Source organism: Rhamphochromis sp. 'chilingali' (genome assembly GCF_963969265.1).
Source record: "Rhamphochromis sp. 'chilingali' genome assembly, chromosome: 1".
NCBI classification, from domain to species: domain Eukaryota; kingdom Metazoa; phylum Chordata; class Actinopteri; order Cichliformes; family Cichlidae; genus Rhamphochromis; species Rhamphochromis sp. 'chilingali'.
In genome coordinates this window covers 43,706,210-43,839,484 of record NC_137929.1, presented here as the reverse complement: position 1 = coordinate 43,839,484, position 133,275 = coordinate 43,706,210, and the positions used below count along the sequence as shown (strand labels likewise).

General features: G+C 39.1%; 3 protein-coding genes and 2 long non-coding RNA genes across 7 annotated transcripts; 1 reads left to right on the top strand and 4 right to left on the bottom strand.

Annotated features, from left to right (window-relative positions):
* Window positions 1–2,144: 2,144 nt before the first annotated feature.
* On the bottom strand, window positions 2,145–33,271 carry LOC308408274 (adhesion G protein-coupled receptor F4-like; the record flags this gene model as incomplete). Its single annotated transcript, XM_080900463.1, has 12 exons — window positions 33,165–33,271; window positions 31,962–31,982; window positions 18,396–18,551; window positions 18,135–18,302; window positions 12,294–12,449; window positions 12,033–12,200; window positions 5,670–5,851; window positions 4,349–4,525; window positions 2,891–4,264; window positions 2,753–2,794; window positions 2,345–2,395; window positions 2,145–2,222 (listed from the first exon to the last, which is right to left on the bottom strand). Exons 1-12 carry the CDS (start codon window positions 33,220–33,222, stop codon window positions 2,145–2,147), a joined length of 2,631 nt encoding a protein of 876 aa, XP_080756589.1. The 5' UTR covers window positions 33,223–33,271.
* On the bottom strand, window positions 8,080–11,258 carry LOC308393256. Its single transcript, XR_013970949.1, has 3 exons — window positions 11,228–11,258; window positions 8,269–8,390; window positions 8,080–8,172 (listed from the first exon to the last, which is right to left on the bottom strand). It is a non-coding gene; the product is annotated as an uncharacterized lncRNA (long non-coding RNA).
* An 8,881-nt stretch (window positions 33,272–42,152) lies between the features above and the next one.
* Window positions 42,153–113,406, bottom strand: LOC308393237 (uncharacterized protein). Of its 3 annotated transcripts, XM_080876858.1 has the most exons (56): window positions 113,328–113,406; window positions 106,826–106,846; window positions 106,110–106,433; window positions 101,278–101,589; window positions 100,858–101,184; window positions 100,423–100,734; window positions 99,378–99,692; window positions 98,954–99,277; window positions 98,522–98,833; window positions 98,080–98,421; window positions 97,644–97,955; window positions 94,814–95,128; window positions 94,379–94,720; window positions 93,943–94,254; window positions 92,886–93,200; window positions 92,462–92,785; window positions 92,029–92,340; window positions 91,612–91,935; window positions 91,176–91,487; window positions 82,692–83,006; window positions 82,254–82,598; window positions 81,818–82,129; window positions 76,594–76,908; window positions 76,162–76,500; window positions 75,726–76,037; window positions 69,902–69,931; window positions 69,009–69,164; window positions 68,745–68,912; window positions 65,156–65,185; window positions 63,226–63,264; window positions 61,216–61,371; window positions 60,952–61,119; window positions 59,179–59,208; window positions 58,682–58,699; window positions 58,446–58,484; window positions 56,070–56,225; window positions 55,806–55,973; window positions 55,166–55,195; window positions 54,817–54,855; window positions 54,581–54,619; window positions 52,703–52,741; window positions 52,254–52,403; window positions 51,954–52,121; window positions 51,579–51,817; window positions 51,433–51,485; window positions 49,714–49,835; window positions 49,405–49,617; window positions 48,003–48,206; window positions 47,687–47,818; window positions 47,375–47,568; window positions 45,998–46,174; window positions 44,540–45,913; window positions 44,404–44,445; window positions 43,805–43,855; window positions 43,618–43,684; window positions 42,153–43,298 (listed from the first exon to the last, which is right to left on the bottom strand). In XM_080876858.1, the coding sequence occupies exons 1-56, from the start codon at window positions 113,383–113,385 to the stop codon at window positions 43,240–43,242; spliced, it is 12,003 nt and encodes a 4,000-aa protein (XP_080732984.1). In that variant the 5' UTR covers window positions 113,386–113,406; the 3' UTR covers window positions 42,153–43,239. The 3 variants fall into 3 exon arrangements, with proteins under 3 accessions (XP_080732984.1, XP_080732985.1, XP_080732986.1); XM_080876859.1 differs by lacking the exons at window positions 59,179–59,208; window positions 60,952–61,119; window positions 61,216–61,371 and having other exon boundaries at window positions 58,682–58,720; XM_080876860.1 differs by lacking the exons at window positions 58,446–58,484; window positions 58,682–58,699; window positions 59,179–59,208; window positions 60,952–61,119; window positions 61,216–61,371.
* LOC308393252 lies at window positions 83,696–84,817 on the top strand. The gene is made up of 2 exons (XR_013970947.1): window positions 83,696–83,973; window positions 84,569–84,817. It is a non-coding gene; the product is annotated as an uncharacterized lncRNA (long non-coding RNA).
* A 15,621-nt stretch (window positions 113,407–129,027) lies between the features above and the next one.
* On the bottom strand, window positions 129,028–132,970 carry LOC308406214 (G2/M phase-specific E3 ubiquitin-protein ligase-like). Its single transcript, XM_080897087.1, has 7 exons — window positions 132,946–132,970; window positions 132,256–132,746; window positions 131,776–132,086; window positions 131,489–131,664; window positions 130,954–131,126; window positions 130,557–130,771; window positions 129,028–130,265 (listed from the first exon to the last, which is right to left on the bottom strand). The coding sequence occupies exons 2-7, from the start codon at window positions 132,621–132,623 to the stop codon at window positions 130,006–130,008; spliced, it is 1,503 nt and encodes a 500-aa protein (XP_080753213.1). The 5' UTR covers window positions 132,624–132,746; window positions 132,946–132,970; the 3' UTR covers window positions 129,028–130,005.
* Window positions 132,971–133,275: the final 305 nt, after the last annotated feature.

Genomic DNA, 133,275 nt, shown 5'->3' with positions numbered 1-133,275 from the left:
ACTTAAAAACTCCTTTGTCCCACACGCCATCAAACTGTTTAACTCCTCTCTGGAGGGGAGAGGGAGGGGAAACAGGAGGACAAAGGAGGGAACAACTAAGCTGTAGTGCCTCTTCACCTCACTGTGCAATACCTTTTGTGCAATACTTTTGTAAATAGTCAACGGTGCAATAGACTCAATACTTGAAATGTGCAATTCACTTGTATTTTTATTTTTATTCCTATTTATTCTATTTATCCCCTTCGTATATTTTATTTATATTGTCTCTGTATTTATATATATGTGTGTGTGTATAACTCTGTAACTTCTGTCGGTGCTGTGCTTTTTTGGAAATCGAATTTCCCAGAGGAACCCACCCGAGGGATTAATAAAGTTCTATCTTATCTTATCTTATCTTATCTTATATACCTAAAAAGTTATGCAAACATGTACCCATAACTTGTTCTTCAAAATATTAATAAAAGGGGTGTGTCTCCAAACAGCCATCTCTTTCCTGACCATTCCCTATGTGCATATTCTCTTACATATGATAAGTCAACATTGAAACACCTGCGGCCTTTAGTCAGGTGCGGCTAATGTATGTACAAAACAGGATTTTACCGTGATTTTAGCTTGTGCGGCTAATATTCAGGTGCGCTTTGTAGTCCGGGAAATACGGTAATCAACTAACAGTGCATATTATGTTAGCACGATCTGCCTTATTACAAAACCTGCCATTACTGTGCATTTAGGTGATCATGATGAGAGAGACAGAGTCTGGCTCAGATGCTGACAGTTCTCGCTGCAGTCTACCGGTAGCGTCTCCTTTCAGGCCAGGATAGACGAATGTCACCGAGCAGTGACTAAGTTTGTGGTCAAAGGCTTGAACCCATTTGCCACAGCAGATGCCCCGATTTAAAGTGAATGTGTTTAATTGTAGGCAGGACATTACTGGATATTCTTGTGTAATTGCTACAGAATAATTTATGTTATACTTTGTTATTGCTACAGAAGAACATTTATTTTATTATTTTACATTTACATTTTTTTCCTGGGGACCCTGAGACACCCCATTGAAAACCCGTAGGCTGCGGATCTCTTAAGATCTCACTGTTGGGTTTGTAAGGCCATTAGGGCTGGGTATCGTCACTGATTTCTAGATTCGATTCGATTAAAATCTGGGAAATTTTGCCTCAGACACAGAGTCACAGGTTCTACACTCCATAGTGTACATAAATGCCATTTCTTTTGCACAATATCCAATTGCTAACCTCTGTATATTCTTTATTTCACATATATGTACACACACACACACACACACACACACACACGTGTATATATATATATATATATATATATATATATATATATATATATATATATATATATATATATATATATATATAATTGAGAACCTTCTGGAAACTTAAGCATTTTATTTTACATGGATATACTCACTCTTTAGAATAAGTAAACTTAACTCTTCCTCTAAAACAGATGAATAAAAATGTATTACTAATTGCAAATATGTACTCTGTGACATGTGATAATCATGCATTCAAATCAAAATCAAAGATAAATAACAAGTTATAATTACAATTCCAACATTTATTATGCCATTCAAAAATATTGTAGCAATCACATACGTTTTTCTTAATTAAATTTTCTTCAAAATCAAGCCAGATTCTTGTAGGATTCAATATTATTTAATATATAAATAAAACCATCACAGATTAACTTATTGTAAATATGGCAAAAAAAAAGGGGGGGGGGGGGGGGAAGCCGACTTGTTGGTTATCTGAATAACCACAGTTTTCTGCACACATTATGTGTTGCTAGCGGAATGGAAATCACTGGATGCACTGGATGTCATCTGGTAGCCATCTAAAAAAAAAAGAGTGAAGTTATTCTGTGTTGTGTATTCAAAAAAAAAATACAACAGTAGATACAGTACGACACCAGGAATCTGTAGTTTTGTTGGCAGATTAAATAATTGTATAAATAACATTTTTTTAAATGACATTTTGTATGTGTTGATGCAAAACGCATCCAATTATTATTTTCCATGTTGGACTGCCTGATCAAAGTACAAGCACACCTAAAAACACACAGCTTTCACTTCATTTTTACAGAGAAATTAAGTTGATGGTTTCCTTGATGGTTCTTTACCTCTTCCACGTCTTCCACGTCTCCAGTTCCTTAAAAATCGAAGTCGACTTGATGTTGAGTTTCCAGCACTTGTGCTCTAAAAAAACAAAACAAAAAGCAAATCAAACAATATTAACAAGAAGCAAATTAGCTGTGATTAACAAGAAAGGAAAGAAAAAAGGAACATGAAGCCCATGACAGGGAATCTTGTTCTTACCCCTGTCCTACTTCTGGACGGTTGTGACCATGATGCCATTGCTGACCGCACCTGATAAATGAAATGTCAAATGTTAGAACACTAAAATAGAAGTCACAGAAATTTGATAAATTTGTTCTTATTGCCAAGCCAAACACTATAAGCAAACTATCTTGTATTGTTTTTGCACTATGGTGATGTTCATCATATTTTTTTGTGTGTGTTCTTGTGTGGAATATGAGCATATGCACATAACTGTTATTTATTAAATGGTCCCGTCTACTACTTGTCTACTTCTATCCTCAAGTCTGAGTAGCCATTTAAATGGGCTTACAGAGAAACCATGACATGGCACTGAAAGTGGAAGTGGATTTTAGTGCAGTATTATTAGAATTTATATTTCTGTTCTTAAAATTGAGCTGTACGTACCTTACCGTCCAGCAGTGTTCCAAACACCAAAATAAAGAAGCCCTTTTTAAAAAACAGAGTAACATGAGTTATCAAGGATTTAGTGATTAAAGATGCTACTATCATGGTATACAGATAGGGGAAAAAATGAATTTGTACCTGTAGTGAATTGAAGAATGCAAATGCAATATGGATTCCTTCATTTGTTGAATCAGCCAGAATTCCAATTCCCAAACCCCAAGTTATGCCAAAAAATGGTGTGAGCACAGCCAAGCTCTTGGCAATAACCACTAAGACGTGCTTTTCCTCTGCTTGTGCAGCAGTTGTTCCAACCCTTCTCCTTATGATTTTGTACAAAACCACAACCAGGATAATGAGGTTTATCACCACTATTAAAAGTGCAGGAATCACAAATGCCAGCAGAGCTTTGGACTTTTCCCAGTTGAGCCAGCATATGGTATTTTCTCGAATGTATCCGTTGTCAGGTGCAGTTGCAGCTATAGTTACTGTTGCAATGACGAGAGGAGCTCCGTAGCCTAGAAAAAATCCAATGGCCAGCATAGATGCTTTAGACAAACCCCCACCAAAAACATTAGTTGTACGGTAGAGCAGCAGCATAGCTGAGGCCAGCATCCAGAAGAACAGGGCTAGGTAGAAAAAATGGATAAAAAAGGTAGCTGCAGTGCATGCTGGGGGGTTTTTAACTTTTTCATCTGAAATGGCCGCTCCAATTATAAACCAAATGTTTGCAATCAGGAGGGAAACGGCGATGTTAACAATGGCAACATGACGCAAGTAAGAGGTTTCATTCTTTCTTATTTTTCTCCAAATGAGGCCTTCAATGATGAGACATATGACCAAGGATCCCATCGAAATGCCAACTCCAATGTAGGTTATAATGTCCAAATAGAGTTTCTTCGGACTGTTCGGTGACATGAGGATGGAGAATGAGGTCAGGTGGTTGCAGTTGCAGGTGACAGTTTCTGTTTCATTTATGTTTAACACTAACTCGCAGCCCTTGCCGTCCCATCCTCCCAGACCATCAAAGAGGCTGAAGTTCCAGAAGACACATTCAGGGTTTCCCAGTGTACCATTTAAAATATCATATGTGAAAGAGATATTATTGATTTGGCCACTGGACTGAACAAGTACAACCCTGCCGTTTATGGACTTAAACGAGGAATTGGCCTCATCTCTTGCAGGTAGTACGTTATCTAACGAGTTAAATACTATCATAGTGATTGTTTTGTTATCTCCATTAGACTCTGGTATTTGTATTGTCACTGAAGAATTAAATTCAGCATTGAAAGTGTCTGTGAATGTAGTTCTGTTTAACTGAATAAAGCCTGTCATAATCTCAAAAGTTGCATTGACAAGACGAGATGTTATTTTTTCAAGGGAGTCCAAAAATGATGAGCTAACACTTTTAACATCAGTGTTGTTTGAGATGCTTTTGGTGTCATTGTTATTCAGAAGGTTCCATGTTTGCTTTGTTCCATTGATGGTGAGAACCCCTGCTGTTATCAAGACATTCTATAGTAAAGAGAAAAGAATGATTTTAGATTAAAAACATTAACTGTTCAGAATGTGAAAACGTCTGCAATCTAATCAACATACCTCCATTGAATCTCTGCTAATTGAGATATCGAGGGATGAAGATTTGTTGGCGACATTGCTGAGTATTCTCACAATAGCTTTAATGTTGGGAGGAGATGTAATCACTTCTTGAGTAAAATTGACAGTGACGTTCTTGAGCTGTTCCAAAAATCCTGGCAATGTAGCGGCAGTCAAGAACTGTGAGATTTCAACAGAGGAAAGAACAATGTTACATGTTAACTCCACTTAATAATTTTATATATTCTACTTATTTTACTTTCTTCTAGTTTTCCTGCTGGTTTAAGCACAAGTGATGCATATGAGGCTTCTGATGCATTTTTCTCATTCCCTTTTGAAGGAGAACACTGGACCACACACACAGGACCACTGTGCATCAACAGTACAGATATTCATTCATTACATACAGCCAATATACTGATATAGAATTATTATTACACATAATTATTTGCTAGTCTTGGTATCCGGGAATCAGTCTGCCAGGGCCTCTGCTCCCATTTTACGTGCGACACCCATTGCAGCTGACCCCCAATGGTACCTCCTACAGGACTGCGGGCCTACAGGAGGATGAGCCCATGTCTCTTTTGCAGGCTGTGTCTGGCACACTATGTGCAGAGGTGTCCAGTGACCATATGATTTTACTATTTCGTGGCTGACTGTGGACTTTATGAGGACCATGAAACCACCACAACATAAATACCTCAGAGAGAACACTGACAATAAAGTGGAGTGGGTTAAAAACACAACTGCACTTTACAGGAAGGGCCAGTTTTCTCTATTTTCTGAGGCAGATGAGGTCTTTTAACATCTGTTGGATAATACTCTATGAATCTGTTGTGGGCAGTGCTTTCCTCTGTGATGCTGCATGCTGTACCCATTTTAGGTGGTGTTGGGGAGTAGGATGGTATCTAAGATAAGTTGAATACAGGACAATACCTCCCACCAACTCCATCACAGTTGCCAAATTAGGGTTTGGCTCAGACCATTACTACATCTGACCTCTGTATACTTTATACATATGTACACACACACACACACACACACACACACACACACACACACACACACACACACACACACACACACACTTAATGATGTGCATACATTATTATAGTTCCTATTCTTGTAATTCTCCTGTTTCTTGCATTTTGCACAAGACTGTTGCTTGAAGCTTGCACACAAGAATTTCACTCGCATGTGCTGTACCAGTGTACCAGTGTATTGTGATGTGACAATAAAAGTAATTTGATTTGACTTGCATTGTGTTGCCTTAATTGAATCAATGATCAATCTGTTGTTGGAAACAACCAGAGAGCTAGGTTACCTGGGACTGGTCAAGCAGCTCCTGAACTGGCAACAGGATGCAGTTGTTTTCAACATCGTCAAAATTCCCATTTTTCTTACACACTGCAGTTATTTCTCCCACCTTGTTTGGTTGTGAACAGGGCACTGCAGCTTTGTAGCCTTCATATCCTTGGCCAAATGTGTCATTTATACAGATAGTTTCTATAAAGAGAGAGAAAAAATACCTCAGCAGTTTTAACATGTATTTTTCAGTTTGCAGTTATTAATGCATAATCACATTCATACTTGTGAATATCTGAATGTATTAACTAATACTCACTTTCTGAGGATAACTCTAGTGTTATTGTATTTTTAAAAGTCTTGTTTTTTAACTGACAGATGACTGTCTTTTCCCCTTCTTGACAACCTTGAGGTGTAGTATAATTATAGGTAATCGAAGTATTAGTGCCTAAACAACAACAATAAAGGTAAGTTAAAAAAAAATCAGGATTGAAAAGTTATAAAATAATATTAATCAATAATATAAAAAAATATCAATCAAATATAATAATATTAATCAAGTTAAATATATTTTAGTTTGTTTATTTTTGTGTCAGGCTTACCTGCTGTAGGAAAGTCCGGAAACTCAACCTCATACCCACCACTCACACTGCACTCCAGATTCACACTTCCTCCAGGACATTGCACATACTGTCTGATTGGTGAGACTGTGATTGTGGGTTTTCTTTTCAGACTGAATGATGTTGCAGATTTCTGACGAAAAAATGCTTTGTCGTCTGTGCGCATGAGCCGACATTCATAAACTCCTGTAATTAAAAGTGAAATTTTCAAATTAAACCAACAAAAGGAGGTAAAAAAAATTATTTATAATAACAACAATAACATTTTTGGAATACTCCTGGTTTTCCGCCCTCATACACTGAAACTTTACTTTTTAGCAATCCAAGGCTAAAACAACGTCTATAAAATATTAATTTTTTATATATCAAATTGGTTAGTCACCTCCAGTTACAATATTTCTCCATTTCTTTGCCACATTTCTCCAAGTATTTTTAAACTTCTTAGCTCTGAACATGCATTTTAAAAATAGCTCATACATTCAGTAAGACACTGGTTAAGCTGCTAATACAATACCTAACATTTTGTTAACTAAGCTGCTAGTTCCTTTGACATTGTGTTAACTGGGGTGGTCAAGTTTTAGATACTAACTGATACTACACTACACTGTTTTAGAATGGCAGTTGTCTCTAAAAGGAAGTTCCTTATCTTATCCAACCCTAATTTTTCTGGGAATAACCAACTGCGATTGTGTAAAAATATAGCTTAAATGCTTAAAAGCAGAACATATTACATTCTGTATTGAAATGAAAGGACTCTTTACAATGTATTGTGAGGAAAAAAAAACTGGACTGCACAGAACTAAAAAGTAGAATATCAGCTCATTAATAATAAAATAGTACAGTAAAAAAAAAAAAACCTAATATTCTGTTTGGCCACAAATTGTCATAAACTGCACACCCGTTATAATGTGCTTGCAAACCCAAGAGGGGAAACTGTTTGTCTGCCCCCAACCAATGGCGGTACTCTTTTGCATCACTAAACTATTATTTGAGAAGTGAGCCATAGAAACTGGGAAAAACTGTATATCAGAATATTAGTGTACCTATAAATGTCACGTCCCTTAGTTTAGATGCTATTGTGGTCCTTAAATCACTGGTTAAAATGCATATACTGCTCACATGAAGTGTAACAGCTCAGCAAAGGAAAACATTTTTTTGGCTTTTGTACCATATTTCTTTTGTATGATCTGTGTTGTGGATTTTTTGGATGACATGTATACCTATACACTATATATCTATCTGCACTGAACATATATACTGTATACAGAGTCTTCCGCACCAGACATTTTGCTCTCATCAGAGTTTATTGCGGTGGTTCAGTAACATGGCAGAATTCTTCTGCACTGTATTTCTGTGAGAGACTTAGGCCCAACCATTGGATACCTCTTCAATACATAAAATAATTGTAGTGGTATATTTACTACACTAAGACAGACTGCACTATAATTATTTTTGGGTGAAACTTTCTCTGCAATTTGTTCTTTTCAAAAGCGGGTCAGACTGATTGATGCACTGACAATGCTTGCGTTGCACTGTAAGATGAATTTTACCCAGCCAATCAGAATTTTGCTGTTGCTCTGGCCTGAGTACTAAGAGAAAACTGTGATGCAGAATTTTAATTTTAATTAAAGCAATTCTATTAAAATGTATTCCTATTAAATGCACCAACCCATTTCTTACCATTGTCAGCGCTAATAAACCTTGACACAGTTAAGGTTGATTTTCCATCCTCAATTGGATTAATTCTGTGTTCTCCATCTTCAGATATGAGCACCATATTACGTCTCCACTCTGCTGCTGAGACATTGCCAAAATTGAGATCCACTGGTGGAGGGCCACATGTTACAGTCACTGTTTGCTCATAAAATCCATCATTTGGCGAAAATGTCAGGGGACCCGAGGCTTTAAGGACAAAAATGTCACACAATTATTAAACAACTATCTGGACCAACAGATATTCACAACATTTGAAAGCATAAATGTAAAAAACTACCTTACCCTCAAATATTACAGGGTATAATTTTGCCAGGTTGTTGGATATGTTTAAATTTGTTGTCTGAAAGTCTGGTGTAATAGAAGAGGGAGCACTGACTTGATATTGGGCAATGGTACTTCCACTCCTGCAACAGAGAACAGAATTCCTTTAAAAAGAATGTAACCACAAAAGAGTTGCCAACTCTTAAGTTCTCACATGCTATGTTCACTCACACAGGCCAAACAAGTTTCATCTCAAATAACAAAAACATCAAATGCCTTTAGTTATGGCAACAACAAAAAAAAGAAATTACAGTAAATTGCAAATAATTAACAATTATTTTTTTCTCTACTGGGTAAAGGCTAAATGTCAGACTATTTCCAGATTATATGTTTTTAGAATGAGTAGTAGAGACAGTTTTACTGCATGTTGAGTTTTCCCTCAGTCACATTAATTTACAACTTAACAGATGGAAATGTTTACAGTGAAGTCTTCGTTGTGATGAGGCAGGATAGACTAAGACATTTCATCACATAAAAGTAACCTACGTTTACTGCTTTAATATCTTTTTATTCTTTCCTCCTAGTTTATTAAATAAAATATATTGTACACTTCATGGCTGAAGGTAATAAACAGAATCAGTGACAAAGCGCAGCCTTTGGCCAGCACTCTTCATCTTGCTGCCAAAGCAAACCAAGCATTCAGTCCATTTGTTAGTGAAGCCAGATATCTTGCATCAACAGGTCGATATTCATGGGCCACAATGGCCAACAGTGGGCCAAAGATGTCACGGTACTGGGTCTGGGACCCAATGTTTTCTGTTTTTTTAATTTAGTTCTTGGTTTTGTTGTTTTTCGTGGTTTTGATTGTCGCTCTTGTTTCCTGCTTATGTTATTTATAGTTTGTAATGTTTAGGTTTCTGTCTCTGTGCCACTCCTGTCTTCCTTGTGTCACATCTAGTCAAGTTATGTTTTCATGTCTGTGCTTCTCCTTGTTTCACTGTCAAATTCGTATTTCTGTGCCTCTCTCGTGTTTCCTCTTACTTTGATGGTCTCATGTCCTATGCTAGTGTTTTCAGTTTTGCTTCCTCCCTGTCTCGTTATGTGTGATTACTCCCAGCTGTGCTCTCCTCCTGTGTCTAATTCCCTCATTATCCCTCTGTGTATTTACACCCTTTATCTTCTCCTGTTTGCTGGTGGGTTGTCTGTGTATCACTCTCTGCAGGTCTAAGGGTCCCATGGTCCATAGTTTGAGTTTCAGTTGTTTAGTTTCGTTTTACTTGTTTCTAGTTTCCTCTCTGTTTAGGTCATGTTAGTTTAGTCATTGCATTCCTGTAGTTTTTATTGGCTCTGCCCCAGTTAAAGGCATGTTTTCAGTTTAAGTTTGTTGTCAGTGTCTGCATTTGGGTCCACGCTCTCTCCACTCCACACGTCTGTCATAGCCGACGTGACAAAAGAACACCCTGAGGACTTCATTTAAAGACTTTTTGTAGGTTATGAAATGTTCAACATGATCAGTTTCCGACTCGCCCTGTGGGCAGTCTTGACCCTTCAAGCTCAGGTCCTCTGCCAGATGCCTGCAGGCTTGAGGGTCCTTTGCAGGATCTTTGATGTTCCAAGGACTGCCCACTTCTAGATGTAGACCTCAGATGTCGTTGCTGGGCTCAGCTGTACCCTTTTGCTCAGTTTAGGAATTGCTGCCCCGAGTGCTCTGATTACCACTGGGACCTATGTTGCATTCACCCTCCACAGCATTCTCATTAAAAGTAAGGCTCCATTTAAAAATAACAGAAAATAAAATGTGAAAATTGTGGCCTTCAAATGAAGTGCCTAACTTCAGAAAAATTCAATAGAAAAATTATTTTAAAATGAATGGGGACACTTTCGCAGAGAATACATCTCATCTTAAATCTTAACAACTGAAGAGTAGTGTCAGTAGGATCTTTTGACCCAGCGTTTTGAGTTTTAGTTTATTTTGAGCCTTAATAAACGGCTCGTTTTTTTGTTATTCCACATTCTGTTTTGGTCTGCTTTTGAGTCCTTCTTCACAATACATGCAGTCTGCCTCAGTCAGATTGTGACAAAATGACCTGACCATATAATGGACTCAGCAGACGGGAGGCAGCTTTCACTCAGCTGGAGGAAGAGCTCCTCTGGAAGTCGTGGCATGCTGCCAACTACAAGCGCATTGTCCGCGGGACCCAGCTGGCTCTCGGAGGTCCCCGGAGCTGACAAAAGCACCCACCTGTTGCTCTGCCTGCACCCAAGGCTCGCCCGCTTCAGGTGGGAGTCCTCTGTGTAACTTCAGGTGCTCTCCAGGATGCATAGGGCTACTTTACCCACACTGGAGAAAGTTATCTCAGGGTGCTTTTGGAATAAAAAAAAAATGCACCATGACAGTTTCTAAGGGCCCAGGTATATAAAGCTTGTTGTACTTCTTTCCTCTTTTGTGTACTTCTTTCTTCATCACACCTTTCTGTAATTTCAATAGCTAGATGACTTCTCTCTAGTCTGCTTTGATCTTAGTCTCTTCCTCTCTATGGAGTGTTCTGTGTATTGTAGCCAAGTATCTCAAAAGGTCACTCAAGGACCACTATAGATCAGCTGGTAAGTTTTAGTGATTGTCACACTAGGGATTATACGTAATGATGTAGTAGACTTTCCCTTCATGTAGTCCTAAAATTCAGCCACAGAGGGTGTACGTTTTCAACTTAGGCATAATCCTTTCTTTCAGATCACCTGCTTTCGAATTCAGTGCCTTCAACACACCAGTTGTTCTTGGAGGTTGTTAACTAATCTCATTGGGTTAGGATGATAATATCCCCCCATAACTAGTTAACACTAAAATATCAGTTTTGTGAAAGGACTTTGCAAAAACAGGTGGAATGTTTCAATAACCATACTATAAAAGGAGTAGAAGAGGAAGAAAAAAAAAACCTTGTTAGGAATAGTTAAGTTAATAAAAAAAGACATTGTGAGTTACCGGAAATCAATTAATTTTGTTTCTATTCCTTGGTTTGTTCCTTCACGTGTGATCTGTTTGAGACAATGACAAAACACAAGAATTAATATCCCATACAGTTAGTAGATTGAGAACACAAGAAAACTAAATGACACAGAAAAACAGCAAATAAAGACTTACAGTCTCTCTAACAGTTTTGTGAAAGTCATTGGTTTCAAGATTGTATTCTTCCTTGAATTCAACATCCATAGTTATGTTAAATCTCTTTGTTGTCGTTGATGTTGTTGATGTTGTTGTTGTCGTCGATGTTGTTGATGTTGTTGTTGTCGCTGATATTGTGCTTGTTGTTGATGTTGTCGTTGATGTTGTGTTTGTTGTTGGTGCTGTTGCTGATATTGTGCTTGATGTTGGTGTTGTCGTCGATGTTGTGCTTGTTGTTGGTGTTGTCGTCGATGTTGTGTTTGTTGTTGGTGTTGTTGCTGATATTGTGCTTGTTGTTGATGTTGTCGTAGATGTTGTGTTTGTTGTTGGTGTTGTCGTCGATGTTGTGTTTGTTGTTGGTGTTGTCGTTGATGTTGTGTTTGTTGTTGGTGTTGTCGTCGATGTTGTGTTTGTTGTTGTGTTTGTAATTGTTGGTATTGACGGTGTAGTTGTAATAGTTGGACATGGATTAGAAGCTGTGAAGAATAAATTAAAATCCATGGAAAAAGTAGGAAATTAACGCCAAAGTCCAAAACAAATTAATTTATTCAAGACATATTTGAATACATTCTGTGAGTATATAACCACACTCTGGTCACGTAAAGATTATTTGCTAAATCCTTACTTGAAATTGGTTCACAGAACTCTCCACCAGGAGGAAGCCCTTTGATGCATTCACAGGTTTGGGAGGTGACATTACTGCATGCACCGTATCGGCCACACTTCTCACATGACCAGGCAAACTGGTCCTCACATTGACACTGCAGTCCTCCAGTGGAGTTTGGATAGCACCCTGATAAAGACATTTAGAATGACCAAACACAGCTCATAAATCATGCACCAGAGTATGAACACATTTAAATGTGACTGAGTACAAAATTCTTACATGTGGTGAAGTTCAAGTCTTCTACGATTAAAGACCCAGTGATTGTTTGGGGGAAAGTCAGATTTTCCACATAGCCTCTAAACAGATCAATGAAATTTGGGGGGAGACTGGATATTGGGAAGAGCAAGTTCAAGTCTATATAAAACTCCACTGGCTCTGTAGAGGAGACAAGGAGAAAATCATCACAAAACTCTTTCACAATAATGAGAAACAATGTTTACATATATTGTTTATGAACAAGCACAACATTTATCTAACATGTTTTTGCTTCTATTCAGACATACAAGGCCAGAAGTAGTAGGGAAGTGAAGGGCCACACCTCTTAATTTTTTAATTTAAATTTTTTTCAGCTCCATTTTCACAGGTGTAAAAACAGTATCTAGCCATGCAGTCACCTTTTTCAAACATTTATGAAAGGATGGATCATTCTAAAGAGCTCACTAACTCAATAACTACTGAGGTCCAAACCTCCTCTGGCATCAGCTTAAAGGCATGAGTTTTCTTGGCTGGGCAGCTGCAGCTGCTCCAATCGAACATAAATTATTAAATTTTGTAAACAACATTGACTTTGATGCAAATGTTTATTATAATGATGAATTATATTCTAAATGTTATTCAATAAGAAATGTAATAGTATTTGCATATTGCATTTAAATACTAGAAGCATTTATATAAATCTTGTTGAAATTGGAAATTATTTAAAAACATTAACTCATCGGTTTCAAGTGACCTAGTAAACCTAGTCAGATTACCAAAGACAGTACTATCCTTATTGACAAAATTGATTTTCCGAATGCTCACTTTTCAATAACAAGTGGATTTCTTTTGACTTATTGAAGTTATAATCTCCCTATTTTTTGGATTATACATGATTCAGATGTTAAGTGTTCATTTAGTGTGAGTGAACCACCTTAAAAATAGTAAGGCTAAGAACACAAGAAAGAATTACGGCATTGAAGACATATAAATAAATCAAAATTGGGATGACGTATATATTGATGACCCAAGTCAAACATAAAATGAAAATGTGAAAAAGTTTTCTTGAAGATATCAATAAATATTTTGTAAGAATAACTCCAAAGTTGGCTGGTAAAACTATGATCTTTTTTCTGTCTGCTGCACCCTGGAATTGCTTTCAGTGAACAGCTTGAAGATAATTGCTTAACATTAATACTAGTGGTGCAACAGATCACGGTTGATCCGTAATCCGAACCGATCCCACTCCACGGTTCGGCACGCACGTGATCCGAAGATTCGAAAAAGAAGAAAAAAAGTATGTGTATGGTGGGCGTGGTGGGTCTGCCAAGTGATAGTTATGGCCAGCGCTAGCGGTCCAAGTGGAGGAGCAGAGGAGTTTGCGGTATTTAAGCAGTATTTTGCCGCCCATTCGACCAGGCTAAAGCTATTACAAAAGCTATTGGGGTGTTTAGCTGCAGACGGGAGGCCGTATTCCATCGTGCAAAACAAGGGGTTTAAACTATGATGAACATGCTTGAGCCACGCTATGATATCCTGTTTGCGTCCACTTTAGTGGCAAGATCGTTTCAAGCATGTATGAGCAGGAAGAGATTTAAGTTGTGGCTGAACTGTCCCAGGCATCTTCTATTGCCCCAACTACTACAAATGGGTGTAGCAACGGAAAGCTACGTGACCGTGACTGCTCATTATATCACAGCGGAGTGCAATATAATGAGCAGTGTGTATTATTGTAGGGTCTACCTTACAATATAAAGCGCCTTGAGGCGACTGTTGTTGTGATTTGGCGATTTATAAATAAAATTGAATTGAATTGAGTGGTAGATACAAAGCCTTATACTGTCCTATATTGAACCATAATTGCTTTTTTTAAAATAATTGCATGGAATGAGTCTTGAGTTGAATGTTTTGAACAGGCAAAAAAGACTTCAATAAGTAAATGTTAATTTTTTTAATTTTTTTTTTTACTGATGCGAAAATTGATCCAATCCGTGACTTAAAACTGTGATCCAATCTGAACCGTGACATTTTTGATCCGTTGCAGCACTAATTAACACTACTACTACTACTACAACTAATAATAATATAGTCCTGCTGCAGTCGATTTCAGAACTTGGTGCAGCAGCTCTACAGGTCATTTGAGAGTGCCTCCCAGATGACCAAAATCCTCACTATTTTGCTAAGGAAGAGACACTTCAGACACACTACAACAATAAGCTTATTTCTGCTTATATCTACAATCTAATTTGTTCAGTCACTACACAGAGATCATGACAGTGTCACAGTTAGAACCTGATTCGAATGCTTAAAGATCAGCTCCTTTGACCACAGCAGGTAGCTGAAAAAGTTCAACTCTACAAGAACATCGAGTTGTTTGTGAAAACAACAGAACATTCATATTTAGAGAGTTGAAGGATGGGACTCTGTTAGAATTACAAGACTTGGAAAGAACTAAGAAAACTTCAAGTTGAAGTGTTAATCAAATATTTCAGGAATGTGGTTTCCCTTAAAACAGACAAATACAAATGACAATGAATCCACATTTTTGCACAGATTTTTGGCCTGTGAGCCCCTGAATGGCCCACTGAATGACCAAATGAAAGACCCACTGACGACCCACTGAACTGAATTTGGTGGTGAAAAATGTTTGTTATGTTAATTCAAGAGCTGTTAACACTGACTGGTCAATTATGACCGGGGACACTAAAGTAAGGGGATGGGGTGCACAAAACCAGACGGTTAAATAGCGGTGTAGTTACAACGACGGTGATGCAGTTTTTTACATTTTAAAGTGCAAGTGATGATCAAGAGCTCAAAGACATTTATACTTTTCATTTCGTACGTCATACCATATGGTGAAGTAGGAATTGTTGTTTCTGTTGTTGTGACTGTGAAAACAGAAAAAAGCAGTAGTTCAGATTTCAGCATACTTTTCTAATGCAGCCAAATAAATAGCTGTGTTGGTACAACAAATGTCATTCATGTTTTAGATTTTACAGTGCAACTGATAATCTGGAGCTCACACAAGAACATTTATTCTTCACGTTACATTTCAAAAGCCATACCGGTTGTTGCTGTAGTAAAGGGTGGGGTTGATGGTGTTATAACTATGGAAACAGCAGCAATTTAGATTTTAGCATACTTTTTTATCTTTCAAAATCATATTTTCCAATGCAGCCACAAAATCTAATGTACATCATCTGTGCAACATTACATATAATGTCTGTTGCAACTTATATATTATGTTTTGAATATCAGGTGTTTGCTTTAAAGAGATGAAGCAAACACTTCAAGTGCTGTGTTTATATGTTATCCCCGTATAAGCTTTGGTCAGTAAAGGTAGCTTAAATTTATATTTGAAGCTATATAAATTATTAACACAAATTGAATTGTTGAAAGATTGTTTAAGTACAGTTTGTAAGTAAAATGACTACACATCTTTGTAATGAAATTTACTGGGGAAAAAAATACTTTAAAGAATGAACAAAGAAGCAAGAAGAATGTTCTCATACCAGGAGTTGGTGTTGGACATGAAGCAACATCTATGGAGGAAAATTATGGCTTTAAAATGTTCATTTTCTAGTGAATGATAAAAATGATTAATGGCAAAGAAGAAAAAAACAAATGAAAGACAGACAAAAGAAAAAAGAACACACCCTCATTTCTAACAACAAAAGGTTCACGCTGAAGCACATGTTTAATAAATGATTCTAAGTAACCATAATTCTATGTTGTGCTGGTCAGACGCATTTATTAATGTTTTTGGTGAAAGAACTTATGTTTTACAACAGCTGGAAGATTTCAGTGCTTATGATGATTTAATGTAAACAACATCATTTAATATGTAGATCTGTATTGGTGTAACTCCTTTCCAGGCAACTAAAACTGACACAGTTATATAAACACATGTATGGATCTAGGTTGGAGCTTCCATTAACAGCTGTGGATGGCAGGACTCAACCTGCCAGGCTCCTCAGGTTCAACTATTTGTTAGGGTGCCTGGGTCATTGATCCTGTGGTTTTGGTTCTTTGATTTTGTTTATTTCATTATATTCTAGCTTTTTCCTTATGGGTTATAGGATTATTCTTAGTTTAGATTCTTTGTGTGGGTTTTGTTAGAGTTTTAGTGTTCTGGTTTTCTGTCTGTGATCCCCGTGCGTCTCTGTGTTATGTTTCCTGTTTTACTTTGAAGGTCCATGTCTGCTTCCCTTGTCTCGTTAGCCCTGATTTGCCACAGCTGTGTTTCCCTCCTGTTTCCCATTGCCTGATTGCTCCCTCTGTGTATTTAAGCCCTGTGTTTTCATCTGTCTGTGTCGTGATCTCCATTATCTACTCTCATCTGCCAGCCAGCCAGCCAGCCAGCCAGCCAGCCAGCCAGCCAGCCAGCCAGCCAGCCATCCATTAAGACACTCATGTCTTAATGTGTTGAAATAGTGATGGGCAGATGAAGCCTCATGAAGCACTGAAGCTTTTCATCCAATTGGTTCACCCCAACGCGAAGCTTCTTGAAGCTTCATTTGCTCTAGCAGGACACCTACTGGACGTAAAAATATTAGTTGGCATGAATTTGAAGAGTGTGGCCTTTTGCACACAGCCTGTAAATGTCAACAACAAAAGGAGTGTGTAAAACATCTATATTGTAGTGATGCAGTATACTGTGTATATTTATACTGGCAGTATGGAACATGATTATTTGGAAATGCCTAAAATGGAAATGATCATATACTGTGAGGTGTGGACAGTGGTTGTGCTTTTGTAACATTGAGGCAAGGACAGTGATTAGTGTTTAGGGGACACATCATTGGTTTTTATTTAAAAACAACAGTTTCTCCACTGTGGCAGGTCGTAGGCGATTTCTTTTTTTTCTAAACTGTCTCTAACTCTCTCCAAACTGTCTCTAACTCTCTCCAAACTGTCTCTAACTCTCACTAACCGCAACTCTCCATCAAACACCCACATTTTGAATGGGGTCTGAGGGGTTTATATTGCTGTCATAGCTCGCGGCAAAGTTCGAACCGCTTCCTGAACCAGTCACGTGGTACAGCCGGGCAGCGAGGCTTCGGACGTCATCATTTTCAGCTCCTCCCATAAATGAAGCAAGCCTCGATACGCGCTTCGCGGAAACGCCCCCTCCATTACTCGACACACGCTTCGAAGCCTCGATACAGAACGTCACATCACTATGTTGAAATAACCTCAGACCTATAATTATAATTGGATGGGAACAATCAGTAATGAAGCTTGGGCACGGAGTTTATTAAATAAATTTTGTGCAAGATCAATTAATTGCACTATTATTTTACTCTTTGTTGTCTGCAGTCTGGTTTTGCTTTTAGTGGACAGCTTGGAGATACTTGCCTAATAAGAAAGTAATGCCATCCCACAGTCCTGTGTACACCCTCAAAACAACCCTTTTGCCCTTCTCATCATGGCTATGTGGTCATGGTGGAAATTAATAAAGTTGGAGTCAACACTATGCATTTAGCAGTACTGCTCAAGGAAAGTGAGAATCAATAGAGTAACTTTTTTCAGGTGTCATGAGATTTAAAAGTAAGCTCAACAAATGTAAGCAAATACAAAATTTGTCTGTGCAGTTAGGATCGTAGGATATCTTGCTACGGTAAATATACCATTTCTCTGTTTTCTATGAAGAGGAAAAAACCTTAATATGCAAAAAATGGAGAGAAAGACCAAAGAGAGGACTGGAACGGAGAAGTTAAAGCTAAAGTTCTTTTGTCACACTGTAAAAAGACAAAAACAAACAAACCAAAGAATAATAATTATTTTTGGTTGGTTAACTTTGCACTTTTGCGGTGCGTGTGCTGCAGAGCAAGGAGTTAGAAACTCGCCGTGACAGAGGCTTACTTGCGATTGGTTCACAGAACTCTCCACCAGGAGGAAGCCCTTTGATGCATTCACAGGTTTGGGAGGTGACATTACTGCATGCACCGTATCGGCCACACTTGTCACATGACCAGGCAAACTGGTCCTCACATTGACACTGCAGTCCTCCAGTGGAGTTTGGATAGCACCCTGATAAAGACATTTAGAATGACCAAACACAGCTCATAAATCATGCACCAGAGTATGAACACATTTAAATGTGACTGAGCACAAAATTCTTACATGTGGTGAAGTTCAAGTCTTCTACGATTAAAGACCCAGTGATTGTTTGGGGGAAAGTCAGATTTTCCACATAGCCTCTAAACAGATCAATGAAATTTGGGGGGAGACTGGATATTGGGAAGAGCAAGTTCAAGTCTATATAAAACTCCACTGGCTCTGTAGAGGAGACAAGGAGAAAATCATCACAAAACTCTTTCACAATAATGAGAAACAATGTTTACATATATTGTTTATGAACAAGCACAACATTTATCTAACATGTTTTTGCTTCTATTGAGACATACAAGGCCAGAAGTAGTAGGGAAGTGAAGGGCCACACCTCTTAATTTTTTAATTTAAATTTTTTTCAGCTCCATTTTCACAGGTGTAAAAACAGTATCTAGCCATGCAGTCACCTTTTTCAAACATTTATGAAAGGATGGATCATTCTAAAGAGCTCACTAACTCAATAACTACTGAGGTCCAAACCTCCTCTGGCATCAGCTTAAAGACATGAGTTTTCTTGGCTGGGCAGCTGCAGCTGCTCCAATCGAACATAAATTATTAAATTTTGTAAACAACATTGACTTTGATGCAAATGTTTATTATAATGATGAATTATATTCTAAATGTTATTCAAGAAGAAATGTAATAGTATTTGCATATTGCATTTAAATACTAGAAGCATTTATATAAATCTTGTTGAAATTGGAAATTATTTAAAAACATTAACTCATCGGTTTCAAGTGACCTAGTAAACCTAGTCAGATTACCAAAGACAGTACTATCCTTATTGACAAAATTGATTTTCCGAATGCTCACTTTTCAATAACAAGTGGATTTCTTTTGACTTATTGAAGTTATAATCTCCCTATTTTTTGGATTATACATGATTCAGATGTTAAGTGTTCATTTAGTGTGAGTGAACCACCTTAAAAATAGTAAGGCTAAGAACACAAGAAAGAATTACGGCATTGAAGACATATAAATAAATCAAAATTGGGATGACGTATATATTGATGACCCAAGTCAAACATAAAATGAAAATGTGAAAAAGTTTTCTTGAAGATATCAATAAATATTTTGTAAGAATAACTCCAAAGTTGGCTGGTAAAACTATGATCTTTTTTCTGTCTGCTGCACCCTGGAATTGCTTTCAGTGAACAGCTTGAAGATAATTGCTTAACATTAATACTAGTGGTGCAACAGATCACGGTTGATCCGTAATCCGAACCGATCCCACTCCACGGTTCGGCACGCACGTGATCCGAAGATTCGAAAAAGAAGAAAAAAAGTATGTGTATGGTGGGCGTGGTGGGTCTGCCAAGTGATAGTTATGGCCAGCGCTAGCGGTCCAAGTGGAGGAGCAGAGGAGTTTGCGGTATTTAAGCAGTATTTTGCCGCCCATTCGACCAGGCTAAAGCTATTAAAAAAGCTATTGGGGTGTTTAGCTGCAGACGGGAGGCCGTATTCCATCGTGCAAAACAAGGGGTTTAAACTATGATGAACATGCTTGAGCCACGCTATGATATCCTGTTTGCGTCCACTTTAGTGGCAAGATCGTTTCAAGCATGTATGAGCAGGAAGAGATTTAAGTTGTGGCTGAACTGTCCCAGGCATCTTCTATTGCCCCAACTACTACAAATGGGTGTAGCAACGGAAAGCTACGTGACCGTGACTGCTCATTATATCACAGCGGAGTGCAATATAATGAGCAGTGTGTATTATTGTAGGGTCTACCTTACAATATAAAGCGCCTTGAGGCGACTGTTGTTGTGATTTGGCGATTTATAAATAAAATTGAATTGAATTGAGTGGTAGATACAAAGCCTTATACTGTCCTATATTGAACCATAATTGCTTTTTTTAAAATAATTGCATGGAATGAGTCTTGAGTTGAATGTTTTGAACAGGCAAAAAAGACTTCAATAAGTAAATGTTAATTTTTTTTAATTTTTTTTTTTACTGATGCGAAAATTGATCCAATCCGTGACTTAAAACTGTGATCCAATCTGAACCGTGACATTTTTGATCCGTTGCAGCACTAATTAACACTACTACTACTACTACAACTAATAATAATATAGTCCTGCTGCAGTCGATTTCAGAACTTGGTGCAGCAGCTCTACAGGTCATTTGAGAGTGCCTCCCAGATGACCAAAATCCTCACTATTTTGCTAAGGAAGAGACACTTCAGACACACTACAACAATAAGCTTATTTCTGCTTATATCTACAATCTAATTTGTTCAGTCACTACACAGAGATCATGACAGTGTCACAGTTAGAACCTGATTCGAATGCTTAAAGATCAGCTCCTTTGACCACAGCAGGTAGCTGAAAAAGTTCAACTCTACAAGAACATCGAGTTGATCCAGACCTTGTTAAAAAGATAGGCACAGCTAAAAAAAAAAAAAAAAAAAAAAGACAGAGAAGATATGAAGGGGACAGAATATGGAGAATATTTAAGGTCATAGGTACCCAGGTATAGCAGAACTGAAAGATGTAGTAGTGACAGTCAAAAGAGCTTCACCATAAAAACAGTATAAGAATCCCAAAGGATTTGCTCCTGACTCAGAAAGACATTAACTAGGACTAGTTTGTGAAAACAACAGAACATTCATATTTAGAGAGTTGAAGGATGGGACTCTGTTAGAATTACAAGACTTGGAAAGAACTAAGAAAACTTCAAGTTGCAGTGTTAATCAAATATTTCAGGAATGTGGTTTCCCTGACAATGAATCCACATTTTTGCACAGATTTTTGGCCTGTGAGCCCCTGAATGGCCCACTGAATGACCAAATGAAAGACCCACTGACGACCCACTGAACTGAATTTGGTGGTGAAAAATGTTTATGTTAATTCAAGAGCTGTTAACACTGACTGGTCAATTATGACCGGGGACACTAAAGTAAGGGGATGGGGTGCACAAAACCAGACGGTTAAATAGCGGTGTAGTTACAACGACGGTGATGCAGTTTTTTACATTTTAAAGTGCAAGTGATGATCAAGAGCTCAAAGACATTTATACTTTTCATTTCGTACGTCATACCATATGGTGAAGTAGGAATTGTTGTTTCTGTTGTTGTGACTGTGAAAACAGAAAAAAGCAGTAGTTCAGATTTCAGCATACTTTTCTAATGCAGCCAAATAAATAGCTGTGTTGGTACAACAAATGTCATTCATGTTTTAGATTTTACAGTGCAACTGATAATCTGGAGCTCACACAAGAACATTTATTCTTCACGTTACATTTCAAAAGCCATACCGGTTGTTGCTGTAGTAAAGGGTGGGGTTGATGGTGTTATAACTATGGAAACAGCAGCAATTTAGATTTTAGCATACTTTTTTATCTTTCAAAATCATATTTTCCAATGCAGCCACAAAATCTAATGTACATCATCTGTGCAACATTACATATAATGTCTGTTGCAACTTATATATTATGTTTTGAATATCAGGTGTTTGCTTTAAAGAGATGAAGCAAACACTTCAAGTGCTGTGTTTATATGTTATCCCCGTATAAGCTTTGGTCAGTAAAGGTAGCTTAAATTTATATTTGAAGCTATATAAATTATTAACACAAATTGAATTGTTGAAAGATTGTTTAAGTACAGTTTGTAAGTAAAATGACTACACATCTTTGTAATGAAATTTACTGGGGAAAAAAATACTTTAAAGAATGAACAAAGAAGCAAGAAGAATGTTCTCATACCAGGAGTTGTTGTTGGACATGAAGCAACATCTATGGAGGAAAATTATGGCTTTAAAATGTTCATTTTCTAGTGAATGATAAAAATGATTAATGGCAAAGAAGAAAAAAACAAATGAAAGACAGACAAAAGAAAAAAGAACACACCCTCATTTCTAACAACAAAAGGTTCACGCTGAAGCACATGTTTAATAAATGATTCTAAGTAACCATAATTCTATGTTGTGCTGGTCAGACGCATTTATTAATGTTTTTGGTGAAAGAACTTATGTTTTACAACAGCTGGAAGATTTCAGTGCTTATGATGATTTAATGTAAACAACATCATTTAATATGTAGATCTGTATTGGTGTAACTCCTTTCCAGGCAACTAAAACTGACACAGTTATATAAACACATGTATGGATCTAGGTTGGAGCTTCCATTAACAGCTGTGGATGGCAGGACTCAACCTGCCAGGCTCCTCAGGTTCAACTATTTGTTAGGGTGCCTGGGTCATTGATCCTGTGGTTTTGGTTCTTTGATTTTGTTTATTTCATTATATTCTAGCTTTTTCCTTATGGGTTATAGGATTATTCTTAGTTTAGATTCTTTGTGTGGGTTTTGTTAGAGTTTTAGTGTTCTGGTTTTCTGTCTGTGATCCCCGTGCGTCTCTGTGTTATGTTTCCTGTTTTACTTTGAAGGTCCATGTCTGCTTCCCTTGTCTCGTTAGCCCTGATTTGCCACAGCTGTGTTTCCCTCCTGTTTCCCATTGCCTGATTGCTCCCTCTGTGTATTTAAGCCCTGTGTTTTCATCTGTCTGTGTCGTGATCTCCATTATCTACTCTCATCTGCCAGCCAGCCAGCCAGCCAGCCAGCCAGCCAGCCAGCCAGCCAGCCAGCCAGCCAGCCATCCATTAAGACACTCATGTCTTAATGTGTTGAAATAGTGATGGGCAGATGAAGCCTCATGAAGCACTGAAGCTTTTCATCCAATTGGTTCACCCCAACGCGAAGCTTCTTGAAGCTTCATTTGCTCTAGCAGGACACCTACTGGACGTAAAAATATTAGTTGGCATGAATTTGAAGAGTGTGGCCTTTTGCACACAGCCTGTAAATGTCAACAACAAAAGGAGTGTGTAAAACATCTATATTGTAGTGATGCAGTATACTGTGTATATTTATACTGGCAGTATGGAACATGATTATTTGGAAATGCCTAAAATGGAAATGATCATATACTGTGAGGTGTGGACAGTGGTTGTGCTTTTGTAACATTGAGGCAAGGACAGTGATTAGTGTTTAGGGGACACATCATTGGTTTTTATTTAAAAACAACAGTTTCTCCACTGTGGCAGGTCGTAGGCGATTTCTTTTTTTTCTAAACTGTCTCTAACTCTCTCCAAACTGTCTCTAACTCTCTCCAAACTGTCTCTAACTCTCACTAACCGCAACTCTCCATCAAACACCCACATTTTGAATGGGGTCTGAGGGGTTTATATTGCTGTCATAGCTCGCGGCAAAGTTCGAACCGCTTCCTGAACCAGTCACGTGGTACAGCCGGGCAGCGAGGCTTCGGACGTCATCATTTTCAGCTCCTCCCATAAATGAAGCAAGCCTCGATACGCGCTTCGCGGAAACGCCCCCTCCATTACTCGACACACGCTTCGAAGCCTCGATACAGAACGTCACATCACTATGTTGAAATAACCTCAGACCTATAATTATAATTGGATGGGAACAATCAGTAATGAAGCTTGGGCACGGAGTTTATTAAATAAATTTTGTGCAAGATCAATTAATTGCACTATTATTTTACTCTTTGTTGTCTGCAGTCTGGTTTTGCTTTTAGTGGACAGCTTGGAGATACTTGCCTAATAAGAAAGTAATGCCATCCCACAGTCCTGTGTACACCCTCAAAACAACCCTTTTGCCCTTCTCATCATGGCTATGTGGTCATGGTGGAAATTAATAAAGTTGGAGTCAACACTATGCATTTAGCAGTACTGCTCAAGGAAAGTGAGAATCAATAGAGTAACTTTTTTCAGGTGTCATGAGATTTAAAAGTAAGCTCAACAAATGTAAGCAAATACAAAATTTGTCTGTGCAGTTTGGATCATAGGGTATCTTGCTACGGTAAATATACCATTTCTCTGTTTCCTATGAAGAGAAAAAAACCTTAATATGCAACAAATAGAGAGAAAGACCTAAGAGAGGACTGGAACGGAGAAGTTAAAGCTAAAGTGCTTTTGTCATACTGTAAAAAGAGAAAAACAAACAAACCAAAGTATAATAATTATTTTTGGTTGGTTAATTTGCACGTTTGCGGTGCGTGTGCTGCAGAGCAAGGAGTTAGAAACTGGCCCGTGACAGAAGCTTACTTGCGATTGGTTCACAGAACTCTCCACCAGGAGGAAGCCCTTTGATGCATTCACAGGTTTGGGAGGTGACATTACTGCATGCACCGTATCGGCCACACTTGTCACATGACCAGGCAAACTGGTCCTCACATTGACACTGCAGTCCTCCAGTGGAGTTTGGATAGCACCCTTTTTAAGACAACACAAAACACAATTCACAAGGCATACAGGATCACATGAGCACTATTACATATGACTGATTACAAAATGTAAATTAAGATCAAGTCCTTACATGTGGTGAAGGTCAGGTTTTTCAGTGTTAAAGACTCAGTGATGATTGGGGTTAGGGAGACATTTCTCACAATGTGTCTGAGTACATCACTGAAATTTGGGGCCACACTGGATGCTGGGATGTGTAATTCAAGGACTACATCAAAGTCTATTGGTGCTGTGAAGGAGAAAAAGGGGGAAATCCATCACATATACATAACACAATGATAGGAGATGATAGTTACAAGAAAATGCTGACAAAAGCTGTCACTTTTATGGCCCCTGTTTATTACATAGACACAATTTTGATGATGCATCTGCTCCCCACTTCCACACTGTTCTAATCTGGCACTGTCAAACCTTATTTACTACCACTTAAACTGAAAGTTGAAATACAGCTAATTGAGTCACAAGTCACATGTGCTTCTAGATCATTTAAAGAGCTGTATTGTTGAAACAAAAGTGATTGATTTTTTTTTTTTGGACTTAATAATGCAAGTCGTAATCTGGAGCTCACACAAAGACCTTCATTCTTCACTATACATTTCCAACGTCTTACTGTATGTTGGTGTAGGTGATGGTGTTGATGGTGTTGTGACTATGGAAACAGGGAACAAAGCAACAGTTTAGATTTCAGCATACATTTCTATTCAAATTATATTTTTCAAATGCAACCATAATATGTAATTTACATCATCCTTGCAAAATTACATATTATGTCTTTAATATCAAGTATTTGCTTTAAAGAGATGAAGCAAACACTTCAATTGCTTTGGTTATATGTTATCCCCATATAAGCTTTGGTCAGTAAAGGTAGCTTAAATTTATATTTGAAGCTATATAAATTATTAACACAAATTGAATTGTTGAAAGATTGTTTAAGTACAGTTTTTTTTTTAATTCATATTTTTATTAAGGTTTCAGAAGCAGGCATTCACAATATGTACATCATGTAAGCATTCTTCATACTTAGGTTATCTGCCTTAGATACTGAAATAGTATTTTAATTTACATCCAAGTCATAAGGGAAGAATACTTACAACTATAGAAGTAATTGAAACCAATTTAAGTACAGTTTGTAAGTGAAATGACTACACATCTTTGTAATGAAATTTACTGGAAAAAAAATACTTTAAAGAACGAACAAAGAAGCAAGAAGAATGTTCTCATACCAGGAGTTGTTGTTGGACATGAAGAAACATCTATGGAGGAAAATTATGGCTTTAAAATGTTCATTTTCTAGTGAATGATAAAAATGATTAATGGCAAAGAAGAAAAAAACAAATGAAAGACAGACAAAAGAAAAAAGAACACACCCTCATTTCTAACAACAAAAGGTTCACGCTGAAGCACATGTTTAATAAATGATTCTAAGTAACCATAATTCTATGTTGTGCTGGTCAGACGCATTTATTAATGTTTTTGGTGAAAGCATTTATGTTTTACAACAGCTGGAAGATTTCAGTGCTTATGATGATTTAATGTAAACAACATCATTTAATATGTAGATCTGTATTGGTGTAACTCCTTTCCAGGCAACTAAAACTGACACAGTTATATAAACACATGTATGGATCTAGGTTGGAGCTTCCATTAACAGCTGTGGATGGCAGGACTCAACCTGCCAGGCTCCTCAGGTTCAACTATTTGTTAGGGTGCCTGGGTCATCAATCCAGTGTTTTGTGGTTTTGGTTCTTTGATTTTGTTTATTTCATTATATTCTAGCTTTTCCTTATGGGTTATAGGATTATTCTTAGTTTAGATTCTTTGTGTGGGTTTTGTTAGAGTTTTAGTGTTCTGGTTTTCTGTCTGTGATCCCCGTGCGTCTCTGTGTTATGTTTCCTGTTTTACTTTGAAGGTCCATGTCTGCTTCCCTTGTCTCGTTAGCCCTGATTTGCCGCAGCTGTGTTTCCCTCCTGTTTCCCATTCCCTGATTGCTCCCTCTGTGTATTTAAGCCCTGTGTTTTCATCTGTCTGTGTAGCAATCTCCCTTATCTACTCTCATCTGCCAGCCAGCCAGCCAGCCAGCCAGCCAGCCAGCCAGCCAGCCAGCCAGCCAGCCAGCCATTAAGACACTCATGTCTTAATGTGTTGAAATAACCTCAGACCTATAATTATAATTGGATGGGAACAATCAGTAATGAAGCTTGGGCACGGAGTTTATTAAATAAATTTTGTGCAAGATCAATTAATTGCACTATTATTTAACTCTTTGTTGTCTGCAGTCTGGTTTTGCTTTTAGTGGACAGCTTGGAGATACTTGCCTAATAAGAAAGTAATGCCATCCCACAGTCCTGTGTACACCCTCAAAACAACCCTTTTGCCCTTCTCATCATGGCTATGTGGTCATGGTGGAAATTAATAAAGTTGGAGTCAACACTATGCATTTAGCAGTACTGCTCAAGGAAAGTGAGAATCAATAGAGTAACTTTTTTCAGGTGTCATGAGATTTAAAAGTAAGCTCAACAAATGTAAGCAAATACAAAATTTGTCTGTGCAGTTTGGATCATAGGGTATCTTGCTACGGTAAATATACCATTTCTCTGTTTCCTATGAAGAGAAAAAAACCTTAATATGCAACAAATAGAGAGAAAGACCTAAGAGAGGACTGGAACGGAGAAGTTAAAGCTAAAGTGCTTTTGTCATACTGTAAAAAGAGAAAAACAAACAAACCAAAGTATAATAATTATTTTTGGTTGGTTAATTTGCACGTTTGCGGTGCGTGTGCTGCAGAGCAAGGAGTTAGAAACTCGCCGTGACAGAAGCTTACTTGCGATTGGTTCACAGAACTCTCCACCAGGAGGAAGCCCTTTGATGCATTCACAGGTTTGGGAGGTGACATTACTGCATGCACCGTATCGGCCACACTTGTCACATGACCAGGCAAACTGGTCCTCACATTGACACTGCAGTCCTCCAGTGGAGTTTGGATAGCACCCTTTTTAAGACAACACAAAACACAATTCACAAGGCATACAGGATCACATGAGCACTATTACATATGACTGATTACAAAATGTAAATTAAGATCAAGTCCTTACATGTGGTGAAGGTCAGGTTTTTCAGTGTTAAAGACTCAGTGATGATTGGGGTTAGGGAGACATTTCTCACAATGTGTCTGAGTACATCACTGAAATCTGGGGCCACACTGGATGCTGGGATGTGTAATTCAAGGACTACATCAAAGTCTATTGGTGCTGTGAAGGAGAAAAAGGGGGAAATCCATCACATATACATAACACAATGATAGGAGATGATAGTTACAAGAAAATGCTGACAAAAGCTGTCACTTTTATGGCCCCTGTTTATTACATAGACACAATTTTGATGATGCATCTGCTCCCCACTTCCACACTGTTCTAATCTGGCACTGTCAAACCTTATTTACTACCACTTAAACTGAAAGTTGAAATACAGCTAATTGAGTCACAAGTCACATGTGCTTCTAGATCATTTAAAGAGCTGTATTGTTGAAACAAAAGTGATTGATTTTTTTTTTTTTGGACTTAATAATGCAAGTCGTAATCTGGAGCTCACACAAAGACCTTCATTCTTCACTATACATTTCCAACGTCTTACTGTATGTTGGTGTAGGTGATGGTGTTGATGGTGTTGTGACTATGGAAACAGGGAACAAAGCAACAGTTTAGATTTCAGCATACATTTCTATTCAAATTATATTTTTCAAATGCAACCATAATATGTAATTTACATCATCCTTGCAAAATTACATATTATGTCTTTAATATCAAGTATTTGCTTTAAAGAGATGAAGCAAACACTTCAATTGCTTTGGTTATATGTTATCCCCATATAAGCTTTGGTCAGTAAAGGTAGCTTAAATTTATATTTGAAGCTATATAAATTATTAACACAAATTGAATTGTTGAAAGATTGTTTAAGTACAGTTTTTTTTTAATTCATATTTTTATTAAGGTTTCAGAAGCAGGCATTCACAATATGTACATCATGTAAGCATTCTTCATACTTAGGTTATCTGCCTTAGATACTGAAATAGTATTTTAATTTACATCCAAGTCATAAGGGAAGAATACTTACAACTATAGAAGTAATTGAAACCAATTTAAGTACAGTTTGTAAGTGAAATGACTACACATCTTTGTAATGAAATTTACTGGAAAAAAAATACTTTAAAGAACGAACAAAGAAGCAAGAAGAATGTTCTCATACCAGGAGTTGTTGTTGGACATGAAGAAACATCTATGGAGGAAAATTATGGCTTTAAAATGTTCATTTTCTAGTGAATGATAAAAATGATTAATGGCAAAGAAGAAAAAAACAAATGAAAGACAGACAAAAGAAAAAAGAACACACCCTCATTTCTAACAACAAAAGGTTCACGCTGAAGCACATGTTTAATAAATGATTCTAAGTAACCATAATTCTATGTTGTGCTGGTCAGACGCATTTATTAATGTTTTTGGTGAAAGCATTTATGTTTTACAACAGCTGGAAGATTTCAGTGCTTATGATGATTTAATGTAAACAACATCATTTAATATGTAGATCTGTATTGGTGTAACTCCTTTCCAGGCAACTAAAACTGACACAGTTATATAAACACATGTATGGATCTAGGTTGGAGCTTCCATTAACAGCTGTGGATGGCAGGACTCAACCTGCCAGGCTCCTCAGGTTCAACTCTTTGTTAGGGTGCCTGGGTCATCAATCCAGTGTTTTGTGGTTTTGGTTCTTTGATTTTATTCATTTCATTATATTCTAGCTTTTCCTTATGGGTTATAGGATTATTCTTAGTTTAGATTCTTTGTGTGGGTTTTGTTAGAGTTTTAGTGTTCTGGTTTTCTGTCTGTGATCCCCGTGCGTCTCTGTGTTATGTTTCCTGTTTTACTTTGAAGGTCCATGTCTGCTTCCCTTGTCTCGTTAGCCCTGATTTGCCGCAGCTGTGTTTCCCTCCTGTTTCCCATTCCCTGATTGCTCCCTCTGTGTATTTAAGCCCTGTGTTTTCATCTGTCTGTGTAGCAATCTCCCTTATCTACTCTCATCTGCCAGCCTGCCAGCCTGCCAGCCTGCCAGCCAGCCAGCCAGCCAGCCAGCCAGCCAGCCAGCCAGCCAGCCAGCCAGCCAGCCAGCCAGCCTGCCATTAAGACACTCATGTCTTAATGTGTTGAAATAACCTCAGACCTATAATTATAATTGGATGGGAACAATCAGTAATGAAGCTTGGGCACGGAGTTTATTAAATAAATTTTGTGCAAGATCAATTAATTGCACTATTATTTAACTCTTTGTTGTCTGCAGTCTGGTTTTGCTTTTAGTGGACAGCTTGGAGATACTTGCCTAATAAGAAAGTAATGGCATCCCACAGTCCTGTGTACACCCTCAAAACAACCCTTTTGCCCTTCTCATCATGGCTATGTGGTCATGGTGGAAATTAATAAAGTTGGAGTCAACACTATGCATTTAGCAGTACTGCTCAAGGAAAGTGAGAATCAATAGAGTAACTTTTTTCAGGTGTCATGAGATTTAAAAGTAAGCTCAACAAATGTAAGCAAATACAAAATTTGTCTGTGCAGTTTGGATCATAGGGTATCTTGCTACGGTAAATATACCATTTCTCTGTTTTCTATGAAGAGAAAAAAAAACCTTAATATGCAACAAATAGAGAGAAAGACCTAAGAGAGGACTGGAACGGAGAAGTTAAAGCTAAAGTGCTTTTGTCATACTGTGAAAAGACAAAAACAAACAAACCAAAGAATAATAATTATTTTTGGTTGGTTAATTTGCACGTTTGCGGTGCGTGTGCTGCAGAGCAAGGAGTTAGAAACTCGCCGTGACAGAAGCTTACTTGCGATTGGTTCACAGAACTCTCCACCAGGAGGAAGCCCTTTGATGCATTCACAGGTTTGGGAGGTGACATTACTGCATGCACCGTAAAGGCCACACTTGTCACATGACCAGGCAAACTGGTCCTCACATTGACACTGCAGTCCTCCAGTGGAGTTTGGATAGCACCCTGATAAACACATTTAAGACAATCACCAAACACAGCTCATAAATCATGCACCAGAGTATGAACACATTTAAATGTGACTGAGCACAAAATTCTTACATGTGGTGAAGTTCAAGTCTTCTATTATTAAAGACCCAGTGATGTTTTGGGGGAAGGACACATTTCTCACATAGCCTCTGAATAGATCAATGAAATTTGGGGGCAGACTGGATATTGGGAAGAGCAAGTTCAAGTCTATATTAAACTCCACTGGCTCTGTAGAGGAGACAAGGAGAAAATCATCACAAAACTCTTTCACAATTATGAGAAACAACATTTACATAAATTGTTTATGAACAAACACCCCATCTAAGATGTTTCTACTTCTTTTGAGATGCACAGGATCAGAAGAAGTACAGAAGTGAAGGGCCACACCTCTTAATTTTTTAATTCAGATTTTCTTCAGCTCCATTTTCACAGGTGTAAAAACAGTATCTAGCCATGCAGTCACCTTTTTCAAACAATTTATGAAAGGATGGATCTTTCTAACGACCTCAATAACTACTGAGGTCCAAACCTCCTCTGGCATGAGTTTTCTTGGCTGGGCAGCTGCAGCTGCTCCAATCAAACAGAAATTATTTAATTTTGAAAAAAAACATTGATTTTGATGCAAATGTTTATTATAATGATGAATTATATTCTAAATGTTATTCAAGAAGAAATGCAATAGTATTTGCATATTGCATTTAAATACTAGAAGCATTTATATAAATCTTGTTGAAATTGGAAATTATTTAAAACCATTAAATCATCGGTTTCAAGTGACCTAGTAAACCTAGTCAGATTACCAAAGACAGTACTTTCCTGTACTATCCAGTTAATCTGATCAGACCTTTTAATGAAAAACTATTCTTTAATATATGTCACTTAAAGAAAATACAGATGCATATGACACAAAAACACATTAACATGCAGGTTTTTCCATATTGAGCAGTTTTGTAACCTAAAAAGATGACACCAGTGTCAAAAAAAATACTTTGTATACTTTGTTTTTTCCTAATAAAATCAAATCCTTACAACTAAGTTCTGCTAAGTATTTTCAGGAAATTAAAATTACACCATAGCGCCACAAAATTATATGAAAAATGCATGGTAAAGTTAAGAGAGTTTTTAGTCAGAGGCTATATTATAAAATGTAACTGATGATGGTGTTTTTGTCTTGTTATCAAACATGTTAAAAAAACAAACAAACATGAAACTTGAAGGATTTTTGACAAAATGCCTTCATTTGCTCACCAGCCAACTGTGAGTGGCAACCTAAAAGTGGAAAAAGACAAAACCAGTTTAGAGAAGATATCTTGTGCTTGTGAGAAAGCAAACATATGAAACTTTGCAGTGAATTCTTAAATCAAAACATTTTTGACAAAAAATGCTGATCTTTGTCAATAATTATTCCATAAAAAATAATATATCATTGTGGCGAGGGTGTGGTATTTGGCCTGCTGCGGGGGAGAAAGCGTCACAGCGAGCTCATGGGGCGGCACGGAGGCGGGGAGAACAGGTACATAAATTGACTGTGTCTGTTTTCTGACAGTGACAGCTAGCTGGGAAGGTGTGGCAGCGAGACAGAGTGCCTTTGTCCGTAGCCTAGGGTCGAAACCACAGTATTATTTGTCACACAATAAAGCGCCTGTGCTCTGACAACTGCTGCGTCGAGTTTATGTGCTCCACCTACGCTACAATCATTTATGGTTGTTTTAGTTCACTCTGTTCAGTATTGTAGTAATAATTATGTTAATCATATTCTGATAACCTCAGCTGAACAATTATTTTATGTTTTATATTATAGATTTGTTAATAAAAAAGTGTTATTGTCACAGATTTACAGCGAGATTTACACACTCAGGTAATCAAACAGAGCTCTCTTCTCAAAGCAATTCACAGATGATGTGTGCTTTGTCCTTGGTAGTGTCACACCCCAATAGTGTATCAGTGTAAAGGGTTAATATAGTAAAGCATCATAAACCAAATGTTTCCTAAACCTAATCTAAATATGCTTTGGTGTCAAACAGACAACATCATTTATAAAGAGAAAAAGTTATTATTTATTATTTTGAATTGTAAGCTCAAAAGTATTTGTACCACCTCCAGGTTCACTGTTGTATCATATTAGCAGCGTGGTATCGACAATACTGATCCGATACCAATACTTTGTACAAAAACTTAGTGTTTTATTATTTTATTAATGATAAACTGCATATTTACCCCAAACAGATTCAAAAACATTAATATTCCCAGACGTCTTCACACTGTGAACATTTCCGATGATTTCAGATTTTAAACTGTTTAAATGTACTTTTATAAATACGATCTTAGATATTTATCACAGTATTGACAGAAAAATGTTTCAAATAGTTTACATTTATAGCTCTAATTAATCTTAATTAAACTAGCTAATGAGAAAAAAATAACTGAAGAAAAATTGTGTTTGTTTCTCACCTTTGCAAAAAAGTATGATAATCACATTGAACCAGCACACAAGTTGTTGGAGAGCCATTGCTGACTACACCTCTTTCACGCTTTCTTAGACTTTCCTAAAAAATATGCTCCTCGCATGACGTTCTTTACCATAATGATAATCAGCTTTATGAGTAAGAGAACCAAGTCATACACAATGCTCTTCCTGCTGTCTCTTAGTGTGGTTAAAGAATGCATTCACTGTAATGTTGTGAAGGCAGTTGGACCACATTTCTCCACATGACTCCCTGACAGACTGTAATATGTTAAGCTATGATTCAGCTATGATTTTTTTGTTATTATTTGTGTTTCTGTTATTTTGTTATTATTATGCAGGTTTAGTTTAGTTTTATTGTCAGTGGTTTTGGCAACTTGTATTGGATAGTCATGGTCCCAGCAATTCCTGGGGTCCACCTCCAATCTTAGTTTCACGCATTGCTCTCTCTCTCTTCTTGGGTAGTTGCTGGCTGGCTGTTCTCACTACGTAGCACCGCCGGCAGGTAAAGCTTTGGGTTTTTCCAGGCTGTAGTTGTTATACCTGTTTCTTGCCTCCTAATGGCTTAATGATAGAACTATAAAGATAATATTCCAGAAATAACTTTTTTCTGAATATAAATACGAGACATGGTCAATACAAAGTCAATAGAACACAGTCTATGCATATTTTGACAGAAACCAAGAAAGGCCGGTGCCAGCATCAGTGTTTGTAGGGCTGGTGTGCAGTGACAACAGGTCTTGTGCCAATAGTTGATTTCCTTGTTGGACTATAATCTGTGAAACATATGCCAAACATATCTATCAGGAATGATATGAAGCAATTTTGAGCCACAAACATTATTCCTGTCACAAGCTGCAATCAGTTATTGGCAAAGTGACTTTTATACAGTACATCCTTCATGTATCCATCTAAAGAGTGTCAGTGACATTAACATGTCTTTTAAGAGCACTCTGGTCATGAGGACAGCAGAAATATAAACAACAAATATAACAGTTTTGCAAAGATATTTTAGATATTTTAGAGGCCAACTATAGATATTATACATAAGAACATTATAGTAACCTATTGGCCAGTGTTTGGTATGCCAGATGGACTTGTTTTACTTAGGTCTAGAGTTTGCAAGTGCAGTCAGAAGAGTCATTATTTGACACGAAACCAGCCAACTGTGGGTGGCTGTGGCTCAGGTGGTGAAGCAGATCGGCTACTGATTGGTGGTTCAATTCCTGGCTCCCCCAGTCTGCATGCCAAATATCCTTGGGCAAGATACTAACCCCAAATTGCCGATGCTTTCATCGGAGTGTGAGTGTGTGTGAATGGGTGAGTGAGGCATGTTGTATACAGTGCTTTGAATACTCCTCTAGAGTATAAAAGCGCTATATAAGAATCAGTGGCACCCAAGGCACCTGATGGAGCTGACATTAGGAGCTCATCCCAAGACAGTGTGGTGGCTGAGCTGACTTGTATAAGAGCTATTCTTGAGCAGGTAGTGCATGACATTAACCCAAGTCCGCCAGCACTTATCTTTATATTTTTACATGCTGTAGTGCCATTTTTGGGAGCATTTCAAGTTGCTATACATCAATACAACCGTTATAGCCCAAATTTTAGTAATATGTCTGCATTAAGTCCATAGAAACTACATAAATTGCAAAAAAGTGCAATAAACTACAAAAAAATTGAAAATCGTTTTTGGTTTTATTTAGATATATTTCTACTTGGAGAAATTTAAGAGGTTTATTGCTCAAAACTGTAAATACAAAAAAGTTGTACAAAATAGTTTCCAACAAAAGGAAATTTATTTTGAGTGTCTTCATAGTTTCATTTTTGAGATACACCAATTGTATATACTGCAGGAAAAATGAAAATAAATGTTGTAATGCAAATTTTCAAAAAAACACAGCATGTGTATCAAAATAAACTATTTCCAGCAGTGCAATTTGAGTTCTAAGCATCCCAGGAAATATACAGAAAAGAATATAAAGCCAAACATGACTTTTAAAGCATGCTTGAGGCCTAGTAAAATCCCTCAATGAAATGGGATGTCCCCAAAATCATTTTTAGGGTGTCAGATAATGTGTCAGGACTCATTAGATAGGTCAAAGAAGCTGTTTAACAAACTGTTGATATATTCACTATGGTATTTAAGATCCAACGCACAGCTTTCTTACGTGTCAGGAACTGGTATCACCCTACGAAACAGTCTAGCCCATGCAGAGTGTGCACAAATAATTGTTAGTCAAGTAGCTGTGAAATTTGCATATTATATTTACACTAGTTACATTTAATCATATCAGGACTAGAGAAAAGTTAGAAACTCAGGAATTCATATACACCTTTCCTTTGTTTGTGATGTTTGGGAAGACATGTACATTTTTATCATTTGTAAAAATGATTAGAAAAGTCACATCAATGATCACCTTAACCTAAAACACACTGAACTTTTCAGGCAAAACTAGCCTGACTGTTTAATCAGGCGTTGTTTGTGTTTCTTTGTTAATCCCTCATGGGTGACACAGTTTCGCTCTGCATGTTGAAACTTGGCATGCTCTTGTTGGAGGAGGGCGCTATTCACCCCTCATTCTCTTGTTCCAAAGCAGTTGTAGGATGAAAGGGCAGAGCACGTCGTACACCCTTGTTGTCTTCCTCAGCATCTAATACAAGGATCTTTCTGAACCCTTTGGGTTATTACTGTGGTTCTGAAATCTTCTTGTCATGACTAGCTGATGATGATTTATTTTGACAATTTATAAAATAGAATTTCAAAAAACAGCTGATCAGCACTGTGTCAGTTCACTTTTTCATGGCACGATCATATTCTGCTCTCTCATCAAAGCCACAGGTGTCTCAGAGACATGCACAAAATGTCCTTAGGCACAAATACCATGAAGTATATGCTAATGGAAACTTCCATCAAGTAACACATAAACAAGTTTAGCCTCAGATGTGTGTGTTGTGAAGGGGCACATTTAAACCAAACCCACAATCTTTTCTTTGACCTAAACAAAGTAGTTTATGTCCAAACATAACTGGAATTAAAATCGAAGACATGAACAAAGTAGAAGATACACAAAGAAGTACAACAAGTGAAAAAATAGTGAACCATGGTCTCATGGCTGACTAACTTACAACTGCTGGCCTTCCATCCTCCCACCTGAATTATAAGTAGTAACCAAATGTGTGCAGCCACAGGTTTGTGGTTTTGTTTTAATGAGTGAGGTGCTAAATTCGTTACGTTAAAATATTCATAATGACAAAAGATAAGATAAAGTCATTATGATTCATTTTGAAACTTTGAACATTTATAATATAAAAGCTTTCTGTTCAAATGGACATATTCTCTCAAAACCTTAAATGCCTACTTTATTAAAACAAGTAGAAAAATGTTTGAACTTGAAAGACTTTTGGGATAGTTGCCAAGGAGCTGTCAGCGAGAAAGGAGTCATGTAATCAAAAGTCGTTATTGATTAACCAGTCATCATTCAGAGGTTGACAGAACTTGACATTTGTTTTTCTGCCAGCTGAGTTGGCAGATCTGCCAATGACTAGTTTTTGTTTTACATCAGTGTTTTTGGAAACCTGCTGAACAACATAAGCTTAGACATAATCATTCTTAAAACATGACATTTCTTGCCTCCATTTCCTTGTTGGGAGCCATGGGGTTTTTTTCTTTCTGCCACCCTCTCTCTTTTTTCTTTTTTTCCCGCTTCAGTGTTGAGCTTTTGTTAGCTAGTGGCTACACAAGCCAGGAAGTACCAACGACCGGATTTGGTGTGTGGTAGTAAGAGGTAAATGAACATTTCTTTTTAATTACTTGAATATATATGAGTGCTTGTGTATAAATACACAAACAATACACACATGCTTTCAATTGTATATTTAAGTGATCTAGGTAGCTCTGTTTTGGAAGTTTAGTTAACGCTTATATATTTATATATAAACATATATAAATAAAACCACAGGGTTTTTTTACATTAGTAATTCCTTTTGTGCATAATTTTATATTGTTGTTGATAATAAATTAATTAAAGCAACAAAACAACCTGAAGAGCCAAAAGAGCTGGTTCTCTAAAAATAGCCGGAATTGCCATTGCTAACAAGCACTACCGTCATACAAAATAAATAGGCAGTTTACCCCTTCTGCCTCAGTGCTATTTACAAACGAACACTACAGAAGACACACAGATGCGTGCACACACACACACACACACACACACACACACACACACACACACACACACACACACACACACACACACACACACACAGGGTTAAACACTAAAGGGTTTGCTGCCAGTTGCTGCAAGAGTAATGACTAGTGATGTGCGAATCAGGAACGAATCGTTCAATACTCGAGAATCACTTTACTGACTCATGAATCATTATTCACAAGCCCAACTGACTCATTCACTGACTCATCCCTGTTACTGTTAGCAAACTAATTTCATTAGTAGAAATATGTCTAGCTTAAAATTATGTTTATTAAATTTTTTGCACTCTCTGGGCAACTGACTCAGTGACTCAAATAACACGATTCATTTTGGTGAGTGACTCATTCAAGCTCGATTCAGAAAAGAATAGAATTTACCATCACTAGTAATGACTGATGCTGGAGGAAGTTTTTTCAATGGCCAATGAGCAGCGACCAGGAGACCAGGGACCAGCAGAGTCTTAAAAGAGAGAACACAAGCAGAAATAATTTACAGACATAATGAGACACTCCTCTATGATTAAATATGGCTAGGGTCATATTTGGGATGAAACATTTTTAGTGGACAAACTATCATTTTGTTTTCCAATATGTCTTTGGCCAATAATAGTATAACTATTACAAAATACTATATAACAATATTGATTAAACATTACCAATGCCAAAATGACTCCATGCAAGCCTCTAATTAACAGTGTAAAGGAGGAGTATTCTACAAAAATGTAAAGAGGTCCAGTTAGAGAAAATGTATCAAAGCAAAGGTTCTGATGATCATAATGTTTAATTATTTAGTGTGATATATGTGTAAACAAACATTTTGACAAGTAATTTGACAAATAATTTATAAACTATTTTTGGTCATGCAACTGACCTTATATGACACATGACCAATGCTCCCTCTAATTTTTCATGTGTCTGAGCAAACACACAAACTCCCTGAGCGGTCTCTTGGACTGCTGACTTGTATTATGAGTATAAGTCTGTGTTAAGTTCCTGCTGTGCACTGAGCTCCTGACTATGATCTGGAAGAGAGTCCTGTAACTCTTTGTCTGCAAAATATGGTATATATTGGTCAATGCCATACAAGTTATTTTGTAAAAGTAACCTATACTGTGAAAACTAACCTGAAGCTAGAAAGCCTGAGACATAGAGGGAATGACACACCGGAGAGACGCCAAAGTAATGCAGACGACCCGACAAGGAATAAAGGGAACCACAGACTATATATACCCACATGACGAAATGGCAGACAGGCAGGGAACACAGCTGACGCTAATCAGACGAGACTGGGAGGAAGCAAAACAGAAAACATGAACATAGAACCAAAAACACTAGACACAACACAAGGCATGCCTGGGTCGTTGACCCAAGGTTTTTGAGTTTATTATTTATTATTTCCAGTCTTTGGTTTCTTTGAGTTCTGTCTTATGGTTTATGTCTCTGTCTTCTCTAGTTGCTCTTTCTCCCCTGTCAGCTGTATCCCCTTGTCTAGTTCGCGTCTCTGTGTATCCTTAGTTCCTATATCCCCGTGTCCAGTCAGTGTCTGTGTCTGCCCTGGTCCCACGTCTCTGTTCCCTCTGTTGTAGTGCCTGCATGTGAGTCTGTGTCTTTGTTCAGTCTGTGTTATGTTTCCTGTTTTACTTTGAAAGTCCATGTCTGATGTTAATGTGTTTGGTTTTGCTTCCCCTTGTCTCGTTAGGCCTGATTTGCCCCAGCTGTGTTTTCCTCCTGTTACCCATTCCCTGATTGCTCCCTCTGTGTATTTAAGCCCTGTGTTTCTTTGTGTCTGGGTCGCGATCTACCGTTTACCTAGCTGTGTGTTCTGTCAGTCCTCCGGTTTAAGTTTATTTTGATTTTTTCCAGTTATGTTATGTTTTGAGTTTTACATTAAAGCTGTTTTGAGTTCACGACTGTCTCCGGAGTCTGCACCTTGGGTCCTATTCCTGTCTGCACACAGCCACTCATAACACATAGAGCACTAAAACACTGGAAATTAATAAACACAAAACATGGCCAGATACTCAAGATCGTGGCAAATAGAGGAAACGCAGAAAAGAGGTCCAGCATTTACGTTACTGACTGTTTTAAACTGACAGCACGAGGAGTTCTTCATTGAAGTGGACTACCAATTTAATGAAGAGCCAGACCAGAAGGACCCAAGGTCCTGCCGCAATTTTTGCTGTAAGTTAAATGTGCTTGTAAGCTAACCTGTAACTAACATCCTTAGCTAGCTATCTAAGATGAGGACTCAGCTGTGGGGAAACTCGTTTTGTGAAGTTCGTTTAGCTAATCTGTGGAGGTGAATCAATTTATCCAGACTAAAGAAATCAGGAGAAATGCACCGGGCTGCTCAGTCACTAACTAACTACAGTTACCGTACTTTTATTACGAGTATTATGCTGTAAGAGCAACAGGCTAGACACCCCTTCAGCTCTTGCGCGTAAGTAATTATTAAATTTGTGCAAACAGCAGCATTTTCTATATCTCTTGCCACATCTGTAACGACAGTAACACCAACTTAAATAAAAGTTTTCAATTTAGTAACCCCTTATTAATCAATATTAAAATAACACAGCCCAATATTTATTCACTGAAACCAACTACTGCCACTTGGCAGGTACGCAAAAATGTATGTTTAATTTTTAGCACTGACTCTGTACAATTGTCTTTTTTACTGAGTTTGTTTCATGTATTCAGATTTTTAAAAAAACTGTCAGAATGATTTTTAATGCGGTATTGTTCAAAAAGTTACATATGCAGTATTCTGTACAATCCTGTGAGAGTAATAATTTTAATAATATTTGTTGTCCAATACTTGGGCAGCAGCTCAAACAATGCTGATAATATCTCCCTATGTTGTTGAATACCACCATGCAGGAGCAGACTGAACCAGGACCCATTCCATCGTCTCAGCTTTGGAGATCTCCATTTAAAAAGCACCAACAACTCAAAGGTAAATATTATATTGGAAACTTGCTAGTATATTAGGCTTTTCTTTTTCTTAATAAATAGCTAATAAAATTTATATTTCACAGTTTGTGATTATTCTGTTCTCTTTGTGATTACAGGAGCTGTGTCACATATAGCATTAACAGTAGTGGAACATTCAAGTGGAACAATAAGGCATTTGCATATTTTCTCCACTTGAAAAAATAAATCCGTTGAGCATCTTTCCTGGCTTTCAGAAAACAATTTTGATTGCTAAAGTACCGAATGGAACAGGCAAAAAAAAAAATTACAACAAAAAGTGTGTCAAATATTCACCACAGCATCAGGATCTGCAGCTATTGGGAGCATCGTGTGAGCGCGTGGCTCTCTTTGTGTTTTACAGAATAACATGCAGGGGGTGTCCAAGTTCATGGGCTGCAGCCTCCTGAGGCTGCATTGGTAGGCCAATTACGTCACAGCGATGCAATGAAGGCTGTCCAAATTCGTAGCGTCCTCCGAATGCAGCCGACAAACGCGTCCTCCTTTTCCCCGAATTTGAAGGATGGGTCGGGTGTGTCCTTCGTGGCCTACCATATTCCAGAATTCATAGCACGGCCCAGCCAAACTCCAGTTTCCAACAATGGTGGCCGCTACTCAGTTTTAATATTACTCTTATTACTTTCTGGGTCACAAAATAAACTTTTAACATATTTCCAGGTGAGGTGTGGGTATGTAAACTTCAAATATCTGCTCAGTTTATCAAGACATCACATATTTGCAAAAGTGCTCCAACGTTTTCGGAGACATCAGTCACCCACCAGCTCGATAGCTAGCCAGGGGGTTCAATGGTGACTTGAGCCAGCGAGAATGGCAAACCTCCGGCACATCATTTTCAGGTCACTGCGGTCTTTCGCTACTCAGGTAGAACATGATATATATACTTAACTTACTTTATACTTTATTGATCCCCTTGGGGAAATTCCTCTCTGCATTTAACCCATTCACTCAGTGAAGCATTGGGCAGCCATTGGGCGCCCCTGGGAGCAGTGTGTAGGGGCGGTACCTTGCTAAGGGGTACCCTTAATTTAGATTAAAGGGTACCTTAATCTAAATCTGTGAGTGAATGTGAGTGTGAATGGTTGTCTGTGTCTCTATTTGTTAGCCCTGCGACAGACTGGCGACCTGTCCAGGGTGTACTGTACCTCTCGCCCTATGACAGCTGGGATAGGGTCCAGCGCGCCCCGCGACCCTGAAAAGGATAAGCAAAGTAAAGCTATTTTTCATCTACAAGCCGACAGGGACCCCGCCGTATTAGTCAGAGGTCCCTTTACTACAGTTCGGAGTCGCAGACCTTCAGTAATAGTAATAAATCACACAGCAATAGTACATTCACGTTGTTGTAAAAAGCATGATAATATATTAAGTAATCCAAAGTATTCAGAATACGTTACTGTCATTGAGTAACGTAACAGAATACGTTACAGAATACATTTTGGGGCATGTATTCTGTATTCTGTAATGGAATACATTTTAAAAGTAACCTTCCCAACACTGGACACCTTCACAGGGACACCACCTGGCTTTGTTACCTACTCCTCCCCAGGAACTGATAGTGACTTCAACGTTGTGTTGCTCCATGTGTGTAGAAAACCCAAATATCACAAATGACATATAATTAAATGGAAACGACTGCTTTACTGTCAGTGTTGGGACTAACGCTTTATTAAGTAACAGGTTACAGTAACTACGTTATTATTGTGGTAACGAGCACAGTAACTAGTTATTATGCCAAAATCAGGAACACATTAATCGTTACTGGGATTTAGAGAAGGTCGTTATTCGTTACTTTGTGTGGTGGCTATCGCGGAGCTTCCACAGATTCAGTAACATTAGCAAGTGTTGGAGGCCAGCAGGTGGATGAGGGAAAGGGGAGGAGGAGAGACCCGAGGCGGCCGCCGGTCCGAGTGTCAGGTGTTAAAGCATGGCAAAATTATGCAAGAATATACAACAATAAGTGCGCAAAAAAAGATAAAAGCATATTTAGTTTATTTTGAGAAGCCAGAAGAGAGTGACTATAACATGAAAGTGCTAGTTAGTATAACAATTTTTTGGTCAGGAAAGAAAAAAAGGATTGGGTAAAAGTAAGATGTAAAAGTAAGAAATTATTATTATACAGCATAAAATATACAGAATTTAAAAAAATACCAGTGATTGGTGAGAATTAATGATATTATTAAAGCTAAATTAATTATTTTCATGAGATTAATTTTGGGATCATGCACTATAATACATTCAGATGGAATTAATACCGCAAGATTTAGAGACAGATTTCCTTCTACAACTAAGTGGTAGCCAAGCTTATAAAGTGGTTAACACCAGAACTTTCTTTAACAAAGGTTGTTTGGTATTTAAAATTAGCTTATAATGACTACATGTAGAAAATGTTAAATATTTTTTTAGCGACCAAGATTCGCTGATGCACTGATGTTGCAAGTGCAATGTTTAACTCATGTTTACATCAGAAATCAAATCTGCTCACTCTTTAGAATAAGTAAACTTAACACTTTTCTTCTAAAACAGTTCAAACATACATTCAGAATGTATTAGTAACTACAAATATGTACTATTTGACATGTGATAATCATACATTCAAATCAAAATCAAAGATGAATAAAAAATTTAAAACATTATAATTATGATTCCAACATTTATCACGCCATTCAAAAACTAGTGTAGCAATCACATATTTATTTATTTTGGGTTTTTTTTTGTTTTTTAAATCAAGCCAGATTCTTCTAGGATTCAATATTATGTAAGATATAAATAAAACCCATCAAAGTTTAATTTATTGCAAATAGGGAAAAAGGTAAGAGTGGGGCTGACTTCTTGTTGGTTATCTGAATCACCACAGATTTCTGCATAGATTACGTGTTGCTAGCTGAATGCACATCACTGGATGCACTGGAGGTCATGTTGTAGCCATCTAAAAAAAACCAAACAAACAAAAAAAAAGCAAAACAATAATAGAACAGTTATTCTGTGTTGTATGAATTTAAAAAAAAAATACAACAGTAGGAACAGTACTACACCAGGAAGCTGTAGTTTCGGTGGCAGTTAAAATAATTGTATGAATAAAAATGTTTAAAAAATGACATTTTGTATCTGTTGATGCGCCACCCATCTAATTATTATTTTCCCGGTTGGACTGCCTGATCAAAGTACAAGCACACCTAAAAACACACAGTTTTCACTTCATTTTTATATGGAACCTTAATTGATTAATTTCCTTGATGGTTCTTTACCTCTTCCACGTCTCCAGTTCCTTAGAAATCGAAGTCCACTTGATGTTGAATTTCCAGCACTTGTGCTCTAAAAAAAACAAAATAAAAATAAATCATACAATATTAACAAGAAGCAAATTATCGGTGATTCATAAGAAAGGAAAAAAACAAGGAACATGAAGCCCATGACTAGGAAACCTGTTCTTACCCCTGTCCTACTTCTGGAGGATTGTGACCATGATGCTATTGCTGACCGCACCTGATAAATGAAATGTCAAATGTTAGATTACTAAAATGGAAGTCACATAAATTTGTTCTTAAAATTTAATTTATTCATGTGGCCAAGCCAAACACTACAAGCAAACCATCTTGTATTTTTGCACTTCTGTGAAGATGTTCATTGTGCTGTTTTGTGTGCTTGTGTGGAATGCGACCACATACACGTAACTGTTAGTTATTGAAGTGTGGGCCTGTCTCCTACTTTCATCCTCAAGTCTGAGTAGTCATTTGAATGGACTTACAGAGAAACCAAGAAGTCTCAAGAAATGTAAAGGCGGAAGTTTGACTTGACAAAGGACGATTTTAGTGTAATATTATTACAATTTATAGTCTTTTGTCAGTAAAGATCAGGAGACAAATACTACATTTCTTTCCAGTACACACTTGGTTGTTAAACCAAATTGATATCATTTACCTTTAATTTTTAAGTAATTCAGGAATAATCATATATTCATTCGTAAACATCATTCATATATAAATTATTATTTTTCCTTGAAATAACCTGCACTAAAATTGAGCTGTACGTACCTTTCCGTCCAGCAGTGTTCCAAATACCAAAATAAAGAAACCCTTTTTAAAAACAGAGTAACATGAGTTATCAAGGATTTAGTGATTAAAGATGCTACTATCATGGTATACAGATAGGGGAAAAATGAATTTGTACCTGTAGCGAATTGAAGAATGCAAATGCAATATGGATTCCTTCATTTCTTGGATCAGCCATAATTCCAGCTCCCAAACCCCAAGTTATGCCAAAAAATGGTGTGAGCACAGCCAAGCTTTTGGCAATAACCACTAAGACGTGCTTTTCCTCTGCTTGTGCAGCAGTTGTTCCAACCCTTCTCCTTATGATTTTGTACAAAACCACAACCAGGATAATGAGGTTTATCACCACTATTAAAAGTGCAGGAATCACAAATGCCAGCAGAGCTTTGGACTTATCCCAGTTGAGCCAGCATATGGTATTTTCTCGAATGTATCCGTTGTCAGGTGCAGTTGCAGCTATAGTTACTGTTGCAATGATGAGAGGAGCTCCGTAGCCTAGAAAAAATCCAATGGCCAGCATAGATGCTTTAGACAAACCCCCACCAAAAACATTAGTTGTACGGTAGAGCAGCAGCATAGCTGAGGCCAGCATCCAGAAGAACAGGGCTAGGTAGAAAAAATGGATAAAAAAGGTAGCTGCAGTGCATGCTGGGGGGTTTTTAACTTCTGCATCTGAAATGGCCGCTCCAATGATAAACCAAATGTTTGCAATCAGGAGGGAAACGGCGATGTTAACAATGGCAACATGACGCAAGTAAGAGGTTTCATTCTTTCTTATTTTTCTCCAAATGAGGCCTTCAATGATGAGACATATGACCAAGGATCCCATTGAAATGCCAACTCCAATGTAGGTTATAATGTCCAAATAGAGTTTCTTCGGACTGTTCGGTGACATGAGGATGGAGAATGAGGTCAGGTGGTTGCAGTTGCAGGTGACAGTTTCTGTTTCATTTATGTTTAACACTAACTCGCAGCCCTTGCCGTCCCATCCTCCCAGACCATCAAAGAGGCTGAAGTTCCAGAAGACACATTCAGGGTTTCCCAGTGTACCATTTAAAATATTATATGTGAAAGAGATATTATTGATTTGGCCACTGGACTGAACAAGTACAACCCTGCCGTTTATGGACTTAAACGAGGAATTGGCCTCATCTCTTGCAGGTAGTACGTTATCTAAGGAGTTAAATACTATCATAGTGATTGTTTTGTTATCTCCATTAGACTCTGGTATTTGTATTGTCACTGAAGAATTAAATTCAGCATTGAAAGTGTCTGTGAATGTAGTTCTGTTTAACTGAATAAAGCCTGTCATAATCTCAAAAGTTGCACTGACAAGACGAGATGTTATTATTTCAAGGGAGTCCAAAAATGATGAGCTAACACTTTTAACATCAGTGTTGTTTGAGATGCTTTTGGTGTCATTGTTATTCAGAAGGTTCCATGTTTGCTTTGTTCCATTGATGGTGAGAACCCCTGCTGTTATCAAGACATTCTATAGTAAAGAGAAAAGAATGATTTTAGATTAAAAACATTAACTGTTCAGAATGTGAAAACGTCTGCAATCTAATCAACATACCTCCATTGAATCTCTGCTAATTGAGATATCGAGGGATGAAGATTTGTTGGCGACATTGCTGAGTATTCTCACAATAGCTTTAATGTTTGGAGGAGATGTAATCACTTCTTGAGTAAAATTGACAGTGACGTTCTTGAGCTCTTCCAAAAATACTGGCAATGTAGCGGCAGTCAAGAACTGTGAGATTTGAACAGAGGAAAGAACAATGTTACATGTTAACTCCACTTAATAATTTTATATATTCTACTTATTTTACTTTCTTCTAGTTTTCCTGCTGGTTTAAGCATAAGTGATGCACTTGCTTTAAAATCACATATGAGGCTTCTGATGCATTTTTCTCATTCCCTTTTTAAGGAGAACACTGGACCACACACACAGGACCACTGTGCATCAACAGTACAGATATTCATTCATTACATACAGCCAATATACTGATATAGAATTATTATTACACATAATTATTTGCTAGTCTTGGTACCCGGGAATCAGTCTGCCAGGGCCTCTGCTCCCATTTGACGTGCGACACCCATTGCAGCTGACCCCCAATGGTACCTCCTACAGGACTGTGGGCCTACAGGAGGATGAGCCCATGTCTCTTTTGCAGGCTGTGTCTGGCACACTATGTGCAGAGGTGTCCAGTGACCATATGATTTTACTATTTCGTGGCTGACTGTGGACTTTAGGAGGACCATGAAACCACCACAACATAAATACCTCAGAGAAAACACTGACAATAAAGTGGAGTGGGTTAAAAACACAACTGCACTTTACAGGAAGGGCCAGAGTTTTCTCTATTTTCTGAGGCAGATGAGGTCTTTTAACATCTGTTGGATAATACTCTATGAATCTGTTGTGGGCAGTGCTTTCCTCTGTGATGTTGCATGCTGTACCCATTTTAGGTGGTGTTGGGGAGTAGGATGGTATCTAAGATAAGTTCAATACAGGCCAATACCTCCCACCAACTCCATCACAGTTGTCAAATTAGGGTTTGGCTCAGACCATTACTACATCTGACCTCTGTGTATTTTATACATATGTACACACACACACACACACACACACACACACACACACACACACACACACACACACACACACACACACACTTAATGAGGTGCATACATTATTATAGTTGTACATATATTTATTCTTATAATTCTCATATTCCTATTCTTGTAATTCTCTTGTTTCTTGCATTTTGCACAAGACTGTTGCTTGAAGCTTGCACACAAGAATTTCACTCGCATGTGCTGTACCAGTGTACCAGTGTATTGTGATGTGACAATAAAAGTAATTTGATTTGACTTGCATTGTGTTGCCTTAATTGAATCAATGATTCATTATCTGTTGTTGGAAACAACCAGAGCGCTAGGTTACCTGGGACTGGTCAAGCAGCTCCTGAACTGGCAACAGGATGCAGTTGTATTCAACATCGTCAAATTTCCTATTTTCCTTGCACACTGCAGTTATTTCTCCCACCTTGTTTGGTCCCACAAATTTTGGATCACAGGGCACTGCAGCTTTGTAACCTATATCTCCTTGGCCAAATGTGTCATTTGTACAGTAAGCACCTATGCAGAGAGAGAACAAATACATCATCAGTTTTAATATGTATTTTTAATTTTGTATGTATGAATGCATGTTCATGATCATACTTGTGAATATCTGAATGTATTAAGTAATACTCACTCTGTGAGGATAACTGTAGTGTTATTGTATTTGCATATGAAGGTTGGTTTTTTAACTGACAGATGACTGTCTTTTCCCCTTGTTGACAACCTTGAGGTGTAGGATAATTATAGGTAATGGAAGTACCAGTGCCTAAACAACAACAATAAAGGTAAGTTAAAAATATCCTAGAGAGTAGAACAATAGCAAGACCGAAAAGTTACAAAATAATATTAATTGCATTAAATATGCTTTTGTGAAAAATGCTGTGATATAAAATGTTTCTCAGTAACAGATTTGCCTTTTGTTGATTTTTGTGTTTTTGTGTCAGGCTTACCTGCTGCAGAAATGTCCCGAAACTGAACCTCATACCCATCATTCACACTGCACTCCAGAGCCACACTTCCTCCAGAACATTGCACATACTGTCTGATTGGTGAGACTGTGATTGTGGGTTTTGTTTTCAGACTGAATGATGTTGCAGATTTCTGACGAAAAAATGCTTTGTCGTCTGTGCGCATGAGCCGACATTCATAAACTCCTGTAATTAAAAGTGAAAATTTCAAATTAAACCAACAAAAGAGGTATAAAATATTTATAATAACAACAACAATAACATTTTTGGAATACTCCTGGTTTTCCGCCCTCATACACTGAAACTTTACTTTTTAGCAATCCAACCCTAATTTTTCTGGGAATAACCAACTGCGATTGTTTAAAAATATAGCTTAAATGCTTAAAAGCAGAACATATTACATTCTGTATTAAAATGAAAGGACTCTTTACAATGTATTGTGAGGGAAAAGAAACTGGACTGCACAGAACTAAAAAGTAGAATATCAGCTCATTAATAATAAAATAGTACAGTAAAAAAAACAACAACCTAATACTCTGTTTGGCCACAAATTGTTATAAACTGCACACCCGTTATAATGTGCTTGCAAACCCAAGAGGGGAAACTGTTTGTCTGCCCCCAACCAATGGCGGTACTCTTTTGCATCACTAAACTATTATTTGAGAAGTGAGCCATAGAAACTGGGAAAAACTGTATATCAGAATATTAGTGTACCTATAAATGTCACGTCCCTTTGTTTAGATGCTATTGTGGTCCTTAAATCACTGGTTAAAATGCATATACTGCTCACATGAAGTGTAACAGCTCAGCAAAGGAAAACATTTTTTTGGCTTTTGTACCATATTTCTTTTGTATGATCTGTGTTGTGGATTTTTTGGATGACATGTATACCTATACACTATATATCTATCTGCACTGAACATATATACTGTATACAGAGTCTTCCGCACCCTACATTTTGCTCTCATCAGAGTTTATTGCGGTGGTTCAGTAACATGGCAGAATTCTTCTGCACTGTATTTAAATGGTATATATATATATTAGCTTTTCTGTGAGAGACTTAGGCACAACCATTGGATACCTCTTCAATACATAAAATAATTGTGTTGATATATTTACTACACTAAGACAGACTGCACTATAATTATTTTTGGGTGAAACTTTCTCTGCAATTTGTTCTTTTCAAAAGCGGGTCAGACTGATTGATGCACTGATAATGCTTGCGTTGCACTGTAAGATGAATTTTACCCAGCCAATCAGAATTTTGCTGTTGCTCTGGCCTGAGTACTAAGAGAAAACTGTGATGCAGAACTTTAATTTAAATTTTAATTAAACAAATTCTATTAAAATGTATTCCTATTGAATGCAGCAACCCATTTCTTACCATCGTCAGCGCTAATAAACCCGGACACAGTTAAGGTTGATTTTCCATCCTTAAATGAAATTCTGTGTCCTCCATCTTCAGATATGAGCACCGTATTACGTCTCCACTCTGCTGCTGAGACAGTGCCAAAATCCCCTGGTGGAGGGCCACATGTTACAGTCACTGTTTCCTCATAAAATCCATCATTTGGCGAAAATGTCAGGGGACCCGAGGCTTTAAGGACAAAAATGTCGCACAATTATTAAACAACTATCTGTACCAACAGATATTCACAACATTTGAAAGCATAAATGTAAAAAACTACCTTACCCTCAAATATTACAGGATATAATTTTGCCAGGTTGTTAGATATTTTTAAATTTAGTGCCTGAAAGTCTGGTGTAATAGAAGAGGGACCACTGACTTGATATTGGGCAATGGTACTTCCACTCCTGCAACAGAGAACAGAATTCCTTTAAAAGAATGTAACCACAAAAGAGTTGCCAACTCTTAAGTTCTCACATGCTATGTGTTCACTCACACAGGCCAAACAAGTTTAATCTCAAATAACAAAAACATTAAATGCCTTTAGTTATGGGAAAAAAATAAAATAAAAATAAATTACAGTAAATTGCAAATAATTAACAATTATTTTTTTCTCTACTGGGTAAAGGCTAAATGTCAGACTATTTCCAGATTATATGTTTTTAGAATGAGCAGTAGAGACAGTTTTACTGCATGTTGAGTTTTCCCTCAGTCACATTAATTTACAACTTAACAGATGGAAATGTTTACAGTAATGTCTTAATTGTGATGAAAGTAATAAACAGAATGATTGACAAACTGCAGCTTTTGCAAAGTCCAGAACCCACCAGGAATGAATTTGACATCTTGCCGGCAATGCAAACCAACCATTTGTTTGTGAGGCCAGATATCTTGCAACAATGGGTCCATATTCATGAGCCACAATGGCCAACAATGGGCCACAGAACACCCTGAGGACTGCAGTTAAAGGCCTTCTCTAGGTCCTGAAATGCTGAACATATAAATTCCTCACTCGACCTGCGAGCAGTCTTTATCCTTCAAGCTCAGATCCTGGCAGCTTGAGGGCCATGCACAGGATCTTTGCTGTTGCTAGGACTGCGCACTTCTGGATATAGATGTCAGATGTTTTTCCTGGGATCTGCTGGACCCTTTTCCCCATTTTAGGAATCACTGCCCCGGGTGCTGTGATTACCACTGGGACCCATGTTGCGTTTAGATTCCACAACATTCTTATTTAAAGTAAGGCTCCATTTTAAAACAAAAGAAAATAATAAAATTTGAAAATTTTGTCCTTCAAATTAAGTGGCTAACCTCAGAAAAATTAAATGAATTGGGAAAGAATTTAAATTTCCCCTTTTGTGTTTCACATCCTGACTAAACAGTCTCAACCAGTTTTGCAGATAATAAATCTCATCTTAAGTCTTAATAACTATAGAGTAGCAGGGGCTCACTTTCTCCCCCCTCTTTTAATCAACTTCCCTACTAACTAAGCTCTCGCTTTTGCTGCCAGGATTTTAAACCTGGGCACATTCTCATTTGCCTATTTCAAGCCTGGACCGATATTTAGTTTTGATTAAGTTCACTGTGCAGAAAACTCACATTTGTGTGTGGTGCCACACATGGTTAAGATGGATAGGGTGACTTTACTCATAATGGAGGAAGTTATCTCAGGGTGCATTTGGAATAAAAAATGGCAGTTTCTAAGGCCCCAGGTATGTAAAGGTTGTTCTACTTCTTTACTCTTTTGTGTACTTCTTTCTTCAATTCAATTCATTCAGTGCCTTCAACACATCAGTTGTTCTTGGAGGTTGGTAACTAATCTCATAGGGTGGGGATGATGATATTCCCCCCATAACACTTTTGCATAACGTTTTTGCAAAGTCCGTTTTTGTGAACGGACTTTGCAAAAACAAGTGGAATGTTTCAATAACCATACCATAAAAGGAGTGAAGAAAAAACCTTGTTAGGAATTGTGTAGTAATAAAAAAAGACACTGTGAGTTACCGGAATTTAATTAATTTTGCTTGTATTCCTTGATTCAGTCCTTCTTCTCTGATCTGTTTGAGACAGTGGCAAAAACAGGGAATAAATATTAGTAGAAGGAGAAAAAGAGAAAACTAAATAACAAAGAAAAAAAGGCAAAGACTTACGGTGTTGCTAACAGTTTTGTGAAAGTCATTGGTTTCTTGATTGTATTCTTCCTTGAATTCAACATCCATAGTTATTTCAAATGTCTGTGTCATTGGTGTAGTTGTTGTGGTTGTTGTTGTTGTGGTTGTTGTTGTTGTTGTTGTTGTGTTTGGCATTGTTGTTGTTGTTGGTGTTGGCATTGTTGTAGTTGTCACTGATGGTAATGTAGTTGTATTTGGTGTTATACATGGATTGAAAGCTGTGGAGAATAAATTAAGATCCAAGAAAAAAGAAGGAAATTAACACCAGAGAATTCCAACAGAAATAAATGTATTAAAGATATATTTGAATACATCATATTCAGGTCACATAAAAATTATTTACTGAATTCTTACTTGAGATTGGTTCACAAATTTCTCCACCAGGAGGAAGCTTGTTGATGCACCCACAGGTTTCTGAGGTGACATTACTGCATGCACCATATACGTCACACTTGTCACATGACCAAGCAAACTGGTCCTCACACTGACACTGCTGCCCTCCAGTGGAGTTTGGATAGCACCCTGATAAAGACATTTAAGACAATCACCAAACACCCTTTTCAAGACAGTTAAAAGAATGACAAAACAAAGCTCATTCATATAGCACTATATAAAAATAGCGCAAAAATCACATAAATAAGATCAAGTCCTTACATGTGGTGAAGTTCAAGTCTTTTACTGTTAAAGACTCAATTTGAGGAGAGATGACATTTTTCATAATTTCTCTGAGTACAACAGTGATATTTGGGGGCACAATGGCTGCAGAGATGTGCAATTCAACTGCTATATAGAAGACCACTGGTGCTGTGAAGGAGAAAATGAGTGAATGCATCACATGAACCTGTCACAATGATGGTACACAATAAAATGTTGACAACAAGCTCCCATTTAAAAAAAAAAACAATTTCCACATGGTCAAAATCCTGTTGGCAGCAATCTACAATTAAATTTACCCCAGCTCTCAGTTACACGAGTCACTTGGCAAACAGATTCATTTTTAGATAATTTAAATAGCTGTATTGTTACAACAAAAGAGATTCGATTTATTTAGATTTTACAGTGCAAGTGATAATCTGGAGCATTGTACATTTCAAATATCATACCATTTGTTGATGTAGGTGTTGTTGTTGATGGTGTTGTGACTGTAAAAAAAGAAGAAAAAAAAGCAGCACTTCAGGTTTCACCATACTTTTAAAATTGTATATTTTTTCTTTTCCCACTCAGCCTGAGAATCTAACGTACATGCTGCAACACTACATATTATATCTTAAACCCAAGTGTTTGCTTTATGGACATGAAACAGAACACTTAAAATCTTTTCAATCAACATATGAGCAGACATGTTGACACACATATTTATTGACAGTTGAAGTGATTTGGTCTGATATTAACACTGTGTGAGCTTTGACACAAAAGCATTTTAAATTTATACAGTCCTGATCAAAATTTTAAGACCACTTTAAAAATGGCAAAAAATCATATTTTACATGGTTGGGTCCTAACAATGTTCTTCAACGTGCAACAAGAAGAAATGGAAATGAGACAATTCACTTTTTGAGCATGCAATTTATTGAAAACAATGCTTACACTGAAACAGGCTGTTTAACAGCTGATCAAAAGAACAAAAATCAGAGTTTCAAACATGATCTCAGTAATGAGTAGCTCCACTGTTATTGTCGATCACTTCAAAACTTTATTGCAGAATCCTTGATGCAAGCATTTCCAGGAGGTGAGTGGAAACATTTCTCCAAGTGGTGAAGACAGCAGCACCGAGGACATCTACTGTCTGGAATTGTTGTCCATCTTTTAAACTTCCCTTGCCATCCATGCCCAAAGGTTCTCAATTGGATCTAGATCAGGGGATCACGTAGGATGGTCCAAAAAAGACTGATGTTATTCTCCGGAAAGAAGTCCCTTGCCCTTATGTACTGTAGCGTTGTCCTGTTGAAAATCCCAGTTGTTACCACACAGACGAGGGCCTCAGTCATCAGGGATGCTCTCTGCAACATCTGGACATAGCCAGGGGCTGTTTGACACCCCTGCACCTCCTGAGGCTCCATTGTTCCACTGAAGAAAAAGAGCACCCCAGACTATTATGGTGCCACCACTGTGGTGCATAGAAAACATCTGAAGTGGCATCTGCTTGGATTTTTTCTCTTCAGAGAATAAAACTTTCTTCCACCTTTCAATGTCCAGTGTTTGGTGCTCTCTTGCAAAGTCCAAACAGTCAGTTCTGTGGCGTTCCAGGACACAAGGCCTTTGAAGATGTTTTTTTTATATTTGAAGCCCTTCAGTCTCAGATGCCATCTGATGGTTATGGGTTTGCAGTTGGCACCAGTAACGGCCTTAATTTGGGTCGCGGATCGTCCAGTGTCTTGAGGGACAGCCAATTGGATCCTGTGGCTCACTGCAGGAGAAATTGTTTGTTTCTTCCACTCGACTTTTTTGTTCCATAACCCTCAGAATCATTTAAGAAATTCCAAATGACTGTCCCACCTCAGCAACGATGGTGCACTGCCAGAGACCCTGCTTATAGTGTTTAGAAACCCGAGCATGTTGAAAAAGGGAAACATTTTTTGCCTTTTCCATCAGAACTTAATGACAGTGTGACTACCTGACAGAAAATGACAGTGAATCCACATTTTTGCAAAGGCATTTAAAAGGCAAGTGGTCCTAAACTTTTCTTAAGTTGTAAAACAGCCTGTTTCAGTTTAAGCGTTGTTTTCAATAAATTCACGTTCAAAAAAATGTTTTGTGTCACTCCCGTTTCTTCTTGTTGCGTGTTGAAGATCTACCTGAAATCTTGTTATGATCCAAACATGCAAAATATGATTTTCTGAGATTTTTCAAGTGGTCCTAAACTTTTGATTGGGACTGTACATGAATATATATAAAAAAAATAAATAACAAAATCAAATAAAATGCAAGTGATGATCAGGCGCTCACAAAAATATTTATACTTTACATTTCATACGTCATACCATATGTTGTAGTAGGCATTGTTATTACTGGTGTTGTGACTGTGAAAACAGAAAAAAGCAGCAGTTCAGATTTCAGCACACTTTTCTTATATTTCAAATTTCTCTTTTCTAAATGCAGCCATATAAATGTGTTGGTACAACAAAAGTGATTCACGTTTTAGATTTTACAGTGCAAGTGATAATCTGGAGCTCACATACAAACATTCATTCTTCACTTTACATTTCAAACACCATACCGTTTGTTGCTGTAGTTTCTGGTGTTGATGGTGTTATGGCTATAAAACAGGAAAAAAAGCAGCAGTTTAGATTTCAGCATACTTTATTTGTGCTGTAGATTAATATTTTTAAATGCAGCCACAGAATCTAATTTAAATTACCCTTGCAATGTACATATTATGTCTTTAATATCAAGTGTTTGCTTTAAGGACAGGAGTGCTGTGCTTACATATCATCACCTTATAAGCCTTGGTGAAATTGTTGAAAGACTTTAGGTTAGTAAATACAGTGACTACAACTTTTTAATGATATTTACTGCAAAACAATACTTTAAAGAAGGAACAAGGAAAGCAAGAATTGTTCACATACCTGGAGTTGGTGTTGGACATGGAGAAATATCTGTGGAAGAAATTCAGGGTTTGAAAATGTTTATTTTTTTAGTATATGACAAAAATGATTAACAGCAAAGAAGACAAAAAAAAAACACAATCAAGAAAAGAGACAAAAAAAAACCAAATACAAGAACACCGTTATTTTTAAAAACAGAAAGTTTACACCGAAGTTTAATAGATGATTCTAAGTAACAGTAGCTATATATTGATGAGCACATCCTGGCCTGATACATTCAATAAGGTCTTTGGTGACAGCACTTTTCTGTAGCAACACCGAGAAGATTTCAGTGCTTACTTGTGATTAGTTTACAAAACTCTCCATTAGAAGGACGGAAATATCATCGAATTTTATGTATCTTGCTATTGCAAATGTACCGTTTCTCTATTTTCTATGGAGAGTAAACAGGAACCTTAATATGCAATAAACAATATAGAGAAAAACATAAGATAGAGAGGACTGGAGAGAAGTTGAAGCTGAAGTTTTGTTTTTTTTGCCATACTGTAAAAAGAGTTTAAAAAACAAAACAGGATAATAATTATTTTTGGTTGGTTTGCATTATTGGGGGTGTCTGTGCTGCAGAGCAAGGAGTTAGAAACTGGCTGTGACAGAGGCTTACTTGCGATTGGTTCACAGAACTCTCCACCAGGAGGAAGCCCTTTGATGCATTCACAGGTGTGAGAGGTGACATTACTGCATGCACCGTATCGGCCACACTTCTCACATGACCAGGCAAACTGGTCCTCACATTGACACTGCTGTCCTCCAGTGGAGTTTGGATAGCACCCTGATAAAGACATTTAAGACAATCACCAAACACAGCTCATAAATCATGCACCAGAGTATGAACACATTTAAATGTGACTGAGCACAAAATTCTTACATGTGGTGAAGTTCAAGTCTTCTATTTTTAAAGACCCAGTGATGTTTTGGGGAAAGGACACATTTCTCACATAGCCTCTGAATAGATCAATGAAATTTGGGGGCAGACTGGATATTGGGAAGAGCAAGTTCAAGTCTATAATAAACTCCACTGGCTCTGTAGAGGAGACAAGGAGAAAATCGTCACAAAACTCTTTCACAATTATGAGAAACAACATTTACATAAATTGTTTATGAACAAACATCCCATTGATCTAACATGTTTCTACTTCTTTTGAGATGTACAGGATCAGAAGAAGTACAGAAGTGAAGGGCCACACTTTTTAATTCACATTTTTTTCAGCTCCATTGTGACAGGTGTAAAAAAAACAAAACAAAAGAGCACCTAGCCATGCAGTCCACCTTTTTCAAACATTTATGAAAGGATGGATCTTTCTAAAGAGCTCACTAACTCACTAACTACAGAGGTCCAAACCTCCTCTGGCATGAGCTTAAAGACATGAGTTTCCTTGGCTGGGCAGCTGCAGCTGCTCCAATCGAACATAAATTATTTAATTTTAAAAACAACATTGATTTTGATGCAACTGTTTATTATAATGATGAATAATATTCTAAATGTTATTCAAGAAGAAATGCAATAGTATTTGCATATTGCATTTAAATAGTAGAAGCATTTATATAAATCTTGTTGAAAATGTAAATTATTTAAAAACATTAAATCATCGGTTTCAATTGACCTAGTAAACCTAGTCAGATTACCAAAGAAAGTATAACCCTTATTAACAAAATGGTTTTTCCAAATGCTCATTTTTCAATAACAAGTGGATTAATTTTAAGTGATGGAAGTTATCATATTCTTGTTTTTTGGATTATACATGATTCAGATGTCAAGTGTTCATTTAATGTGAGTGAACCACCTTAAAAACGAGTCACAAGAAAGAATTATGGCATTGAAGACTGATCAAATAAATGAAATTTAGGATGATGTATCCATATTGATGACCCATGTCAAGCATATAATGTATAATTAGGAAATGCTGGTTGAAAGAAAAAAAATTTTTAAACTATTTTTTAAAATAGTGAGAATGTCAGAGTATTGAATATTAAAAAGTCTTGAAGATATCAAAAAATCTTTTGTAAGAATAAGTACAAAGTGGACAGCTCAGATTTACTTGCTTAATAATAATAATAATAATAATAATAATAATAATAATAATAATATAGTCCTGCTGCAGTTGATTTAAGAACTTGGTCCAGCAGCTCTACACCAAGTAGAGCTTGGTGAGTAATTTCCAAAATGCTCACTATTTTGCTAAAAGAGAGACTCTACTGACACACTAAAATAATAAGCTTATTTCTGCTAATATCCACAATCTAATTTGTTCAGTCACTACACAGAGTTCATGACAACAACTCATGGTTAAAACCTGGATCGAATGGAACAAATGCTTTGACCACATCAGGTAGCAATTCCTAAAAAAACGTCAACTCTACAAGAACATCGGAGTTGATCCAGATCCACTTAAAATGATGAGCATAGCTGAAAACAAAAGACAGAGAAGATATGAAGGGGACAGAACACAGAGTAGTTTTAGTGTCCGGCCATAGATACTCAGGGATAGCAGAATGGTAAACTGAATATGTAATGGCAACAGCCAAAACAGCTTTGAATTTTTTGTTCCATAACCCTCAGGATCATTTAAGAAATTTCAAATGACTGTCTTACTACGGCCCATCTCAGCAGCGATGGTGCGCCGTGAGAGATCCTGCTTATGCAGTTAAACAACCCGACTACGTTAAACAAAAGAAACCTTTTTTGTCTTTGGCCATCGGAATTACAGTGTGACTACCTGACAGAAAATGACAATGAATCCAGCAGTAAAACAGCCCGTTTCAGTTTTTTTCAATAAATTGCATGCTCAAAAAATGATTTATCTTATTCTTATAAAGCAGTTCGAGTCTCCAGAGGGAAAATCCTGGGGTTCGAGTCCCCAGGCCTGTGTTTTTGTTTCTGTCCAGCGACCGCTCACTGTTTGTGTCCAGGCTTTATTAAATGAAAACATCCATAACACTCCCATTCTGTCTTGTTGCATTTTGAAGCTCCACTTGGAACCTTGTTAATATCCATCCATGCAAAATATGATTTTTTGACTTTTTGCAGGTGGTCTTAAACTTTTGATTGGGACTGCATATGAATATATAAAGTATTAACAGAGATTAAAGTTATTAACAAAATCACATAAATAGGGTGTAGTTGCAGATCATTTAAATACGGATGTCGTTACAACAACAGTCATGCCGTTTTTCAGAATTTAAAGTGCAAGTGATGATCAGGCGCTCACAAAAACATTTATGCTTTACATTTCATACTTCATACCATATGTTGTAGTAGGCATTGTTATTACTGGTGTTGTGACTGTGAAAACAGAAAAAAGCAGCAGTTCAGATTTCAGCACACTTTTCTTATATTTCAACCTTCTCTTTTCTAAATGCAGCCATATAAATGTGTTGGTACAACAAAAGTGATTCACGTTTTAGATTTTACAGTGCAAGTGATAATCTGGAGCTCACATACAAACATTCATTCTTCACTTTACATTTCAAACACCATACCGTTTGTTGCTGTAGTTTCTGGTGTTGATGGTGTTATGGCTATAAAACAGGAAAAAAAGCAGCAGTTTAGATTTCAGCATACTTTTTTGTGTTGTAGATTAATATTTTTAAATGCAGCCACAGAATCTAATTTAAATTATCCTTGCAACGTACATATTATGTCTTTAATATCAAGTGTTTGCTTTAAGGACAGGAAGCAGAACACAACAAGTGCTGTGGTTATATATTATCACCATATAAGCTTTGGTGATAAAAGGTAGTTCTATTTATATTTGACTATATAAATTATTACCAATTAGTGTTAATTAATTTATAATAATGTATAATTATAAGTAATTATTTATAATAAATAATTTGTGTTAATTAATTATTAACACAAATGACATTGTTGAAAGACTTTAGGTTAGTAAATACAGTGACTACAAATTTTGTAATGATATTTACTGCAAAACAATACTTTAAAGAAGGAACAAGGAAAGCAAGAATTGTTCACATACCTGGAGTTGTTGTTGGACATGGAGAAATATCTGTGGAGGAAATTCAGGGTTTGAAAAAGTTTATTTTTTAGTATATGACAAAAATGATTAACAGCAAAGAAGACCACAAATCAAAAATGAAAAACTGAGAAAAAAGGAAAAAGGAAAAAAGATCAAGAACGTGCCGTTATTTTTAACAACAGAAAGTTTACACTGAAGCCTATGTTTGATAGATGATCCTTGGTAACCATAGCTATATGTTGATGAACACCTGCTGGTCAGATACATTTATTAAGGTCGTTGGTGACAGCACTTTTCTGTAGCAACAGCGAGAAGATTTCAGTGCTTACTTGTGATTGGTTTACGAAACTCTCCATTAGAAGGACGGAAATATCATCGAATTTTATGTGAAGAATAGCATAAAAATGTAATGAAGGGATTTTAGAGTTTAGTCTGGGCGAGTAGGGATAGATATAGAAAGAATGATATGGTGTGGCTTGACATTGGATGATTTTAAGTAAACAATGTGACTGGATGTGTACATCTGTATTGGTGTATTTGTAGGTGGTATTCCTTTGAGACCTACTTTTAGGCCACTAAAACTGACCCAGTTAATTAAACTAATGCACCAATCTCAGGGGGAGTGTGGCTGACAGGACTCAACCTGCAAGGCTACTCAGTTTAAAATGTTTGAATGGGTCATTCTGAAAAGCTCATGAATTCTAGAAAGGGTGGTATTGTGATCGTAATAAACAAGTCTACTTAAGAAATTGTATCTCTTCTCTATGTTTCATGATATCTGGGAGTGGTAATATCACAAAGTGGATGCATTCAGCTACAAGTAGTTCATTTGTGATCAGGTCACAGAACTCTCCAGTGAGAGGAAGCCCTTTTATGTACCTGCAGGTTTGTGAGGAGACATTATTGCAGAGTGCAAGATTTTTAAAAGGAGAATGGGAGGCAGGATCTTCAGTTTTCAGACTCCTCCTCAGTGGAAGCATAGAACCAGCTCCAAGATTGGATTTGAGAGGCACTCTCTCTCTAACTTTAAAATATTCCTTTTTGACAGTTAGGAATAGTTGTTTTGAAATGTCCTTAGAATATTTTAAATTGGATGGGAATAATCAGGAACACTATTAATTACTTTTTGGTTAAGAAGTTTATTAAATTAAATTTGTACGAGATAAAATCATTAAAGTGTTGGTTAATTCTTTCTTGTTGCCAGTCTGGAATTGTTTGTGGTGGAAGGTTTGGAGATACTCCTTAAAAACAAGAAAGTAAAGCCATCCCACAGGCCCGTGTACACCCTCAGAAACAACCCTTTTGTCCGTCCCATCATGGCTATGTGGCCATGGTGAGAATTAAGTCAACACAAGGCGTTTAGCAGTATTGCTGAAGAGAAATGGGAGTCAATGGAGTTATTTTGTTTAGGTGTCATGAAATTTTAAGTAAGCTCAACAAATATAAGCAAACACAAATTTTGTCTATTTTTTGTCTATTTTAAATTTTGTCAGTTTGGATCATAGGGTATCTTGCTATTGCAAATGTACCGTTTCTCTATTTTCTATGGAGAGTAAACAGGAACCTTAATATGCAATAAACAATATAGAGAAAAACATAAGATAGAGAGGACTGCAGAGAAGAAGTTGAAGCTGAAGTTTTGTTTTTTTGCCATACTGTAAAAGGAGTTTAAAAAACAAAACAGGATAATAATTATTTTTGGTTGGTTTACATTATTGGGGGTGTCTGTGCTGCAGAGCAAGGAGTTAGAAACTGGCTGTGACAGAGGCTTACTTGCGATTGGTTCACAGAACTCTCCACCAGGAGGAAGCCCTTTGATGCATTCACAGGTTTGGGAGGTGACATTACTGCATGCACCGTATCGGCCACACTTGTCACATGACCAGGCAAACTGGTCCTCACATTGACACTGCAGTCCTCCAGTGGAGTTTGGATAGCACCCTGATAAAGACATTTAAGACAATCACCAAACACAGCTCATAAATCATGCACCAGAGTATGAACACATTTAAATGTGACTGAGCACAAAATTCTTACATGTGGTGAAGTTCAAGTCTTCTATTATTAAAGACCCAGTGATATTTTGGGGAAAGGACACATTTCTCACATAGCCTCTGAATAGATCAATGAAATTTGGGGGCAGACTGGATATTGGGAAGAGCAAGTTCAAGTCTATATTAAACTCCACTGGCTCTGTAGAGGACACAAGAAGAAAATCATCACAAAACTCTTTCACAATTATGAGAAACAACATTTACATAAATTGTTTATGAACAAACATCCCATCTAAGATGTTTCTACTTCTTTTGAGACGTACAGGACCAGAAGAAGTACAGAAGTGAAGGGCCACACCTCTTAATTTTTTAATTCAGATTTTTTCAGCTCCATTGTGACAGATGTATAAAAGAGCACCTAGCCATGCAGTCCACCTTTTTCCAAACATTTATGAAAGAATGGATCATTCTAAAGAGCTCACTAAGGGTACGTCCACACTAGCCCGGACAGGTTTGAAAACTGCGTTTTCATCTGAAAATGCTCTAATCTACGTGCTACAGCTTTAAGCAGCTGCGCGCGTTCCCGCAGACGGCAATCACTTTCTGGCAGACAATTGCTTTTTGGCACAACGCCTGAAGCAAAGGGGGCAAAACAATCACATGAGTGCTGCTGTTTGACTGAGGAAGAATAAAGTAGTCATGGTACTTTAAGATGACAAAGCAAAATGGTGATATATACCAGTTTTTAAATTGTGTTGAGAGGCCACGTAAAACCAGAGTCATGATAAACAATATATACGCAGAGTTTTTTTCTCAATAGTTTCGTCATGTTTACTGTCCAAGGACAGCGCTAGCAAGCACTCTCTGCTTATGAGCAAAAAATTAAAAAACTAAACAAAAAACAGACCTTTCATGTTGGTGAAAAAATGCACCATGTCGACCAATCAAAAAATGATATGGAAAATATGACATTTGGTTGTTTAGGAAGAGGGGGAGGTTTAGGGAGTGACAGCGAGAGAGAAAGAGAGAGAGTTTTGAGATGTGAGAGATGTGTGACGTTTAGCGTGTTTGGAGTGTGTAGTTAATGTGTTGTCTTGTGTATTTAGTGTGTAGTGTTGTGGATAGTTTTGTGTTGTGTGTCAGAACAATGAGGCGACTGCTGTCTCCAGGTAGAAACAGGAGTGATACACCTGCTGCTGTCAGACCTCCAGGTATCAGGCTGTGATGTTCTCCTTTATAGTGGACAGAAATTATTTTTTGGGAGTCGCACAAATATTTTGTGTGGCATCTTATTGAATGCAGAACAGCTGCTTGTTATGTAAATAGCTTTAAATGTTTTTTTTTTTTTTTTTTAAAGGGTGAAAGTTGAATGGCTGCAAATAATTTTGTTGTTTGCAAAACTTGTGCATATGATTTTAAAATTGACAATTTATATTTGCATTTAAAGTTATGAAATATGATTCATTAAAAATGTTTGTGGTTGTTACAGTAAAAAATATAACTTTTTCTACTCAGATGTTATGTTTTTTGTCTGATTTTACATCAATTGTGTTAATGCAGTATGTCAAAATGAAAACAAAACTAAATTCAGACACGTGAGGTTGTGCTGAAAAGGATGATACCAAACAAGGCAAATAAACAGTTTTTAAAGGTGAAATGTAGAGGTAAAATCAAAAGTTGTTAAAAATGTCCAATTATACCCTGGACCCCAGAGGGTCCAATAGTTACTTTTCAAGTAATTAATTTCTTTGTAACGTGTAATCTTGTAACTCAGTTACTTTTTTAAAGAAGTAACTAGTAACTATGATTAATTACTTTTTCAAAGTAACTTGCCCAACACTGGTTGGGACTGAAAAACTCAGAAAAACAAAGCAGTAGTTCAGATTTCAGCATACCTTTCTTATATTTCAAATTTCTCTTTTCTAATGCAGCCAAATAAATAGCTGTGTTGGTACAACAAAAGGGATTCATGTCTTAGATTTTACAGAGGAACTGATGATCTGGAGCTCACACACAGACATTCATTCTTTACTTTACATTTCAAACGCCATACCGGTTGTTGCTGTAGTTAATGTTGTTGATGGTGTTATGACTATAAAAACAGGAAAAAAGCAGCAGTTTAGATTTCAGCATACTGTTTTACATTTCAAACTAAGAACACTGAAAGTGTTGTTGTTATATATTACGGAAGTGTAGAGCTGCCACCCAGGCAAAAGAAAAATAGAGGTATATCACATTATAACTAGAGATGGCACGATACCACTTTTTTATGTCCGATACCGATACCGATATCATAAATTTGGATATCTGCCGATACCGATATGAATCCGATATAAAGTGTTTTTTAATCAACAAAACTGTTTTTTTTTTTTATATCTTGCTGCATTTTGTATAAGTTCATACTCAAGTTTAAAACAACAACTACACTAAAGCTATTCTGTTATACCTGTATGCAAAAAAAAAATTTCATAGTTCAGCAATACTGATCAAGCTAATAAACTTAAACCTACACCATCCTCCCTATTCTGGTATTTTAAAGAGTACTTAGCGTAAATATTAAGCAACCTAACTAATAGGGTTCCAACTCCCAGCAACAACAAAAATAAATAAATAAAAAATAGGGAACCACTCCTCACGCTCCACCTCATGATGCTTAATCAACGTAATCAACCTTAATTTGATGCAGTGTGAAAAAAATGCACAGAAATCAATTATTTTTCAATATATTAAATAGATTCAACATCTTTCTTCAACAAAATTGCAGACTGCACAGATGGTACCTTCCCAAAGGAAAAAGTACTATAGCTTACTAGGGTATATTAGACTTAATAGTTATTATATACAGTAATGGACTTCTATTCATTTTACATCAAATTAAAACTTTGGGTGTCAGATAATTATTTATTAAAAGCGAGACATTTTAAATGAGAATAAGAAAGAAAAGTATGTCTTTGTGCCCCCTTTTCCCTGTTAATGCCCTATCGGCCCCCCTGGCTAAACTTTGCTAGATCCGCCCCTGCACAGTTACCAGCCGTCAGCTACATAGAAAAAGATCCTGGTGTAGAAAGTAATATTAAATAAATTCTAACAACAGCTCATCAAGCTTAAACGTGCTGCTGTTGTTTATCCACTGGTTTCCTCTTTCTGGTGCAAAGTGGGCCAAAAACAAACAAGAGAGACGGACTCACGACAGAAAAGCCGATCAGCTGATCATTAAGCAGTTTCATGATTGAAGTAGCAGCAAGAAGAGGCAGTCGCTTGTTAAGCTTAATGCAGGAATGCTTTACAAACATTCAGAGATGGACTTACACACTTGCTTTACTTCTCTCGGGGATAACTTTATCGGAGATGAAATGCCGAGTTGCTAGCGAAGCTCCACATGCTATCCAGACCACCGACAGGTCCCGCATGCCACAGCCGCTCTATCACGTGATGCATACTGCTCCGACGTGCTAACGTTCTGAGGTGAGTTACGGCGTGTTGCAAGTTTTGTGAGGTGCTTTCGTGATATTTAATGGATAGAATTACATTTTTTATTTTTCTCCGATATCCGATCCAGTAATTTAGGTCAGTATCGGACCGATACCGATACGTAATATCGGATCGGTCCATCTCTAATTATAACGTGAAAAGTTTATTGTTCTAACAATATACTTTTCATGGTTGTACAATATACTATCACTACTATCACGTTATAACAAAAAACTTTTATGTTCATACAATATAAATATTGTATTTCATGAACATGATAATTATGTATATTATATTTGCATGATAGTATATTGTTCAAACATGAAGAGTGTAATGTTACAACAGTAAACTTTTCACGTTATGACGTGATATAGGCTCTATTTTTCTTTTCCCTGGGTGGCAGCTCTACACTTCCGTAAAATACAGTGACTACACATTTTTTTTGTAATGATATTTACGGCAAAACAATACTTCAAAGAAGGAACAATGACGCAAGAAGAATGTTCACATACCAGGAGTTGTTGTTGGACATGAAGAAACATCTGTAGAGGGAAATTATACTTTTAAAATGTTCATTTTCTAGTGAATGACAAAAAATAATTAACAGCAAAGAAGAAAAAACAAAAACAAATGAAAAAGAGACAAAGGAAACAAGAACACACCATTATTTCTAACTATAGAGAGTTTACAGTGAAGCATATGTTTAATAAATGATTCTAAGTAACCATAGCTATATGTTGATGAACACACGCTGGTCAGATACATTCATTAAGGTCTTTGGTGAAAGCACTTTTCTGTAGCAACAGCTAGAAGATTTCAGTGCTTACCTGTGATTGGCTCACAGAACTCTCCAGTAGAAGGAAGTTCTTTTATGCACCCACATATTGGGGAGATGACATCACTACAGGCACCGTATACTTCACACTTGTCACATGACCAAGCAAACTGGTCCTCACACTGACACTGCTGCCCTCCAGTGGAGTTTGGATAGCACCCTTTTTAAGACAACACACACAGTTCATAAGTCATGCGGGATCAAATGAATACTATTACATATGACTGAGTACAAAAGTCAATTAAGATCAAGTCCTTACATGTGGTGAAGGTCAGGTTTTTCAGTGTTAAAGACTCAGTGATGGTTTGGGTTAGGGAGATATTTCTCACAATGTGTCTGAGTACATCACTGAAATCTGGGGCCACACTGGATGCTGGGATGTGTAATTCAAGGACTATATCAAAGTCCATTGGTGCTGTGAAGGAAAAAAGGGGAAAATTCATCACATAGACCTGTTACAATGATGGGAGATGTCATTTAATATAAGATATTGTGTTAAGCAGTGTATATGTCAGATTATCAAGGAGTTTAGCTTTGTTTTCCAATAATTTACTCCAGTCAGCTCTCCTCATTCGTTACATGAGACAACCTAATATATAAATAATTAGTGGTGCAACGGATCAAAAATTTCACGGTTCGGATCGGATGAAGGTTTTAAGTCACAGATCGGATTTTTGGATCAGCAAAAAAAGAAAAAACACAAAAGTTTAACATTTACGTATTGAAGTATTTTTTGCCTGTTAAAAACATTCAACTCAAGACTCATTCCACGCAATTATATAAAAAAATTAGGGCAGTACAGTCTTTGTATCACTCAATTCTATTCAATTCCATTTTATTTATAAAGCGCCAAATCACAACAACAGTCGCCTCAAGGCGCTTTATATTGTAAGGTAGACCCTACGTGCACGTTAGCATATGCTACTTCCGGTGCGGAAACTCCTGTGGGGAGCTTTGTTTCCGGTGTCCTATTCGCGCCTGGTTTATGTCTTGGGCATTTACCCAATATATCTGTAAATGATGTTCATCGACTTGTCGATATTTTCCCCCGCGCCTCAGAGCAAAAGAGAAAAGGGATTCAAATGTTATATTTCTCAGCTGTCCCTCGTTTATCGCGGGTGTTATGTTCTAAAAATAACCAGCGATAGGTGAAATCAAGTAGCCAATTTTATTTTTTGACGGTGCAAAACGTTTCGTGGACATCGTGGACATACAGTACTGCACTTCAGAGTCACACTGCTAGCAATCGATGCAGCGATTCTGTACTGTACAGGAGAGACGTCACGGAGGAGACCATCTGCAGCGATCAGGACGCAGGACACGCAGCGAACCGTGTTATAGTGAGGGACCACTGTAATTTTGAAGGTAATTCACAACATACCCTTTGTAAATACTAATGTATAGAAACTGTTACCAGCAATCATTCATTTTTTGTGTGGCTGTTTTTCACGGTTTGTTAACATGCTGTGTAGGTGTGTACTTGACTAGCTGATCTCGACATAAAGGGGGAAACATCTGGTTTGACTATTCTTCACCTGTAGTTTGAATGCTGAACATTTGCCTGTTTAAATCATAAGACCAGTCACTATACAGAGATGTGCTTCTGAATGTGGACGATGTGTCTTCTGCTGCAGTGATGCAGTTCTGCTTGTGTTGAGTGATGTAAACAACTGATCGATCTAAACTCTTTAAACGTCAAAATTGATCATTAGATTTTTTTATGACACACAGTGGTGAGTGTTCCCACCTTCTGCTCTTTGTAACTTAACGCGATCTTTCCATTTTCGAGTTTTGGACATGATTTTGGAGTATATCTTAGTAGCGATTGACCGCAAAGTAAAGCTACCAGAAATGTACAACCCTACATCCGGTCTCAAACCAGGAACTTAGCATTTTCTCGTGCACAGGGTCTATAATACATACCGCTCATTATATCGCACTTCCGTTGCTCTGGAGGTCTGAACGATCTTGCCACTAAAGTGGACGTGAACGGGATATCATTGCGTGGGTCAAGCACGTGCATAATAGTTTAAACCCCTTGTTTTGCACAATGAAATACGGCCTCCCGTCTGCAGCTAAACACCCCAGTAGCTTTTGTAATAGCTTTAGCCCGGTCGGATTGGGCAGCAAAGCGCTGCTTAAATACCGCAAACTCCTCTGCTTCTCCACTTGGACCACTAGCGCTGGCCATAACTATCACTTAACAGACCCACCACACCACTATACACATACTTTTTTTCTTCTTTTTCGAATCTTCGGATCACGTGCGTGCCGAACCGTGGAGTGGGATTGGTTCAGATTATGGATCAACCGTAATCGGTTGCACCACTACAAATAATTGATTCATGAACGAACTGTAATGCTTATCATTCGTAAGTTTTATTACTACATAATTGGTCGAACTTTATCCCTGCAATAAATAAATGCATAAATAACCAAGATGTTTGTCATACCAGGAGTTGTTGTTGGACATGGAGAGATACCTGTGAATGAAGATAAAAATGTAAATATTTCATTTTCTTCTCCCTGTAAAACGGTAATTTCAGTCATAATCAGCACCAGATTTAAAACATATTAAATATGGACACAAGCATTTTGCCACACATTATACTCAGTACTGGTCAGAATGCAATCAGTTATGTAAAAAATAAGTTGGTTTAAGTTAAAAACATTATAAAGAATAACAAAAAATAAACCATGATGATGATTCTAATAACAACCCTTTCACTAAAAGTCTGGCTGGAAACATCCTTGAAAGATATCATTGTGGGAGAATGGGTGGCAGCTACACAAGAGCCACTAAAGAATGTCTGGCTTATATAATATATACACAGTTATAAAGAGAAAAATTAAAAGAACGATTTCTGGATTAAAAAGAGATTACGTTAAAATGACTGTTCATGTGAGAATGTACTAAAGATAGAGTATAACCATATATGACTGAATGTTGAATTGGTGGAATTTCTATGTGAAGAATAACATAAAAAATGTAATGTAGTGATTTTAGAGTTTAGACTGGGAGGATGGAGATAGATATAGAGAGACGGATAGGGTGTGGCTGGACATTGGATGATTTTATGTAACCAACATGATTGGATGTCTAGATGGGGGGAGACAGAGGAGGAAGGTGAGTAGGCACTTGGCAGAGCATAAAAAACAGAGCACCCAGAGACACTCTTTTGTATTCCCTGCGTCTCCTCTAAGATGAGCAGTTCAGAGGATTGGATTTGAAAATTATTCTATTTCTTCAGCTACAAGCTGCTTACTTGTGATTGGTTCACAGAACTCTCCACCAGGAGGAAGCCCTTTGATGCATTCACAGGTTTGGGAGGTGACATTATTGCATGCACCGTATAGGCCACATTTGTCACATGACCAGGCAAACTGGTCCTCACATTGACACTGCAGTCCTCCAGTGGAGTTTGGATAGCACCCTGATTAAGACATTTAAGAGAATCACCAAACACAGCTCATAAATCATGCACCAGAGTATGAACACATTTAAATGTGACTGAGCACAAAATTCTTACATGTGGAGAAGTTCAAGTCTTCTAGTATTAAAGACTCAGTGATGGTTTGGGGGAAGGACACATTTCTCACATAGCCTCTGAATAGATCAATGAAATTTGGGGGCAGACTGGATATTGGGAAGAGCAAGTTCAAGTCTATAATAAACTTCACTGGCTCTGTAGAGGAGACAAGGAGAAAATCACAAAACTCTTTCACAATTACGAGAAACAATTTCACATATTTTTTTTATTTTTATATCACATTTATCTCTATGTCTCTACTTCTATTGAGACTTTACAAGTTAACGACTATTGAAAAAGCTGTCATGTTACAGTAATCTGTGGTAAATAGACATTCGTGCTTTAACCTCCCAAGACCCGAACTCTTTCGTGGCATGCATTTTAATTTCTCTTTGCTATTTGGGCTGATTGGGACCTGATGAATTTAAAAACAAAGAACTATGTGATTTTTTTTTAACCTGAGTTTTGTTTCTGAGAAAAATGACATCCACATATGAGGACATTCGGTTTAAATTTCGATAGAACAGTGGCAGTATAACGTCCTTGTAAGTGGATATCAGGCCCTTGTAGAGCAAAATTTAGTAATTTGGTCTAGACAACCCAAAATGTGATGTCCACATATCTGGACACCAGGTCCTAGGAGGTCAAATTAAATGTGTTATAACATATGGTGATGTCTCTCATACACAACATATTTGTCACTACAGCTATAGAATTTTTGAAACATATTTCATAGCAAACTTCTGTATTAGGCAAATTAAAAAAAAAATCAAACATATGCACACACTTCTTGTTTTTTCTAAAGTGAATGAAGATTGGTGCCATACAATTATCCCACCCTGTTAAATTTAAAGTAAAAGCAATAATTAGAAGAAAATGGATTTTTTTCATACCGGGAGGGTTTGTTGGACTTGGAGAAATACCTGTAAACCAAGATAAAACATTTAATTATTTATTTTTAATACCCAGGAAAACAACACAATAACGGTTTACATACATCATCTTAAGAATTTGCTATTTGGACGGAAGTACAGGCCCATATCTCTTGATTAAAAAAAAAAATAGCATATAGCATCTATTGTTAAAATTGTTAAAAATAGCATCTATGAAAGAATGGATCTTTCTAAAGAGCTCACTAACTCACTAACTACAGAAGTCCAAGCCTTCTCTGGCATGAGCTCAAAGACATGAGTTTCCTTGGCTGGGCAGCTGCAGCTGATCCAATTGAACATAAATGATTTAATTTTGAAAACAACAGTGATTTTGATGCAAATTTTTATTATAATGATACAAACCATTCTGAACATTATTCCAACAATCAATTTAACAATATAAATTTGGAGGTTATTTATATCTTGCATTTAAATAGTAGAAGTATTATTATTATTGTTAAAACTGAAAATTATTTAAAAACATCAACTCATCAGTTTGAAGTGATAGCCATGAGTGAGCCTTTAGTAACAAATAGAAAATGCAGATTTTTTGTTAGGAATTATGACTCTTTTATTATGACAAAGAAATTGGTGTGATGTTTTATGGTGGTGGTGTACAGAAAGATTTTCAGTGTAAGGAAATGTAGGTCTATCAGTATTTTTGGGAAAATATACACCGTAATTGTCGGGCTATAAGCCACTACTTTTTGCACAAGCTTTGAACCCTGTGGCTTTTAGTCAGGTGCGGCTTTTCTATGGATTGTCCATGATTTTTGTGATATCGTAAGAGGATTTGTTTTGTTTTTTCCGCTGTTGTACGGCACTACGTTGCCTGGCAGAAGGATCGGGATTCAAGAGTGGTATGTTGGTCACATGTCCGTCCACCAGGCAACGTAGTGCCGTACGAAGTAGTGCGAAAAACAAACTTCAAAGTAGCGCTACGCGTTCAGCGGGAGGCGTGGATGACGAGCGGCGATAAACTTGCGAAAAGCAAGTTATGCTCAACTCCACCAGTGGAATCTGACAGCGTGGAAATGTGTGAAAACATCCATGATCACCAGCAGATTTCTATGTATTCTGTATGACTTAAAGCAGTTATGACATGATATGATTTCTCACCCAATAAAGGAATATTTAATATATCAGTCTACTCTTCATTCTATCAGCAACAGTTATCACAGCTCGTACATTTGCTTTTTCCACATATACGTAAGCATTGGGCCAAATTTATTAATGCCAACATATTAAAAGAACAACATTTGTCTCTTATATATGATACATCTATAGATACACTGTCAAATAAACTTGTCTTTGAGTAAAGATTTAAGGTGATAGGACATATAAATAACTGCAACTTGAATCTTTACTGAAGCTCAGTATTTGACATGGAGTTCAAACTCACTGCTGTAATAGCTAATAATGATTAATATAATAACTATAATATTGGCCATATTATATTTACATTACCAAAGTGAGATGACTTTAGTCTCATGAACAACCTTAGCTAATTGTTATTTATTAGCTAATCTTAAATGACTGTTCAGTACAGAAATTAAGCCCAAAAATCATGTTTTACAGTCCTGTGGTCTCAGCCTCAGATACTTATCAAATCACACAGAGCTCATGTAGAAACAAATGAACAAAATATGTTCTCCTTCATTTCTGTCAAACAAAGCTGTATGAAACGTTTCCAGCTGTTAGTATCATGGTTGCTAGGCAACCTGGGCAGCGCGACGGAGGCTAGACTGTCCCATTTCACAAGCCTACAAGCCTCGCACTTTCAGCCTTAGCGGTCTTTGAGGACCATTAAGGCTGCGTACTTTAAGGCTGCAGACCCAGAATTGGGATACAGCCATGGGGAGACAACACAAATGAACCAGCAACAAGCAGAAGGAAACACTTATATACACACACAGAGGGAACACACAGGCAGGGTAGACTAGACACAGAACAGAGGGAGCACAGAGTAACATGAGGGGGCAAAGGGAACAAAACCTAGGACCTAGAAATACAAAACCAAAACACCGACAGTAATAATGTGGGAAACATGTAATAAACAATTCAATTCACTGGGTCACAGACCCAGGAACATGACAATATCATTGTTAGGTTTTTCTCTGTACAGTATGTATTATTGTAGGGTCTACCTTACAATATAAAGCGCCTTGAGGTGACTGTTGTTGTGATTTGGCGCTGTAGAAATAAAATAGAATTGAATTGAACTTGGGAGTCCCTCCCAGCTGACCAAAATCATTCCTATTTTGCTATTTTGGATGGGCCCGTGGCTGGATTGGTAAAGGGCAGAGAGCTCCAGTCCGACTCAGATGCCAGCAAGGTGGAGGTGGAGTACTGGTTTGGGCTGGTATCATCAAAGATGAGCTTGTGGGGCCTTTTCGGGTTGAGGATGGAGTGAAGCTCAACTCCCAGTCCTACTGCCAGTTTCTGGAAGACACCTTCTTCGAGCAGTGGTACAGGAAGAAGTCTGCATCCTTCAAGAAAAACATGATTTTCATGCAGGACAATGCTCCATCACACAGTACTCCACAGCGTGGCTGGCAAGAAAGGGTATAAAAGAAGAAAAACTAATGACATGGCCACCTTGTTCACCTGATCTGAACCCCATTGAGAACCTGTGGTCCATCATCAAATGTGAGATTTACAAGGAGGGAAAACAGTACACCTCTCTGAACAGTGTCTGGGAGGCTGTGGTTGCTGCTGCACGCAATGTTGATGGTGAACAGATCAAAACACTGACAGAATCCATGGATGGCAGGCTTTTGAGTGTCCTTGCAAAGAAAGGTGGCTATATTGGTCACTGATTTGTTTTTGTTTTGTTTTTGAATGTCAGAAATGTATATTTGTGAATGTGGAGATGTTATATTGGTTTCACTGGTAAAAATAAATAATTGAAATGGGTATTTATTTGTTTTTTGTTAAGTTGCCTAATAATTATGCACAGTAATAGTCACCTGCACACACAGATATCCCCCTAAAATAGCTAAAACTAAAAACAAACTAAAAACTACTTCCAAAAACATTCAGCTTTGATATTAATGAGTTTTTTGGGTTCATTGAGAACATGGTTGTTGTTCAATAATAACATTATTCCTCAAAAATACAACTTGCCTAATAATTCTGCACTCCCTGTATCTGTAATCTTGTAAGTTCTTTAACCCTTTAAGACCTACCATAGAACCAAGTCCCCCAGAGCTTATATTATATTTTTACATGCTGTAGTGCCATTTTTGGGAGCATTTCAAGTTGCTATACTTAAATACAACCACTATAACCCAAATTTTAATAATATGTATGCATTAAGTGCATAGTAACTACATAAATTGCAAAAAAGTGCAATAAACTACAAAAAATTGAAAATCGTTTTTGTTTTTTTAACATATATTTCTAGTTAGAGAAATTTAAGAGGCTTCATAGTTTTACTTTTGAAATACACCAATTTTTATATACTGCAGGAAAAAACGAAAATAAATATTATAATGCAAATTTGCAAAAAAAAAAACAGCATATGCATCAATTTAAACTATTTCCAGAAGTGTAATTTGAGTTGTAAGCATCCCAGAAATGATACAGAAAGGTCATAAAGTCAAACATAACTTTTAAAAACATCAGTATAGGCTCATAAGGCCCTGAAGGTAAAGAACTACATTTCTGCGAAAATGACGTCACTTCCGGTTTCATGCAGGTAATAGTGGACATGCAATAGTTCGCGCTGACGTCTATTCCAACGTAGGAAGTGTTATGAACAGCTGATCGGATCGGCAAAGCGTGTTTCTGGAATATTATTTTTTTGTTGCTGCAAGTGCTTTTTATGCAATTTTTGCAAAGCTACATGTGGAAGGAAACCGTGACCGAGGACAAGCTGATGGCATAAGATGCAAGTACAACTCCTCCGGTTTCATGTGCAAAAAAATTATTGCGCTAGCTTACATGGTTGCAGTGCTACAGTGATTTAAAAATAGTTACGCAAAACAGAGCGTGCCCACTCCGACCGGCTTTAAAGGGTTAAACTTTACTGTATTTCTCTTTAGATCAAAGCTGCATTTTTAGAGAAAGGTTCAACATTTCCCCAATCAAATATTCCTCAGTAGTGATGTGTCATTCACTTTGTAGTGAATCAGAAGAACCAACTCCCATCAAGTGAGAGTCACCTCACCACTTTTTGTTTTTAAAAAGGTTTCTTGTGTTGCCACAGTATTGATTGATTGATTGATTGACTGATCATACTTTATTCATCCCGAGGGAAATTGGGTTAAGGCTGCCAACCGTGCCAGCGCCGTGTTACCCTTCCGACCATTACATACATTACACAAACATCACATGGGGAAGACAGGTCAGAGGGGTATAACATGGAAAAAGCACAACATGAGGAAAGATAAGGAGAAAAAAAATAACTCCCCCCAGACTGAGCTGCAATAGGGAGATCAGTTTGAGAACAGAAAAAAACACCTCTGCACATAGCACATGAAAAAAAACTCTTAATACACCAAAGAAACACATGACAAGCAACAGGGATGGGTAAAGGGTGAGAGACAGCCGATTTAGTCAGTACATCCGGGCCTGCAGCCTATGCGCTGGTCTCCTTGATCCACCGTCAGCATCGGAGGGTAATAAGCGTCGAAGGCGTTTGGGGGGTAGGGGGGATGAGTGTACATCTGCATGTGTATATATGTCTGTGTGCATGTGTGTGTGTGTCCAGAGTTCAGCTGAGACAGTGTCCTTCGCCCTGCCAGGCTAAGTAAACAGTCTTCCAGCCAACCCAGGTGGCCTTGCATAGAATGGGAAGAACACTCTAAACACAGTCGTGTTCTTGTTTGGCTCCAGCCTTGAGGCCGCAGCTGGCACCGAGGGGGTATCCGCATGAAGTGATGGTGTTTTTTACTTTAGTGCGAACAACTCATATGAATTTCAAAGCTTTTCTAACAGTCCAACACTGGTCTCTCAATCTCCCGTTGGAGAGCCGTGAGATTCTCCATGATGTTATCAACCTTAAGCTCCGTGATGTTGTCATTCTTGTGCTCAAAGAGCCTATTCTGAGAACTTACGACCGCAGTGAGCTGCTCCAAGATTGAATCCAATGTACACTCAGAGGTCTTGTTCTGCGTATTCACAGCAGCCGTAAGCTTCTCCAAGATCTTGTAATTGCTGCACTCAATGAGCCCATTTTGAGAAACTCACGCCTCGTCCCATCGTTTCAATCCCAGTGGGCAGCCTTGTGGGGGTTTGAACAGCCGGTTCCGCTTTCTTAATTCTTCGATAAGTCAGGGCCAAACCAGCTCCGATCAGCAAGAACCCTGTTATCATGGTTCCGAATAGGTAGATATCTTCAGCACTCAGGCTCACCCAAGCCCAAACTTCTCGTTGAGAAAGGGGTGTCAATTGCATTCAGGGACCAGATGATCAAATCCATAATTCCTCTTTTAGGTTTTAGAGAACAGACTGTGAGAGAATGTTCCAGGGAAAAGTAATACAAAAAACACGAGACTAGACAAGGACATAAGAGGCTAAGCAGGGAGAGGAGGAAGAGGAGAAAAGTGCGACTGCCTTTGTCAAGAGCAAGAGTCTTCCCACACAAAATAATTTGTGCTAAACGTAAGCGCAGATATGATCTGTGAAAAAAAGTCAAGATTGTGTGTTTTGTGGTCTAAGGTTTTGTGCCCAGGGTTTCTCATTGTCTCACACATTTGCCGAGCCTTAGCAAGCACATGAATGAGAGGCGGAGGCGATTAAAGTTTATATTAACAGGTTATTAATCAAAAGAATATCTCACCTGAACAGATGACAGCAGCATCCTGACCATGTTCACATCTGTTTGATCCAAATCCACTGTGTTGACACTCAGTTAGAGAACTTTCATTTCCTGAACAGGTCACATTGTCAAGCCAGATCTGTCCAGTTCCTGCACCAAAGTGAGCTGATTGAGGAACTTCCAGTGCCGACCCACAGTTTAACTGTCTGCAAACCACCTGAGCATCATTTAAGTCCCAGCCATCATCACAGACTGTTCCCCAGCTGTTATTGTGATAAACTTCAACTCTGCCAGAACATCGACTTGATCCAGATCCAGTTAATCTGATTGGACCTTTTAATGAAAAACATGTGACACAAACGATGTTTTAATATATGTCTCTTAAAGAAAGCAAAGATACATATCACACAAAAATACATTAACATGCAGTATGTTCCATGCCAAAAAGTGATGTCACCTGAACAGATGACACCAGCATCATAATAATGTATATTGTAGTAGTTGTAGTAGTAGTAGTAGTAGTAGGGGTTTCCCCATCCAGGGTGTTGACATTCAGTTAGAGAACTTTCACTTCCTGAACAGCTCACACCACTGAGCCAGATCTGTCCAGTTCCTGCACCAAAGTAAGCTGATCGAGGAGCTTGTAGTGCAGACCCACAGTTTAACTGTCTGCAAACCACCTCGGCATCATTTAAGTCCCAGTTATAATCAGAGACTGTTCCCCAGACATTATCATGATAAACTTCAACTCTGCCAGAACATCGGCTCGATCCAGAACCAGCTAATCTAATCAGATCTAAAAGGGAAAGAACATGAAAAACAGTTAAATACAGCCTTACATCAAAAATGACTATCTTGCAATATCATGTTGATCCAGCAGTTTTCACACCTGAACAGATGACAGCAGCATCCTGACCATGTTCACATCTGTTTGATCCAAATCCACTGTGCTGACACTCAGTCAAAGAACTTTCATTTCCTGAACAGGTCACATGATCAAGCCAAATCTGTCCAGTTCCTGCACCAAAGTGAGCTGAATGAGGAACTTCCAGTGCCGACCCACAGTTTAACTGTCTGCAAACCACCTCAGCATCATTTAAGTCCCAGCCATCATCACAGACTGTTCCCCAGCTGTTATTGTGATAAACTTCAACTCTTCCAGAACATCGAGTTGATCCAGATCCAGTTAAAATGATGGACACAGCTGAAAACAAAACACAGAGAAGATATGAAGGGGACCAAACAAACAATACTTTAAGTTTCCAGCCATAGATTCCAAGTTATAGCAGAACGGTAAACTGAAAGGTGTAATACTGTCAGTCCACACAGCTTTAACACTAATAAAACAGTCTATAAAAAGTCCAATGGATTCACTCCTGATCTACAAAGACATTCAGCTCCAAAATTTGTATTATGACATAGTTTGTGAGGACTGCAGAACATCCACATTAAGAAAGTTGAAGCAGGCGACTTTGTTTGAATTGTTTCAATTACAAGACCTGAAAAGAACTAAGAAAACTTCAAGTTGCAGACTTTATCAAATCTTTCAGGGGTATGGTCTCCCTTAATCATGCACACACACACTCACGCACAGACACAGACACACACACACACACACACACAAGCCCGGTCAGCAATCTTAGTGAGGACCTTCATTGACATCATGCTTTCCCTTGCCCAGGGGTCAGCAACCTTTAACACCCAAAGAGCCACTTGGGCCCAGTTTTCACGCAAAAGAAAACACTGGGAGCCGCAAATACTTTTTGACATCTAAAATGAAGATAACACTGTATATATTGTTTTTTTTTACCTTTATGCTTTGTGTGAACAACTAAAGTAAGTAAGTAAAGTTTATTTATTAAGCACTTTTCACAGACAGGCAGTCACAAAGCGCTGTACACAAATATTAAAATAAACAATACAATCAATAGACATTATACACAATGTAAAAGATCAAATGTAAATAATGTAAAGAATATAAAATACGTAGATCAACAAAAGGCTTGTTTGAACAGAAAAGTTTAACTGCTTTTTAAAAGTATCCACAGAGCAACTAAGGTGTGTTGTGTGGAGCAGGGAAATTATTTTACTGCTATTGGTAAATAATCATCATTATTACTATTGCATTAATAATATAATCTGCAGCATTGATATTGCATTCAGTAGGGGTGCAACGATACACAAAATTCACGGTTCGGTTCGGTTCGATACTTTGGTGTCACGGTTCGATATTTTTTCGATACAAAAAAATGTTCATGCCTTTTTAATTTGTCATTTATTAAAATTATAAATATATATTTTAACTCAAAAGTACAGTTTTTGAATTTAACCCTAACCCTTGTGCGTGTTTTTTATTTTGACAGCGAATGCGCACCTGCGGACCACTTATGTGCAGCCCTGGTTATTTAGCTCGTCATATTGCAGCCACAGAAATTATTTTGTCCATGAAACCATAAAGCTGCACTTTCTTTTTGCCTCATAGTCTGATTTGTCATAACTTCTCCGTTTTGTGGTAAGCTTTTCTTTGGCTGTCACTTCTTCACCCTGACCTGTCTTATTTGGCTCAGCAGAACTGAAATGCTTTTACACACTCACTCACATAAGCTCAGCGATTCTCTGCACGATCAACCTCTCACATGTTTAAGCTGCGGGAGATTTCACTTGTCATGTTTGCATAGTAAGCTAACGATTAATAAGACGATGTCAGAGGAATTGGTGCACAAATTATCATCACTCACAGATCAGTGCTGTCGCTCTCTATACACAGTTCGCACGATTGCAAAGTGAAAGCAAAAAAACAAGCGCAAATTCAAACGCGACTTCAATATGTCACATATTGACAGTGGCTCACCGATGCCAATGACATAATTACCCAGCTACATTTCTGAAAGAATGCAAAAGCATTGACATATATTTTTCCTACAATAGCCCGACGGGCAGGGAAGAGAAAGATTTTGGTAGCCCGACTGAAAAAATCGCTAGCTCCGGGATGTCGGGCTAGCGATATTGCGAGCCCTGTATCTGATTGAGGAATCACTCATCTTTGGAAAAGAGAGTTTATTACAGAGAAATGTCTCTTTCCAAAATAAAAGCTATACTATCCGCTTCTTCTGGGCTATATTCTCAGCAGCATAAGGAGAATCATGTGCTAACAGCTGTCTAAATGACTCAGCTAAAGTTAGTAGCATGCTTGCTTTTTTTTGTCTGCTTCCACTTGTCTTTGCACTAGGATGATGTCGGCGTAAATGTGCAGTCATATTCGTTGTGTTCCCGCTAGTGCTTTCAGGTTAATCTTGTTGAAATTACCTTAACGCCACAACACGGCAAATCTCCGTTAACGAGCTACCGCCGATCACTCCGTGCATGGGGCTAGACGGCCAACACGTTAACGAGCTAACTGCGCTAACACACTAGTTCACACCAATGTAATTGAGCATTGCATGGCACATTCAACATACTGTTTTACTTTAGTCCATGACTCGCTTACCTTCAGGGTCATACGTCACATGAAAACCAAAATAATTCCAAACGCCAGATCTGAATGACGTTCAATTTGCCTGTTGCAAGGAGAGCTTAACTTCTGTCTCGCTAGCTTGCCCTGCGCTCTTCCCTCTGACTATGCTGTCTGTGTTGAGCGCTCAGTGGATCTGCGCTCGACAGTGCAGCCTAGGCGGAGTAGTCGAACACAGATTCACTGAGCGCTCAACACAGACAGCATCGTCAGAAGGAAAATTGATCAAATAAATTACAAATGTTGTATTGTTCGATACATATGCGTACCGAACCGAAAGCACTGTATCGAACGGTTCAATATCGATACGAATATCGTTGCACCCCTAGCATTCAGATGTTTAAACAGTGTGTGTGTCTTTCAGAAAGACTAAGTTGCAGGCAGGAGTTGACAGGAAGTTGCAGAGAGTTTGCAGAAGTGAAAGCAGAGTCTAAGTTATTCTGAGGAGCAGGTTAGACGAGGCTATTTGAATTACTAGGTTATTCAAATTGTCTGTTATACTTTTATATTCTTTTATTAAGCTTTTATTAGAGGTTCTTGATTAAAACATTTATTCAACATAGTACATATAGTTTCAGTTAGGTTATTACACATAAGGATGAGACTCTGGTCTGGTAAAAGGTCAGAAGTGCAACGGGTGAATTGAGAGAGCATTTGAGGACGACATAGACACACACACACACTTAGTTAAAGAGAATCATTTATAGGTGGAAGTTTAATCATGTTTTGCTTGGGGTTGCAAAAAGAGCAGTTTGTCGCAGAACTGCTGCTGATGTGTCAAGATGATAAGCGAGCATCCGGCAGTGACAGGAAGTACCGGCCATGAAGATAGAAGACAACGTTCTTTTAAACCGTGTTAAAAGTCATTGTGGTTTTGATTTGACGTGTGTATATATTCTGTCTGTGACGTATGAGGGGTCTTCCCACGCGTGAATTCATTAAAATCAATTGTTTGACCAAGATCTTCTGGACCATGGTTGTTTGTACTCTCCTTCCTCAATTATGTGGACCTTAACAGTTGCTTATGAAATCCATGAAGTGCTACAGAGAAAATTACATTTTATTTATGTAATTAACACATTTTGAATTCTTAAAGAAATATAACAAATGGAAAGACACCCAGCTGAACTAAAATGATCCATGTAGCAAACAAAAACTGTTGTGAGCCGCCACCCTTATATCGCCTTTGGGCTTTTGGAGCCTTGACATGACTTTTAAAAAATAATTGGAAAAAAAGAACTATGCTGCTAAAAGATGAAAAATAGATATTTGCATAATTCTGCCTAAATATGTATTTTACCTGGTTAATGTGTGTGGCGGGGCGTGGTCTGCAGTGCCGCTGCATGGGAGTCGGACTCACCTGAGCGGCACCCGCAGTCACGCCTCGTCGCCTCAAAGTCTGTGCTCTCTCTGCTCTTGCTTTGGTGTGTGTCGGGCTGTGAGCTGAAAAGCTACAGCTGGCTGTATGCGTACAACAACCGTGTGTGAAAAGCGGTCGATAAAGAGATGCTGAAAAGCATGTTGATGGAAACATCGTCGGGTCTGCCATAGTATGTATACAATAAGACTTGTGGTCCCGAACCTCTGCGCACAGCGCCTGCAAATCGGGGCTGCATGAAGTCACTTTCATCTTCACGCAGGACTGTAAGCTGTCATCTGTGAGGCATGAGCGGTGTTTGTTTTTAACATAGTTCACGGTGGAGAACAGCTAACGACATAATAAGGATCAGAAGATCCATAATTGGCCTACCTGGGGTCGAAAGCCTCGATAAATGCACAGCGTTTCGGCGGGTATACCGGCTTCCGCGAGTGTGACGCTTATTTTGAGCGATGAAAAAAATAATAAGATATAATTTTATTTTTATATTTCAAAATCACAATAATCTTCCAATTTAGAACTACAAGTTAAAAAAAGAACTAAACACAAATAAAATACACTTCAGCTAAATACTTCTAATTTATTCTCCCAAACCACCCAGAGCCGCAAAATCAAGACTAAAGAGCCGCATGAGGCTCCGGAGCCGCGGGTTGCCGACCCCTGGCCTAACCGTAGCCCTTACCCTAAACCTAACCATAACCTAATTGTAACCCTGACACTAAAACCACATTTTGAGCATCAAGAATGCCTTTACAAGCCTTCAAACTTTTGAGGACCGGTTTGTGTGTCCTCACAAGTGACTGTTGGTTCTCACAAGTGTAGTAGAATAAAGATGTCGGTCCTCACAAAGAGAGATATACAGGTACATACACACAAATATGTCAGGCTGACTTTCCCTCTCTGAAAATATCTTCCATGTCCCGCTCATAAATGTTCATTTGAAACTATTAAAATGTTCCTTTAAGGTATTTAAATGAAATCTCTAATCTTATAAGTTATTTAAAAAGTAATGTATAGCTCTCTGGATCTGAGCTGCGTTTAAAGAGAAAGATGCAAACATTTTACCACTCAAATATTCTACAGTGTGGTTCTTGCACAGGTGAGTTTGACTGTTCACACTGAATTTCATTATAAAACACACTAACAAGTGGAAGACGGAAGTCTAAAAAAAAGGTTGTTTTTACAGTGTTTAACATTCATCAGATCATCAAAAGAATATCTCACCTGAACAGATGACAGCAGCATCCTGACCATGTTCACATCTGTTTGATCCAAATCCACTGTGCTGACACTCAGTTAGAGAACTTTCATTTCCTGAACAGGTCACATGATCAAGCCAGATCTGTCCAGTTCCTGCACCAAAGTGAGCTGAATGAGGAACTTCCAGTGCCGACCCACAGTTTAACTGTCTGCAAACCACCCCAGCATCATTTAAGTCCCAGCCATCATTACAGACTGTTCCCCAGCTGTTATTGTGATAAACTTCAACTCTTCCAGAACATCGACTTGATCCAGATCCAGTTAATCTGATTGGACCTTTTAATGAAAAACACGTGACACAAACGATGTTTTAATATATGTCTCTTAAAGAAAGCAAAGATACATATCACACAAAAATACATTAACATGCAGTATGTTCCATGCCAAAAAGTGATGTCACCTGAACAGATGACACCAGCATCATAATAATGTATATTGTAGTAGTTGTAGTAGTAGTAGTAGTAGTAGTAGTAGTAGTTTCCCCATCCAGAGTGTTGACATTCAGTTAGAGAACTTTCATTTCCTGAACAGCTCACACCACTGAGCCAGATCTGTCCAGTTCCTGCACCAAAGTAAGCTGATCGAGGAGCTTGTAGTGCAGACCCACAGTTTAACTGTCTGCAAACCACCTCGGCATCATTTAAGTCCCAGTTATAATCAGAGACTGTTCCCCAGACATTATCATGATAAACTTCAACTCTGCCAGAACATCGGCTCGATCCAGAACCAGCCAACCTGATCACATCTAAAAGGCAAAGAACATGAAAAACAGTTAAATACAGCCTTACCTCAAAAAAGACTATCTTGCAATACCATGTTGATCCAGCAGTTTTCACACCTGAACAGATGACAGCAGCATCCTGACCATGTCCACAGCTGTTTGATCCAAATCCACTGTGCTGACACTCAGTCAAAGAACTTTCATTTCCTGAACAGGTCACATGATCAAGCCAGATCTGTCCAGTTCCTGCACCAAAGTGAGCTGAATGAGGAACTTCCAGTGCCGACCCACAGTTTATCTGTCTGCAAACCACCTCAGCATCATTTAAGTCCCAGCCATCATCACAGACTGTTCCCCAGCTGTTATTGTGATAAACCTCAACTCTTCCAGAACATCGAGTCGATCCAGATCCAGTTAAAATGATGGACACAGCTGAAAACAAAACACAGAGAAGATATGAAGGGAACCAAACATAGAATACTTTAAGATTCCAGCCATAGATTCCAAGTTATAGCAGAACGGTAAACTGAAAGGTGTAATACTGTCAGTCCACACAGCTTTAACACTAATAAAACAGTCTATAAAATGTCCAATGGATTCACTCCTGACCTACAAAGACATTCAGCTCCCAAATTTGTATTATGACAGAGTTTGTGAGGACTGCAGAACATCCACATTAAGAAAGTTGAAGCAGGCGACTTTGTTTGAATTGTTTCAATTACAAGACCTGCAAAGAACTAAGAAAACTTCAAGTTGCAGACTTTATCAAATCTTTCAGGGGTATGGTCTCCCTTGAACACGCACACACACACTCACACACAGACACACACTCACGCACAGACACACACACACACACACACACACACACACACACACACACACACACAAGCCCGGTCAGCAATCTTAGTGAGGACCTTCATTGACATAATGCTTTCCCTTGCCCAGGGGTCAGCAACCTTTAACACCCAAAGAGCCACTTGGACCCAGTTTTCACGCAAAAGAAAACACTGGGAGCCGCAAATACTTTTTGACATCTAAAATGAAGATAACACTGTACACAGCAAATTCAAAAGTGTTAAATGTTTTGGTGTTAATGGTCTTCTTGCAAAAGTAGAGTTAATTTTACTCTAAGCAGAGTCACATTCTTTTAATGTAACTCTGAGGTGTAAAATGATAGTAGTTAAAATCGAGTGTTAAAAATGAGTGTTTCTCTGTCAAATCTGGAGGTGTTACAATGGAAACATTAACTCTTGACCTCTTAACTCTGAACTCCTAGAGGGGCTATGACACCAACAGAGTAAATTCACAGACTCCGCCCCCAGCACGGCTCCAATCGAAGCTGAAGTGAAGCCGTTTCAGAACATTTTGCTCTACATATTTGAGTTGTTTGCCATGCTTGGTAAGTCATTCTTTCAAAGATTGTTTCAATTATTATTATGAGCTTTTACTTCTGTGGCTCTTTGGAGTTGAGACAAAGCTGTGTGAAAGGCATTAGCCATGTTGCTCGCTGATAGCATAATATTCTGTTTTAGCTAGCTGAAAGGTATTGTTTGCGGGCAAATACCACAGCCTTGAAAAAAAGCTTGCATGTGAATTTTCAGTCAAACTTTTGGTCAAATACACCTAAAACAATGTGTAGAATGTAAAATGTTGGTATAATGGTGCTACTTGAAGCCTGAAAACGATCGCCCATAAAAAAAAATAAAAAAAAAAAGCGAGCAAACAGCAGTAGCAGACGTCCTGACTGGGTTCTACGTTAGCATAGATCCCTCCAGAGTTTTGTGCACACGGTTTAGGTAAAAATGAAAAAGGTTGAGGTTTTACATTTAGTTCAGTATTACCTGTTGCCTGTGTCTTTGTCTTTTGGGAAAATACTTTACACAAGTAATGGCTCAAAGAGGATTCCTTTTTTTTTTTTACTGTGCTGCAATTGTTTACTGGATTATTTGTGCCATTAATTAGTGTCAACTAATTTTTATTCGATCTCCACACAGGATATGCTTGTGAAGATGGAATATGGGGGAGAGCAGAAGTGCGTTGCAGTTCCACAAAGTGATGAATGAAGGACATGCATATTGTATTGAAGAAATAAGTGATGAGAATGCTGTTATTTGCATTTGCCATGTCAGACCTTTTGATAAACACAATTCTAATGAAAGTGAGAACATGTACACTGTTACAGCTTTCAGAAAATGTTTTGAAATCTTGGTGCACAGTTCAGAATAAATGTTTTTCAAAAACCATTGCATCTTTTTAGTAAATGTTTATTTCCAAAAGAAATTTCTAGAAGTTCAGAACAGTAAAATTCTCGCTTTTTAGAATGAATTAGAAGATAACTCTTATGTAGTTAAACTAAAATACTCTTTGAGAGTTAATGTATAAACTCTTAACACCAAGTGTTAAATTATCAACTCCAGACAGATTTGGTGTTTAACACTAAATCAGAGTTAACGTACCAACTCTCCAAAAAGAGTTAAATTAACACTCTCTGGTGTGGACCCATATAGACACTTTAATAGTGTTGAAATCAAATCCGACAGTGTTAATTTGGACATGCTGGATTTGCTGTGTATATATTGTTTTTTTTTTGCCTTTATGCTTTGTGTGAACAACTAAAGTAAGTAAGTAAAGTTTATTTATTAAGCGCTTTTCACAGACAGGCAGTCACAAAGCGCTGTACACAAATATTAAAATAAACAATACAATCAATAGACATTATACACAATGTAAAAGATCAAATGTAAATAATGTAAAGAATATAAAATACGTAGATCAACAAAAGGCTTGTTTGAACAGAAAAGTTAAACTGCTTTTTAAAAGAATCCACAGAGCAACTAAGGTGCGTTACTTATGAAATCCATGAAGTGCTAATGAAAAAATTACATTTTATTTATGTAAATAACACATTTTGAACTCTTAAAGAAATATAACAAAAGGAAAGACACCCAGCTGAACTAAAATGATCCATGTAGCAAACAAAAACTGTTGTGAGCCGCCACCCTTATATCGCCTTTGGGCTTTTGGAGCCTTGACCTGACTTTTAAAAAATAATTGGAAAAAAAGAACTATGCTGCTAAAAGATGAAAAATGGATATTTGCATAATTCTGCCTAAATATGTATTTTACCTGGTTAATGTGTGTGGCGGGGCGTGGTCTGCAGTGCCGCTGCATGGGAGTCGGACTCACCTGAGCGGCACCCGCAGTCACGCCTCGTCGCCTCAAAGTCTGTGCTCTCTCTGCTGTTGCTTTGGTGTGTGTCGGGCTGTGAGCTGAAAAGCTACAGCCGGCTGTATGCGTACAACAACCGTGTGTGAAAAGCGGTCGATAAAGAGATGCTGAAAAGCATGTTGATGGAAACATCGTCGGGTCTGCCGTGATATGTATACAATAAGACTTATGGTCCCGAACCTCTGCGCACAGCGCCTGCAAATCGGGGCTGCATGAAGTCACTTTCATCTTCACGCAGGACTGTAAGCTGTCATCTGTGAGGCATGAGCGGTGTTTGTTTTTAACATAGTTCACGGTGGAGAACAGCTAACGACATAATAAGGATCAGAAGATCCATAATTGGCGTACCTGGGGTTGAAAGTCTCGATAAATGCACAGCGTTTCGGCGGGTATACTGGCTTCCGCGAGTGTGACGCTTATTTTGAGCGATGAAAAAAATAATAAGATATAATTTTATTTTTATATTTCAAAATCACAATAATCTTCCAATTTAGAACTACAAGTTAAAAAAAGAACTAAACACAAATAAAATACACTTCAGCTAAATACTTCTAATTGTCACGGTTCTGGGTCCGTTGGACCCAGTATTTTGAGTTTATTGTGTTTTGATTTAAGTTTTCATCAGGGATTGTGTTCTTGTTCTCTTGTCGTGTTATGGTGATGATTATGATTTCTATTATTAGAGTTCCATGTTTCTGTTTATCTGGGTTTACGATGTGAGTTTAGTTTCATATGTCATTTCCTGTCTGTCTCTCAGTGTCAGGTCTGCGTCTTGGTGTGGTGTTCTCATTTCCTGTTTTATTGTGAAGGTCTGGGTCTCATGTGAGTGTGTTCAGTTTTACCTTTGTCTCGTCTTGTTGATTATTCCCAGCTGTGTCCACCACCTGTGTGTAATTCCCCTGTGGTTCTCTGTGTATTTAAGTCATGTCTTCCGTCATTGTTGTTGCTGGTCCGTCTGTGTATTCCACCCTGTGTCATCTGTGTATCTACCATGTCACATCCGTGTGCTCTCCCTGCTGTCCATCGTCATTCTCCTCTGCTCGTTCTCATTCAGGTTTGTGCTTTGTAGTTTAGTTGTTTCCCAGTATAGTTTAGTTCCAGCTCCATTTGCCGTTTGTATTTACTTTCATGTTCAATAAACCACCTTTACACCTTCACGACTGCCTGCACTTGGATCCTCCTTCATTTCCTCCACACAGCTCACCTCACTAGCCGTGACAGTACGGACCAGCCAGATATGGATCCAGCGGCATTCACCCCACCCACGGAGCTTCGGGACCTCATCACGAACTCCGCTTCACAAATAATCAACCTGTGGCTAGAGCATGAGGGAGAAGCATTCCTCCACGTTCTGGAAGCCAGACTGCAACAGCTGCTCACGGATTATCCCTGGCTATTGGACTCACTACACCCACTCGTGCAAGACTTCATCCTTCACGAACTTCACCTACACCCACCAGCCGCTATCGCTTCCCAACCCAGCCGGACGCCGGAGGTTTTGCCCAGCCCGCCGGAGGTTTTGCCCAGCCCGCCGGAGGTTTTGCCCGGCCCGCCGGAGGTTTTGCCCGGGAGGAAGCGACGATCGCGCCATCGGCGCGTCGCCCCACAGCTGGAGAATAGGACTTCAGAACTGCCGGCTGTGGTGAGTGGAAAAGACGCTCTGTCTGTTTCACCAGTTCATATGACTGTTTATACCGGGGCTGTGTTCGTTGACTCAGCTGCTCAGCCGGTAGCTCGGTTAGCTGCCCAGCAGTCACTAACCCAGTCAGCCACTCAATCATCACCTCCATTACAGTCACAGTCAGACCCAGTAGACGCCATGTTACAGTCCATAGCCCAGTCAATAGCCCAGTTGGCAAGAGATTCATCAGCCTTATCAGTTCAGCCAGCCACTCCACCTGTTACTACTTTGCTACCTGTAGCTCAGTTGCCACCAGTTCAGCAGCCTGTCCACTCACTTACCCAGCCTTTATCCTCACAGCCTCATTACAAGCAGGGAACACACTTCACACAGACTTTAACTGGTTCATTTAAACTGGCCATCTCAGAGACAGTTGCTCCCTCTAGGGCCTCCCCAGAGGTAGGGTGCCAGTCACCAGCCACCTCTGGACCCCTAGAGGTCGAGATGCTAGCACCAGTGGCTTCATTAGAGGACTTTACTGAGCAGTCTCAGCCGTCGTCCCCTGCTGAGAGCTCCAGTGAGTCCGCCCCTCTACCCCTGTCCTCCGCTGGAGGACCAGAGGGACCCATTCAGCCGTCAATCTCAGCTGGGGGGCCCGAGGAGCCCGTCCAGCCTCAAGTTTCGTCTGCTGGGGGTTCGGGAGAACCCAGCCAGCCTCATGTTTCGTCTGCTGGGGGTTCTGGAGAACCCAGCCAGCCTCATGCTTCGTCTGCTGGAGGGCCCGAGGAGCCCGTCCAGCCTCATGTTTCGTCTGCTGGGGGTTCTGGAGAACCCAGCCAGCCTCAAGTGTCTTCTGCTGGGGGTTTAGGAGAACCCAGCCAGCCTCAAGTGTCTTCTGCTGGGGGTTTAGGAGAACCCAGCCGGCCTCAAGTGTCTTCTGCTGGGGGTTCTGGAGAACCCAGCCAGCCTCATGCCTCGTCTGCTGGAGGGCCCGAGGAGCCCGTCCAGCCTCATGCCACGTCTGCTGGAGGGCCCGAGGAGCCCGTCCAGCCTCATGCCACGTCTGCTGGAGGGCCCGAGGAGCCCACCCAGCACCACGCCTCGTTAGCTGAGGGTCCTGGAGGACCCAGCCAGCACATCCTCACATCTGCTGACGGTCCTGGAGGACCCAGCCAGCACGTCCTCACACCTGCTGACGGTCCTGGAGGACCCAGCCAGCACATCTCTACATCATCACCTGCAGCATTCACGCCACCGCCTACAGCATTCACATCACCGCCATTCGCATCACCGCCTGCAGCGTCGCTGCCGTCCCGCTGCCGTCAGGTTCCGCAGCCGTCCCGCTGCCGTCAGGTTCCGCAGCCGTCCCGCTGCCGTCAGGTTCCGCAGCCGTCCCGCTGCCGTCAGGTTCCGCAGCCGTCCCGCTGCCGTCATCCACGCCTGGTCCAGCCTCCGCTTCAGCCTCTGTCTCGTCTGGTCCAGCCTCCGCTTCAGCCTCTGTCTCGTCTGGTCCAGCCTCCGCTTCAGCCTCTGTCCCGTCTGGTCCAGACTCTGTCTCGTCTGGTCCAGCCTCCGCTTCAGCCTCTGTCTCGTCTGGTCCAGCCTCCGCGTCTTCATCCACGCTTGGTCCTCCCTCCGCGTCTTCATCCACGCTTGGTCCTCCCTCCGCGTCTTCATCCACGCTTGGTCCTCCCTCCGCGTCTTCATCCACGCTTGGTCCTCCCTCCGCGTCTTCATCCACGCTTGGTCCTGCCTCCGTGTCTTCATCCACGCTTGATCCAGCTTCAGCCTCCGCTTCAGCTTCAGCTTCGCCTGGTCCAGCCTCGGCTCCGCCTTCGTCTGATCCTGCGGTTGCCACACCGCCGTCGGGGCCAGCTCGACCCGTTCTGCCTCGCCTCTGCCGGCCGTTTTCCGGGTCTCTAAGATGGCATCATGGCCTTCGGGGACGGCCTCCGGAAAGGGTTCGTCGCCGCCGCTGGCATCGCGGCCGTCCTCCGGACCTGCTCGGTGGCCGCCACTACCTTCCAAGTGGTCGGCCTCCAGAACTGTTTGCCCGTCGCCGCCGTTGCCGTGTGCACGGTCGGCCCCCAGAACTGTTTGCCCGTCGCCGCCGTTGCCGTGTGCACGGTCGGCCCCCAGAACTGTTTGCCCATCGCCGCCGTTGCCGTGTGCTCGGTCGGCCCCCAGAACTGTTTGCCCGTCGCCGCCGTTGCCGTGTGCTCGGTCGGCCCCCAGAACTGTTTGCCCGTCGCCGCCGTTGCTGTGTGCATGGTCGGCCCCCTGACTGTGTTGTGGACTGGTGAACATTCGTGTTTTGGTTCTGGTTTCTCGTGCTCCTGGTTTTTTGTGTTTCAGGCCCTCCTTCCTGGGCCCCCTCCGCCCGCCCTGGCTTGGTGCTTGTGCTTTTTGTTTGGGGCTGTCGGGAGCCAGCCCTTTGAGGGGGGGTACTGTCACGGTTCTGGGTCCGTTGGACCCAGTATTTTGAGTTTATTGTGTTTTGATTTAAGTTTTCATTAGGGATTGTGTTCTTGTTCTCTTGTCGTGTTATGGTGATGATTATGATTTCTATTATTAGAGTTCCATGTTTCTGTTTATCTGGGTTTACGATGTGAGTTTAGTTTCATATGTCATTTCCTGTCTGTCTCTCAGTGTCAGGTCTGCGTCTTGGTGTGGTGTTCTCATTTCCTGTTTTATTGTGAAGGTCTGGGTCTCATGTGAGTGTGTTCAGTTTTACCTCGTCTTGTTGATTATTCCCAGCTGTGTCCACCACCTGTGTGTAATTCCCCTGTGGTTCTCTGTGTATTTAAGTCATGTCTTCCGTCATTGTTGTTGCTGGTCCGTCTGTGTATTCCACCCTGTGTCATCTGTGTATCTACCATGTCACATCCGTGTGCTCTCCCTGCTGTCCATCGTCATTCTCCTCTGCTCGTTCTCATTCAGGTTTGTGCTTTGTAGTTTAGTTGTTTCCCAGTATAGTTTAGTTCCAGCTCCATTTGCCGTTTGTATTTACTTTCATGTTCAATAAACCACCTTTACACCTTCACGACTGCCTGCACTTGGATCCTCCTTCATTTCCTCCACACGGCTCACCTCACTCGCCGTGACACTAATTTAATTTCCCAAACCACCCGGAGCCGCAAAATCAAGACTAAAGAGCCGCATGAGGCTCCGGAGCCACGGGTTGCCGACCCCTGGCCTAACCGTAGCCCTTACCCTAAACCTAACCATAACCTAATTGTAACCCTGACACTAAAACCACATTTTGAGCATCAAGAACGCCTTTACAAGCCTTCAAACTTTTGAGGACCGGTTTGTGTGTCCTCACAAGTGACTGTTGGTTCTCACAAGTGTAGTAGAATGAAGATGTCGGTCCTCACAAAGATAGATATACAGGAACACACACACATATATCAGGCTGACTTTCCCTCTCTGAAAATATCTTCCATGTCCCGCTCATAAATGTTCATTTGAAACTATTAAAATGTTCCTTTAAGGTATTTAAATGAAATCTCTAATCTTATAAGTTATTTAAAAAGTAATGTATAGCTCTCTGGATCTGAGCTGCGTTTAAAGAGAAAGATGCAAACATTTTACCACTCAAATATTCTACAGTGTGGTTCTTGCACAGGTGAGTTTGACTGTTCACACTGAATTTCATTATGAAACACACTAATAAGTGGAAGATGGAAGTCTAAAAAAAAGGTTATTTTTTACAGTGATTAACATTCATCAGATGATCAAAAGAATCTCACCTGAACAGATGACAGCAGCATCCTGACCATGTTCACATGTGTTTGATCCAAATCCACTGTGTTGACACTCAGTTAGAGAACTTTCATTTCCTGAACAGGTCACATTGTCAAGCCAAATCTGTCCAGTTCCTGCACCAAAGTGAGCTGATTGAGGAACTTCCAGTGCCGACCCACAGTTTATCTGTCTGCAAACCACCCCAGCATCATTTAAGTCCCAGCCATCATCACAGACTGTTCCCCAGCTGTTATTGTGATAAACTTCAACTCTGCCAGAACATCGACTTGATCCAGATCCAGTTAATCTGATTGGACCTTTTAATGAAAAACATGTGACACAAACGATGTTTTAATATATGTCCCTTAAAGAAAACAAAGATACATATCACACAAAAATACATTAACATGCAGTATGTTCCATGTCAAAAAGTGATGTCACCTGAACAGATGACACCAGCATCAGAATAATGTCCATTGTAGTAGTAGTAGTAGTAGTTTCCCCATCCAGAGTGTTGACATTCAGTTAGAGAACTTTCATTTCCTGAACAGCTCACACCACTGAGCCAGATCTGTCCAGTTCCTGCACCAAAGTAAGCTGTTCGAGGAGCTTGTAGTGCAGACCCACAGTTTAACTGTCTGCAAACCACCTCGGCATCATTTAGGTCCCAGTTATAATCAGAGACTGTTCCCCAGACGTTATTGTGAAAGATTTCAACTCTGCCAGAACATCGGCTCGATCCAGAACCGGCCAACCTGATCAGATCTAAAAGGCAAAGAACATGAAAAACAGTTAAATACAGCCTTACCTCAAAAATGACTATCTTGCAATATCATGTTGATCCAGTAGTTTTCACACCTGAACAGATGACAGCAGCATCCTGACCATGTTCACATCTGTTTGATCCAAATCCACTGTGCTGACACTCAGTTAGAGAACTTTCATTTCCTGAACAGGTGACATCATCAAGCCAAATCTGTCCAGTTCCTGCACCAAAGTGAGCTGATTGAGGAACTTCCAGTGCCGACCCACAGTTTATCTGTCTGCAAACCACCTCAGCATCATTTAAGTCCCAGCCATCATTACAGACTGTTCCCCAGCTGTTACTGTGATGTACTTCAACTCTGCCAGAACATCGAGTCGATCCAGATCCAGTTAATCTGATCACACCTTTTATGTAAAAGACATAACACAAACTATATTTCAATACATATCTTAAAGAAAATACAGATGCATAACACTCAAAAATACATTAACATGCAGTTTTTTTCATATCAGGAAGTCATGTCACCTGAACACATGACACCAACATCATATGAATGTAAACTGTAGTAGTAGTTGTAGTAGTTTCCCCATCCAGAGTGTTGACATTCAGTTACAGAACTTTCATTTCCTGAACAGCTCACACCACTGAGCCAGACCTGTCCAGTTCCTGCACCAAACTTATATGATGGGGTAGCTTGTAGTGCAGACCCACAGTTTATCTCTCTGCAAACCACCTCAGCATCGTTTAAGACCCAGTTATGATCAGAAACTGTACCCCAGACATTATCATGATAAACTTCAACTCTGCCAGAGCATCGAGATGATCCAGAACCAGCTAATCTAATCAGATCTAAAAGGGAAAGAACATGAAAAACATTATAATAAATCCTTACATCAAAAAAGACTTAATGGAAGACACAAATGAACAGACTAACTGAATGTTTTCTCACCTGAACAGATGACAGCAGCATCCTGACCACGTACACAGCTGTTTGATCCAAATCCACTGTGTTGACACTCAGTTAGAGAACTTTCACTTCCTGAACAGGTCACATTGTCAAGCCAGATCTGTCCAGTTCCTGCACCAAAGTGAGCTGAATGAGGAACTTCCAGTGCCGACCCACAGTTTAACTGTCTGCAAACCACCTGAGCATCATTTAAGTCCCAGCCATCATCACAGACTGTTCCCCAGCTGTTATTGTGATAAACTTCAACTCTTCCAGAACATCGAGTCGATCCAGATCCAGTTAAAATGATGGACACAGCTGAAAACAAAATACAGAGATTATATAAAGGGAACCAAACAAAGAATACTTTAAGTTTCCAGCCATAGATTCCAAGTTATAGCAGAACGGTAAACTGAAAGGTGTAATACTGTCAGTCCACACAGATTGAACCCTAATAAAACAGTCTATAAAAAGTCCAATGGATTCACTCCTGACCTACAAAGACATTCAGCTCCCAAAATTGAATTAAGACAGAGTTTGTGAGGATTGCAGAACATCCACATTAAGAAAGTTAAAGCAGGCGACTTTGTTTGAATTGTTTCAATTACAAGACCTGAAAAGGACTAAGAAAACTTCAAGTTGCAGACTTTATCAAATCTTTCAGGGGTATGGTCTCCCTTGAACATGCACACACACACTTACACACACATACAGATGTCAGGCTGACTTTCCCTCTCTGAAAATATCTTCCATGTCCCACTCATAAATGTTAATTTTAAACTATTAAAATGTTCCTTTAAGGTATTTAAATGAAATCTCTAATCTTATAAGTTATTTAAAAAGTAATGTATAGCTCTCTGGATCTGAGCTGCGTTTAAAGAGAAAGATGCAAACATTTTACCACTCAAATATTCTACAGTGTGGTTCTTGCACAGATGACTTTGACTGTTCACACTGAATTTCATTATAAAACACACTAACAAGTGGAAGATGGAAGTCTAAAAAAAAGGTTGTTTTTACAGTGTTTAACATTCATCTGATGATCAAAAGAATATCTCACCTGAACAGATGACAGCAGCATCCTGACCATGTTCACATGTGTTTGATCCAAATCCACTGTGTTGACACTCAGTTAGAGAACTTTCATTTCCTGAACAGGTCACATTGTCAAGCCAAATCTGTCCAGTTCCTGCACCAAAGTGAGCTGATTGAGGAACTTCCAGTGCCGACCCACAGTTTAACTGTCTGCAAACCACCTCAGCATCATTTAAGTCCCAGCCATCATCACAGACTGTTCCCCAGCTGTTATTGTGATAAACTTCAACTCTGCCAGAACACCGACTTGATCCAGATCCAGTTAATCTGATTGGACCTTTTAATGAAAAACATGTGACACAAACGATGTTTTAATATATGTCTCTTAAAGAAAACAAAGATACATATCACACAAAAATACATTAACATGCAGTGTGTTCCATGCCAAAAAGTGATGTCACCTGAACAGATGACACCAGCATCAGAATAATGTCCATTGTAGTAGTAGTAGTAGTAGTAGTAGTAGTAGTAGGGGTTTCCCCATCCAGGGTGTTGACATTCAGTTAGAGAACTTTCATTTCCTGAACAGCTCACACCACTGAGCCAGATCTGTCCAGTTCCTGCACCAAAGTAAGCTGATCGAGGAGCTTGTAGTGCAGACCCACAGTTTAACTGTCTGCAAACCACCTCGGCATCATTTAAGTCCCAGTTATAATCAGAGACTGTTCCCCAGACATTATCATGATAAACTTCAACTCTGCCAGAACATCGGCTCGATCCAGAACCAGCCAACCTGATCAGATCTAAAAGGCAAAGAACATGAAAAAAAGTTAAATACAGCCTTACATCAAAAAAGACTATCTTGCAATATCATGTTGATCCAGCAGTTTTCACACCTGAACAGATGACAGCAGCATCCTGACCATGTTCACATCTGTTTGATCCAAATCCACTGTGCTGACACTCAGTTAGAGAACTTTCACTTCCTGAACAGGTCACATGATCAAGCCAAATCTGTCCAGTTCCTGCACCAAAGTGAGCTGATTGAGGAACTTCCAGTGCCGACCCACAGTTTAACTGTCTGCAAACCACCTGAGCATCATTTAAGTCCCAGCCATCATCACAGACTGTTCCCCAGCTGTTATTGTGGTAAACTTCAACTCTTCCAGAACATCGAGTCGATCCAGATCCAGTTAAAATGATGGACACAGCTGAAAACAAAACACAGAGATTATATAAAGGGAACCAAACATAGAATACTTTAAGATTCCAGCCATAGATTCCAAGTTATAGCAGAACGGTAAACTGAAAGGTGTAATACTGTCAGTCCACACAGCTTTAACACTAATAAAACAGTCTATAAAAAGTCCAATGGATTCACTCCTGATCTACAAAGACATTCAGCTCCAAAATTTGTATTATGACAGAGTTTGTGAGGACTGCAGAACATCCACATTAAGAAAGTTGAAGCAGGAGACTTTGTTTGAATTGTTTCAATTACAAGACCTGAAAAGAACTAAGAAAACTTCAAGTTGCAGACTTTATCAAATCTTTCAGGGGTATGGTCTCCCTTGAACACGCACACACACACTTACACACAGACACACACTCACGCACAGACACACACACACACACACACACACACACACACACACACACACACACACACACACACACACACACACACACACAAGCCCGGTCAGCAATCTTAGTGAGGACCTTCATTGACATAATGCTTTCCCTTGCCCAGGGGTCAGCAACCTTTAACACCCAAAGAGCCACTTGGACCCAGTTTTCACGCAAAAGAAAACACTGGGAGCCGCAAATACTTTTTGACATCTAAAATGAAGATAACACTGTATATATTGTTTTTTTTTTTACCTTTATGCTTTGTGTGAACAACTAAAGTAAGTAAGTAAAGTTTATTTATTAAGCACTTTTCACAGACAGGCAGTCACAAAGCGCTGTACACAAATATTAAAATAAACAATACAATCAATAGACATTATACACAATGTAAAAGATCAAATGTAAATAATATAAAGAATATAAAATACGTAGATCAACAAAAGGCTTGTTTGAACAGAAAAGTTAAACTGCTTTTTAAAAGAATCCACAGAGCAACTAAGGTGCGTTACTTATGAAATCCATGAAGTGCTAATGAGAAAATTACATTTTATTTATGTAATTAACACATTTTGAACTCTTAAAGAAATATAACAAAAGGAAAGACACCCAGCTGAACTAAAATGATCCATGTAGCAAACAAAAACTGTTGTGAGCCGCCACCCTTATATCGCCTTTGGGCTTTTGGAGCCTTGACCTGACTTTTAAAAAATAATTGGAAAAAAAGAACTATGCTGCTAAAAGATGAAAAATGGATATTTGCATAATTCTGCCTAAATATGTATTTTACCTGGTTAATGTGTGTGGCGGGGCGTGGTCTGCAGTGCCGCTGCATGGGAGTCGGACTCACCTGAGCGGCACCCGCAGTCACGCCTCGTCGCCTCAAAGTCTGTGCTCTCTCTGCTGTTGCTTTGGTGTGTGTCGGGCTGTGAGCTGAAAAGCTACAGCCGGCTGTATGCGTACAACAACCGTGTGTGAAAAGTGGTCGATAAAGAGATGCTGAAAAGCATGTTGATGGAAACATCGTCGGGTCTGCCATAGTATGTATACAATAAGACTTATGGTCCCGAACCTCTGCGCACAGCGCCTGCAAATCGGGGCTGCATGAAGTCACTTTCATCTTCACGCAGGACTGTAAGCTGTCATCTGTGAGGCATGAGCGGTGTTTGTTTTTAACATAGTTCACGGTGGAGAACAGCTAACGACATAATAAGGATCAGAAGATCCATAATTGGCCTACCTGGGGTCGAAAGCCTCGATAAATGCACAGCGTTTCGGCGGGTATACTGGCTTCCGCGAGTGTGACGCTTATTTTGAGCGATGAAAAAAATAATAAGATATAATTTTATTTTTATATTTCAAAATCACAATAATCTTCCAATTTAGAACTACAAGTTAAAAAAAGAACTAAACACAAATAAAATACACTTCAGCTAAATACTTCTAATTTAATTTCCCAAACCACCCAGAGCCGCAAAATAAAGACTAAAGAGCCGCATGAGGCTCCGGAGCCGCGGGTTGCCGACCCCTGGCCTAACCGTAGCCCTTACCCTAAACCTAACCATAACCTAATTGTAACCCTGACACTAAAACCACATTTTGAGCATCAAGAACGCCTTTACAAGCCTTCAAACTTTTGAGGACCGGTTTGTGTGTTCTCACAAGTGACTGTTGGTTCTCACAAGTGTAGTAGAATAAAGATGTCGGTCCTCACAAAGATAGATATACAGGAACACACACACTTACACACACATATGTCAGGCTGACTTTCCCTCTCTGAAAATATCTTCCATGTCCCGCTCATAAATGTTCATTTGAAACTATTAAAATGTTCCTTTAAGGTATTTAAATGAAATCTCTAATCTTATAAGTTATTTAAAAAGTAATGTATAGCTCTCTGGATCTGAGCTGCGTTTAAAGAGAAAGATGCAAACATTTTACCACTCAAATATTCTACAGTGTGGTTCTTGCACAGGTGAGTTTGACTGTTCACACTGAATTTCATTATAAAACACACTAACAAGTGGAAGATGGAAGTCTAAAAAAAAGGTTGTTTTTACAGTGTTTAACATTCATCTGATGATCAAAAGAATATCTCACCTGAACAGATGACAGCAGCATCCTGACCATGTTCACATGTGTTTGATCCAAATCCACTGTGTTGACACTCAGTTAGAGAACTTTCATTTCCTGAACAGGTCACATTGTCAAGCCAAATCTGTCCAGTTCCTGCACCAAAGTGAGCTGATTGAGGAACTTCCAGTGCCGACCCACAGTTTAACTGTCTGCAAACCACTTCAGCATCATTTAAGTCCCAGCCATCATCACAGACTGTTCCCCAGCTGTTATTGTGGTAAACTTCAACTCTGCCAGAACATCGACTTGATCCAGATCCAGTTAATCTGATTGGACCTTTTAATGAAAAACATGTGACACAAACGATGTTTTAATATATGTCCCTTAAAGAAAACAAAGATACATATCACACAAAAATACATTAACATGCAGTATGTTCCATGTCAAAAAGTGATGTCACCTGAACAGATGACACCAGCATCATAATAATGTATATTGTAGTAGTAGTAGTAGTAGTAGTAGTAGTAGTAGTAGTTTCCCCATCCAGAGTGTTGACATTCAGTTAGAGAACTTTCATTTCCTGAACAGCTCACACCACTGAGCCAGATCTGTCCAGTTCCTGCACCAAAGTAAGCTGATCGAGGAGCTTGTAGTGCAGACCCACAGTTTAACTGTCTGCAAACCACCTCAGCATCATTTAGATCCCAGTTATAATCAGAGACTGTTCCCCAGACATTATTGTGAAAGATTTCAACTCTGCCAGAACATCGGCTCGATCCAGAACCAGCTAATCTAATCAGATCTAAAAGGGAAAGAACATGAAAAACATTATAATAAATCCTTACATCAAAAAAGACTTAATGGAAGACACAAATGAACAGACTAACTGACAGTTTTCTCACCTGAACAGATGACAGCAGCATCCTGACCATGTTCACATCTGTTTGATCCAAATGCACTGTGCTGACACTCAGTTAGAGAACTTTCACTTCCTGAACACGTCACATTGTCAAGCCAAATCTGTCCAGTTCCTGCACCAAAGTGAGCTGATTGAGGAACTTCCAGTGCCGACCCACAGTTTATCTGTCGGCAAACCACCTGAGCATCATTTAAGTCCCAGCCATCATCACAGACCGTTCCCCAGCTGTTATTGTGATAAACTTCAACCCTACCAGAACATCGAGTCGATCCAGATCCAGTTAATCTGATCACACCTTTTATGTAAAAGACATAACACAAACTATATTTCAATACATATCTTAAAGAAAATACAGATGCATAACACTCAAAAATACATTAACATGCAGTTTTTTCATATCAAGAAGTCATGTCACCTGAACACATGACACCAACATCATAAGAATGTAAACTGTAGTAGTTGTTGTAGTAGTTTCCCCATCCAGAGTGTTGACATTCAGTTACAGAACTTTCATTTCCTGAACAGCTCACACCACTGAGCCAGACCTGTCCAGTTCCTGCACCAAACTTATATGATGGGGTAGCTTCTAGTGCAGACCCACAGTTTATCTCTCTGCAAACCACCTCAGCATCGTTTAAGACCCAGTTATTATCAGAAACTGTTCCCCAGACATTATCATGATAAACTTCAACTCTGCCAGAGCATCGAGATGATCCAGAACCAGCTAATCTAATCAGATCTAAAAGGGAAATAACATGAAAAACATTATAATAAATTCTTACATCAAAAAAGACTTAATGGAAGACACAAATGAACAGACTAACTGACAGTTTTCTCACCTGAACAGATGACAGCAGCATCCTGACCATGTCCACAGCTGTTTGATCCAAATCCACTGTGCTGACACTCAGTCAAAGAACTTTCATTTCCTGAACAGGTCACATGATCAAGCCAGATCTGTCCAGTTCCTGCACCAAAGTGAGCTGAATGAGGAACTTCCAGTGCCGACCCACAGTTTATCTGTCTGCAAACCACCTGAGCATCATTTAAGTCCCAGCCATCATCACAGACTGTTCCCCAGCTGTTATTGTGGTAAACTTCAACTCTTCCAGAACATCGAGTCGATCCAGATCCAGTTAAAATGATGGACACAGCTGAAAACAAAATACAGAGAAGATATGAAGGGGACCAAAAATAGAATACTTTTAGTTTCCAGCCATAGATTCCAAGTTATAGCAGAACGATAAACTGAAAGGTGTAATACTGTCAGTCCACACAGCTTTAACACTAATAAAACAGTCTATAAAAAGTCCAATGGATTCACTCCTGACCTACAAAGACATTCAGCTCCAAAATTTGTATTATGACAAACTTTGTGAGGACTGCAGAACATCCACATTAAGAAAGTTGAAGCAGGCGACTTTGTTTGAATTGCTTCAAGATCAAAACTTCAAGTTGCAGCCTTTATCAAATCTTTCAGGGGTATGGTCTCCCTTAAACACACACATACAGACTCACGCACAGACACACACACACAGATGACAGGCTGACTTTCCCTCTGAAAAGATCTTCCATGTCCCGCTCATAAATGTTCATTTGAAACTATTAAAATGTTCCTTTAAGGTATTTAAAATGAAATCTGTCATCTTGTAAGTTATTAACAAGTAATGTATACATCTCTCTGGATCTGAGCCGCGTTTATAGAGAAAGATGCAAACGTTTTACCGCTTAAATATTCAACAGTTTGGTTCTTGCACAGATGACTTTGACTGTTCACACTGAATTTCATTATAAAACACACTAATAAGTGGAAGACGGAAGTCTAAAAAAAAGGTTGTTTTTACAGTGTTTAACATTCATCAGATCATCAAAAGAATATCTCACCTGAACAGATGACAGCAGCATCCTGACCATGTTCACATCTGTTTGATCCAAATCCACTGTGTTGACACTCAGTTAGAGAACTTTCATTTCCTGAACAGGTCACATTGTCAAGCCAAATCTGTCCAGTTCCTGCACCAAAGTGAGCTGAATGAGGAACTTCCAGTGCCGACCCACAGTTTATCTGTCTGCAAACCACCTGAGCATCATTTAAGTCCCAGCCATCATCACAGACTGTTCCCCAGCTGTTATTGTGATAAACTTCAACTCTGCCAGAACATCGACTTGATCCAGATCCAGTTAATCTGATTGGACCTTTTAATGAAAAACATGTGACACAAACGATGTTTTAATATATGTCCCTTAAAGAAAACAAAGATATATATCACACAAAATACATTAACATGGAGTGTGTTCTATGCCAAAAAGTGATGTCACCTGAACAGATGACACCAGCATCAGAATAATGTCCATTGTAGTAGTAGTAGTTGTAGTAGTTTCCCCATCCAGAGTGTTGACATTCAGTTAGAGAACTTTCATTTCCTGAACAGCTCACACCACTGAGCCAAATCTGACCAGTTCCTGCACCAAAGTAAGCTGTTCGAGGAGCTTGTAGTGCAGACCCACAGTTTAACTGTCTGCAAACCACCTGAGCATCATTTAGGTCCCAGTTATAATCAGAGACTGTTCCCCAGACGTTATTGTGAAAGATTTCAACTCTGCCAGAACATCGGCTCGATCCAGAACCGGCCAACCTGATCAGATCTAAAAGGCAAAGAACATGAAAAGCAGTTAAATACAGCCTTACCTCAAAAAAGACTATCTTGCAATATCATGTTGATCCAGCAGTTTTCACACCTGAACAGATGACAGCAGCATCCTGACCATGTTCACATGTGTTTGATCCAAATCCACTGTGTTGACAGTCAGTCAGAGAACTTTCATTTCCCGAACAGGTCACATCATCAAGCCAAATCTGTCCAGTTCCTGCACCAAAGTAAGCCGATCGAGGAGCTTGTAGTGCTGTCCCACAGTTTATCTGTCTGCAAACCACCTCAGCATCATTTAAGCCCCAGCCATCATCACAGACTGTTCCCCAGCTGTTATTGTGATAAACTTCAACCCTGCCAGAACATCGAGTCGATCCAGATCCAATTAATCTGATCACACCTTGTATATAAAAAGATATAACACAAACTATATTTCAATATACATCCCTTAAAGAAAATATAGATGCATAACAGTCAAAAACACAGTGACGTGCAGTATTAGGTCTTCGTATCGCAATTGATTTCTATAATTTATTCAATACCAATTCGATTCAATTTTGACTCAGAAAAATCAGAAATATTATAATTATCATGATCATCATTATCATGTACATAACTATATTTTTATATCTATGTATAAAAATAAAGGTGACAAGCATGGAAATTCGTAAGAGGTGTAAACACCACAGCAGATGTGTCACTGTACTGGGTCACGGACCCAGTGCTTTGTGTTTATTGGTGAACTGACATTTCAGATTATTATTAGGAGTTATGGTTCTCTGGTTACGGTACATCCCTGGATTGTGGTTTCTGTTTTGTGTCATCTCTGTTCTTCAGGTTCCTAGATTTCCTTTATCTTTTTTCTTTTCTTTGTAGTGTGTAAAGTGTAAACAGCAGTAAATACTAAATATTGAATGCTGTTGTGCAGCACGCAGGACCGACAGCACACAATGTGCTTTGAAGTAGCAGTCAAGAAAGGTGTAGTTTATCTCTATGAACAGTGAACACCCAAGTGCACACCTGTGTGGATCAGCACGCTCATATTCAAAAGGTTTCCCCATGTAACGGTCTGCTAAAGGGTGTAGAGAGCCATAGCCCCACCCCCCAGGGCATGAAGCAGGCATGGAGGAGATCTAGGCTCCAGACATCCAGAGACCCCAGAGTGCGAGAGCCCAAGGAGGACCACCGGAGGGGCATCCGTGCCACCCTCCTGGGAAGAGCTGAGGAGAGCCCAAGATGAGGGGTCACCCAGTAGCCACGGAGCAGAAACCAGAGGGGGCTGCACTGGCGTGCCCGCCGGCTCTGCCGGCAGCCAGCTGTGGCTAAGTGAATCAAGCCTCAGGCCCAGAGGCCGGAGGCCCAACGGCCCCCTACGCCCCGGAAAAGGCCTGACCACGCAACAGTCGCCAGGCCCCGCCAAGTAGCCACCGGGTGTGAGCTGGTACATACCTGAGCGCCCAGCCCCAGACACCAAGAACCACCAACGCACCAACACCTGAGGGCATCAGTCACCGGCAGGGAGTATGGTGAGGGGAGATAGGCCTCCACACTTTGGAGGGCCTGGGAGTTCCCAGAGAGGTGGAGTCTAAGATCCGACCTGACATATAGACACAGACAAACAGGCATACACAGACACAAACATGCATTCCCACCCTCATGCACACATATACAAATACTCAGCACTCACCCAATGTAAGGATATACATAAATGGACATGTACACACAATCACACTCCCCAAACATACTCTATACCCCAGGTCCAGGTATCCACGCCCCCAGAGGGGGAAACGGCACCTAGACCCAGGAGATGTTACCCTTTCCCCCGGGGTGGAGGCAAGCAGACCGCCCCAGGCTCCACAGCAGCAGGGAGGCCCAAGATCCCAAACGAACGGCCAATACCTCCTCCCAGCCCCCCTGCCCCGATGGCCAGCAGAGAATAGGGGTGTGTGAAGACCCCAAACCTCCCTCCTCTCGCTCATGTGTAGTGTTGCTGCGTGTTGTTCTAAAGTGCATTTGAAACACAGGAGAGCATGGTGCTGCTGCCAGAGATTAGCAGGTGTTAGCACGGTCCCTCCCGAGCCACAACCAGAGCCACTAACCAGGTTATGACCACAACCCCCAGGTTAAGCCCTCCAGGCAAAGGCGGGACCAAACCACAACCCCCCAGCCCCGCTATGTGATGGAGCCGATCACAGGAGCCCAGAGGGATTGATCTAATGTGGTGGCAGAGGCTGTCTCGAGACTAATGTGATCTATTAGATTGTTTCTATATTGGCTAGAATTAAGATTATTTTTATTTTTCCAGTTCATGAGGACCGTTTTCTTGGCAATGCATAGGGCAGTAAAAACATGTGGGCTGTATTAGTTTCTGTAGTGACATCATCCAATTTGCCCATCAAGCACACTAAAGGGGAGGTTGTAATTTTACATTTCAGACACTTTGATAAGTCTTTACATATCCCACGCCAAAACTTCTGCACTGGTGGACAGAACCAAAGAGCGTGCATGTAATTGTCTGGTGTATTGCCTTGACAGTGTGAGCAGTTGTTGGAAGATGTAAAGCCCATCTGGAACATCCGATGACCTGTATAGTGCACTCTATGTAGTATTTTGTATTGTATTAATTGCAGACTGGGATTTCTAATCAATTTAAATGTTTTTAAGCATACCTGAGACCAGAAGTTTTGGTCTAAGCTGACTGATAAATCTGCTTCCCACTTTGCAATAGGAAGAGATATTGATTCATCTATTTTAGAAAGTGTTCTGTATATTTTAGACAATAATTTGGGGGCACTTAAGAGTAATAAGATGTACCGCACTTGGTGGTGTTTGTAATTCAACTTGACTGAGGTTAAATTTCTTTTTTATTATGGATTTAATTTGTTGATATTCTAAAAATCTTTTCTTGTTGATCCCATATTGTATAACTAGTCTGTCAAATGGAATAAAGTCTGTTCCTTCTAATATATGTTCCAAGTATTTAATTCCTTTACAACTCCATTCTGGAAAATTAATCATATTATTGTTTTGTAATATGTCAGGGTTATTCCAGATAGGTGTACATTTGCATGGGATTAATGAAGACTCCGTTATTTTTAGAAACTCTCACCATGCTGTCAGAGAAGAGCTGATGCTGACGCTTTTAAAGCATTCATGTCTTTTGATGTTTGAGCTGATAAATGGTAGGTCTGAAATCTCTAGATTATTGCATAGTGCCTGTTCAACCTCTAGCCAGGGCTCATCTAAGAAGGTATGTTTTAACCATCCTGAGATTAACTGAAGCCTGTTGGCTAGGAAGTATTGTTGAAAGTTTGGCACATCTAATCCTCCTTTATCCTTGGTTCTTTGTAGCGTTTTTAAACTGATACGCGGGGGTTTATGTTTCTAAAGGAATTTAGAAATATACGAATCCAGAGATCTGAATCAATCTTGTGATGGCTTGTTGGGGATCATTGAAAATAAGTAATTTATTTTTGGCAAGACCATCATTTTTATAGTGGCGACCCTTCCCATGAGTGATATGGGTAGAGATTTCCATCTAGTCAGATCACCTTCTACTTTCTTTAGAAGTGGGATGTGGTTTAATTTAGTTAAGTCTGAAAGCTTAGGAGAGACATTAATACCTAAATATTTAATATTTCCAGATTGTAGTGGGGCAGAAGAAGAATTATGGAAGGAGCAGTTAAAATCTACAGAAGAACTGTAGATTTTGATCTTGAAAACCAGTTTATTAGAGTAATTACCTCAGAAAGGTTGGTTTGTGAGCTTTGGAGAAAAAGCAACACATCATCCGCATAGAGACTGATTTTATGTTCTACGTTCTTACATTTTATGCCCTTAATTGTTGTAGCTTGTCTAAGTGCTGCTGCTAGTGGTTCGATAAAAATTGCAAAAAGTGAAGGGGAGAGTGGGCACCCCTTTCGGGTGCCCCTCAGGAGACAGGAGCTGGAGGATATCTGGTCATTTCTTCTAACACGCGCTGTTGGGGAATTATATATTCTTAGCCAGTTTATGAAAGAGTTTCCAAAGCCAAATTTGTTTAAAGTTGCAAATAAAAAATTCCAGTTAACCCTGTCAAACGCTTTCTTCATCTAGAGATAATATTGTGGTTAAAATGTTTTTACTGTATGAGTAGTCTATTAAATTAAGTAATCTATGTGTGTTTGTTGATGATTGCCTACCTTTTATGAAACCTGTTCCTAAGGTTCCTGTTTCCACATCGTAGTGTCTAGTCTGCATCTTGGTACTTTGTCTGAGTGTCCTTTTTTGCTTAGGTAGTCCTTCTCCATTGTTTATGGTTTCAGTTCTGGAATTCTGTTATCCCAGCTATGATTCCCTCCTATCTCTGATTCCCTTATTACACCAGCCCTGTGTTTTTCCCTGTCGTTCCTTAGTCGTCATATTTTGTCAGGTTATGTCATGCCACATCATGAAATCCCAGTTTTGATCATCCTTCCTAGTTTGAATTTAGCTTTTAATTCTTGTGCTCGTGTATTGTATTTCTAAGTTTGTTTTCTGCCAGTGAATAAAAACTGCCGCCTTCAAGTTAAATATTCCTTGTCTGAGTCCTTTGCGTCGGTCAAACCTCTGCCTGTCACACAGCTCACCATGACAAGATGCTTTTGGGTCAAAGTGACTGCAGCTAAAACACAGAAAAGCATGATTGGGATTTGGCTTGGCTTTTAATAGCAGATAACCTGTAAAAATACTCTGCAGTAGGTCAAAAACGGAAGAATACCACAAATAAACATATGAACATTACCTGATGCTGCTGAAGTGAAGCAGAGGAATTTTACAGAGGTTTATTAGAGACACAGCTGAACGTTTTGCACTTTGGCATATTTTTCAAAAGTTTACATTTCTCTGATTTTTAACAACCCACCCCTATGCAGTATGTTCCATATAAAAAAGTTTTGTCACCTGAACAGATGACACCAACATCATAAGAATGTCCATAGTAGTTGTAGTAGTTTCCCCATCCAGAGTGTTGACATTCAGTTAGAGAACTTTCATTTCCTGAACAGCTCACACCACTGAGCCAAATCTGTCCAGTTCCTGCACCAAATTGAACTGATTGAGGAACTTCCAGTGCCGACCCACAGTCTAACTGTCTGCAAACCACCTCAGCATCCTTTAAGTCCCAGTTATAATCAGAAACTGTTCCCCAGGTGTTATTGTAAAAGATTTCAACTCTGCCAGAGCATCGAGTCGATCCAGATCCAGTTAATCTGATGGTGGATGCACCTGAAAAAGCAAACCATAAAAAACCTAAGAATTACATACAGTAGGCTATAGCAACTGTTTTCTTTCTTTTTTTAAACTTTCTGAACCCATATATTGCTGAAAAATACTTTGTATACTTTGTTTCTTTCTACTAAAAAGACATCCTTAGCCTTAAGTTCCGCTGAATTATTTTTTAAGGAAACTAAAATTACACCGTAGCACCAAAAATTTACATGAAAAATGCAAGGTTTGATTTAGAAGATTGCACACTAAGTCACGGGCTGTATTAGAAAATGTAAGTGATGGTGGCATTTCTGTCTTGTTATCAAATATGTAAAAAAAACAAAAAAAACAAACATCAAAAATGAAACTTGATGATTTTGTAAATTGTAACAATGCTTTTTTTTGCTCACCAGGCAGCTGTGCGTGACAACCTGAAAAGTGGAAAAAGACAAAACCAGTTTAGAGCAGAAGATGTCTTGCACTTGTGAGAAAGCAAATATGTGAAACTTAACAGTAAAGTCTTTTTTTCATAATTCTTAAATCAAAATATTTTTCACGAAAAAATCAAAATCTGACAAACTCCATTTAATTTTAAACTGCAACCCTGGCATATCTGATAGGAATTTCGCACAGTTTTTCTAACCACCCATTACAAAAAATTGCCCGTAATAACATATTATTTAATAACTGATTAAACTCTTGAATACTGTTGAGATTAAATTATTTGAAGTACCTCAATTCTATGCTTTGGATTAACTAAAATGCCATATAACCATATAGTGTAGTATTAAGTGGACACAGCCCTGAAAAATAAAGGCATTAGACTACGTGTCCTTAGGGGGTAGATTCTCACCCACGCTTGCCTGGGGGAAAAAAAGTCGATAACAGGGCTCCATCTTCTAGTGGAAAGTTACTGAAGCACTGGTGTTTAGACTCGAATGAGAGAGCTAGCAATAACTGTTAGGGGTACACCCTCATTTTGAGGTCTGCTGCACTGTGTCATGCAGAACACCTCTCCCTTCTAGAAGTAATTGTGTAAGAGAAAAAAGTGTGAAATTGTCTACTGAGCAGTGTTTTGTCTTCCATCAGATGCCTATGACGAGTCAAAAGAACTTGGTGAAGTGTTGATATTTAACAATTGGGGGCTCGTCCGGGATTCCAATACTAGGCTAAGAAAGACAGATTAAGCGGTTTGGGGGGTCAACCAGCAAAGCGAACAGAGACCCTCATTCTCATTTTAAAATAAAGGTAAGCACCACCTGTTCAAAGTCAAAATCAAAGCTTGCATGTTGGAGCTTATCTAAATTGTCTGTTCGCTTAGTTGATGGAATTCTCAGAGTCAATTTGCTGCAGTAGACAAAGAGATGATGTGTGATCTGTCCCAGTGTGTTAGAGCAACTAAATTGTGGGTGTAATAAGCCAAGTAAAACTAATTGGCTGTTGTGGATAGTGACTGAAAAGAGTAAGAGTAATTATCCTTAGGCGTGGTGGCTCCACTTGCTTTGGACGTGAGGCGAAACCCATGGGACCGGAATTAGGGTGGCAACCTGGGCAGGTGTGGACCCCCGAACAGCTAAATCGAGGTGAGGTATCATCGTCACAGTTGACGGCCTACACAAGAGCAGTCCAAAGTTTCTCCGCTGGCCAGATTCCGTGCGGGGAGCGGCGAGCCCATGCAGCGGCGTTAGATTGCGTGTGTGAATGTGAAAGAGCGAAAGGTTGCGTCTCGATTGAAATTGAGTAGTTAAATTCGCCACGGTTGACAGCATGTATGAGAGTAGGCCCGAGTTCTTTCACTGGATGGATCCCAAGCTAAGATCGTTGGCCCGCTCTAGTGCCTCTAGACTGTGTGCGTGTATAAAAAAGAAAAGTTAAAATTTCCTACAGTTGACAGTCTGCTTGACAGTGGGGCTAAGTTCTTTTGCTGGTTAGATTCCGAGCTGCGATAGCCCGCTGTAGTGCCTAAAGACTGTGTGGGTCAATTTTGGGTTAGTAAATTAGGCTTAAAGTTGAAACTTGCGTCTAAAACCGTGTGTTTGGGTGTGTGCAAAGTGAGATGCGCTCTGCAATAGTGTGTGAGCACTACAATAGTGCGGAGTTGATGTCTGCTGGCCATAAAGTGTAAAATTGACTGTGACTGTTTAGATTAAAAGGACTTTAAGAGTCTCATATGTTGTGACCTGTCTCACAGGAAAGTGAGTTATTTTGTGTTGTTAAATAGCAGCTGAAAAAAGAGGCAGGTTGGATTGGCATAGTAGATCTCCGCAGATGTGTGTGTGTGTGTGGAATAGAATGTGACAGGTATCGTGTCACATTCTAGGAGAGGAGAAGTGTTTCTCAGAGTGGAGTGAGCCAGACTGACAGAAGGAGGAAGAGCAAACGGCCCAACTCAGAGGGGAGGAGCTGAGTGTGAGGTGGAACCAAGGAGGAGCTAGGAGAAGCAGTCTGTGTGACAGCGGGGGAAAAGTGCCTAAAACAGAGAGTCAAGAGCAAAAAAAAGGGGGGGATTATTATGAATTATGCACAAAAGCTGAAGCAGAACAGGATGAATTGGAAAAATATTTAAATTAGCAACAAAGAGAAATGTATTTCAAGAGTGTCAAATAACGAGGGATGAAATATTAAATAAATCTCTTAGTGTGTTAATACAGGTGACTACAGACCTGGATCAACCCCCTCCACGAGCATATCGGCCAGAACATAATGATAGATATAATAATTGGAACCACAACGAGGCCATGTTTTGGCTGAAAATTCACAGCTTCACCTTCATGTATATGTTATTCTGAAAAGAAGCTTCAAGGACGGTCAATCTCTCCCTGAAAACAAGGGGCAGCTTCAGAGCAAAAGCATCAACGTTAAGAGTCAACACCAAGTGAACAGATAACAGCGCTGCCCTAAAACTTCAAAGGGTTCAGCAGCATGTACAAATACTATTGCAGATGGAAGCATGCGTTCTCTATCACAGGCTGAGAGGATCACCTGCAACATCATTGTGTGCGAATGGAGTTGAGAAGACGCTCTGAGTCTCACATTTGAAATGGCTAAGGAAGAAAAGAATGAAAGACATAAGACAAAGCTGAAGAGGAACGGCCCACTGGGCCTCTGACATGTCAACAGCCGAGAACTGCCGCAGATGTGGGGGAGGAGACAGCAGTTGTGAGGAGTGAGAAGAGAACATGGAGGAAAATGAAGGATGATGTTGTTAAAGTGAGAGAATATGAAAACTGTTGAAAAGTAAGGCAGATGGAGTTGTGGAGGATTGAGAAAGTGTCCAGATTATCACAATAAAATGGACAAAAAAAAGAGAGAGAGAGAAAGAGAGCACACACACAGACATGAAATGCTTTTTGGAGAGAATAGGGAGCTGGGGGAGACTGTTTCAATCCACAGCTCCACCTCCGCCTACTAACCATACATGCAAAGAAGACCAGCTTACACTCATGAACACGCCCATATCTCTCATTAATGCTAAAATAGACTCAACAGACACTTGCTATCAAACGCTGAGTCCACTGCTAATACGTAACTCTCTGGATTGCAGGACAACAGGTTGACATGTGTGAAAAGAAAAAAAAAGAAAAGGAGAAAAGAAAAGAGGAAAACTGGTATGACCAACTGGTAATTAGGTAATAAATGCACTTTCAACATAGTAAATTGTGAGATGGGAGGCAGGAGGAGGAGAGACCCGAGGCGTCCGAGTGTCAGGTGAACTGAACTTCAGGTAAGAAGTTATGACCTGCAGTCTATCTGGGTCAGATATAAACAATGTTTAGGTGGAGTTTATTTTCGTTGTGCTGACTTTTTACAGTCAGTTACAATAACTCGTACTGCGTACTAGCTAGCATGACGGAGTTTCTATACAGCTGGGTGGGTGCTATGATGTTATTGATAGTGAACTTTATTTAATTCATAAGGTTAGTTAGTAGAGTTTCGTAAAAAAACGAAATTGTCCTGTATTCAGAGAAAATATTACACGCAAAGATTGTCCCAGACTTCAGCTAGAATGGAAAAAGACACAAAGCTGGATTTATTCTGTCTTTATGCTGAAGCTGCCTCTTCTTCTCTTATTCTCTCTCCCTCCTTCTCCTGTTGCTACTTCAATCATGCAACTGATCAATGATCAGCTGATCGGCTTTTCTCTCTTGTTTATTTATCGCCCACTTTGCGCCAGAAGGAGGAAACCAGCAGATGTCAAGCTAAACAACAGCAGCACGTTTAAGCTTGATCAGCTGTTGTTAGAATTTATTTAATATTAATTTCTAGTACAGCTGATGTTTGCTGGAGCCACAGCTGTAAAGCTGCTGGTCATGATGTCGGTTTGAATATGTGGTAAGAGGGAAACATGAAGATGAAACCAGGAGATGTCCTTAATGAATCATCAGAGCTGAACAGGAATGGAGGAACAGGTTTACCTTTTAGGTGACATGAATGAGTTGAAGGGAAGTTATGAACTGTTTCTGAGAGACAAATAACACCAGGATCCTTTTCTAAGTAGCCGACAGCTGGTAACTGTGCAGGGGCGGATCTAGCAAAGTTTGGCCAGGGGGGCCAGGTAGGGCATTAACAGGGAAAGGGGGGCACAAAGAAGTACTTTTCTTTCTTATTCTCATTTAAAATATCTAGGTTTTAATAAATACTTATCTGAATCTTACAACCAAAGTTTTTATCTGATATAAAATGTATAGAAATCATACATATACCAACAAGACTGTACATCACTGTCACAACAGCATTTGTTTTCATTCAAAGGCTTTATGGCTTTTCCTATAATACCTGGTGGGCCGGTCTCTAGTCTAATGCCCGGTTTTTTGTCCCAGTCCAGCCCTGGGTGGAACTATGCCAGCTGACCCCATACTCTCCAGAATTGTGGAGCACTTGTGGGCAACCAGTAAATATGATGTGGGGAAAATGAACAGAGGTAGTGACTCTCAAGTCTCAGTTCAGACCAGGTAAGCATCAGCAATTAAATAAAGCAAGGAGCAGTGACAATAGCACTGCCTGTTATGGTAGCGAGAGTTCTAGACCCTACATCATATTGTCTTATTAGGAGTGGAAGGTTTTATGGTTCATTTGGTGAGAGGAAAATAGTTTACGTTTGGGCGTGTCCTGAAATAGGCTTAATAGTTTATATATAACAGTGCACTTAGAAGGACCTGTCAGGCATCATTCTCCGGTGGTGATGTCTTGTTGATAATTGACTAATCATCTCTCTTTCTCTTTCTCTTTTAAGCAGGCTTGCAAGATTGGAATTAACAGCGCTGTAAAACATTTTCTTGAGAGCAAATATAAGGTGAGCTTCTCCAAATTACAATGGGCATTGGAGAAAGTTATCTATGTGGGACACGATTAGATAGTAAGTCCCTGCCTAAAAGGATTGCAGCGAGTCAGTCCAGTCCAAAATCATAAAGAATTGTTTTTTCTTTTAAAACTGATGACATCATCTTGTTGTTAATGGATACGCGAATATTTTGCGCGTGAGACTCCATTATCAGCAATACCTGGTATGGATGCGTGTCAATGAATACGTGTGACTAGACTGAAGATGTGGACTAAAGTTTTGACAGACTTGAAAATTGAGATTAAAGACTGGACTTATTTTAGGATTAGTAATTTCCAATGCCTAATTCACCCTAGTGGTAAAAAGAGTGTATTTAGGTGTGTTTTCAGTAGGAGCAGGAGGACGAGAGACCAGGGGATAACTGTAGCTTCTCGTGAGTGTGTGGAACTGCAACCCTTTGGCTGCTAATTTTGAGTTATTGATTTTTACATGAAGAGAACTGTGTTTTATTGGCTGTGTTTTGATTTGGGTATCAAATTGTATTGTTGGGAGATGCCAAATGCTACAGTGAAGAAAACGTTTGACATCGCTCACGTGACATTTGTGTATATATGTACAAACATTTTAATAATTCAATAATAATTATCACTTAAGTTATAATTTATGGTTGTTTTAGGTCAGTCTGTCCAGTATTGTAATAATAATTATCTTAATAATATTCTGATGGCCTCAGGTCGACAATTATTTTATTTTATATATTATGCATTTGTTAATAAAAACTTGTAATTGTGACAGATTTACAGTGAGCTCATTCTCACTCTCTTGTCAAAGTGTTTCACAGACAAAGTGTGCTTTGTCCTTGGTACTGTGACACTCCAAAGGTGAGATTTGTCTGATCACTAACATATCTCATGGAGATATTTACAGAAGCATTTACAAAGAGAAAAAGTTATTTAGATTTTTGAATTGCCAAAAGAATTTGTACCACCTCCAGGTTTACTGTTGGATCATACACCAGCGCCAGGACCATAAATCATTTGTGATAATAACAGTATTACAAACTTCATTTTCATTATTGTGATAGCTATCCAAAAAAAATCATTAACCACATTACAAATACCATTTTCAACTATACAATAACACAACGGATCATGTTAATAGTTAATCAACAAATTGTTAACAGGATGATAAAATAAAATAATATTCCCAAGTTTAATTAGGAATTAAGTAAACTAGAAATTTCATTAAATCTGCACTGCTAGTGATCACTTGTCAGTATGAACACTGCAAAATATAACCTGCACAGCTAACAAAACATACTAACCTGAAATCCTAAACTAGTAAAGAAGAAACTGACTAAACTGAGTCAAACACATATTATATTCTCAGATGTCTTCTCAGTGTGAACATTTGCGTATGGTTTCAGATTTTAAACAGTCAATGAGTTTGACTAATTTACTTTTATAACATTATAATGTTAGACGACGATGATGATGATGATTATTATTATTATTATTATTATGACAGTATTAGAATAGTTAGAATAGTTTAGAATAGTTAACATTTATGCTTTTAATTAATTCTAATTAAACTAGTTAATGAGAAAGAAATAAGTAAAGAAAAATCCTCACCTTTGCAAAAGAGTATGATCATCAAATTAAACCAGCACACAAGCTGTTGCAGAGCCATTGCCGACTACACCTCTTTCACATTGTCTTAGACTTTAAATCCCTAGAAAACTTGCTCCGCCCATGGCGACATTCTTTACTCCTAAACCATTATTAGCGTCATGAGAAAAAGGTCAAACACAATGGTCTTGGTACCTGTATAGTCTGGTGAAAAAATGCATTCACTGTGATGTTGTGTAGCCAGTTGGACCACATTTCTACACAAAGCTCCTCAACGGACTTTAGTCTTTAAAACTATGATTCAGAAATGATTGTTTTTACTATTGTTGATGTTGTTTTGTTTTTTAAAGCAGGTTTGCTTTTGTTTTATTGTCAGTAGTATTGCCAACTTGTATTTGATAGTCATGGTCCCAGCACTTCCTGGGGTCCACTCCCCAATCTTAATTTCGTGTATTGCTCTCTCCTTTCTGGGGTAGTTATGGGCTGGCTGTTCTCGCTGCATGGAGCTGCCTGCTGCTAGAGATTCTAGTTTTTCCAGCCTATAGCTGTTATACCTGTTTCTTGCCTCCTTAGGACTGGATGATAAAACAATAAAGATAATATTCCAGAAAGAACTTTTTCTAAATAAAAAAATGAGACACGGTTTAAAAAGTCCATAGAACACAGTCTATACATATTTTTGACAGAAACCAAGACAGACCAGCAACAGCAGGTGTTGTTTTTCCGGTATATAAAACTATTGTGACTTATTGGACTATGATCTGTGAAACATATACCAAACATATCTCTCATTATATGATTAAAATGTCTTTTAAGAGCGCCCTGGTCATGAGAGCAGCAGAAATAAGCAACAATTATAACAGTTATATAAAGATATTTTCAGTGGCCAAAAACGACTGGGTGGAGTCATACAAAAGGCAGAAGCAAAAAGACACTTGCAAATGCATTATTCCTTTATTTTATATATAAACTCTTCAAAAATTCTGTTCACTACAGTCTACTTACCAATATAAGGAAAGATATGACACATAAGGAAATTATAGTAACTTATTGGCCAAAGTTTGATACGCCAGAAAACCCTGCATGTAAAAAAAACAAAAAAAACCACAAAAAAGACAAACATACCAGCCCCCACTTTATGTTACGCCCAGTCTAGGGAGACAGGAGAGCAACATAAGAGTTTAAAAAAGTGCCTCCACTTCGGTCCCCAAAGCCAGAAACTTAAAAGCCCATTCACAGATAGAGGTGATGTTGATTAGTACACTATTTATACCAAAACTGAAAGCATAATCTCCAGGGTGAACCAAAGTCAAAACAACAAACAAAAAAAGCTATTCAAAAGAAGTGCTACCTAAACCCTATGTCAAAACAAAGACAAGCAAAAGACAAGCACTATCCCCATACACAGGAAATCATTCCTGGCTGTGGCATCTCTCTGTACAACTCATCCATCTAATACATTGTAAACACTGCAATAGTTACATCCTTTTGCGCACACTCCTTTCTTACTTGGTAGTAAGTAAGTAAGTAAGTGTTCGGTAACCAAGCAAGATGGCAGCGTGCACAGATGCAGCGGCTCACTGCTCTGCATATAGTGTACTTTGTTTTTTACTTTTTCTACGTGCATATGTATGGCTGCATGTGCCACGGTTCTGGGTCATTTTGACCCAGCATTTTCAGTTCTTATATTACTTTGTCAAGATTACAGCGTCAAGTCTGCGTGTTCCCAATCTTATGTCTCCTGGTTTGGGTCTTCTTCTCCTGCCCTCACAGAGCACACCATGACAGAACGACGTGACCACCAAATAACAACCCTAAACTGAAAATACAAAGCTACTAACAAACACTTGGAACCGGAAGACATAAGACTGGGACCACGTAGGCAAAACACATAGCCTGTTGAGGGTACGACGCGACAGAGAGCACAGGAAAACGCAGGGCACAGGGAAGTAATCAGGGAATGAGAAACAGGAGGGAGACACAGCTGGGAGAGTTAGGGCTAACGAGACACTGGGAGCAAAGCTAGACACACTGACATGAGACAACCCTTCACAATAAAACAGGAAACAAGAAACAGATGCAGACTTGACACTGAACCTATACTAAACACGAGACACAACCTAAGAACTAATCCCTCACTAAGAATAACAGAAACATAGAATACTAATAAACAAAGCATAACAAAAGCATCAGGATACAAACCATAATACAAAGTAATATAAGAACTGAAAATGCTGGGTCAAAATGACCCAGAACCGTGACAGTATGTGTCTTTTATTATTATATATTGAGTAGAGTCCACTTACGTCAGGACCTTCTGAGTTTGGGATTACGCTGTGCGAGGAACATTACGTCGGACTACCACCATTTTTTTTCACCTGTCCTGTTTGGTTCTTTTGCCATCAGAATTATTGTCTAAAGGCAAAGAAAGATGCCCAATGGATTTGCTTTACCAAACGGACCGTCAGCCTTTCCGTATTGGTCTATTTGATTCACCTTTGCTGTTATTGTTTATTTTATTTTATTTTCACTTGCTAAACACGGGACAGACTTGACCGGGGAAAAGAAAAGAGAGAAAGAAAGAGGGAAAGAAAAACAGTGGGGAAGAGGAACAGTGATAAAGGGCAAAAAACAAAAACCAACAAAACAAACAGACAAAAAATACATACATCAATCACCTGGATCACCTGTTGAGAAAGAAAAAAGAGAAAACAAACAAAAAATAGAGAGCAATATAATAAACAACATCATCGCGATGATCTATGGTTACAAATGATCTTCTTATGGCCTCTGACAGTGGACTCATCTCTGTGTTTGTCCTGCTAGACCTTAGTGCAGCATTCGATACTGTCGACCATAATATCCTATTAGAGCGATTAGAACTTGCTGTAGGTATTACAGGTACTGCACTGCAGTGGTTTGTATCATATCTATCTAATAGACTCTAGTTTGTGCATGTAAATGGAGAGTCCTCTTCACACACTGAGGTTAAGTATGGAGTTCCACAGGGTTCAGTGCTAGGACCAATTCTGTTTACATTATACATGCTTCCCTTAGGCAGCATCATTAGAAGACATAGCATACATTTTCACTGCTATGCTGATGACACCCAGCTCTATCTATCCATGAAGCCAGATAACACACACCAATTAGTTAAACTGCAGGAATGTCTTAAAGACATAAAGACCTGGATGGCTGCTAACTTTCTGCTTCTTAATTCAGATAAAACTGAGGTTATTGTACTCGGCCCTGAAAATCTTAGTAAGTATGGTGTCTAACCAGATTCTTACTCTGGATGGCATTACCTTGGCCTCCAGTAACACTGTGAGGAACCTTGGAGTCATTTTTGACCAGGACATGTCCTTCAACGCACATATTAAACAAATATGTAAGACTGCTTTCCTCCATTTATGCAACATCTCTAAAATTACAAATATCCTGTCTCAGAGTGACGCTGAAAAACTAGTTCATGCATTTATTACTTCCAGGCTGGACTACTGCAATTCATTATTATCAGGATGTCCTAAAAACTTGCTGTAAAGCCTTCAGCTAATCCAAAATGCTGCAGCAAGAGTCCTGACAGCCCATATGGAAAAGATATATATAAATCTTATAAAGTTTGTATCTGTCTTGTGTGAAACTTGTATGAAAAGCATATAAGAGTGAAAACAGATATAAGATCCCTTGAAAAATTATATAATGAAACTTGTATGTTTTGGATACTTACTAAAACAATGTATGAAAGTAATGCAAAATTGGCCACTTTCATGAGTAATCACATATAAGTTTTTACTATTTCTTTTCCGTATGGGAGGGACTAGAAAGAGAGAGCATATTTCTCCTGTTTTGGCTTCCCTTCATTGGCTTCCTGTTAAATCCAGAATTGAATTCAAAATCCTGCTCCTCACATTCAAGGTCTTACATAATCAGGCCCCATCTTATCTTAATAACCTTGTAGTACCATATCACCCTATTAGAGCACTTCGCTCTCGCTCTGCAGGCCTACTTGTTGTTCCTAGAGTATTTAAAAGTAGAATGGGAGGCAGAGCCTTCAGTTTTCAGGCCCCTCTTTTGTGGAACCAGCTTCCAGTTTGGATTCGGGAGACAGACACTATCTCTACTTTCAAGATTAGGCTTAAAACTTTCCTTTTTGCTAAAGCATATAGTTAGGGCTGGACCAGGTGACCCTGAATCCTCCCTTAGTTATGCTGCAATAGATGTAGGCTGCCGGGGGATTTCCATGATGCATTGAGTTTTTCCTTTCCAGTCACCTTTCTCACTCACTATGTATTAACAGACCTCTCTGCATTGAATCATATCTGTTATTAACCTCTGTCTCTCTTCCACAGCATGTCTTTTATTCTGTCTTCCTTCTCTCACCCCAACCGGTCGCAGCAGATGGCCGCCCCTCCCTGAGCCTGGTTCTGCCGGAGCTTTCTTCCTGTTAAAAGGGAGTTTTTCCTTCCCACTGTCGCCAAAATGCTTGCTCATAGGGGGTCATATGATTGTTGGGTTTTTCTCTGTATCTACTGTACAATATAAAGCGCCTTGAGATGACTTTTGTTGTGATTTGGCGTTATATAAATAAAATTGAATTGAATCTATGTGAATATAACAGTAAATACTAAATATTGAATATTATTGTAAGATCGACAGCGCACAGTGTGTTTTGAGGTAGGAGCCAAAAAGGATGTAGTTTGTATGTGTGAGCACCCGTGTGTACACCTGTGAGCATGAGCGCGCTTGTATTTAAAAGGTTCCTTCATGTAATGATCTGCTAGAGCAGACCTTCCCAAAGTGTGGGGCCCGCCCCCTAGGGGGAGCGCAGAGCCATGGCAGGGGGGGTGCGGTATGACAAGGGAAAAAAAACAAAAGGCTTGGACACTGCTAGCACGGGGCGCCCACAGAAACGCAAAGCAGGAGATGAAGCATCGCTGAACATGTTTCCAAACCAAATTCATTCTAAGCTGAAGACTAAAAAATATGGTGAAGGTGAAGCATATCTTCCCTTTTGTTTCACCTGCACAAGTGTCAAGGTCGGTCTCCCCTGCAGAATTGGTTTTCCCTTCGTTGGGAGCACCGCTGGGCTGTTTAAATCACGGACAAACAGTATCCCACATTCTTGATTTTTAGTTCACAAACACTTGTTATAATAACTAACTACTCCTAACATTTTGGAGATGTTAGCTCTTTATACAGTAAAGTTACAGCTGGATACAAATAACATCAGGCGGATTCTGCCACGATTTGTTCCCTCGGTTCAAATCACGGACAAACAGGATCCCACAGCTGTTTATGTTTTTAAACCCATTTTGCACAGAGAGGCATTTTTTGAAAAATTTATTGACAGCAATGTTGAATATTATTACACAGGACAAAAAACAACTACACGTAAAATAATCACACTGTGAAGCCTCTGCATTTGTAAATGGAGGGACATTAACTGCGTGTCTATGTAAGCGTGTAAAACCTGCAGATAGTCAGATTAACAGTATTTCATCTCTATCTGCCATTCTGCAATTCAGCACGTAGAAAAAGTAAAAAACAAAGCACAGCGTGACGTGAAAAAAGGCACATACCTTTGACGTTGCATGACAAACTCTGTATTCCTCGTGCACACGTAAACACGAAAAATGAGTTTTAAAAATCTCAGTTTTTGGTGATTCGAAACGCCATTTACGTGTGGACGAAACAGCTGCGTTTTCAAAAATACCCGTGTAGGTGTGGACATAGCGTATAAGAGTTAGTAGTTTATTTTATTACTACCTGTAATTTATTGCAGATTACTTGTATTTGCTTAATTGTTTACTAAATGTTTGAGGTGTTAAAAAAAAACCCGCAATGGAGCAAAATATGGGTGTGTGTGGTTGGAGGATGTGTTTGTGCGTGCGGGCTTAAATACGCTGAGGGATAACAAGGGAAATCAGGCACAGGAGAAGAGCACAGCTGGGAGTAATTGGGCAGGAGAAGCAAAACCGATTACACTGACGTAAGACACGGACGTTCAGAGTAAGACAGGAAACACACCAACTGAACTCACAGACACAGACTCAGAGACACGGGCTTCACACAGACACATGGCTGACTTGGAAGCAGGGAAGATAGAGACAAGAGTGACACAGGAAAAGTACAGAGTACACATGGGAACAGAGACTAAACACAGGCTAAGATAAATACTAAGGGAGGAAGAAATCACTAAGAACTAATGAAAACCAAAAACTACGGACAACAATAGTCAAGAAATATAATTACAAGGGCTGAAACACATATACTGGTTCGGAGACCCAGTACCGTGACAAGGTATCTATATAAGCATATACTGTAGTCTATAGCACAAAGGAGTATTAGGTTATTACTTACACATTGGTGAGTTGTCCTGTTGCAGCTGATGAAATGAAAGAAATTAGCATGCTGTGTGTGCAACAGCGCGACAAAACGTTACCTGTTCTTTTAACTGCACAAGTAGTGCTGGGTCGTAGCTGCTAACTAACTGGGTAAGTAACTGCCTCATGCCACTGTAGCTCTGTCCACTGTTTTAGGGAACATATTTCATTTGAAAGTAAGTTACAGGGCTTTTCCTACCTTTTTGGGGGGCTTTGGTGTGGTGGAGGTGTGGTCTTTGGCCTGCTGCAGAGGAGGGGTGGTGCAGTGAGCTCACAGGGCAGAGCTGTACCTTAATAGCTAGCACGCTAATCATAAATATATTGAAGATATATTGAAGATTTGGTTACTTTTGACCAAGAGGCTGCTTCCAGTGCTGAAAAACTAAGCAGACACTGAACAGTCTCAATAGAGACATACTTTTAAAGCCACTTTATCTGATTGACATGTTGAACTAAGGAGCTCATTTTCCCCGGAAGTTATTGGAAGGTATTTTACATGCTACAGATGTATCCAACTCTGCTGAAACTCAAATGAATGAGTAATAAATCATCTTGGGCAAGTCATGAAAGCTAACAGTGTATAATATCAGTGAAACTGAAACAATAACACACCCCAACAATTCAGTGTGAAAGTAATATATAAAGTAATACAGAATTCTCACATTTTCACATGTTTGGGAACGGACCATTACCTAATTGTAAAAAATAAAAAATAGTCAGCAGCTTTAAAAAATCCTGCATATTCCTATTAAATAAAATTAATATTTTGTAAGTTACAAGTTTCACCAAAATCAGTGACCCAGCTGCTTGTCCCACTGTGGAAAGTGCTGCTTTCTCAGGCTAAGCAGATTGGCTGAAAGTAGTCTGTGAAAGTCACAGGAGCTGACAGCTTCACAAGACAAATGTCATTCTCGTACGTGATGTTGTTGAATGCAGGATGCCAGATTAAATCTTCCACTGTCTGAGACACTTTGTTAGAGCTTATATTTGACCCGCTGTAGCAGCCCAGGTCAGGTTACTAAATTAAAAAAAAATGTTGCTTAATATCGTAGTTCAAAGCAGATACTCATAAACGTTCATGTGATTTTGATAATGTACACTTTGTGATTGAAGGCACATCATGTGCATGACTCGTAAACCATTTGTAGCTTCATGAGATAAAGATCAAACATAATGGTCTTGATACTATCACTTGGTCTGCTGAAAGAATGCATTCACTGTGATGTTGTGTAGCCAGTTGGACCACATTTCTACACAAAGTTCCTCAATGAACTGTAGTGTTTAAAGCTACGATTCAGCAATGATTGTTTTTACTATTGTTGCTGTTGTTTTTTATGCAGGTTTGTTTTTGTTTTATTGTTAGTAGTATTGGCAACTTGTATTGGATAGTCATGGTCCCAGCACTTCCTGGGGTCCACTCCCCAATCTTAGTTTTGTGTATTGCTCTCTCTCTTCCCAGGTACTTGTGAGCTGGCTGTTCTTGCTGCATGCACCCGCCTGCTGCTAGAGCTTCTAGTTTTTCCAGCTAATTAAGGACTGGATCAGCAGATACTCATAAACGTTCATGTGATATTGATAATGTACACTTCGTGACTGAAGGCACTCCATGTGCATGACTCGTAGCTTCATGAGATTGTTGTGGAAGTTTTCCATTTAAATAAAGCCTGCAGACGAACGGTGAGCGGTAGCTAACATTTTTTAATCAAAACACACAAACAACAGACAACCAAGCTTGTGGAGAGCCTACATGACCGCGGGGCAGACGGTCAACAGAGTCTCCCTGAGCCTAGCATGGCTCTCAGTTAAATACCTTCTTCAGGAACAAAAGGCAGTACACAGCTGTTTCACACCTTAAGGTTCACACTCCCTTGCTACCTCCCAGAGTCCTCGAAGAGACAAAAGTTTCTTCCTGTGGAGTTGTCTGCTTCCCCCAACTTCCTTACTACACCCCCACCATTTATCTTACTGTATGAGTGTGAGACTTGTTAAAATCCAGTGGCACCAAGGCATTATACAATAAAATAATGTGATTAATACATAAGTAAAATAAATTAAGATAAGATAAGATAAGATAACCTTTATTAGTCCCACACGTGGGAAATTTGTTTTTGTCACAGCAGGAGTGGACAGTGCAAAAGTTATGAGGCAAAAATTAGAATACAATAAGAATAAATACAGTACACAACTGTACAGAATAGAATAAAATAAAATACTATATACAGTAGAATAAAATAAAATAAATATACAATAAGATAAAAATAGAATACAAATACTATATACAACTGAGTAAAAATACAACGATGACAGAAAGGATTATTGCACTTAGTATTATTGCATATGTATGGATGTGTGTGCTTGATCAGTTAAAGTCTTTATTATGGAGTCTGACAGCAGTGGGGAGGAAAGACCTGCGAAATCTCTCCGTCCCACACCGTGGGTGCCGCAGTCTCCCACTGAAGGAGCTGCTCAGTGCTGTCACAGTCTGCTGCATGGGGTGGGAGATGTTGTCCAACAGGGATGACAGCTTAGCCGCCGTTCTCCTGTCACTCACCACCTCCACTGGGTCCAGAGGGCATCCTAGAACAGAGCTGGCCCTTCGGATCACCCTGTTCAGTCTCTTCCTGTCCCCAGCAGAGATGCTGCCGCCCCAGCAGACCACGCCATAAAAGATAGCAGAAGCCACAACAGAGTCATAGAAGGTCTTCAGGAGTGGGCCCTCCACTCCAAACGACCTGAGTCTCCGCAGCAGGTACAGCCTGCTCTGCCCTTTCCTGTAGAGGGCGTCTGAGTTATGAGTCCAGTCCAGTCTATTGTTCAGATGAACACCAAGGTACCTGTAGCTGTCCACAGCCTCAATGTCCATACCTTGGATGTTCAGTGGTTGCAGTGGAGAATGCTTGTGCCTGCGGAAGTCTACCACCAGTTCCTTGGTTTTACTGGCGTTGATCTGGAGGTAGTTCAGCTGGCACCAGTCCACAAAGTCTTGGGTCAGACCTCTGTACTCCTTGTCGTCCCCATCAGTGATCAGGCCGACTATTGCAGAGTCATCAAAGAACTTCTGCAGGAAGCACTGGGTGGAATTGTGGGAGAAGTCTGCAGTGTAGATGGTGAAGAGGAACGGAGCCAGAACCGTTCCCTGTGGGGCCCCCGTACTGCAGACGACCCTGTCCGACACACAGCCCTGAGTCCTCACATTCCTATACAATCCCACCCTTTGATTCTTAAATCAAGAATCACATTAATACCAGAATTTCTTTCCTGACATTCTGTATATCACATCAACATTATTGTTCACTTAAAGGAGTTTCACACTGTGTATCTTCACTTCACTGTTCTCTCACCACCCTTTGTTCATCTTTAATCACCCCCACAATCTAAGCTGTCACATGCAAATGGAAACAACAATGACACAGAGGAAAGGCCTTCTCCAGAGTGTCAAAATACTTTGCATGGCAAAGTGAAACAGCATTAGGTGGTCATTCTCAGTCACAGTCATGGCTCCTGGTGTCTGTGCCATCTACAGAGTCATAATTCCAATGCTGGTCTCCCTCTGCGCTGTCACCTTTGGAGCTTGGCACGCTCTCTTCACATTTCTATTCCAACGCGGCTGTAGATGAGGAGCAGAGCATTTTGTACACTCCTGTAGTCTTCCTCAACATCAACGTAGAAACTCTTTCATTTTATTTTAAGATTTTGCTGTTCTCCTCATGACAATCTTTTGGAAGCCCAGTGGTGCAGCCCACTGTCGTTTGTCAGTTGTCCTGGAGATGGTTCCTGCTTCTCACTGGTCCTCTTGAAGCCTTCTCTCCCAGTCATGGTCTGCATTTGCACCTCAGTCAATCCTTCCGTATCCCTCATGTCACGGTCCCTGCAATTTAAAAATGAAAGCTCACCCCTGCTATGATTCAATCATCCTTCCTCAAAAATAATACTAGTTCACTAGTCTATGTATCACTTCTTAACCTGCTAAGTGAACCGGACAAAATGATGGTAACAGAAATGCATGCTTAATACTGTTTGATCTTCATGAGCTTCATTGCATGTGTGTTTGTGTTAGTAGGATTAATGCATTTTTTCCTTTGTGTAATTTTTGTGTACCTCTCCTCTTTGCGGTGCTCCAGACACTTTTCAATTCTCCACACAAGGCAGTCATTTTTTCTTCCCAGTTTCCTAAACTCAAATTTCATTCCCACACTAAAACAGCCTTCCTCCATGTCCTGCCCTGCTCCTTCCACTGTGGTCTCATCTCATCTCCCCCCCCCCCCCCCCCCCCCCTTAAGGCGGTCCAGTGAGAGTCAGTTGTCTTTCAGCTTTGTCCTGTTTTCCACTGTCTCATCTTGCCATTTTGCTCCAAAAGTGGCAAATGTGCAACTCAGGCAGTCCTTTCAAAGTCCATTCACACACAGTGAAGTTGCAGCTCGTTGGAAATGCACATCCATCCATCCAGTCATGATGATGCCATTTTTCTCCTTGCTGCCGCTGTCTTGCACAGTTGCTGCTGGACCTTTTCTTCACTACTCAGGATGCTGCTGTAAGCTCTTGATATCCATCTCGTTGTTCTGGAACTGCATTTCTTGTCTTCAGGGAGAGATTCTTGGAGCTTGTGTTCTCAAGGTGACAAACACATGGAAGTTAAGCTATAATTTTCTTCTGACTGCGGCACGTGGAAAATTGATCCGGGTCTGCTCTTCACCTGTGACACACTGAGACATTTTGATCATTCTTATCACTGCTTAAAACAACACATCTCCTCTCTCTGATTCTGAACTCCCCTTTCTTAAAAACCCAGAGAGATTGTAGTTGTTCTACATTGAAAAACACCAAACCCTCTTCCTATTTTTTTTCTTTTTTGCTTATTTTCATCAACAAGTCTGCTAAAAAAGACCTTTTCATGTGTGTAGGGGAGCTCCTAGGGGAGCTGGTGGCCTGCAGTACCACCCTCTCCCTCTAGTTGGAAACAACTTTTACACACATTTCTACACTTCTCTCTTCTTTTTGTTCCCCATTTTCAACATTTTTTAACCCCATTTTTTCTGTTTTTACACACACATCAACTTTTCCCACACAACCATTCTCTGCAATCTTACACACCACACATTTACTCAGTTTTTACCATACAGTCAGATATTGAGTTTTATATCTGGCCGCTGGGTGAAACGTCCGCTGCTACTGGATCTAGATCCCATATTTACATTCAGAGCATCCCCTGCAATGGCCTTCTTCCCTTCTCGGCAGAAAAGTGCTAAAATACCATCACTCCACACACTGTATTGTGCAGACGTGATTATCAACGGTGGACTCAAACCACCGTTCCCTGTGATGGACCGGTGTTTTTGCAATTACTTTCTGGCAGACGACTGCTTTTCTTTTGCACAACACCGGAACCGAACACAAGCCTGGGGACTCGAACCCCAGGATTTTCCTTACGGAGACTTGAACTCCGGAGCAGCAGGCACTTCACGGCTCGGCCAGACAAAAAACTCCTCATGACTGTATATACAACTTAGCTACAACTCACCCATCTGCAGGAGTCCCCTCAAAATTTATGGTCTCGGTGGTGGCTGAAACACACGGCTCCGTGACATCTCCATTTCCTTTGCTTCAACAGCCGGTAGGACAAAGGTACCTTTTCCTCAGGGGTGATCAGCCCGTCCACGGAACCGTTGTTCAGCAACCACACGGACCATCCTGTTCATGACGCCATTTTGTTGTGGAAGTTTTCCATTTAAATAAAGCCTGCAGACGAACGGTGAGCGGTAGCTAACAATCTTTAATCAAAACACACAAACAACAGACAACCAAGCTTGATGAAGTCCCTGCATGACCGTGGGGCAGACGGTCAACAGAGTCTCCCTGAGCCTAGCATGGCTCTCAGTTAAATACCTTCTTCAGGAACAAAAGGCAGTACACAGCGTTAAGGTTCACACTCCCTTGCTAACTCCCAGAGTCCTCGAAGAGACAAAAGTTTCTTCCTGTGGAGTGGTCTGCTTCCCCCAACTTCCTTACTACACCCCCACCATTTGTCTTACTGTATGAGTGTGAGACTTGTTAAAATCCAGTGGCACCAAGGCATTATACAATAAAATAATGTGATTAATACATAAGTAAAATAAATTCCTATACAAGATAAAGATCAAACATAATGGTCTTCATATTTTCACTTGGTCTGCTGAAAGAATGCATTCACTGTGATGTTGTGTAGCCAGCTGGACCACATTTCTACACAAAGTTCCTCAACGGACTGTAGTCTTTGAAGCTACGATTCAGCAATGATTGTTTTTACTATTGTTGCTGTTGTTTTTTTGTTTTTTTTTATGCAGGTTTGTTTTTGTTTTATTGTTAGTAGTATTGGCAACTTGTATTGGATAGTCATGGTCCCAGCACTTCCTGGGGTCCACTCCCCAATCTTAGTTTCGTGTATTGCTCTCTCTCTTCCCAGGTACTTGTGAGCTGGCTGTTCTTGCTGCATGCACCCGCCTGCTGCTAGAGCTTCTAGTTTTTCCAGCCACTTAAGGACTGGATGATGAAAAGAGGATGAAAGAGTGTCACTGACATTAAAACATGACATTAAAATGTCTTTTAAGAGCACTCTGGTCATGAGGGCAGCAGAAATATAAGCAACAATTATAACAGTTTTGCAAAGATACTTTATATGGCCAAAAATGACTGGGTGGAGTCATAAAAGACACTTGCAAATGCATAATTGCTCTATTTTATATATGAGCTCTTCATAAATCCTGTTCACTGCAGTTTATTTACCACTATAAGCAAAGATAATACACATAAGGAAATTATAGTAATCCATTGGCCAATGGTTGATACGCCAGAAAACCCTGCATGGCAATACCCCCACCTCCCCCAGAAAAAACGCATACAAGCCCCCACCTCATGTTGCACCCTAGACTGGGGGTACAGGAGAGCAAGGGTTAAAAAAGGGTGATAGGGTTGAAGGTTGAGTACACTAATCATACCAAAACTGAAAGCATAACCTCCAGAGTTAAACAAGGTCAAAACAACAAGCAAAACAAGTTATTCCACAGTAGTGCTACCTAAACCCTACGAGAAACAAAAGCCAAACAAAAGGCAAGCGCCACCCTCATACTAAGATGAATAGGCAGTTTACCCCTTGTGCGTCAGACACACACACACACACACAGGGTTAAACAATAAAGGGTTTGCTGCTGCTGCCAGTTGCTGCAAGAGGAATGGCTGCTGGAGGCAGTTTTTTTTAAATGGAAACTCAGTAGCTGTCATATCAAAACAAGTCCAAAACAGCTCACCCAATCCAACCAGGGACCAGCAGAGACTCTTAATTATGAGGTGCCGTAAGGGACATTATTACTGAAACGCTCTCACACACACTACTGAAACGCTCTCACACACACTACTGAAACGCTCTCACACACACAACTGAAACGCTCTCACACACACAACTGAAACGCTCTCACACACACTACTGAAACGCTCTCACACACACTACTGAAAACCAAGAAGATTTCAATTGAACAGGAAGGTATTTTAGCTGCACAGGAAGGTGAGGAAAAACAAATAACACATTAATGCACAGCTAACACCGTGGTGACGTCTACAACAGTCTGTTAGAGGTATAATTGAAAAATCTTTTGCTTTCATCAGTGACTATCCAAACATTGTTGTAGGGTAGCAGCCTATTGCAACAAGTCGGGGCATCCTGGCTATGCTAGCTGCCCGTATAATCTGGAAAGACTGTGTCTGACAGTACCTCATCTACAATGAAATTACATCGGATCTTTGTCATTTTTTACATACATTCTTTGTTGTTTGAAGTGAGAACCAATGAAGAAGATGTTGAAAGATTTTTTTACTTGTGCTCTGCAATGTAGGGGCGCTCCAAAATGAAAATTCGGACAATATCAGACAAGAGCAGCTTTATAGAGAGCTAGATGATCATACACGAACTCTATCAGAATTTCTTGCTGCTGTATCTCGATATGATCCCAATAATAGGGTTGCCACTAACCTACTAGGATCCTTGTATAGATGCTTTTGCAGATTGCTACATGAATATGATGCTAGACAGAGATCTGCTTATGTGACCCACAGATTGTTACCCCCAACCACCTTGAGTGGTCATCCAGGTCGGCCACGATACACTATATCTGCTGAACAGATTTCTCACTTTGTTTCCATTGGTATGACATGGCAGAGAATTGCATCATGCTTTGGAATAAGTCGAACAACCCTGTACAGACACAGACAAACTTTGGGAGTTGAGCCATTAAGCTATGTGGATATTTCAAATCAAGAACTGAATGGCCTTGTGACGGATATCCTACAGAACACTCCAAATGCAGGGGAAGTATACATTCTTGGACGTCTGAGATCTCGTGGCTTAAGAGTTCAACGTTGGAGGGTCAGACAAAGTCTACAGGAAGTGGATCGTATTGGACGTGCATTTAGACGTCGTCATGCGATAAGGCGAAGGATCTATAGTGTTCATGCCCCCAACCACTTATGGTAAGTTCACTGGTTTGAAACAAATGGCCAGGCCTTCTGTTTAAAAGTATTAACACAATACATCAAAATTAAAGGTCCTTCATTCAAAACATTACTGAAGTTAATCTATATGATCAGCATAAGATAATAATAATAAAAAATAACAATAACCAAAAAAACTGAAATTGATATAAGTATGTTAAATATTTGGGAGATTCATAGTACATCAATTTAGATGTTTTCTAATGTATATACTGTTGAGTTGTTTAATCCTTTATTTTACATCACAATTTTAATCTCTAACATCAATTGTGCCAGGTAAACGTAGTGTGGAAAAAGACATTTTATGCCACTGTGTGTATGTGTGTGCACATGTAAGCACGTGTGTGTGTGTGTGTGTGTGTGTGTGTGTGTGTGTGTGTGTGTGTGTGTGTGTGTGTGTGTGTGTGTGTGTGTGTGAGAGAGAGAGAGAGAGGTGTGCTGTTGTTGAAGTAAATGTACAAAATGAAACCTCTAGTTTTTGTTTAAGTACAGGGTCAGGAATTCACTACTAAATAATATGAACAAACATGTGGAACTGTAGTAATGCTTTCTGATCTCTCAACAGGCATTTTGACGGCAACCACAAGTTGATTAGGTGGCGCTTGGTCCTGCATGGCTGTGTTGATGGCTTCAGCCGAACTATCATATACTTACGTTGCTTATCCAATAACAGAGCCTCAAGTGTCTTATCATTATTTTTGGAAGGAATACAAAACTTTGGTTTGCCCTTAAGGGTCAGGTGTGATCATGGTATGGAAAATATGCAGGTTGCTCATTTTATGTTACAGAGAATAGGAGTAGGCAGTGTTATTACAGGTGTTTCAGTACATAACCAAAGAATTGAAAGACTGTGGGCAGAACTCAACAGAGTTGTATCAAGACACTTTATAAATATCTTTAACTTTATGGAAGAACAGGGTATGTTGGATTCACTGAATGAGCTACATCTTTTTTGTCTGCATTATGTTTATTTGCCAAGGATTGAAAGAGCATTAACAGAATTTGTCAATCAGTGGAACAACCATGGTCTCTCTACACAAGGAGGACAGACCCCTCTTCAGCTGTGGCATACAGGTGTCACAAACAATGTGGGAATCCTGTCGTTTATAAATGACATTTTTCATGTTGATAACTATTATGGCGTTGATAAAGAAGGGCCATTACCAGAACTTCAAACAAACAATAATGTCAATATTCCAGATATTGACATCAACATAAATGAGACTGCAATGAACATAATTCAACAAGTGAATCCATTAGAAAATGATGGAAATCATGGAATAGATGTGTTTTCTTCACTTTTACACCTTCTGAATTAAATAAAATATTTTGCAAAAAATAAAAAATAAAAATATACAACAAACATTTCAGAAAACATATGTGATCGAAACTAACATATTGAAACCATTTTCTTTAAACTGATAAAATGACAGCTCTGTTGTCAAACAGAAACTGCAGAAGAATAAACAAACACAAAGACAACCAAATCAAAAACCGATGGACATACACATGAAATGAGTAAAGTGACACAAATTTTATATATTCAAACTCAACAATCTAAATTAACTTCTGACGTGCTGTTAAACAATTGGTATCTACCTGTATGAATCCTGAAGAACAATCACTTCTTGTCAAATTGATGTCTTAAAACATCAATTTGACTGAGGCAGGTAAATTTGGAAATATTAAAACCTTAACAAGTTAATACTCAATACTCACTTTGAATCAATAGAGAGACCAATACAAAAGAGAAACACGCAAACTCGTCCAGCATAATGTGTTCATACCCTGCCAAAGCCGTAAGTGTTACCTAATGCAAAATCAAACTTCTCCTTGAACAGCTGGTATGAAACATGCAGTGGCAGCCTAATGCAGTTAACACACGTGTTGGCAAGAGGGAAAATTGGTGTAGAAGAGAAGTCATCGTCTCCTCTATGAATGAACTCAATCGAGGGTGCTGGGGAAAAGCCAATAGGTGGCACCGCAGTTGCTCCAGTTGCAAAGGCCAATATCTTCTGTAATTTGGAAGGTCCTTCTTCTTCTGCATAAAACAGAGAAGGAAAAAAGTGTTAAAAGGTTATTTCATTTGGCCAACATAAATTGTCAGTGAGTACTAATCTAAAGCAAGAATTTTAATGACTGTTATTGCAATGACTATAGAGCATGCTTTTCATCTTTCAATAGTCTCAAAGAACTATGTAAAAATGTTACTACAACCAAGAGGGTAATGTGGTGTTATTGTTATATGAGTATGTTATTTAAAATAAAGATTTCAGAAATGCTAACCTATAAATCGTTACATCTATTTATTGTGCATTAAAGTGACAATTACCTTCTGCATCTTGGAGATAGTCTCTCCAGAAGGTAACAACCATCTCCTCAGCAGCTCTTCTGTTGCTTCCTTCTGGAGATAGATGAATGTTAAAAAGATCATCCACCTGGTCAGCAGTCAGCATATGTGGCTCATAGCAGAACAGCGGGCGAAAACTGTCTGGATGCCTCCTCATTTTCTCGAGAACCCCAAGAGTTTTCAGACCTTCACAAAATCTGGATAAACAGCACAAAGAAATTTTATTCAATAATTCTGCAATTTCATGCTTCTAAGTTAATTGTATATTATCAATTTGGCACAATCAATTATACTAGGTTATTAACTGGCCATTTTGATTAATAGGTAAGATTTTTATCACCATTTTAATTAATCTGAAAAACACAGAATACCCAAATACCTTTGAAATGGACGTTGAACCCTGTGGATGACCTGAAACATGACAATGTCATGTACCAGCAGATCCCTGTCTCTTAGTGAACGCATAGGCCTCAGGCATCCTGCATTGGTCAAGTAATCAAGCAGAGGTTCTTTTGACTTTTCAAGGTCCTCAAGGGTTGTACTTTGAGATATCTAGCATCACAAAGAGCAGAGGAAGGGCTTGTTATGGAAGTTACTCAGTAGTCTTATAACCTATTAGAAGGAACCCAGCCACCAGTAGTCTACACAATCACAATATGCCCAAGCGTACATTGGAAGTCAAATGACTACACATATTTTTTTAATATGTTTACAATGTGCTTAAAAAAATGAGAAAATATACTCTTTTGTCTACCCTTATCTGCTGAGTCTTAGTTTAATACAGCAGCAACATATAAAAACTTGGCATTCAGCAATGGCCAGACTGATCCGGATAAACATTCCCTGCAAAAGAAAACTGGAACACAAACTATTTTCAATTCACTATAAGATTTATAAAATAAACATATAGAGACCTTTCTGGCTTTTTCAAAGAGTTCCAGGTCAGCTATGTCTTCCAGGGCTGGATTTGCTGAATTTCCAACCAGAAGGGAAAATACTGTTTGTGACAGAAAGTTAGGTGGTGGACCACCATGTACCAAGCTCACTGCAATGGCTCTCCCAGAGATGTAGTACCAGTCCCCTCTGAGAGCTGCAAAGCAACAGAATAAAAGGAAAAGCAAAATTGTCAGTAATGTTGCCTGTAAAAATAAATATCAGTTAAACAGTTCCCACTATTAATCTTAGAAAAACAGGTAATTACCAGTACTGTCAAGAGCCAAGTTCTTGCAGTTTTCTTTCCCCTCAAACATGGCTGACCTGGCAATTGTGTCCATCAATAGTCTCAAGAATTCCCTCCTCGGCCCACCTAAATCAACCCCTTCCTCATTTTTCCCCATATCATCTGAGAATTTCACACAGATCATCAAGTTGGGATCATAAGATAGCCTTTGAAAACCATGCAAGGCTCCCTCCCACACAGCAGAGCGATTTATATTAAATTTGCACTGCTGTTTTGTGCTAATTTTTCTTGATAGTTCCAGCAGTATCTCTTGAACAGGGACTTTTTCTGCACTAAAAAAAGAAAAGAAAATATATCAGCCATGTAGTCATGTTACAGAATTTGAGAATATGTGTCACACTGATCATAGAGATTTAAAGCTTAAAAGTTTTATATTGATTTGACAATTCTGGAAAGCTATAATCATGTCTCAAACTCAAATTCTGTATGTTTGTTACTCACATCTGATTCTCCAAGCTCGCAATTATAGCTTGATTTAAATCCTCATCATCTGAAGAATCGCCAGAAAGCGATGCCACGAGAGTTAAATATGAAGAATAATCTTCATCATTAACACTCATGGCAGGGATGTCTTCACTTCTTGCATTGAAATCTCTGCTGTGACTGCTTGTGCTAGGTTTGTCATCACTTCTTGCCATGTAGCCCTCATCACAAATGCTGTTCCCATCACTTCCTTGCTTAGCTCGTTGCCTTTTACCAACACTCCTTCCAATACAGTTGGTCCCAGTATCATCTTCTTCATCACTGCTAGTGCCAGGGTTATCACCTTTAACATGACTTCTTAACCTTGTAGTGACTTGGCTGCTCATGTCTTGGATTTTTGAACTATCAACTTCAAATCAATCATTGTCACTGTCCTTATCAGTTGCACAACTGCTTAATGCTGATTTGGAGCTGATGTGGGAAGGATCTTTGTCTTCATCTGATTCACTCTTCAACAGAGAAAGACCAAAAACATATATCAAAAGCAAGTAATTATAGCTTATCTTAAAAAGATTGAAATAAGAAATATCCATATTGATTGCTCCCAAACACTTGTTTTAAATAAATATATTCTATTTTGCTAGAAGCCCAATTGTTGACATGCTTTTTCCCAAATCATGATTACTTTTCATTCTTTTAGAAACTTACTAAAAGTGTCCTTGATGGCCTTACATAGAGGGCTTTGGTTTTAAAAACCTTTAGGATCAGCATCCCATTCAGCTCCTGACCATCTTTGAGCTTTGGAGACACCAGCTTATGGCCACAAGCCATTAGAAACTCGAGGCTACAAAAAGTAAATAGGGACAACAGCAATTGCTAATTAGTTAAATATTTTAAATATTAGTTAAATATTTTATTATATACTGTTCTGTTTGTGTGTATGCTTTTATGACTTTTAAATTCTACTGGTATAGTCCATATGTTTTTATAATAATGAATAATATTGTAGCGGGTCAGGGCTGTTCGGGGTTCTGTTTG

Coding starts and splice junctions, on each gene's coding strand:
- LOC308393237 (XM_080876858.1), bottom strand. CDS start 113,385: ATGGCTCTGCAACAGCTTGTGTGCTGGTTTAATTTGATGATCATACTC. Junction 106,434..106,825: donor TTGTCACGCACAGCTGCCTG/GTGAGCAAAAAA, acceptor TTGCTTTTTCAG/GTGCATCCACCATCAGATTA. Junction 45,914..45,997: donor TTAGCAGAGATTCAATGGAG/GTATGTTGATTA, acceptor TCTTTACTATAG/AATGTCTTGATAACAGCAGG.
- LOC308406214 (XM_080897087.1), bottom strand. CDS start 132,623: ATGAGCAGCCAAGTCACTACAAGGTTAAGAAGTCATGTTAAAGGTGAT. Junction 132,087..132,255: donor GCGAGCTTGGAGAATCAGAT/GTGAGTAACAAA, acceptor TTCTTTTTTTAG/TGCAGAAAAAGTCCCTGTTC. Junction 130,266..130,556: donor CTATCTCCAAGATGCAGAAG/GTAATTGTCACT, acceptor TGTTTTATGCAG/AAGAAGAAGGACCTTCCAAA.